We start from the raw sequence: 139,888 nt of genomic DNA on the forward strand, positions 1-139,888 counted from the left end.
ACTTGATCAAGCCTATTCTAACATTCCACAGTCACAGTAGTTTCCATAGTTTAATGTAGGCTTAATGTCAGTATCCTTTACATTTTAGGCTCTGGAGTTTTATTTAATTTATGTTAATTATATATTTTTAAGTAATCCAGTGTTTCTGTTACAGATAAAACTATAGCAGTTCAAAATGACTGTCTTCTTAAACATGTTTAAATGTGGACTATCTGGAAAATCATCTTCATACAACTCTACTTGACACTAAACACTCACCATTCTGGTTCACTTCCCAGTCAACAGCCATCCCTATAATCTGAGCAGCTATACATGGCTTTGACTCTCACAGACACTGACTGTTTTATTACACTGGTAAATGATCAAACAAACCACAGAGAGCCTGATTGATCTGAGGGCAGGGCTCCGTGTGGGCCTTCAACAACAACACACCCACTCCCGCTTCCCGAGCGAAGCCTGGACGGTTTTGGAAAGTTGTGGGACTATAACAAATGTTTCCTTAAAATAGCACCAAATCCATCCAACATTAGAATGCGACTCCATTTGCTTACCACGCACCAAGCGAGTGCTTTATTATGGGCTCGCTCAATGTTACGTAACAAATACAGCAGTGGAGGACGTGTGTTACCTTGTGTTTTTGTTCTTTTTATTGATGCAAGGTATGTGGGTGTATAAATTACTGTTTGCCTGATGTTTAGTGTGACACGTCAAAACAAACACTCCGGTTTAATAACATAACAACAATAACAACAACGGTGACACACAAGTTCACAAGGTCACAAGTTTCCATTAATAGTAGAGGAGCCAGAGCAACAAAGGGAACAGAAGAAATGTATAAATTACATTTGTTGCAGTTCTATTCAGCTACAAGTTCTTTTCTTTTCCAATAGAGTTTTATTTTTTATAAAAACCCTGAGGTGGGTCATTCTCCAGGTCTAATCTTAACTGTGATCGAAGGGTCGTCATCTTTGATGTTACTGTGCTTTCACTGGAGCGGGACAAGTGGAAGTCTGTGTAAGAATATGAGCAAAAAAATAAGTTTTCATTTCATTTTCAAGGAGAGAAAAATGTGGGTTTTTTTTTAAAAAGAAAAGGAGCCACACATGTTTTAGATTGAGACGTCAGTCGAGGTTGGGGGGAAATACGAGATATGCTGTGCCATGGGGTGGTGGGTGTTTATACGTCCAGTCAAGTTAGTTTCCAGTGCTGACCTACGTAGGCGAGCTTTTACTGTAGTAGCTTAAGAAAGTTCACATTAAAATGGCATGTGGCCTTAGTTGCTCTTTCTAAAAACTGCTGAGATAACAGTGGTTTCTTTTTCATTTGGGCCGGGAGTTTATTAAGGGAGGGGGGGGGGGGATTTTCCATTTTTTTAATTTTTATATTTGCTATGAGCCTGTGTTAAAAGGATTAGTTCTGTCTTACTGCTCATGAACATTAAAGGCACTTGGTCTTATTTGACGTCAAAAAAACTCTGGCAGCAGGCTTGAAAACATGGGGCGCGACTATAAAAAGACATTTTTGCATGAAAAATGCAAAATGTTTCAGCGCTGATGCCCCACTCCCATCATCGCTGCCACCACTAACGCTCAGCCTGATTCGTTCTTCTTTCAAGAGTTGTAGCTCATATCTTTTTTATTTTGGTTTCCCAGTAGTGCATGTGCACAGCTGTTAGGCAAAACTGAAAATAATCCTTGTTGTCAGAAGAGACAGAGAGTTGAGGTATTGCTAATTAAAAAAAAGAAAATTTAAGGAGGAAAAACTGAATAATGCAGACAGCTGGCCCACCCCAAAAAAAAAGCTGTCCAAATGGTTCTGTCCCTTCTGGATCAGTTGAGCTGAAAACTTAAAGATCTGCATATTTACTTCATCACCATCTAGTTTTCAGCTTCTGTAGTTTTTGTACTTTAAATCCTCTTTTACAAATGAGCACATCTGCTCATCTTCTGTCATCTTATAACTCTTCCCTTTGTACGACTTCTCTGTCTTTACTCGTCACTGACGCTGCTGTGCACTCAGTCCTCTCTGCTCTTCTGAAGCTCCAGTGTGTAACGTCTGTCAACAAAACACTCGGTGTGTTTATTCTTATACTTTATTAATCCCTGAGGGAAATTCTCTCTCTGCATTTAACTCATCCTCTACGAGGAACCTTCCTATAATTAGGAGCTGTGGAAAGTCACTGAGCAGCGCCCGGGGAGCAATGGGGGTTGGGTTCCTTGCTCAGGGGTACCCCAGCCTGGTGGGGGCTCGAACCGGCAACCGTCCGGTTACAAGCCAAGCTCCTCTTCCACTTGGCCATGGTTATACGTCATGTTAAAAGTTAAATTTTAGCCAGAATAAAATTATAATTTGCTTATTTTGTCATGTAAACAAGTTAGTCCGACTAAAATCGAGCTAGTCTTAGTCAGACTAACATGTCTGGATAATGTGATTCATAGTTCAATTACTCAAGTATACATTTAGTTTGACTAGGGTTGGATTAGGTGTTCTAGAGATAGATAGAGAGATGGATAAATAGGAATACACATTGTCCTGCAGCTCTTAGTAAAAAGTGGATAAATGAGTAAATATCGCACCAGGTCTGATTATTGCAACCTGCCCATTGTTTGGCACACACCAACATTTCCTCCTCAGTCTTTGACCCGGACGTAGAAGGAGAGGATGTGTAAACTGCAGTACTGTTGCCGGAAATCACACGGTGATCACGTCGTTCTTCAGACAACACAGCAACCACATCTAATCTGTATCATGATTAACATCTACAGCAGGTACAAAACACAGAGCCACAGCACCGTTTGTTTTTCTGTGACAAGAAGGTCAGGAAACAGGAAATTGATTCAAAATGCACAAGCTTAAAGAGACAGCAGTCAAACATACTTCGTCTCCTCTGCACGTACACTTGGACTGGGCAATAGTCCGATTGCCGGTCTTAGTCGGACTTCAGCCTTAGCTCGATTAAACTGCGCATGTAAACGTACAGACTGTTACAATCTGAAGCTATAAGCTGCTGGAGGTAAAAACAGACATGAGCTGAGCTTCTGCAGTGAGTGGCAGAGATGCGCTTTAAGGAAGATATGTTTTCTTCTGCTGCAGCTTTGTCACACACACACACACAAAGTCACAAGTCAGGACTAAGAAGGTTAGGACAACACTTTTCTTTGGTGCCTTTTTATCATTTTCCGTCAAAGAGACGACATCAGACTCTCCCCGTTCCTCAGGTGAGCCTGCAGAACTCTCGGCCGGAAGGGTCAACTCTCGGTGCATATTTCAACTCTGCAAAGTTGCCGTCTCATCATCTCACTTTACTAAAGCACAGCTGTTATGCTTCCACAGACATGAAACCATAACACTGCTTTACTGAGAATCAGAATCGTGTGGAGCTCATACAGAGATTAGTTTGCATTAAAACGTACGCACTACAGCTTTAAGCGATTGACTGTGCGGGGCGTTTCTCATCTCTGCAGAATCTTGTCCTGGTCTGTGTTGTAAGGCTGTGCTGCTGGTGGTTATAAATAAAATACCTCTTGTTCTGTTGTAGTCTGCTGCTGCACCCGACTGCAGCTGCTGCAGGAGTGATTTCTGAGGATCCCAGGCTGATATTTGGTTTAAAAAAAGAAAAGAAAAGAAATAGCACGTATGACATCGTATGAAATCTTTACATCCACGTCAGTGTGCAGGAGTGTGTGTTGTGTGTTTCTGAGTATCCAATGCTGTCAGGAGTTTTCCAGGGAAGGGTTAAACTCCAGAGTGATGCTCCGAGGAGCACGATGAGAGGCGAGGTACTCAGGGACAACACAGGCCTTTCCAAATAGCACTCTGAATAATGCAGACGTGTGGAGGGAGGGATGGAGTGGAGGAGGAGGTGGTGGGAGTAAGAGAGGAGGAGGAGGAATTACAGGAAAGACTGTGGTGAATCGGGAGGGAGAAGATTTGTGGAATGAAATGAGCACAGTGATGATAAAATGGTAGAAAGATGTCCAAATGGGGGAAAGGACAGCTGCTTCACAAAGACACACACGGTGACGTGGAGGAAGGTGGGCGATGGGAGAGGAGGAGGGGGGAGGGCACAGAGGTCAGGGTGGGCATGGATGTGGAGACAAGAGGTTCAGGTCAGTGAGTCCAGCTGAGAAACAAGCATGGAGGACGCGCTCATGCTCAACACAAATGACAGGCGCACAGAGAGAAGGCCTCTAGAATAACTGACAGGCCTGGTAGAAGCTTAATGGATTTTTGGGATGGTCCACCAGTTCAACCTGGCTAACACCAGGCCTGATAGTCAGTGCATCAGTGACTACAGTGGAAGAGACTATGCAACACAAAAACCACAGCACATACACGGCCAAAAGATGATATCTTCATCAGACTAAGCATGATGAAGCGTTTTCTCCCCCCCCCCCCCACAAACCTTTGATCTCATCTAATCCCATGGTTCTCAAACTGTGGTATGTGTAGCACTAGTGGTGCGCAAGCTTCCTTTGGTGGAAAATCACAAATAGCGATCCGCCTCCTGTGAAGAGTCCATAGCTGACTTTGGTCGGCCTATTTACGCCACTGTATTTTAACGTTGGTGATAATGGTTTTACTTTGAGAGCTCCACATTTACATAACATGGTAGTTTGAGAACTACTCATCTAAACTAAACTAAACTATAACTTTTTATGTCTGCAAAAGTTCAAAGACTCATACAAGAGTCTACAATTGTTGTAGATTTCCATGATGACTAATGAGAATCAGAGCAAAAAAAGTAAAACAGAGGAGTTGGCAGGCAGACTTTAAGGCCAGTGCACTGTACACGGTAGAACAGCATGTGTCTCTGCCTCCCCCACACCTTTTTTTTGTTATTTTCTCCACTTCCTCATTTCAAGTATTAAACCTCTTCTTTGTTTTTCTGTCTGAAAGAGTTTACATTCATCCATCTTCTACCTCTGTATCCTCCACATGAGGGTCGCAGGGGGTGCTGGTGCCAATCCCAGCTGACAGAGGGGAAAAGGCGGGGTCACACCCTGGACAGGTCAACAGTCACATAACAAACAGCCATTCACTCTCACACCTACAGTCAATTTAGAGTGTCCAATTTGCCTATTCCCCAAATCTGCATGTTTTCGGACTGTGGGAGGAAACCAGCGAACCCCCCACGCACACGCACACACACACACACACACACGGTGAGAACATGCTGAAGGAGTTTACAGTCATATCTATTTCAAAGACTTCCCCACTCACCGTGACACAGGCCTTCACCTCGACTGGAGCAAGTCACGTTTTTATCTGAACGCTTTTGTCGTCGCCGTCTCCTCAACACATCCGTTAGTGAGATCACGTTTGATTACTTCACTTCCCGCGTTTTCCCCGCCACCTTAATTGCAGGCTCCGCCCCCTATTAATTTCAGCTGTGTTCAATCACTCACCTCACAATTTAGTCTCTGTTCACCTTTCAGTTTCCGCCAGTTCGTATTGTAACAACTGACAGATGACTCAAATACAGACTCCAGACAAAGTAAACAACACACTTTACTCCAAAAAAGGCTCGGTACACAGTCTGGTGAAGAATTCTTGTGAAGAAACTGACAGGTGAACAGAGGCAAAATAATGAGGGGAGTAATTAACAGCAACACAGCTGAAACTAATGGGGGAGGAGCAGTCAATCAAGGTGGCTGGGGAACAAAGAAGTTAACAAAATAAAACAGGAAATGCCAAAAACATTACTTTAAAGAAGACTCCACATGAGGGTCACGGGGGACTTTAAAATAAATGAGTCTAAGCATAAATACAGTTGAGTGGCAGTATAGCCTGACTTTATGTCCAGACTGCAGCTCTGGTGTGTGTCAGTAATCAGAGACAGAAGCATTTTTGTCTGACTTCACTGCGCCGAGCATGAATGTTAGACAGTCAGTGATTCCACCACTAACACTCTCAGGTTGATGGCTGGTTAAAAGGGAGGAAATCTAATTTGGAGGCTTCACAAATGGAATATGTGCTCCATCAGAGGTGTAACTGGAGAGCAGTGCAGCTCAGCCGTGAAATAAAGAGAAGTCAGAGGGAGGGATGCAAAAGTCGAGGAGAGAGATAATGACATTTGTAGCAACTTCCTGTCCCCCTCTCTCTCACACTCTGTGTCTCTCTCTGTGTGTGTGTGTGTGTGTGTGTGGATCTAAAATGTGCTTGATGTTGATAACAGTGATTTTTGACTACTTTATTTTACATGAAGCTTAAAAAACTAAGTTTTACCTGGGTGTGCACTAACCTTACAATTCAGAATAAAGCCACCACCAGACTGTGACACACACTGAAGGTTTGTAAAGGACTATTATTAAGATTTTAACATATTAACCAAAAAAAAAAGCATTAATATGCCAGAGCGTTTGAAATGAGGTGTGAAAAAAGGATTTTGGCCTTCATCACACGACAAAGTAAGGATCATTCAAACTTCATTTAAGAATTTACAGAAAAAGATGCACATACTGTGTGTTTATGTTGGAAATGAAAATGTACTGTATGTGCTATATATACTGTATATGCTATTTCAGGACAGATGTCCATGTGGTTATGTTGTATACGTGAGATATTTTAGGATCATTTCAGAGTCAGTCTGAAATCTTGTTTGACTTGAATAGAATAGAATAAATCTTTTAGTCCACTGAGGTTGGAATATTGTCTTTGGCTCACCAATTACAGACGACACAAATAACACTGATTACACTAAGAACCTCAATAAAAACACAGTAAAAAGATATAAAATAACAGTACATTCAAAAGCAAAGAGTAAAAAGTGAAGATGAGGAAGTGATAAAGAAGTGTGTCACTTCACCACCACCACTTTGTGGCTGCAGGTGTGATCGTGGAAAGTGAAACTGACTTGTAGTCAGTTGTTGATCTACAACCTGTGATTGACGTCATCAATATACAACAAAGTAAAAAATAAATGTTATAATTGATTTATGTTCATATCTGTCACGCATGAAGCCAAAATGACTTAAGAATGATAAAGAATTACGGTTGTTGAGGTAGCATTTATTTTTTTATTTGATTTTTTTTACAAAAAAGAACCCTGTTCCAACTGTTTCTAAATATATCTTCCCATTGTTCTGATAACTAGCAGTCGGGGGAATAAAAACGTGTTTCCGAGGCTGCATTGTTGAAGGCATGTTGCCACTCTGACTGTAAAAGAACAGGCTGGAGGTTTAAAGTATTCTTTATATGAAACATGTGGAGGACAAAAGATAATCTGCTTTTTCAATATGTGGCAATTTTGCCCATATTGTGTGTGCTGGTTGTCGCACATGACCGCAGCTCTCTGTCGCTTGCGTGCAGACTGACAGATGGATATCACATTGTCTCTTAGTTTCCTTTACTTTTATTTGTTTGAACAACTAAAATATGCCATAAACAGGTGGAATACATGTCGGTTTTCTTTGCGTCTCCATTACAAAACACTTTAGTCTTTGCCCAAAAAAAACAAAAAACCAAACCATTTTTAAAACAATAGACATTTTCAGCAGGTTGTGGCCCACTTTTCAAAAGCACCTGAGCACTGAGATCCTCCGTGTTGTGACCAGGAGGCTTTTCCTCGTGTCTGTGTTGCATACTGATGTAACGCTGGTGTCACACCGCCTGCAGTGCAAAGGTGCTTCTGTGTTGCCAGGCAGAGATCTTATCACTCGCTTAACACAAATAACGTCTGTATCTCGTCGTGATCCTGACAAGCATGAATGTCATTTGAACACACGTCTGTTTATTTCCCCCTTGTGTTCTCATATTTAATATCAAAAAGCAAAACAGTATGAAGTAACAACATGACAGCAATTGAATGTATATATTTATATCACTCCTTGGAAAAAAAAACACTCATATGTTTATGAGGAACAAGAATAAATGCAAAAATGTCTTTCATGTACCGTAAACTCGCAAATATCATACAACTGTTTTTTTAAGTGCAATTTTCCTTGTTTCACACCACAACCGCCCTTCTTCTACCACCTCTCCCCCAAAGCATTCACATGTACAAAATGGGGTGCGTTCCAATATGATTACCTTTTCAACCATCAAAATCAATATAAAGTTTAGGTAAATCTACATAAATTATAAGGAAATTGTTTCATTCCATCGTGGGACTTTTTTATTGTACTTTTATTGTCCCATAATTATAATTTAATTGTCATCACTTTGGAAGAATGGCACAACCAAAGCAATGCAAAGCTATCAATTTAGGAAATATTAATAATAATATTAATAAGTAGAATGAAAAGTGCTTTTTCGGAAGCTAATTTTAATCACTTTAAAATACTTTTGGTCTGTAAAGAGCTTTTGGATTGACATCAAATTGACATCAAAATGTTAAGTTAATTAATCATGTCTAAGTAAACCTGGATTTATAATTCTACATTAATGGGCATTGGCATTGCTGTAAAGCTAAGCACCTGTAACAAAACAGCATTGTTGGAAGCTCACACTGGGCTGTGTTGTGTTTATAAATATAGATATAAAGATGGACGACATGGCAGTACCCCGAAGTGATAGTAGTGTGTTCCAGTTGCAGTCAGAAGTCGGAATTTCCAAGTTCCCAGTTGGAACTTTTTACGTCTTTTAAACTGATCTAAAGTTATCTAAAGGTATTGTTTGATTTAATTCCTGTGCCTGATGTCGCCGAAGTGTGTGTCGCATTGCGCGTCGCATATCACGGACCCTGATACTCGCGCGTCAGGGTCCTGTAGTATCTCACTTCACCATCGGGTGGCAGTACAAGTCTGGAAGCAGGGAATAGGATGCATTCCTACTAAAGAAGAAGAGAACGATGCTACATCTCCCTTGGACACATCTGGTTTGAGTGGCTCACAGCTGAAAGGTCCGTCGGGCAGGGGAGCCGGAGTGTCGAGGCTCGGATGACTATCCTTGGAGACTACTGTTGTTGAAATGTTTTTTCTGCTTGGTGAGCGGGGGCTTATATTCGAGTCCACCTAACCAAAAACCGGGGTTGTTAATAGGACAATTTTTCTTGCTTTTGTCAACTTACCAAATGCTGTCACATGTTAAGAACTTTGATATGAACTGGTTTTGCTAATAATGGCTAGTCCTACATTTGGGTCTTTGAATTACGTCACTCATAACCCGACTTCCAACTTCCGACTCAAATGGAACATACCAACGTCAAAGCGTTTTTATTGCGCCCTGCTGGTTGGGAGCAGTATTGGTCATAAACCCCGCCTCCTCCATGTTCAGGGACAAATAGTTTCTGAGATTTTATATCATTAAATTATGTCATGATTGACACTTGACACTGACATGGCTTGGTCGAGCCAGTCCATGATCACCATTGCTCAGACTATAAATTATGTCCCCGTGCAAAATGGTGACGCGTCATCCATCTTTATCTGTGTAGCCGACACGTGCACATCCCCAGAACCTCAAACACAGTCTGAGACTTTTGTTCAACTCGGTGCTAAGAATTAACAAGGCTTTCATCAACGAACAGACAGTATTACTCTGCAGTGCATCTCACTGTGTTCCAGTCTGCCACGCACAGTTGTCGTTCCCTACATTCCCATGGTCATCCGTGTACTGCAATCCTGTGAGTTCCCACAGTTCTGTACAGTATATTGCACAATTTAACTCATATTCAAGAAGTTCCCAAAAAATATCTCTCATCTTTCTAAGTGTTGCCCGCAACCAGCGCTGAGGATTCACGTTTACACTGAATATCTAATGATTCCTACTATTTCACAGCATTAATATACATCTCATCAAGCAGGTATTTATTGTTTTAGAGCAGGCTGAATTCTCAAGTGTCCACCCCACCATACATTTAGTGAAATATTTTGAAAGACTGGCTCCATGTGAACACATTTTCATTTTCTCTACAGAGAATGAAAAGCAGCATTTCACTATCATGACTGTTTCATGAATGTTTGACACTCTTTCTTTGCAGATGATAACTGCCGTAACTTTCAGAGAGGAAGGTCCCGCTATCTCACGTACAGTATTTGACCTGTTGCTGTAAACTATAAAAAGATACAGATTGTGCAAAAATTGTGGATGAGAAGTCTTTTTTGTTGGATACTTGAAACCTCACATTTAAATGGACAGAAGAGAAGTTACTCTAAGTCTCTGACTAAGTGGCTGGACTCCATTGTTTTTGTCTTAAAGTGGAATTTAGTCTGCTCGCTTTTGCCTTTTTGTCTACGGAGCTCCCCCTGCAGTTTCGGAGTACATATTTTTACATCCATCTATCCATCATCTACCGCTTTATCCTTCCTGTCGTAAAAACTCCCCGCTGTTTTCAATGGAGCCGGCGAACACCATTCGTGGATCAGCATCTGTTTCACATGCTCTGAAGTTTACTCTTCTTCCTCGCTTCCTCCGAAAACAGTTTTCTTTTGCTTCTTTTTCGCTGGCTCTGCCATGATGAACGTCTAAAATAAAGTCATTTGTGTTTCTCATAAGACGCAGAGTCTTTGTGAGACCTCCTGATTCTGAGGGGCGCCGCAGGGACAGCTCCCAATTTCCCGTGAACTGAAGAGAAATCCTGCATAGTCCCACTTTAAACATTTATCATTGATTGAAATGCATCACTTAAATAATATATAGTACGGTGTATTTTGAACACACTGCATTTTATGTGATAAAGTGATTGTTTTGCTCAAGTTTACCTCTTAATACAAGTCAGTTTTTTCACTATACGCAAAAAAAAAAAATCCGAAAATCACTCACACAAAGGCTAAAGTGCAGGAGCCAAGAATGCACTGTTTTCATACAGGTGGCTTAATATTATATCTGGAAATAATCGTGTCACTGGGGAACTATAAAAAAAACCTAAGACCAGCATCTTTTCCAGTGATGACAGCGTTATGAATATAAGCAGCCTTGATTGGGTCAATGAAGAACAACACTGTGTGTGTCTATGATGTTACCAGGCAGGCCCTTTTTCGAGTGGATGTATAAAGACTGCAAATGTGCTGTAGGAAAGAGCCTGGCGGCGGCCGTGGGATCAAACTCATGCAGAGTGGAATAATGAGGGTAACAGCAGCTTCTGTGGCCTGAAGAGACGGACGAGGTGACAGTGTCAGGAAATAGCAGCTCACCAAGTAATCGGTCATTCCAGTCTGGAAATACATGAGAGAGAATGAGGAGAAGTGAGGCTGCTGGGTTCATCTCTCCCTCAGCAAATATATATATGCACATGTCCCCATTGGATTAAATATTCATCTAAATAGTCCCTTTTTCAAGAAAACTTTGCCCAGATTCAAAGATTTCTTTTAGGCTGAATACTGCCCACAGGCTGGGATGTTGCACGATTTGGTGTCGTCTTGGAACAAATAACAAAGAATGAGACTTTTACTTTCATTAGTGTGTGGTCCAGTTGTGTAAATATTGCACACCTCACTGAATAGGATTTTCTTTTACCTTCATCTTCAGAGGGAGGACAATCCACTGCACAGGTGTCAATCACTGGTCTTCACATCCAGCAGCTGGAAAAGCCTCCGCTTCCTGATTCTGGAACATGTACTAAGAGGGAGGGAGAACATTAACACACACACACACACATTTGTACCTTTACCCCATAACTCTCACTTTTACATTAAATACATTAGTGCCGTTCAAAACACTGGATGCCAGCAGAGTGAGGCGCTAATACTGAACGACACCTAACTTAAAAAGCCACAGTGACCCTCTCTAAAATGTCTTGACCAGAGGAGAAGAAACACAAATGGTGCTTTTCCATGGTGCACTACTCGACTCTACTCGGTTTTTTTGCTTTTCCATTAGTGATAGTACCTGGTGATTCCAGGCATGCTGAGCCAATACTAAAATGTGACGTGGACAGACTGCCGGCCACTAATTGGTCAGAGAGTGTCGTCACTGGAAGAGTTATGAGCGCGATGAGAATCACAGCGAACAACGCCGAACTGTAGATCAGTTTAAAAAAGACTTAAAAATGTGTTTATCTCCAACATTTAGCAAAGGAAATTTTCTAAAATCTCATTATTTAACAGAGGAGTCTGGTACATTTAACGACAGCACTGCTCGTATTCAATTCAGTGGCTGTGTCAGACGGAGTCTATGCTCTGCTCATGCAGGAAGTAATGAACTCATTTTTTAAATGAACTGATTCTAATGATTCATTTACACCGAAAACAGCTGCTTTTGCCATTAGTTTGTGTTTGTGTCGCGTATTAAACAACGTCACGGCAGTTTGAGGAGGGATTAATCTCTTGCTCCAATCTTAATCTAATTTCACTATACCAGTGTTTGAAGTATAGGAAGAGAAGGATGATGAGAGAGCAAATTATCTTCTAAATTATCTGTACACCACTGTATTTTCACACTACAGTGTTACAGAAAAGTTACAGCACCTCATTATAAGTTATATTGCAAAATAATTGAATCAATTTTATTGAATTTTATTGCAATGTTCTGCACTGACTTCTGAATCTATAAAAACTTTATTCTTCATCCTCAGCTTCCCTGTTCTCTGTAGTTTGGCACAAAAGCTCCACCTGGTGGAACTTTAGCAACACTGCATCACAGTGACTGACTGCGAGTCAGTGTGTGGATGTCATCATGTGTTCACACTAACGTTATCGCTGTGTCAAAAATACAACTGCCAGTTTTGCTTAAGACCGAGTGTTGAAATGAAAGTGCGCTGTGACCTGTGAGTCACTCTGAGTGCAGAGCAGTAATGTAACACACACACACACACACACACACACACTCAAAAAACAAAACACTGCTCGACTGAGAGAAACAGAGAGAAAGAGTCACATTGTGTGAACTCATTTGAATTTAACAGACGTTTGTCTATATTTAAATGTAACATGATACAGCTCTAAGCAAGAATACATTATGTCATAAACACATTCTGAGATTGTTTGTTTTTTTGTAGGAAGTCATCTTCCTGTTAACTTATTTGTTAACTTGTTAACTTATCCATGGTTCTCAAACTGTGGTACATGTACCACCAGTGGTACGCGAGTTTCCTCTGGTGGTACTTCAGAAAATCAGAAATACTGTCCGACTGCATATACTGTACCAGGGTATGTGACAGGAGTGTGAAGAAAATACACAAAGACACAAATAACAATAATAATAGTCACCTTATCTCTCGCTCCATCTTAATCTAATGTGTGTGAAGTATATGTGAGGTAGAGGAGGAGGATGAGAGAGGAAATGATCTTATTGGGAATATCTTATCAGTGTCACACTGTGTGACTTACCGATTTGAGGTTGGACTCCATCTCTGTGAAGGTCCACTCAGTGAGTGGCAGGCTTAAACTGAAGGGCTACAGAGGAACAGGGGGAGATGACGTTGTCATTCAGGTCAGTGTTGAATAATAGATCAGTTCAATGTGTGCTGTGTTTACAACAAAGAAGACAACAACCACTCTGAATGTTTAAATATCAGATGTGTATCAGATAGTCTCGACTCACATCCATGACAGCGCTGCTCCCAGCTTCCACAGTGTTCTGCTGCTGCTGCTGCTGCTGCTGCTGCTGCTGCTGCTGATGATGACTCCTGAGCAGCAGCTGCTGAAGCTCCTCCAGACTCATGTCCACGGTCTCCACTGTGTCCTCCACTCTGTGCACACACAGTAAATGTAACTGTAAATGGAAATATCGCCATCACAAGACGAGACTGCTTCCCTCATTAGTTTGGAGTTTTGAGTCTATTTAAATATCTGAAAGCTGGCAGGCCACACCTTTCATAAAATATACACATAAAGGAGATTGCTGACAAACTAAAAAAATAAATTAAAAAAAAGGACTTAATACAACAATATTTTCTTTTAAATTCCTCTCAATCTCAAAAAAGTAAGAGTCCATAAAGTACAAGTGGCAGTTCAAAGGAAAGGCACCAGAGGCTTAATATTAACTCATTCATTCATGGATTTCTGTGGAATTGAAGATTAGTGACCGGATGAAGTTAAAGTATTTGTTATTTATATACTATCCTGCCTTGGATTCCTCACTTTTAAACCGCCACTTATACTTTATGGAGTTTTCTTAAGAATAAAAGGACAGGGATGATTGTGAAATGTTATTGCACAATAACATACTTAGCACCCATGGGGAAGTTCTCAGAGAAACAGAGAGTGCTCATATAAGCAGCTTATATATTGGTATACACTACAAAGCAACATGAAATTAATAATAATGAATAATTACATTATGTTGAAGTGGACGGACCAGCTTTAATGTACCTCGACTGTGACATTTACACCTGAGCACCTACCTTTCCATGAGCAACCTTTTACTCCTCTTCTCCACCGCAGAGGTCACAGAGCCCCTCCCCTCCAGAACAGACTGGACCATTGCAACGGGAAGGACGGGAGGTTCAGCGGAGCAAACCTCACATGTGGACACAGTCAGTGCTGCGGCCTCTCCTCCCACCACACTGCCTCCTTTCCCTGCTGCTCCTGCTCCTCCTCTGACTCCTGGACTCACAGGTTCTTCTTTGATGAGCATCATGCACTTCTCCCTGTCAGTACAGACACACATGGTGAGACAGAAGTGGACTTTTTATCTTTCTGACACTACAGCTATGTGCTTTAAGACTGAACGGGTTCATACATCAGTGCTTCCTCACACCTGAACATGACTTAAATTTAGGGATGGCGCGATACCACTTTATTGTGTCCGATACTGATCTGATATCACAATAACAATATCAGTCCAATACAGTCAATTTAGAGATTTTACAGTTTTGTACAGTCTGTGCAAAGTGAAGCAAGTGATATAGGATTTTCTGATTGTATCGGATTTTACATTATTATCAGTCCAACATCAGATCCAGTGATTTTGACCAGTATTGAACTGGCTCATCCTTACTTCATTTTACAAATGTGCTTTCCAGGGTGTAACATTTACTTTAGTGTTTACTGGCAGAAATTGAATATGCTAACCATAAATGTGTTTGTATTAATGTATCATCACTTTTTTTTTTCCTAACCTGAGAATAAGCTTTTTATGTGTTGCTTTTCAGTGCGTTGCTTTTAAGATGCTGCCACACAGTAGCCCAAACAGACAAACCAGCCAGAGCATGCATTTGGTGTCCTTAACTATGGGTCATATTCAAATCAATTGTATCTGTATCCAAATCACAACATACATTATCTCAAGGCAAAAACCCAACAGTTCACACAATGAGCAAGCACTAGGCATCAGTGGAGAGAAAAAAACTCCCTTTTAACAGGAAGAAGATCTCTGTCAGAACCAGACACAAAGATGTGTGGCCATCTGCCTTGACTGGTTGGTGTGAAAGGAGAAATGGGGGAACAGGGGAGAGGTGGGGGAGAGAAAGGACAAGAGGGAGGTGAGGTAGAGACGGAAGTTGTCCCAAGTTATCAGTTTAGATAAGACAGACAAGACTCTGCATCATATGCAGGAATTATGACTCAAAATAGGTTTCCACAGTCAGTTTGCTTCATGGTTAAAGCATTTTACTTTAGTGTGTTTGACTTACTGCCTAGCCCTGTCATGTAGCCCTTACCCTAACCTCACTAACATGTGTGCCTAGTTGAGCTGAAAAATAACTGCACTAAACTCGTACCTATGGGTCATATTCAGGGCCAAAGTGACCCACAGTTACGTTTCAGTTTGGCTTGAGAAAAAGAAGAGGTGAGTGTGTGAGTGCTCCACCGTGTGGCAGTACTGTGTACTGCATGAACTCACCTGGTCTCATCAGGCTGCATCTGCAGGGCCATGCTGGCCTGAGACAGGTCAGTGACGTCTGATATGATGGGCCCTCCTGTCAGCACACTAGTGGAACATGAGGCAGTGTCACTGGATGGCTGATGATGAGAAAAAAAAAAAACTCTTGTTAGATTTGGAGTTAAAATCCAAATCTAATAAATACGGTTGGGTATTTTTGAATGTTGCTCGTTTTTGGTGTTATGAAGCAGTTACGTATAATTATTGAATTTTCTCACCGACTGAATGTAGAAGGACTCATGAATGGGCTCCATTGGGTGACTGTGGTTGAACTTGGAAGGAGGAGGACTGGGAGAACCATCGTCTAACATCAGAGGCCTGGACAGAACATGACGGAGAAGTTTTGAGTACGTTTTGATGTGCATGGGAAAAAAAAGAAAAGAAATAATATCTCATAAAAGTTTTTACACTTAAGGGAAGGTGTAAAGTTTGGTGCAGAGATACTGATAAAAGGTAAATGGAAGGTGATTCAGTGAATAAAGATGAGGTCGAGACTGAAAGGTCACACCAGTTTCATTAGTGAAAATAATCTGCTACACATTTTTAACAGAAACCAGACCTTGAAGAGCTGATAATGAGACAATGACACATAATGTAACCACACACTCATAATGTAATGCATCACATGATGTATATGTAAATGCATGACCATGACGCAAACGTCCAGATCCAGTATGAAACTGTTCAAATAAGTTAGTGAGTTCAGAATGTACATGAATTATATATAATAACATTGTACATAAAATAGATAAAGTATATTACATATACCTTATTTTTGTGTTATTATTTATTATGGACAACAGATTTCTGTTTCTTGTATGATGACAGACAAGTTTTTTTTCAGATATCGCACAGTGAAGATATGAGAAAGAGGAAGAGAGTGACAGCACGTGTGCATCACAATTATTCATTTTTACGAGGAAGTCACTCTGAGATTAAAAAAAATACTTTTTCAAGTGAGACAATCAGTGTTTGACAATGTTTGGACTTCATTTTTCAGAGATGGTGGACAAATAACATGTCAGTAAACAACAAGGAAATCATTTGTCATTTTCCCAGGTGGAACAGTGAGAGTTTCTGTATGTGTGTGTGTGTGTCGTGTCAGCCTTGTTTGCACTCTGCAACAAAGCTGAACCGGTATTTTACACACTCAGCAGGGTCACACACTTTGCTCTGCCCTCACCGTGTGCGAATGTGCGTGTGTGTATTTGTAACCTCGTGGTGACCTTTTATGGCATAAAGACTGACCTTTTCAGGACCAGTAGTCCTCGTGGAGACTAAAACCTGGTCCTAATGAGGCAGAACCTCATTCCTGAGGAGCTGGTTACGTTTGGGACTGAGATTTTAAACCGAAGTACGGTTAAGGTTAGGTTATAGTTAGGTATTGATTGGTTATGGTTAACATTGTGGATAATGCTTTGTTTAGTCAGTGCAGTGTCCTGAGAAGAATAGCTGCACAAACCTGTGTGTGTTTGTGTGCGCACATGTGCTTTGACTGACTGACTCAGCACTGGTGTCCATTCATAGAGCTGTGCAGTTATTAGATTGTCCAGTTTGTCAGCTGAGGCAGCCCTTCCCTCTGTGGCCCTGTTTGTCTCACTTTTGTTGATTGACCCACTGTGTGTGTGTGTGTGTATTTATATATATATATATATATATACATATACATACATATGTGTGTGTGTGTGTGTACTCACAGCTTTCTCTTCATGCCCACGGTGCTGGGCGTGTTGGACTGCATCTGACTGAACAGAAACTGAATCAGCTGGTCGAGAGAGAGAGAAAGCACAGCATGAATCAGCATTCTCACACACACACACACACACTCATGTGTGGAAATCACGCTTCAATCATTTCACATATTGTCCGATTGGTTTTGAAGAATCGTAGAAGCAAACATCCGATCCAATCCAATCCAACTTTATTTATAAAGCACTTTAAAAAAAACGACGACATCATCTGAAACAAAGTGCTGTACATCATAGATAAATCAAAAACATAAGACCTCAACTACTTTAAATCAAACAATAAATATGAACTGAGTATGATTGTAACAGTGTGTCTTCCTTCACCAGATTATCTTAATCTCTTCCACATCTCTCAGCATCCTTCCATCTCTCCTCAGAATAAATCACTGTTAAAGCCTTTACATGATATTGATGATATTGTTATGGTCATTGCTGGTGAACATACAAACACATGAAAACAACACGACTGTACCTGAAGGATTGTGTGATATACTGTATATTTGTAGGGCATGTGTTTTTATGTGAAAACACAGTTTTTAATATCTAGTCCTAGTCTGGATATATTGTTTTTATTGTATTACTTTAACACATGTTTTATGTCTTTCTTTTTTTTTGGATGTATTTTATCTGCCGTATGAACTCTCATTTATTATTCTGTACTGCACTGTACTGTACTTTGGTCAACTGTGGTTGTTTCAAAGTGCTTTACAAATAAAGTTGGATTGGACTGGATTGGTGTGGATTGGACTGGATCTGATGTAGTCCTTGTATCTCAGATTGCTTCACAGCTATTTGAGTTTTGATAATCACCGATGGCGGCACATCACACTAAACTTTACACACTGTATCTTTAAGAAGAGCGAGGTCAGACCAGGATGCAGTGACTGACCTTGTTCATGACTTTCTGTTGCTGCGTGTGGTTCTGTCTCAGTGAGACCACCTCTCTCCACAGGACCTCATTCTGCCTGCAAACAGGAGGAGACAGATGATGATGATGATGACAGCAGAGGTGATGGAGAGAATGACAAACACAGAGAACTTCTTTTCTAACACTTTTCATTTGGCCTATGTGGCCAAACATCATGACTAGACCACAGTTAATGTCTCCACTTCCCTGTAGAGGAGACAGAGACACAAAGAGTGTGCCGTTCAGCAGATCACATCCAGTTTGGAAGCTTTCCGTGACACTAATCACTCGTCTACCTGCCTCAGCGGCCTGTGAGCGGCCAAACTGAAAATGTACACAGGACACTTTTACAATGCCCTCATGCCAGGTGAAGGACGGGTATAGTGTGTCCATATCACTCACAGGGAGGTTGAAGTTCAGCTATTCGCTCAAGCCTCTTTCTCTTGTGCCTGGATTATGCTTCTACTGCAAGGACGTCACAATAACGTTTATGATACTTTTTTATAAAACTACATTTTACAATAAATGTCAAGTACTTTAAGATTTTTACTAAATGTAATATTGTAAAAGGTGACTTCAACGTGTACCAAAGTCATTTTCTGGCACTTTCACTCCCTTTAAGGTACTTTATACCTATATAGATACAAGATTGAGAACACATTATTGCTATAAATCCACATTTATGGTGGTTATGAAATGAAAGGAAATGATTGTAAAACGCCACACTGCTTCTTTATTTCACTTCCTCTTTCTCATGCCCTGAGACTGTCTCCATTTTCAAACTTTTATGTCTCTGTTATTGTGCAATTGTTAATTATTATATACTGTACACTTTAATTCTTATTCTTCTCTTTTTAATACACTCGTTTTTATAGTTATGTAAATATATGCAAATCTCATATTTATTTTTCTATTCTTAGTTGGAGCAGATGTAAAAAAAAATAAACAATTTGCCCCCAGTGATTAATGTAGTGTTCATGATTCTGATTCTGATTTAAAAATATCTGCGCTCATGTGACTTCACATGTGCAGGTGCACACATCTGTGGTCTGTCATTACTGGTGTGTGTGTGTGTGTGTGTGTGTGCGTGTGTGTGTGAGTGAGTGTGAGTCAGGTGAGCAGGTGAACATTCTCTCCTCTCATTAGCAAACAATAGTGAGCACAAAGCAGCACACAGTGAGCACACGGTAGCTATTTTCAGCCACAATAGCTTCTAGAGAAAAGAGTCAGTTCATGGGTGGTTTGTTCCAATTTAGTGAGAGAGAGAGAGAGAGAGAGAAGGGGGGTGGAGGAGAATTTAAATTACAAAGCATCCTCACTGCATTTACTTTACAGAGGTGGAAAGAAAATGCATTTTTTTTTTAGGTTTTCTGTGTTTCTACTGAACCTATATTGGAAAATTCCATTAAAATAATGTGTTAAATTAATGATATCCCATTCCTGCTGGTAAAACATACAATCAAAAACTCCCTTTTTTGGGAGTTAAGTTGGAACACAAGACACTGGTGAATGTTCGTCCAGTAACCCTAACCCAATTTGATTTGAAATAGTATATATTATTTTATAGAATTTTATAGAGTGGACGGTTGGTTGTCTCTGTGTGTGGCCCTGTGATGGACTGGCGACCTGTCCAGAATGTGACCCCACCTATCGCTCTGTGTCAGCTGAGATTGCCACAGCTCCCCCGCGACCCTCATGTGGAGGATAAAGCAGTAGGAAATGGATGGCGTGTAACAGAGCTCCATCTTCTTCTTCTTTTTCTTCCTCAAAGTCAGTTTATTTCCAGCAGGTGAATAAAATATCACATGTCAGAAATCCTGGGTATTCCTACTAATTTTAGTATGAAATAAGCTTCAGGGTCTTGTTTCTGGTAGCCTACCAAAAGAAGACTGAAATAGGATTAAAGGAGTTCTGTAATAAATCTATCAGCTTAAAGACTTCTTTTTTTGTTTTTTAAAAAGCAAAGGATAACAATACAGAAATACACAATACAGTCCCATGATTTTACAATCACAAGGCAAACAACAGAATGGAGTTATGGGATGTGCTGAAGATACCATACATCCATCATCTACTGCTGCTTTATCCTCCACATGCTGACATAGGGCTAAAGGCTTGGTACATCAGATACCAGTGAGTAATAATGAAATCTAATAAATAAATATTAGGGGCCTCAATTTATACTCATTGTTCACTTAGATGTCTAACGTCCATGGTCCAGTGGCACCACACCTGGATCAGCCTCAGGTTTCCAGTACATCACTTACTGCTAAATCCTCAAGCCAACACATGCAGTCCTTGTTGTATTTTCCCCCAGCACACTGCACACCAACAGTTTGGTATTTTCCTGACCCAAAATGTTCTCTGCCATCTGTGTGGTATTTCAGTGCCAGGAACAGAGCAGAGCAGACACCGCACAGATGGAAGGAGCGATGCAAACGAGCATCGAGGCTGCGTGAAGCAGGTTGCCGGTGGGTTTTTTGGCCAGTGCTGCAGAGTGTGCAGCTGTTTGCGAGGCGATGAAAGCACTGCGACCGGGTCATTTACTCCTCGCCACACCCTCACGTGATATCAGCTGCGTTGCTGCACTGATATGAAACCAAAAATAATTCACAGATACGCTGGGAGACATGGTGGCAGCGTGTGAACAGTGAACAGTGTAGCACTTTGCACTCAGCAGAGCACTTTAAAGATTAAAACGGGGCAAACCCTTGTTCTTCGACTCACTGTTTCATGTCCTGCATCTGACAGTCCATGTTGTCCTGTTGTGTTCTGAGAAGCTGAACTTCGTAGAGCAGTTTGCTCAGGTCCTCCTGGCGAACTTTGGTCTCCTCGCTCTTCACTAAGGACACCTGCAGATGCAGAGCACAGGCAGTGATACAACGCACATAATATACAGCTCCTGTATACAGTCTGCCTCGGGGGAATGAAAACTCCATCCCCCACAGCACTGTTACATTAAAATCACACCTTACAGGAAACAAGAAAGAAAAACACCCCAGGTACCCGACAGGTACCCAGGTGAACTGGACCTAATTAAGGTCCCTGAGTGAGTGAAAAATGAAAGCATTAATTTGACCTTTGACCCATTTTGACTGATACATGTTTATGTGTTTCATTTCGTCAGCACTTTAATTTGTAAAGGTTTGCCTTTAAATAAAAACAATTAATGTGAGATTTGTGTCCCCTTGTCCTTTTGCACGACACAAGAAAGAACCCCAACCTTGTTATTAAAGTAACTAAGTAACTTTTACTACTGTATGAGTACATTTCAAACAAGCTATTATTTTACTTTAAGTTGAATACATTTTTAGACCAGTATTTTTAATTTATGAAAATAGTGGTTCTTTTACTTCTTCCTCTGCTGACCGTGAGCAGCATAACTCAAAATTTAAAAGATTGGGATGAGATTTTCTCTTAATGTAGTTTATGGTCTAAAGAAGAAATTATTAGATTTTGGTGATTACCTGTACATGACTCTGGATTCATGTTTTTCATTTAAATCAACAGTTACAGTTAACCTTTTGTGAGAAAGGACGCAGTTTTGTGGCCTGTGACTGCTCATTCAAATAAAAAAAAAAACTATCTAATCTAATCTCTTGTATTGCTATTACAGAGCGGTGTGACTTTATAATGGCTCTTCAACTTCCCCCTGTATGGAACTGTTGCTTTTATTGACTTATAAAAGTCTATGATGTAAAATGTGTTTTGGGGTAGGCTACTTAAAACAGATAAGGACTAAATGGGCCATAGGCTATAGATATACACTGGTATCACTTTGCCTATTTATATGTACGTAAATCTCTGGTATTTGCTTGTTACTCATGGAGAACATAGATATACAATATATGTGTATATATATATATATATATATATGTTTTTTTGCCAGTATGAACAGACAGTTCGGGGAACATTCGAGGAATTCTTGTGACAAACTTCCGGAGTCAGTAATTTGTAAGGACGAAGAGAGTTACAAAAATACAAAAATAAAGTAAGCTTACAAAAATAAGGGCTGGGGCTGCATAAAAAACACACAAAATTAATACAAATAAATGGTTTTATGTGTAGCTCAGGATCATATTTGGCTTTACCATGATTATGTAGAATATCTGTGTAAGTTTAGACATTTTTCACTTTAAATAGCAGCAACAGACGTCTCTTTAGTCTGGGATGCCAAACACATTATTAGTAACAGTGGGAGCAATCGGTGCAAGAACACAAAACTCAACTTTTACGAAGAGTATCCATTAAGAGTATCCATACAAGGAAAGTTGTTTTGTTTCTGGTTTTTAATAATTATTATTTTTGAAGAGCTCTGTTTTACTTGCACTACTGTTCATGTTCCATTATTGATGTAAGGCAATGGAATCACCAACTCATCTCATGAGTGAATCAAGTAAACCACTGCTCTTCCAGGTTGAGGCTGAAGGGGGCGCTACCCTTCCCTCACAGTGGTGTGTTTGTGTGTGTGTTTCCATACCTTCCTCTTGATGTGCTCCAGCATGTGTTCGTGTCCCTGGAGGAAGTACAGGTGTTGGAACTCGGTGTCATCTCTCTCAGGCTTCACCAGACCGCTCTGCTCGATGTTCACCACCTTACGGAAACCATCTGGACACAAGACACGTGTGTGCAAACGCACGCCAGCTTTACATTTCAACAACGAGGCATTTCAAAGTGCTTTCCAATGAAAAGAAAGAGAAATACAACAGCAGCAGCATCAGATATAAAAAGCTGATGATAAAACATTTAAATAGAGAAGTAATAGAAAGTAAAAGTTGCAGTTCGGGCTGAGGTGCAGCAGTGATAGTCCTGGTTCTGGAGACACAGAGCAAACCTGACCCAGGTGACCTTAGTGATCTGGATGATTCATAGTGAGCCAGCAGGTCAGAACTGTATTTTGGGCCTAAATCAATCACTGCTTTATAGACTATAACAGTAATATATTAAAATCAAGTATTTGGCAGACAGGGAAGCGTAGTAAGAACCTCAGAACAGGAGTTAAAATATGTGTTCCCCCTTTTTTGGTCTTAGTGAGAATCAGCTGCAGCTAAGAACAACATTGCAGTTGCGCAGTAAGTGTTTCCCAATCCTGGTCCTCAGGATTGTTAGATGTTTTCCCTGCTCCAACACACCTGGTTCAAATGATCAGCTCAACGTCAAGCTCTGCAAAAGCCTGATAACGAGCCATTCATTTGAATCAGGTGTAAAGATAAAGACATGGCCCAGTTCTTCTGGATCCAGATAAACTTTACTGTTACTGAGAGAAGAGGTGAGAGGAGGTGAGCAGAGGTGTACCACTCACACATGTTAAGCTGCCGCACAAAGCTTGCCATATTATTGTGTTTGAAGTACTTTGGCAGAACTTCCTTAGCAAACCGTCCCTGGTCAAACACGTGAAAACTCGTTCCGGTCTGAAAAAGAAAAGTCACAGTTAACATCGTCTCCAATAATATCATGACATGACATTTAGACTGAGAATTATGGGTATTTGGATTTAGTTTACTGGAAAAGAAATAATTCTGACAATCTTGTCAATACTGGTCCAGATAATCTGACTAAAAAAATCAACCAAATTTAAAAAATAATGTTCAATTTTTGCATATTTTAATAAAGCTCTGATGAATAAAACTGATAAAATAACAAATAAACAGAAATACTATAGAACAATTAGAGCTACAGCTAAAGTTGGAAGAACAGAAATCAGTATTAAGTGTAAATTAATGGCAGCCCACACCATGATAATCTCTTAATTGGATTTTAAAAGCCCAAATGTGCTCCCGTAGCTGGATTAAGTTCATGATCATACTTTATGTGATCCAAATGTCAGTTATTAAGAAACTTTTTTTGTTAAAGTTTAAGGCCAAAATGTTGTGTACTACAGCTTTAACTAATGAGTAAAATTCAGTTCCTGTGTGCAATAAAAATCATGTTATTTTTTGTTTGTTTGTTGTTTTTCAAATGTTGTCAGAATTTACTTGGCAAATTGTGTCGCAATAGTTTGTCATTAAAAATCAGGAAAGACTGGTTGATGAAACATATTTCATATTTTCTTTATCACATATAATGTCGCGACTCACAGCGCTCCAGCAGATGAGGTGGTTGGTGTCTGGATCCTCCACCAGCGTCCACAGCTTGGTGAGAAACGCTGGAACATTACTGGCATAACTGCCGTCTGCACCCATGGCACCTGGAGACTCCTGCATACTCACCCCTGTCCAAGACCGATCACAACAGGAAACCAAATATGTTTGTGTGTGTGTGTGTGTGTGTGTGTGCGTGCGTGTGTGTTTGTGGTGACTCCCAAATCAGTCCATGTTTAAGTAACTCCACTTGTGTTGATCTGTCACTGATAATCCCAAGTTTGTCTGAGTCGCTTTGATTCCATGTCAGTCGGTCCTCGATCACACAATCTCTTCCTTTGCTTAGTTATTCCACCTCTCTTGACTTGTTTATTAAAAAACACCCACAAAAAACAAAATAGAACACACGTATATCCTCATGTCATCTGCGCTTGACGCTCAAGCTCCTTTTGTCTCCACTGCTCTCAGTCCTCGCTGCCACACTGCTCGTCCAACTGAATGTCATCACAGAAGGTCCATGTCAGCACACGCCATTCACTGTGCCAAACTGTGCCATCGCCCACCCCCTCCTCCTCTTTTCCCCCCGGCCTCCAACTGACAATCACGGGACCGGCCAATGAAACAATACCGAACAAAAGCTCAAAAAACAACAATGCACTCAGAGTGCAACCCAGGTTTGGTGAATAAAGTTCATGTGATGCTCCTCTGTGTGAGGATCCTAAACATTTACCTCATCTTTAATAATAAACCTCTGTCCAAAAAAGGCTCTTTGTTAAACTTAACAGTGCAGAAAATCATCATAAATGATCACAAATGTCTTCACGTGAAACATCTGGACGAAAAGTGTTCTTCTTAAACCTTTAAAATAACGGATATATCCTCTTTTCTTATATTGTACCATCATCTTGATACTGCTTTTGGACATCTGAAGCTGATACTGATGTAACAAGTGACAGCCGCTCGTGATGTCACCCAGAGGAATTAGATTAGGCCGAGCACCATGTTTCACAGACATCACCTGACACCAGGCTCCTATTGGATGATACCAGCTGTCCACTCATATGTGCTTTGTGTACTTCTTCTAAATGGATGTCACAACATTGACATCGTGTTCATGAGTGAGACCATTAACTCCTCAGGAAAATGTAAAAGCTAATTTTCCCATAGACTTCCAGTGGAGTTGCCCCCTGGTGGCTATTCTTATATTCTTATTTCCTGGTTGGCTTCAGGAGGAACCAGGAAGACTGTCTGTTTGTTTTTTTTAATACATGGTCTATAACATCTACTTCTATTGATAACAGTATAGGTCAGGGCTCTCAAACTCAAATGACCTTGGGTAATGAAGCTCAATAATAAGCTCATATCAAGGGTGATATGAGCTTAAAATGATACCACAAATTTCAATCAAGATATCGCATCGATGTTGATGTATTTATGAGGCAAAATTAATCTATGACTAAAAATAACATACAGAAATAGCTTAATATTAAGTGATGAGCCACAAATTTGAGAATTCTGGTATAGGTAAACAACTGAAAATGAGGTTTGTGCTGCTGGTGTTATTTACCTTTCAGAATCATAATGGTCCACAGTGTGGCAGATGTACATCTCGCTCTTTATAGCTTGTGCTTAACAAAGTGTGGGTTGTATTTAGAGTTGATGGGTCTCATCAGTGATCTCTGCTCCATCTGTAAATTCACCTGACATTGACAGTTTGTTCTTGCTTTTCAAGTGTCCAAAGGTTGTATATTGACATTTTCACTTGGACGTTAAATAGCACAGTTGATGTTTTTATGGTTTGTTTGCTTGTACTTTTATTAATCCCCATAGGGAAATTCCTTCTCTGCATTTAACCCATTCTCTACTAGAAACCTACTAGAGCAATGGGGGTTGGGTACCTTGCTCAGGCCCAGCCTGGGGACTCAAACCGGCAACCCAAGTTCCCTTCCTATGAGAGCAGTGAGAATAAACCAAGCTGTCAAAACTGTAGGTTTTAGACAGAGAAATGTTTCAACATACACTCACACAAATTGACTTTTTATTATTCCTTATATCATTTATTTATAAGGGTCCTCCCATGTGTCTCGGGTCAGTCTGTGACGTCTGTTGCTCTGACTTGCACCTTCATGGGATATGGTTTGGGCATCTGAGTCGACCCAAAAAGAGGAGTGAAGTCTGGTTTCCCGGCGTCCTCGGGCCAGATGAACTTGAACTTCCTCAGCAGAGACACGACAAAGATGAACAGCTCCATGCGAGCCAGAGCCTCTCCGAGACAGATTCGAGGACCTGTGGGTTTAGAATCCCCGCAACATAAGCACGATGAGTGCAGCTTACTTTACTTATCTATGGACATAATACTCATTTCACAAACCTGTAGAGAAAGGCATGAAGGCCTCCGGTTTGACAAACTCTCCCTGGTCATTGAGGAAGTTTTCAGGGTTGAACTCATGGGGGAATTTCCACTGTCCCTCCTCCACCAACACTGACGACAGGTTGGGGATGACGATGGTTCCCTGAAGAGCAGAACAACAACGTTTCTTCATCTCAGCCTTGAAATTGATGTTGAAATCGGTAAATTGTGCCACGTAAAAATCACTTCCAAGAGAGCACATGACAGCTCACCTTCGGTATGGAGTATCCCAGTAACTCTGTGTCTCTCGTGGTGCTGTGGAAAACAGCGAGAGGAACGGTGTTTGCCACCCTTTGGATCTCATGAAGGACAGCCTGTGTGTCAAAGAGAGACAGAGTGGGTACAACATTTAAGAGATTTTGTGGGGTTTTTTAAGTGTTCCAGTCATCTTTGAACCTGCACATATGGCATCTGGTGTCTGTCCTCAAAAGTGGTTTCATCCTTCCCGACCAAAACTTTGTCTATTTCCTGTTGGCAGCGCTCTGAGGGACAGACATCATGGATGACAAGAGAATCACAGTGAGGTTTATTTTCTTACACTATCAACTGAACTTATTCAACTAAAGGTCAAGTGTCAGTCTTTAAAACGCCATCTCTAGCTTTCGAGCTAAATCATCGTCATCAAAGTCATCAATGCAACAACTGCAGTTCTCACCAGTGACTACAGGGGGCAGTAATATGACAAGTTATGATAGATAAGTTCAGATAAGACAGGTACCCTGTATCTGTGGGAAGTTCATCAGATAGAGGAAGGCGGTGAGCAGGGTGTTGGCAGTCGTGTCAGTTCCAGCAAAGTGAAGATCCAAGATAAATGCACAGAGCTGGTCTTCTGAAAATGAGCTCTTATCTTCTCTCTTTACAGATAGAACAGATGAATGAATGAATGAATGAATGAATACATAACTAGTGGAAAAGGTTATCAGAGGGAGATTCACGTACCGTGTCCAGTTCATCCAGGTAACAGTCTATGAAATGCCGGGGTTTACCAGGAACTCTGGTCTTTTTGTTCTCAGCCAAAATTTTTAAACGTCTTTCATGTGACGCCTGCAAAGTAAAGAAAAATGATCTAGTTATTTGTTTTCTTTTTATCTTTCAATTTTCTTTAGTTGTTGTTCTTCTTGACTTTAAAATGGCTGCCACACACACACACACACACAACATACCCCAAACAGCTTGAAGGCTCTCTGGAAGGGCAGTGGCAGGTTGCGCACCATTGGAAGAGAGTCATAAATCTGTAGACAACAAGACAAGTTTTCCATCCAGCTGATTGTACGTGGCTTCAACTGCTGTGTATGTGGGCTGCAGTGATGTTTGTCCTTCTGGAACATTGTCCCGTCTCCACACAGGATCTCTGCAGCTGAGTCATAGTGACCATCTGGGTCATGGTCCCCTCTCTTACTGAGGCCCTTCGCCCATAGATTGCTCAGTTAGGCCAGACGACCAGCTCTTGGAAGAGTCCTGGTTGTGAAAAGCCTCTTCTATTTGAGATTTTGTAGTTTTTCCCCAGATCTGTGCCTTGCAACAATCCTGAGCTCTTCAGGCAGTTACTTTGACCTTATGGTTTGGTTTTTGCTCTCATATGCATTGTCTATCTCCTGTAGAGTGTAGTGTGTGCCTTTCCAAACCATACATCTTATTTATCACAAGTAGGCTCCAGTTAAGATGTAGAAACATCTGAATGGTTGGCACCTGAGCTAAATTTCAAGGGTCTGATATTTCTAACATTTTTAAACATTTCTAAAATTCTGTGCGACAGACATGGATCAAGAGAGGAGGGGGGCCCCACTTGTGTATAGGGCCCAGAATTTAGTTTGACGCCCCTGCTGAGAACACACACGGACACATGGTGATAACCTAGTAATTACTAATTTAATATAATAGTGATGCCACGATACGGTGTGGATAAACTTACCATTGACCAGCGACCGTTGATTATTTTGGAAGTCTCCTGAAAAAGTCCAACTGAAAACTTCATGAACTCGTCGTCGTAGTCAAAGCGATTGGCAAACAGAACTTGGCAGATGACGTTGGAGGCTGCGTTATGGAAGAGCTGGCCAGGATTCATGGTCTTACCTGAGAAAAACAACATGACCAGTGATTCTTTGACACCACTGACTTAGGTTAAAGTTAAAACAAAGATTTAAATGACATTAAAAGTGGCTCAAAAGTTCAGAAAGTCCATTGCCGGTCCTGCCTAATATCAGTGTTTTACCAAAATGGTCCTTTCATACCGACACTTTCCTCCAGAACCTTTGAAATGTGAAGCATCTCTCCCGTGATCCTCTGCTCCATCGTGTGTTTGCCCAGACCAAAGTTTCTCAGTGTCATCAGGCCAAAGCGCCGCTGCTCTCTCCACGCCGGATTATAATCTGCCAGAATGACTCCAGGAGCTAAAACAATAAGAGGCAACTTAGACCTGTGAAGTGTGTTTTTTCACGACTGGAACCAGAATATTGAAAATATTGCAATCTGCAATCTGATTTGTATTCTGGCTCTTTGTAGGAGCCTGAATCATAGACATTTTTTATACAGTAGATACTGTTAAAACCAGCACCATTTACGCCATTTTTAACTCCAAATGTTGTTTAACAATCAAATAAAGTCATGTTTAAAAAGGCAAATCTTGTGTTTTTTCACATAATAATACGAGTCAACAATGATCAAAACAATTAATTCTACACAGGATTTTTATTTAGCGAGTATTTTCTTTACCACAGTTGCCACCAGATGGAGCCATTATCAGGATTTTTATGAACTGGCATCTCTTTACATTGAGGTATTTCCTGTATAATTAAAGGAAATAGGACCCGAGCATATTCTCGAGCCATAACAACGAGTGGACATATTCGTACCAGTGTGTGCCCATTATATTTGTGGAACGTATTGGGGTCTCTATCAAAGGGCACACTGTCCTAAATCTGCTTTTTGTGGCTTTATTTTATTTGCTAATGACAAAAAAAACAAGAGTTTTGAATCCTTAATCTGGTTTTAAAACAGCACAGCAGAAGGATTGTGAAATCATTTATATCACTGTGGACTCTTTATGCTCAACACTTCATATCTTGAGATTATCTGGTGTCTATCTGCTTGAAATCTAAACGTCTAATTTTACTGATTTACCCTCATGTCCCTCACGCTCCACACTGAAACTACCTCATCAGGAAAAACATGGAAACACTGAACAGTGTGTCAATGCACATGGACTGTTATAGATTTTTAACTTTTATTACTCTACTGTGCGGCAGACTGGGCTGGAGATGGTTAAACACTTTTTTCCTCGAGGTAGGGGCTGGATTATGAAGGCTCTTCACCTTTGTTTACAGTGGTTTGTCAGTTCCATGGCTCTTGTGCAAACAAATCCAGCCAGATAGTTCACACACACAATGCTGATGAACCCTATCAGCACAGCGAAGTACAGCAGTGCTTAGATGGCATGTGGTCCATTATTATTTCACGGCAAGACAGACGGTGGTAGGAGGTAATAATAACAACACTGTGTCGGTAAAGAAAGACGACTAAAAACATGTCGGAGTATGACTGAAAACACAAAGAAGTGCCCGCTAAAGTTCAGAAAATGCTTCTTGTCAACACCTGCACCGCCAGGAATACAAACAGTCACGATCTTTCAGATCAAGAGCACGGCATACAAATGTTCACAAAGACCAAAACAGAGGCAGACATGCACGCAGGAACATGCATGCACCAACGCACCTTTCTTCCTTCAATGCACGTGAAGAACCATGACATTATTATCAGTTGCCCTAAAACATCTCTAAAATGAGGGAATGATTGACGTTAGAGTAACATACAGCAGCTAATGTTTCCTCTTCGACTCCCGAACTTTCTTTGTTTTTAGAAATAAAAGAAAACCGGAATTATTTTCTGTACCATTGTTTTCAGGGAGTCGGCGAATCAGTGTCTTTGTCACCAGAAAGGGGAGAGTTGAAAAAAGGCTTGTGTTTTTTTTTCAAAAACTCAAACACATGTTATTTTAAATATGTTTTATAGTGTTCAAATTTAGACACACAACATCTGGTGTTCATGTGTTCATGTTCAACTACTTCTACACTATTTTAACATGCAGCAAATTGTAAATAACTGCCACATAATGAAAGTTATTCTGGAAAAATGGGCAAAAGCACTGAACTCACAGGACATTTTCTGGCCCTTTTATATTAAAAATGAGCATTAAAAATGGACATTTTGAGGCTCAGGTGTTGAAAGGGATAATATTGTTTGTGTCTGTAGGAGCTGGATGGACTGGGCCAAATCTTGCACTGCACCTTTAATTTGAACAGCATGATTGACCATCAAGTCTTGTGGTCTGCCAGAGAAGTCAGCAGCTTTGTTGACGAAGGCTTCTTTCAGCGCCTGCAGCCCGTTGACAACCACCATCGGCCTGGCACCGAAGAAAAGGCTGTAGACGTTACCATAGCGTTTGGCAAACTGGAGACAGAGACACGTCTTATTTGCACACTGGAACTAAAGGCTTTTGTCTGGTACAATAATCAGTGTGGTTGCCATAACAACAAAGACAATGTTATACATTTTACTAGAAAGCAAAACAATTACTTTTCCAATGAGTGGTTGTACAAACTCTTGCAATGACACCGTTACCGTTCATGTTGTTTTACGACAGAGAATTACACAGTAATTATCTACATATTTAATATTACCCTATCCAGGTCTGCAAGGGGATTCTCCAGGTTGAGCTGCAACAGATTTCCAAAGACAGGGACGGCCTGCGGGCCCGGAGGGAATTTTTTACCCCTGTTGTTCCGAAACATGAGCAGAAAGAGCAGAACGGCCACAAAGAGCAGCGTCGCAGATGAAAACATGATCACGCTGTGATTCAGCACAATCTGCTGTGTCCTTCTATTATTCCCCTTTTAGCTGAAGACTTTATACGCTCGACAAGCACACACAACCTTTGCACATATACAAGAGTGAACCATGACATAATCACTTTTTAACTGAGTTGACCCAGATGGTAGATAAGCCCTTGCAGACCTAACTTGAAGCATCAGTATATGTGATCTATGAGGGCCCTGCTGTGTTTTTCCAGGCACCCCAGTTCTTACAGGTAAGTGGGCGGAGTTAATTAAGTCAACTGGGAGCACCTGGCAGTCACACTCCTCACTCTCATGTTTCTTTTTCTTTTTTTTTTTGGTGTTGCTTTAATATGATTCATTAAACTCTCCTTAAAACAGTGTGTTAGGACCAGGCCTTGGGGAAAACCTGATCACCTTTTTAATTTCTCAGAATGTTTGCTGGCAATGATCAGGCCTCTTATACTGGAACCTCCTGTGCACTGGATCAATCAGCTCCCAGGATCCACCGAGACACAATCACACATGCACACCTGCAACTTATCAAGGTTATTACAGTTCGAAATAACAAAAACTTAAAATTTAAAAAGACATTTTCCTTAACTGAAATAAAAATAGAAACAACACAATAACTAACTGAGGACCTGAAGTGGCACAGACGCTGACAACACACGTAAGACACTCTGGCAACAGGAAATGGGAGAAGGGAGTATATATAGGGAGTGAGGGTAAGGAGCACCAGGGGAAAACAATCAGGGAATCAGGCGAGACACAGAACAAGGCCGACAATGTGCTCACAGGAAGTAGAGAAAACCTCTTACCAAAATAAAATAGGTGGCACTGAACTAAAACTAACACAACAACACAATGGTGCATGACAGAAACTCAGTCAGTTTTCCAGGATTTAACATTTCTAATGGTCAGTGTTTTGTTTTGTTTTTGGTGCAAAAATAAACTAAACCAAACCAAACCTGTAGGCAGTGTATACAGCTGTGTTTGTTTGTTACGTGTTGTCCTGCTGACCAAAACTGTCTTTTTAAAGATTTATTCAAAGAGATTTTTACGTGATTAAATGAAGGCAATACTTTGTGAAATAATGAAATTGTACACACTGAACATGATTGAATCTTCAGTCCTCAGGAAAGGTTTGTGTGTATGATCAGTTTATTAGTAAATGTTAAAGCTCCATAATTTATCTCTCTCTCTTTTTAAGCTCATTCTTTGGGGGTCACAGGGGGAGGATTCAAAGAAACAGCCCTGTATTCCAGATGATAAAACACAGCATTAATACATATAGATATATACTGTATATATATATATATATATATGTATATATATATATATATATACATATATTATATATTAATATATAATAACAACGGACAAAATGGGTAAACAACGACTTTGTTAATAATGCCGTTTATTTTGTCAGTTAAGTAAGTTTCATTAACATAACCATCTTGAGACGTACAAACAGATATATTTAGTATTGTTATATGAACTTAGTTAGCTTAGCATATTGTTATCTGGTTTTTGTTGGTGAGCATGTTGTTAGCTGATGGTCCAAATCCATGAACCACCACTGCCTGACACAGACGCTGTTGACCTTGTAGACGTTTCCTGGGCACATTCTTAACCACGGACATTTTTTTTGTTCTGAGGAATAACTGAACCATCTGCTTCATTTTTCCTGCCATGCTTCTGACTGCAGAGCACATCACTGTGTCGCTCTGAGTTGGACCTTCATGCGGTAAGGTTTGGGAGATAGAGTGACGCCATAGACCGGAGTGAAGTCTGGTTCCCCGGCGTCCTCGGGCCAAATAAACTTAAACTTCCTCAGCAGAGTCACGGTGATGAGGAAGAGCTCCATACGAGCCAGACCCTCTCCGAGACACATGCGAGGACCTGAAGGAAAAGAAAACCCAAAAGATATCAGAGTTTGATTTATACCACATGTAATAATCATTCATTCATCTTCTACTGCTTTATCCTCCACATGAGGGTCAAGTTTGACAGGAAGTTCAAATTCCTAGACTTCCTAGACATCGTTGTCCAAATTAATGCTGCATAAAAAGTACAGGTAAAATTAGAAATGTACACTTCATATGACAGCTCCTGGATACCAGGCAATATGTCAAGCATCTCTTCACCAGCTATATTCAAGTGTAACTAAACCTCTAAAGCACTTTTTATCGGGTGTGAACCAAAATCAGGTGCAAATCAGGTGTAAAACAGTGCCAGTGCTGCACAGGTGCCGTGTTCACTGACGTCCGGAGCTCTTTACCTGCAGAGAAGGGCATGAAGGCTTCAGGTTTGACAAACTCTCCCGCATCATTGAGGAAGTTTTCAGGGTTGAAGTCATGGGGGAATTTCCACTCTCCCTCTTCACAGAGTACTGAAGACAGGTTCGGGATGATCATTGTCCCCTGAGGAGAAAATGGAGCAAAGAAAAAAAAATGTTGCTGCCATGAATTGATTGTGGTGCAAAAAAGAATTCTGGGCATTTTTTGTACTTATGTGTCCAGTTGTGTGTAAACCACACATGAATCATATCATCAGAGCCTTTATTGTAACTGTGACAGACGAGGATGTGCTGTGGGCGAGGTCTCTGTCCACAGCGGTTCACTGTCCACTCACCTTGGGAATGGAATATCCCATGAGCTCTGTGTCTTTAGTTGTTGCATGGAAGACGCTGAGTGGAACAGTGTTGGCGTTCCTCTGCACTTCATGGATTACAGCCTGAACAAAGAGAGATTAACACATGTTTTTTTTTTATTGCTTTGTTTGACCTGAGATGACAAATAGTCAAACAGACTGGTATACATGTCATTAATGTGCTGACACCAGGCAACGTTGATGTTTCCAACGTAAATTCCCTTATCTCACCAATAGTTTGTGAATAATCTATAATATTTCTACCAAATCTTAGCATTAAATATTCACCCAGCTGCATTTATAATAGTAAATGTGTCTGGTGACTGACCTGCACGTAGGGCATTTTATGTCTGTCATCAAAAGTGGCCAGATCGTGTTCTTCTAGCACCTGGTCTATCTCTTGCTGACAACGCTCTGAGAAACAGATGAGGGAGGAGATATTGTTATAGCAGTAGTAGTAGTAGTAGTATTGTAGAAGTAGTGCTAGTGGTAAAAGAGGCAGTAACAGCAATAGTGGCAGCAATAACCATAGTAGTTACAGTAATAGCAGTAGCAGTAGCAGTAGCAGCAGTAGTGGTAAGAGTAATAGACAGATAGAAGTTTTTATTGAGCAGGGATAAATACATTGTACATTGTTTCATATAAAATATAAAATAGATGCCATGCATGCAGGTTTCTAGTCGAGACCAACATGAGTTACATGTTCCAAACTTACATGAGTTTTGTAAACCAGATTTTCCTCTTTTTTACTCTGCTTTAGCCTGTTGTTTTGTACCTCTGCCTACTAGTTTGGGTTTTCCGTGGACCAACCTGGTTTTTGATTAAAGGACTAGCTTTCCCTTCTACATATGTGTCTGAGACTGCACTGTGGGTCCAAACCTCAGCGTGGAAATGAATCATTACTTTGAGTCTCCAGATTATTAGACAACATTTCTCCCTTGACTGAAGGTACACAAATATGTTGGGGCTACACTGTCAGAGCTGTGTCCTTATACTATACAGAGCCATTAAAGGAGCGGTAAAGCCTTCCATATAAACATGTGGACACACCTTGTATGTGTGGGTAGGCCATGAGGTAGAGGATACCAAAAAGCAGGGAGTTGGAGGTTGTGTCAGTTCCAGCAAAGTGAAGATCTAGAGCGTTCCCTCTGAGTTGGTCCTCGGAAAAGGATGACGTTTGATCGGCTCTCTACAAAAAAGAGGACTCTGTTAAAGGTTTTGGTCCTGACAAGGTCAGTGTTTATGCCAGAAAAAGTCCTAAGAGAGGCAACTCAACAAAAGAGTACACACACAAACACACAACCATGCACCTTATCAAGTTCATCCATATAACAGTCAACAAAGTCCTGCGGCTCTTTAGGAACTCTGATCTTCTTGTGCGCCTCCATCAAATCAGTTGCCATTCTCTGAACAGTCTAAAAAGACATAACAAAACATGTCAGTCGTCTGAGTCATGACAGTACATAAACGGGTCAGTGACACAGTATGTTGCTTTACATTTGTGATTGTTTGTATCCTTAATACAACGATTTAGACATTGTCATTCTGAATTCACTTGGATATCAGTCAAGATGTCAAGTCAGTCCTTCCTACCTTGACATTTTCAAAGGCCTTTCTGAAGGGAAGTGGCCAACTGCGAATCATTGGAAGTGAGTCATACAGCTGTAAAGAAAGACACGGAAATTCATTCGTTTATTTGAATCCACACATGCAGATTCTACGGCAGGCACGAGATGCTCTGTACGGTTGATTTTATCTACAAATGTTGAATATTACTGCAATGAAACGAGTCGGTGAGACGGTGCTTACTCATGTTTGAAGTAGGAAGTGATTTTATATATAAAACATGGCGAAACATAACTTGTCTAATCTGAATAGTGCTGTTGTGGTCATTCCTCTGCTTCATCCTAAAAAGGCAGCCTCATCGATCATACACCAAATGCATGAATGTAGGGGGTGGAGCCTTTCAAAGGGCACTGGAGGTATTTCTGTTCAAATATCAACAACCCTTTCACCAACATTGCTGTAACCTCTCCTCTAGCACCAAAAGCGGGTGACAGTGCAAGTTTGCAAAGTGAAATCCAGGGAGAAGGAAGAAAGTAAAAGTCAGCCACCAGGGGGCGACTCCACTGGCTGCAAAAAGAACTCCATTTGAATGAAAGTTAATGGGAATATTTGCCAGGGTTTCACATGATAAAGGCAGTAAACCTTTTGCTGAGATGTCAATGGTTGTAATTGCTATTTTCACATCTTCTTCTGTGATTTACGCTCCCATTTAGAGGAGGGTAGATGATAACGCATCGTGCATATGAGTGGACACCAGAGTGATTGACAGCTGGTGTCCAATAAGTGCCTGGTTGAATTTGATGTCCGTAAAATTCTGGGAACAAAGTTGGGGGTTTGGTTTGCAATAGTTTGAGGTTCTTGAAGGGGTTTTATCTTCAGTGATGGCTGATTAGTGAAGAGTCCAATTCAATACCATGACCTGGATGACTGAGAATCTTACCATAGCCCATGGTCCATTCGCCATTTTGGAATTCTCTGTAAAGCACCTAACTATCTCTGTCATGAACTTGTCTTGATAATTGTAGCGTTTGCCAAACAGAACCTGGCAGATGATGTTGGAGGATACGTTATGAAACATATGTTGGGGACTCAGGGTCTTGCCTATAAAAGAAAAAGACATCATCAACATCTTCATTAACAGGAAGCCAAACATACACACACGATTAATGTCATATCATGTTTGAGGATTGAGTGAACCCAAGTATGACATGCCATTGTTTTCCTGCAGTTCCTTTATGGTGTATTGAAGCTCTCCATGAATCCTGTCCTCCATAGACGTTTTCCCCAGACCAAAGTTTCTCAGGGTCGTCAGAGCAAAGCGACGGTGATCCCTCCAAACGGGGCCATAGTCTGCCAGAATCACTCCTACGACAAGTATGAGAAAACGTGTCATGGTCCAGAGTGAGCATTGTTGTTCTACTCCAGGTCAGTATATTCATACACATTTAAAAACACTGTACTGTGCAACTAGAAAGGACGACAGGAAGAAGCAGGTGACGGCAGATCAGTGGTATATATATATATATATGTATATATATATATATGTGTGTGTGTGTGTGTGTTTTTGTAAGTTTGCTGTCTCTTGAGACCTCTTGAAAAAACTGGTTTCTTTCCTTTACCTTTCATTCACAGTAATGACCTCCATCAAGGAGGTTATGTTATGTTTCTGGTTTTGTAACAAGTGGAGCAGGAAGTGGCCTCTATAGCAGGACATGGTTCATGAGCAGGCGGTCAGGATAATAATGTATCTGCACCACTCAGCTTCTGGTAGTTACAAGGTGTTTTGTGTGTGTTTTTGAAGGCTGGGTTTTGATAAAAGAGCAGAAGAAGAACTCATATCCCCCCCCCCCCCCCCGGAAATTGTATTTAATAATGGTTATCCAGGCATAAAGAGGATTTCCAGAAATAGGTTCACCAGAAATACAATATTTTAGCTATAGATATGGAATATTGGTTTATTTTGTGATGTGTTACATGTGGAGAAGCCCTATAGCTTTTATTCCTGCAGCTTGTTGCAGCAGCATGTTTGTCCCATCACATCCCATCCACCTCACATTTTCTCTTGTGCTGACTCATTCACTCAAACACTACACTACACTTTGACCAGCCTGTTTTTTTGTTTTTCAGAATCTCACTTGGTGCATATAATGATTGCTTGCATGATAGGTTTTACCTTACCTTTACTCCCCTGAGAGATTAGAATCACAATGAAATGTCTTTTAATTTTATGTACCTGTCCCCTCTGTGGTGTGATTTACAAACAGGTCTTGGGGTCGTCCAGCAAAATCTGAAGCTCTGGTCACGAGGGCCTCCTTCATTGCCTTCATCCCATTGATCATTACAAGTGGTTTTGGACCGAGGTATAAACTGTAGACATTTCCATAAGTCTTCCTCAGCTGTCAGGGAACAGGACAACATGTCAGTTAAATATTCCGTACTCTATATCACCTAATTTAAGATGAAGATTTATTGTATGTCATTCGACATGGCACAAACAAACAAAAACTACAATGCATCAGTTTAACTTAAATTTTGATTACATTCCCCTTACATAACATCACGTTACATAACAGCAGCTATAGACCGGCACTGGCTTGCTGCCAAAAGCTTTGTTGTTTCAGAGAAAAGACATCAACCATGCAACACTTCAAGGACTCAAAAAGGAAAAGTGTGCAGTTTGGTATGTCGTTGGGCCCCCTGTTTGTTTTTGTCTGGTGGGGGGAACTGGGGAAGGAGGCCGAGGAGATGAGGGGAACTTTGGGAGAGACTGAAGAGATGGGAAAACTGTTTGGTGGAGAAGTTTGTGCAGCAGTGAAGACGGATGAGAGTGAGAAGAACTGTGACAAACAGCCGTTTCTTGCTTAGGATCATGCAAATGCATAGGGCCCCAATCCACCAGGGGGCCCCGAAGCTGGCACGATCGGCCACATCGGAAGATAATTAAAATGAGCCGTCTATAGCCTCAGATAAATGTTGTTAGCTGGCTAAGATTTTAGGTGTTTGTTTCATTAAAGTTGGCAAAAATAAAATGAAAATATCACATATATATAATATATATAATTTTTAAATGGCAATGTAACCAAATCTGAGTGCGCAAATGACAAAAAAGTCTGCCTTTCTGCTGTCATTCATTGCCTGTCCTGTTTATCGTAACAATGGAGACGCAGCAGGATGTAAAGGGGAAATGGTGACAGGAGGATACTGCTCAGAATAGAAAAAAAATATATAATAAAATTAATATTATTGTAGGTTTTTAAACTCATATTTTGTTGATAGAAAGTTACAAACATAGAAATACTATTGAAAAAGAGCGAAACTGCATCTTTTACTCTACTCTATAGTGCAGTATATCAAGTATAGGCGGGTTCAATGTGTGCAAAGTGCAACATGCAAACAGTACAACTAGACTAGAGCATGTGGTTTTAGGAATTAACTTTTCCAGTACAGTCCAGTTGAGAATACGAAGCTAATCCCTACAACATGCTGTATGTTGTTCCACGAGCTTAAAATAACAGAAGGCAATCACGGAAGAGCATGTAAAGGAAAGAAAACTCCCAGCCGCTGCTATTGGTCAGTCAGATACACAGGCAGCAACCTTTGTGCAGAGTGTTATGCAACCACGTGAAAACAGTCATTTTCCACAATCATTCACAATGTAAAGAAAAAGAGCCCATTGGTCATTAAGTTTCAGTAACAGTAACGATTTCAGTGAAACAGTAACGATAACAGCCAATACTTTGACATTAGAAAGAGCAACACTGTTTAGTTACTGTAAGTGCTTCTTCTTACCCTCTCAAAGTCCTTCAGTGGGTTATCCAGGCTCATCTGTAAAATGTTTCCCAGCAGTGGCAGAGCGGTCGGTCCTGGGGGAAAGTTCTTGGGCCTCCGACATTTGAACTGAAGGATGATGAACCAGACACAAAGCCACAATAGAATGATTGTAGCCCACATGGTGGAATGGAGCTGCACTGGCGCTTGACTGGGCTATAAAAGAGTAGGGTAGGACTTGATACATCATGGTAGTTCAAGGTCTGAGCTTGTACTTTGTTTCCCTCACCAAGGTTCAGTGAAAACAAAGGTGTGTCACAATGGGACAACTTTTTTTTTTTTCTCTCTGCAGGAAGAAAGGTATTTGCCTAAAGAAGAAACAAGAAGTCACAGTAATGCAAAGTCAAAAATAAATAAAGAGCACTGCGAGCAACTGTGGACAAAACGGAGTCAGCTCACAGTACAAACAGTTATCAAACCAGAGTGGGAATAAGACACCACTCCTTATATGGACAGCTTGGGGGGGGGGGGGGGGGGGGGGGTGGTATAGGTCACATTTTGTTGTTGAGACAAAGTTATGATTCACTTTAAATGGCATTTTTCGTAGTGATATAAAGTAGCAATAATTGGGCAGTAGTCACAAAAAAGAGTGTTTTTCTTTTCTTTTTGTTCATAAAAATGAGCCAAGTGAACTCTGAACTGTGACGTGTTTCCACATTTCACAAACTCAGTCCGATTTTAAATATTTTGAGTACTTTTGTCTCTTCATCAGATTGACTAGGTTGTGCTGAAAAAAAGGATATAAGACACTCATTATTGCACATTCTTATAGCCTCTGTATATACTATACGTTTAAACATAGTAATGTTCTATAAGGGTTAAAAGTATTCATTTTGCATCATAAATGTGTATTGTAAACATTTTATCACTCCATATGAAAAGAGTTTTATTTTGAAAGTCTGTGATTCTTTTTTTTCCTCATTTGAGCAGCACTCTACTGACCAAACTAAACACTCCCAGGTCATTTGAGTTTGAGACACACTTCTTTCTTTTTTTTACAATTTTACAAAATTTACAATTTACACCAGTAGTGAACACACACACAAACCACAGTGCAGTGGGCAGCATTTATCTGTGCCCAGGGATCAATGGTAGTTGTGTACCTTGCTCAGAGGCTGCACCCCGGCCCTTGACCCTCCGGTTACAAACCCACATTCCCTTCCACACAACTGAGCTGACTACTGATGAGATCACATTCATTATTTGTGCAACAGATCTGTTCATGTGTCTCCAATGTGCAAGACTCAGTAACTTCATATAAACAAAGAGTAAACCAAAGAAAAAGAAAGTTAAAAGCAGGCAAGTATCACAAACCAGAGATGGCAGTCCAAACGGCGAGCAAACACGACCACAGCGACGAAGCAAAGAAGAAAAATGCACAATAATCCAGAGAAGAAAGAACCCACAGGATTTACAGGAAGAAAGAGGCTGTCAAGTGAAGATGAAGATGTGGTAATAGGAGAGGAAGTCTTTCACTTGGGACCGGTCATTTCAAAATAAAACACAAAGTCTAGACTTTCAAAGGAAAGGGACGAATCAGAAATACACAGGAAAATATTGGGAATTTGTTTTTTATATTTTGTTACTTTACTGATATGTCTAATACAGACTGATACATTTAGAAAAGTAAATGATTTGTCACCAGTTTTCAGAATGACAGATTATGCAGTTGTCAAATTTAACAAAAATAGATGGGGTTTTTTAACCAAGGTTCATCTAGAACACACATTAATAGTCATTAATCAATGAGATGAGCTGTGTTCAAATGACTTTAAATGATTAAACTACATTTTAGACACACAGTAACCCTGTGCGTCTGAACATGAACGTATCCACAAATAATGCGTGTCTACCATCTAGTGTTTAGAATGAGGAAGTGTGACTGATGTTAGAGGGGGAAACAATGTTGTCAAAGACGAGGAGACAAGTTAAGACCACGTTTTAATCCTGCAAGGTGTGGAGCAGTGACAGTGACACATAGAAGTACTCGAAGTGTTACAGTTTGAAGGCTTCTTTATCCCCCTCCTTAAGATGTGTTTATGTAATTCTGTACAATCCCTTATCACATGAGAAATTGCATCGACAATCCGGTACTTTCCCTACAAGGAAGTATACGACAGCATATGAAGAAGTTCAACAGTTCATATAGGAAAACAACGGGACATCTATATGTCAGTGATCTGAGGAACCAACAACAATGACGTTATTAATTAGAACAATACGTTTTGTAACACATACACTCAATGACCTCTTTATTAGGTACACAGGACACCTCATAAAGTGGCAGGAGTGGCACCTGGTGTAGTCTTCTGCCTCGTGGTGTGATGAGCTGTGCGTTCAGAGATGGTCTTCTATAGACCATGGAGTTACTCTCGCATTTCTACAATTTCAAAGACTGCTACTGCACTTGATCTTTTCTCTTTTTTTTGGTCCATTCTTTATAAACTCTAGCACCATCTGTTTCCTCATCGTGATGTTCAGTTTGAACTCCTGTAGATTGTCTTTGCCATGTCTGCATTCCTAAACACACTGAGTTGCTGCCATGCAATCAACATGGGTGGTTGGATATTTGCCATAATAAGCATGTTAGAATGATGACCCTTGGGCAGATGAATCAAAAATGAAGGTTTTCCATTTACAAATAAAGTCACAGCAATAGAAAACACATGTGATCAATGATCCTGAGTTCTAGCCATCTTGTAAAATGGTGTCTTTTCATACAGTGTGGTACACTCTGGTACTACCATTAACAGGTGACCTATCAACATCATTGCTGTCTTTACACATTTTTGATTATGCTTTTTAAATTATTTTTTCTCCAAAAAAAAAAACCTTAACCGCACAATCACAATTAAGTTATAGAAAAATGTACTTCCCCTGAAGTGCAAGAGGTTTGTTAACTGTTATTTTTAAATTGCACATTGTACATTTTGAGAAAATACTAATGTGCACTTTACAAATCAAAAAATGTTTGCATTTCACATTTTTGGTGAGTGTCAGATTATTTATTATAAGGGTGAACACTGGTTGGAGGGGCCCCCTGTGAATTTTTGCCTAGGGCCCCAAGAGACTCTAGAATCGAGTGCGAGACAACATAATTCATTAATTCACCTTCCACCTTTGTGGACCTTTGTCCCTATTTAAATAAAATTCTATTCAAAAATTTGCTTTCCTTCATCTAAAGACTAACCCTTCACACAGTTTGCACCTTACGGCTTCTTCTGAATCATGAGAGAGTGACTTTATGGCAAACACTAAAACATTTATGGTTCAATTGTAAATTTAGCTGCAACTATTAAGTGAGCTCCTTGCTACTCAGAGTAACAAGGAGTCTTATTTCCTTGTTACTCTATCTTTGTCTTGACCTTCAAGGGCCTTGATGTCATTAATTGGCACTATACAAATAAAACTGAATGGAAGTCTTCATCCTCTGCAAGTGAATGCAAGGGATACTTGAGTAAAACTACCCGAAAATGACTTTGGCAGATGTTGAAGTCACTTTTTCTTTTATAATATTACTTAAGTAAAAGTCTGTACTTAAGTATTAAAAGTAATTGTCTGATATAAAATGTGCTTAAGTTTTAGAAGTAAAAGAATTGTTTAAAAAACAGTGAGGCGTTAGGATTGAGCCATAGTGGCGCAGTGGTCGACTTTCAAACAGGAAGTGTGTGTGTTCAATTCCTGGCACTGCTAGTCTACATGTGTCCTTGAGCAAACTGTAGTGTAAAGCAACTCATCAAGACTAGAAAAGAGTTAAATAAACACAGGCCATTACCAACTCTTCTTCTTTTGATTTTATTTGGTAGTAACAAAGATAGTTAAAGAAAATGTACTCGTAAAGGTACAATTCGCAAGACATATAAATAACAAAGTAAAGTACAGATGCGCATATTTATATTTTGGTATGTCATACAATATTGTAGAAAACTTACTATAAAACATTTCTATTAGCTGTTCTTCACGGTAGCCCCCTAAAAGAGGGTTAGGGGAGAAGAAATAGTTAAATAAAAGAAATAGAAATAGTTGAAGTCAATTCATTCAACTATTTCTATGCTATAAATTGGTCAGAAACTAAAACTGGAACTAACTTATAGTGTGTTGGTTAGCACAGCGTATCAAACAAAATCCTCACTGAATCTTTGCTATACTGCTTATTGAAGAGAATGATATCTCGTTGTAGCCCTCCTGCCTCTCAACATACAAGACATTTAGAAAAAAAGAAGATATAAGGAGATTATTACAGACACCAGAAAAGTGTGTGTGTGTGTGTGTGTGTGTCGCTGTGTAGAAAGAGGGTAAAAGAATATTCCAGTGCATTGCACTTTTCCTTTTTCTGTCACATTGGTGTGATCAGGAAACAAAGGTCAGACCTTCGTCTTCCCCGAAACATGACATCCCAGCATTCCACAGCTCAGCATCACACTGACAGTCAGGGAGATTCACTCACATTCAAAGACTTTTCTGCAAAGTGTTTGTTTTCTCAATACATGATGATCATGGGCGACTGGCAGGAGGTGGAAATCTGTAGAGAAAGGCTCGTCACGTATTTAGGGGTTTTTTTTATGGAGCAGACCACATACTATAAAGTATCTGAGAAAGTGACACACTATATATAACGTCATCAACGAGTTACAGAGAATCATGACACAAACTCTGTGGGGGAGTGGTCACCCAACACCCAGGACTCCCATTACTGACAGTAATCTGTGATGTGACTCACAAAACATCCTCACACAAGTGTGACACAAACAACTTTATTAAAGTTGAAAAATAAAAAATAAAAAACCTTTTTGTAAACGGGGGTGGGGGGGGGGGTCAAACCCTGCACACGTCACAGAGCAATCTATCAGATCTATCTATCTATCTATCTATCTATCTATCTGTCTGTCTATCTGTCTATCTATCTATCTATCTATCTATCTATCTATCTATCTATCTATCTATCTATCTGTCTGTCTATCTATCTATCTGTCTATCTGTCTGTCTATCTATCTGTCTATCTGTCTGTCTGTCTATCTGTCTATCTGTCTGTCTATCTATCTATCTGTCTATCTGTCTGTCTATCTATCTGTCTATCTGTCTGTCTATCTATCTATCTATCTATCTATCTATCTATCTATCTATCTATCTATCTATCTATCTATCTGTCTATCTGTCTGTCTATCTGTCTATCTGTCTGTCTATCTATCTCTCTATCTATCTATCTACGTTCTGACTGATCATTTTATGATGGATCATTCATTTGAATTGTTCTGCCATGGAAGCCATTATGCTGAAAAGTGATATATTAACCTTGAAATTGTAAAAGCCGCATGATACAGTATATATCACTGTAAATTCCTCAGGCTGGTCCCATGGTCAATATAACCACTGTAATTCCACATAAATTAACTAACTTAATTCCATACTATTTTTTATGATCTTAATAATAAATTGTGGGACTGATAAGGGATTATTTTGTCTTATCTTATCTCAGTCATTCATGCACACACTCACATACACACAGGGGCTGTAGTTCTTCGGTAAGTGAAGTCAGAGGTCAGAGAGGCATGCGTGGTGGTGAGTGAGTGAGTGTTTTGGGGTGAGTCTTGGTGTGTGTGTGTGTGTGAGTGTCACAGAAAGGGGGAGGGTCAATCACACGCTCTATAAATGCAGAACTGCAGCAGACACTCACCAAAGACGCAACTTTTAATCCACACGGGAAAAGTTCCGCAATGGACAACCAAAACGGTGAGTGATATCCTATCTGCTCCCCCTGGATATTAGATCTGCCCCCTCCATTTCTGCCTTCAAATCCAGGCTAAAAACCCACCTGTACTCCCTGGCCTTTCTTGTTCCCTAATCCTGTATTGCTTTTTCTCTATGTTTTCTGTGTTGTGTGCCCTGTCTTGAATGTTACTTATTTCACTATTCATGTTTTATCTTATTTAATAATAACTATTGGTCAAATGTTTTTTGTATTACTTTGTATTATTTTTGTGTCTTTTTTAGTCTTTCACTGTACAGCACTTTGGTCAGCTTATGCTGTGTGTAAATGTGCTTTATAAATTAAATTTACTTACTTACTTACTATCTGTCTGTCTATCTATCTATCTATCTATCTATCTATAGATAGATATATATATCTATATATATATATCTATCTATATATCTATCTATCTATCTATCTATCTATATCTATCTATCTATCTATCTATATCTATCTATCTATCTATCTATCTATCTATCTATCTATCTATCTATCAATCTATATCTATCTATCTATCTATATCTATCTATCTATATATATCTATCTATCTATCTATCTATCTATTTATCTGTCTGTCTATCGATTTATCGAACTCCACATAAGAAAAAGATGATGCTGTGTGTGAAAATTGTGCTGATGATTTGACACCAGGTTGTGATTTGACCCGTTCTGATTCCCACAGCAAATACGGGAGCAGCTTTTTCAGCATAGCAGCGACGTGACTCAGGCTAATCTTACAAGCCTTCCAAAAATAAATAAATACATTGATAGAAGAAAATTCCCACTACAGCATCAATCAAATATATAGTTCTATTTCTGAAATGTTAAATGTCTGTAATCAGTTCATTACCACTAATTGTTGAAGCTTAAAGTTTGTCCTCAAACTCAAATGACCTGTGGGCCACTGACGGCCTCGTCTGGTCAGTCGGGGGCCAGTTAAGTAAAAAAAAAAGCCCAACCTTCATCAATATGCCGTATTAATTCCTTTTTTTATATATGTACGCTATTGCCTCGTGTGAGCTTTTCTGTCTTTTACTTCTTCTGTCTTTTATCCATTATTCTGTGCAGCACTTTGGTCCACTGTGTTTGTTGCTTTACAAATACAGTTGGATTGGATAATTTCAAAATATAAGTGCTTGTTTTAATATGCAACAATAAAAAAAATTATTTATGATGCAAAATTAATCTATTCATTTAAAAATAAAAACATATAGAAATGACTTGTTACAACATGTGGCCCCCGGGCCGCCACTTTGAGACCCCTGGTTTAGGCAATAAGATTTAACACACAATATTTATGCTTTGTAAAGGTTGCCAAAAAAGACTTAATTCAGACAACTTTATTAATCCCAGAAATGCAATAAATTTACTGATTCTAATCAGTTCAATTCAACTCAAAATAAAAACTTAGTAGTAGAAAATACAACACAATCATTATCTTATCATTAGGTGTGAATGTCCAGGTCAATAAACCGAGGCTGGTGAAGAATAACAATACATAAAAGGTAATCAAGCAATAAAATAATGAATAGATCAATAAAAGACAGATAGTGGTGTAGAATAAGACAAAATACTCTAGGACATACACTTAAAAATAAGAAACCAACGTGAAAAATATATAAACATAACCGTAACAACAATAATAACAACATGAATAAGGCTGTGTTTTTCAGACAAGGACTGTAAAAAAATGCCCATTAAGAGACCAAAATGTAAAATAACTGGTTATTAACTTCACCTCTGTGCATCCTGTTAGGTGTGATTTCTAATGTGGAAGTGAGAAGTCATGAAAACAACCTGGTTCATCGCACCAGGGAGATCGATCGACAGCGTTTGATCGTGCGCAGGGGTCAACCTTTCTCCATAACCTTTCAGTGCCCTCACTCTCTGACCCCTAAACACCACCTGGAACTGGTCCTGTACCTTGGTGAGTACAACCCAAACCCTGGACAACCCTGATGTTTACATATATATGTATATATACACACATTCAGTGAAGATGTATCTTATTATTCTTCAGGTAAGAGAGATGAGGTGATTATCAAGGTTCAGGAAGAGTACAAAGCCAAAGACAAGTGGTGGTTCAACCAGCAGCAGGTGCAGGATGAAATGCTGTTGACTCTGCACAGTCCGGCGGACTCCATCATTGGACACTACCGTCTGGTGGTTTTGATCGTATCGCCGGACGGACACACGCTGGCAAAGACGGGCAAAATTGGATTCCACCTGCTCTTTAACCCATGGTGCAAAGGTATTTTGCTTTTTATCCAAACAACAAATAATGAAAGATTTTAACACGGTGAATATTGGCTTCAATCTCACTGTTATGTTTGTAAACCAGATGATGCTGTGTACCTCCCAGATGAAAGTCAGATCCACGAGTATATCATGAATGAAGATGGAATCATTTACATGGGGGAATGGTTACACATCGGAGAAAAACACTGGAATTTCGGACAGGTAACTCACTGACACTCTGTCTCTGACTTTGTTCACATTACCAGACTAAAGTGACTCATGTGACTTAGATTTTTGGTGCTAAGTGGACACAGGAATATAATTGATATCTGTCTGAGATAGTGTATATCAGGTACATGGCCATGCAACATGAGGAGAGCGTGCACATGTTTGTATTTCACATGAATGTCAGATATGTTTGAACAGCATTCATAGTGAGGACCTCAAAGATTTCTTTTACAAAGGAGACCTGGCCAAGATAGCACCAATAGTGTTGTCGTACTCGAGATCGGTCTTGGTCTCGAGACCACTTTTTGAAGATCTCGGTCTCGTCTCAGAATCGACTGCATTTTTACTCGGTCTTGTTTCGGTCTCGGACAAAGTGGACTCGGGATTTTATTTCAAGACCGGTCAAGACCACAACTGCGGGGATATCAATAAATTGCCTGTGCATTTTTGGATTAACTTGTTAATATCATTACTGTGATTTTGCGTAAATCGTATTACTTCGGGTGCAACCAATAACTTGACTCATTTATCATTTGAAATTGTTGTCACCGTTAACGGCTGTCACCCCTCCCGCCCCCTTTCACACGCCCCCCCTCAAAAGTGCATGTGAGTGACAGGAGAAGAGGCTGTGAGAAGTCAGCCAACTCATCTACAATAAAATTTGGTTACCTGAACCACAAATACTTTTTGTGCATAAATACCTCCAAAAGAAAACAACGTGTAAATTCTGCAAAGCGACGCTAACGGAGACGGCTGGGACCACGTCCAACTTTTACTGCCTCGGTCTTGGTCTTGTCTCAGTCTCGACCTCTCAAAGTCTTGGTCTTGTCTCGGTCTCGAACCCTCTAAGTCTTGGTCTTGTCTCAGTCTACTTCGCCGATTTGCATTTAGCTTTGTATTACTAGAATAGGAGTAGTATTTTTGAAAAATTGAAAAACATCATTCTTTTCTTTGTTACATGCCCACCAGTGACACTTGGTCCTGTTAACGTAACTGTTCACAAAGATGGCGGACACTGTTTACATTCTGGGTATGAAGTCCCGTCCCCCTACGAGTGGGTCTAAAAAGTGAGGAATAAGCGTTGCAGTTTCAAGCCTCGGACCAAGCATCACTGGTGAGCACGTAACAAAAAAAAGAATGAAGATATTTTTCGACTCAGGGGAAAACGAGGTTGGGAAGCACAATCTTTCAGAAATACTACACCTATTCTGGTGATACAACGCTAAATGCAAATCGGTGAAGTATTCCTTTAACCCTCAAAAACGGGGTGACAGAATGTGAGGTGTCCTCACTTTCCCATAATGTCCTGACTCAGGTTTTTTTGGTCCACACAAAGAGACCCTCACAAAAACGCACATTCTGAGCAGAGCATGCCTGTGTCTGTCAGAGTGATAGGTGGCCTATGTGTGAATTGTCACAGCAGCGTGACAGTGGACACGCCGGGGCTTTGGTTGGATCAGGAAATCGGTTCATTGGACGGAGGACAGTTCTGGGCAGGAGGTGTCAGAATGTAGCCAGACCACACAAACAAGGGCTTGTCCCTTCACAGTCCTCTGGGAGGACAGAGGGGAAGACAAACAGGGAGACCGTGTGTGCCAGACAAGCAAACAGATAGATGTAACCAAGTCTCACATACACAGAGAACAGCTCATGGGAAACAAATGTGAAATAAAATCGGTTCTTCTCTTTAAACCCTAAATTCAGGGCTCCCACACCTTGGTTGACATCAAATTCAAGGATTTTTCAAGGACTTTTCAGAACCAATTCCCTCAAATTCATAGACCTCAATGTGCCGACACATTTTAAGATGGGAGGGCAACTTGTAAGAGCTGCTTTGCCCATGATGGCGTCCACTTTTTTTGATTTGCAGCACGCTCTGCATCTGGACAAGTGATTGTTCTTGGCATCTCGGTCGAAGTCAGTCTTTGACATTTTCTTTGGTGAGACAGAGATCTTGGAATTTGCATTTCCCAGGCATCACATCATTTGCTCTCTCTTGCTTAACGTTACTCACTCATTGTTCTGCATGGAATCTCAGGTCAACAGCAGAGCGAGAGACAGTGGACAGTGTCCACAACACTGTTTGTTCTGCGTAGGCCTAGTCTGGGTACGAAACAGTAGGTGGTGTGGTAACAAACAAGGGAGTCATTTACCTAAATATCAACTGAACTTCTTTCTTCCACAAAATTCAAGTACATTCAATGACCCATGTCTATTTAGGGCAATTTACAAAATTTTCAAGGGCCTTAGAAGGTTGTTTTTTTTTCAAATTCACAAACTTTGAAGGATTTCAAGGACCCATGGGAACCCTGTTAATTGGTTGAATTGCAGGTCTTTTCTATAGCGAACTGAGTGGACGTGCACCTCAGGGAAAAAAAAAGCTTTCCACACAAATGAAGAATGTCTTTGTCCACATAAACCAAGAGGAGAGACAGTTGTACTGTAGTTTGTAGAAAACGTTTGTTGTGCTCTGCCAAATGTTACACAATGGACCGTTAACACTCAGCTTCTTCTTTTCCTCTGTCCTCGACTCTCTTGACATCCTTCTCTCAGTCTCAGACTCTCACTGTTACTGTCTGTTTCAGTTTGAAGACGACATAATGGACATCTGTTTTGACGTTCTGGACAACTCCAATGATGCCCTGAAGAATTCAAAGATGGACATTGAGAACCGATTTGACCCTGTCTACGTCAGCAGGATCGTCACTGCAATGGTGAAGATCTCCGACACTCACTTGTACCTGTCTTACTGACCTCCTGATAGTGCAGTGATTCACCTCGTCCTCGTGTTGTCTCCGTCTGTCCAGGTGAACTCTAACGGTGACAAGGGTGTGTTGAGCGGTCGCTGGGTCGCGCCTTATACTGATGGGGTCGCACCATATCGATGGACCGGCAGCGTGCCGATCCTCCAACTGTGGAAGAAGAGCGGCTTCAGGGCAGTGAAATATGGGCAGTGTTGGGTGTTTGCTGCTGTCGCCTGCACAGGTGAGCCATGATTCCAAAACACCTGCTCTTAAGATAAGATAAAGATAAGTGATGGGACAGGCACCTGGACACAGAGGATATATCTGGAGATATTCTGGTTCTGGTCTTTTAATAATAAAAAGTGAAAACTACAACTCATGGTGAGGAAGCTTTTATTAACTTAGCACAGAACCTTCACATTATTAAAAGTAAACTCAAAAGTTCTCCTTATTAGTAAGTATATTTATTATTTTTATTTTACACTAACGTATTTGTCTGCCTCTTTTTAATTCAATTCAATTCAATTTATGTGTATAGTGCACTGTACATAGTCAACATCATGGAGAGCAGAGGAACCCAACAATTCACACAATGAGCAAACTTTTAATTATAGCATTATAATAATGGTGATGATATGTATCATAATAATAGTAATAATAATAATAATAATAGCCTTGAAACTGGATCTGGATCCTGCAAGATTAGGTCAATTTAGTTACTTTTGTCCAACCAATATTTGTCCAATATTTCTTCATTGATAATTCCTGACAGTTTTGTCACATCTCTTTTAATAGCCCTCTGTTGCCTCCACATTTCAGTTGCATACAGGAAAGGAAAGGAAAAGAAAGGAAAGGAAATGTCTCAATCTGAAGTAAAGTGTGGCTTTTATCTTCACAGTGCTACGCTGTCTGGGAATCCCAACACGCCACATCACTAACTTTGCTTCAGCTCATGATACCGATGGAAACCTTTCTGTAGACACTCTGATTAATGAAAAAATGGAGACCATCAGCAAGAAAGACAGCACCTGGTACACTCTCACACACACACACACACACACACACACACAATCACTCACATGCTCACAAAGTAAGGGACAGAGGTTTAAAATGATGAAAACTATGAATTGTTTCTGATGTTGTGATTTCAGGAACTTCCACTGTTGGGTTGAATCCTGTATGAGAAGAGACGACCTTCCCGAAGGGAATGATGGCTGGCAGGTTTTGGACCCCACCCCTCAGGAACTGAGTGAAGGTACGTAAATGTTGACCTTCTCGCACCTCCACCTCTCTTTGCTCTCTTTGTATAAGACTAAACTGAGTTTTAGCTTCTAAATGAACTCTGTCAATGGTCTGATGTTTACAGGCATTGCTTAATGTTCAAAATAATAAAAAAAAGTAATTTCTGCCTCTCAGGTGTGTTTTGCTGTGGCCCGTGTCCGGTTAAGGCCATCAAGGAGGGAAATGTGGAAGTGAAATATGACACTCCCTTTGTCTTCGCCGAGGTGAACGCTGATATCATTGTGTGGCTGGTCAGACAGAATGGTGAACGGCAGAAGGTAAATGCTAATGTCATCAGGACTTTTGTCTTAACTGACCACGGTGATGATGATGATGATGATGATGACTGTTGTCGTTAGCTCACAGTGGACGAGAGTGGCGTGGGGAAGAACATCAGCACCAAGTGCATTCACAGCGACTGCAGAGAAGATGTCACTGCACATTACAAATATCCTGAAGGTTAGTTCAGATTTAAAAAAAAAAAACATGTTTAACCCTTGTTCATAATCACATGTATTTACTTCAGCGTGTGAACTGTTAAAGGGAGTGTATGCAAGATTATTCATGCACATAGACAGAAGATAAAATATGATGAATGGCCACCGGGGGGGCGACTCCACTGGTTGCATAAAGTTTATACTTCACACTTGATTGTTAACGTCTGTAAACATTTTCCTGTGGTCGTACGGGTCTCAACCATGGTTTCAGGTCTTCAGTAGAACATCTTCAGTGGACACCAGTGTGACTGACAGCTGGTATTGTCCACTTGAAGCCTGGTTGAAGATGACGCCCCTTTGTTTGCAAACAGCCGCGATTGTGGATGCTTTAGGACAAGAATTTGGGTGACACTGAACCAATAAATGGACAGATCATAACATGAGTTATGTTTGGCCTGTAGACTGATTTGTCAGGTTAGATTTATTTATTTTTGTGACATTATACGTTCTCTTGAACATCTCAAGTAAATCCAGGAAAAGAAGTCTACCAAATCTCTGTTCTTCATTTTTACACTACATGTCCGTTCATCATTCCCAATGTTCATTATTGGGTCCTACACTTGGACTTGCTCTTGATCCTGGACTGTATCTTCTCATGGTCATACATTTAGACTCATCATGGTCAGGAGTATGTTGTCTCTGACCGGCATTGTCTTCTGCACAGGCTCCAAAAACGAGAGGGAGGTGTATGAGAAGGCGGGGCGACGAGTCTCTAAGCCAAACAATGGCCTCACAGAACCACGACAGCTGCATCTGACAATCAAACGCACCAAGCCTGTATTTGGGACTGACTTTGATGTGATCGTTGAGGTATAGATGGGTGGAAGGATGGAGCGATGGATGGATGGATGTGTTTTCTTTTCATTAAACGAGAATCTCTTCCGCCCACAGGTGAACAATAATGGAAGCAACAACACCAAAGGGAAGTTGACCATTCTGGCTGAGGCCGCCACCTACAACACTATATGCTGTGGCGAGTGCCAGAAACACGCGACCAACGTTGCCGTGCCAGCTTATAAGAGTTAGTTGTTTTGTTGTGTTAGTAGTTGAGTTAGTTGTTCATTTTTATTTCATGGCAGAATGACGTTTTTTATTTTACTGTTTCACGTTCAGCCCACAAGGAGGTGCTACGCCTACGATACGAAGATTACGCCAAGTGTGTCACTGAGCACAATCTGATCAGAGTGAAAGCGCTGTTAGAAGTTCCCGGCGAGAGCAGTCCCATCTACACTGTGATCAACATCCCACTGAGCACACCTGAACTCCTCGTACAGGTGAGCACACACACACTTCATGAGGTCAGTCAGATTCTCTTCTGGGTCAATGGCAAGTGGACCTCACTTTTGAGGTAGCATTCCATTTGAAGGAATCCCCCCCTCAACTACAACAGGAATGCACTATGTACGCCATGTTCTTCCACAAAAAACACTGCGCTGTCCCCTTTGTGTCCAGGTGCATGGAAGGGCTTATCGGAATGAGCATGTGACAGCCTACATCTCCTTCACCAATCCTCTGCCTGTCCCACTGAAGGGTGGCGTCTTCACTGTGGAGGGCCACGGTCTCCCTGCCACAAAGATCCTTGTGGAGTAAGTGTTGGACAAGACGGACACATTCAACTTGACAGGCGAACGTCCTTACGCCGTAGAATATTTCTTTAGTCAATGAGAGGATCACAACAAGATGTTCAGATGGTTTCAATTGCAAGATTTTACTCAGTAAAGATGAAAATAGGCCAGAGAGACAGACAGACAGACAGACAGGGGAAGACACTCACTACGTTTACATGCACAGCTTAGTCGAGCTGTGGCCCAAAGCTCGACTCAGTCGGGCAATCGGACAACGTACGGAGGAGAAATTTGATTTACTGACTGTGTACGTCTGACTCCGCCTCCATAAAAACAGAAAACAGAGAAAATCAGACCCACTGCCCTGTCTGTGTTTTAGATTTTAGATTTAGTTTCCCTGCACCAACACACCTTATTCAACTGCTCAGCAAGCACTGCAGAAGCCTGATAACGACCCATTTATGTGAATCAATCTAAAACATGCAGGGCAGTGGGTTCCCAGGACCAGGGTTGAATCACAAACAACAGGAAGGATAAGGGAATGTGAAAGATAAAGAGAATAAACTCACAGAGTCCTGACTAAACCTTTTTTTTTTTACTCTTTCAGTGGGGACATTTTTCCAGGCTCCAAGGTTTCGGTCAAATTCTCCTTCTTGCCCCTGAGGGTCGGGGTGAGGAAGATCCTGGTAGACTTTGACTCCGACAGGCTGAAGGACGTGAAAGGAGTCACAGCTGTGGTCGTCCACAGCAGGAGGACAAGCAGAATCCCGTTTGCCTAAAAGTATTTCAGCTGAACTGAAACAGACACAGAAAAGTAGAACATTCCTGACTTTATGCCTGACACTATAGGTGCACACGGAAATGCACAGAAACAAATATCATCAATGCCTTTTGTAGATTAGAACGTCTTTCTTGACTGCATGTATTTCCTTAATCTCATCTTTACTGTAAATTATTGTTTAAATTTTTTTTCAAAAATCATTGATATTTGGGCGCATTTAAACTGTTTTCTGATTGTTGACACATATCTGGGAAAAGAAAATATGCTGTGTTGTTTTGGGAGGTTTTTTTTGCACTATTTCCAATCCCATTTTAACCTAAACCTGAATTTAAGAAACATTTCTTTTGTTAATGACTTGCTTTGCTCAAAGTGATAATAAATGTATGTATTCAGGTTACTCTCAATAAAGATTTTCTTTTTCACAAGTAGGCTTTAATGTGATGTGTTATGAAGACCAAAGACTTAAGCATGAGCTATTTGGTTCATTTGTTTTATATGAGCAGAATATTCCACATCCATGTATCTATTTCTTCACTGCCAGTCATATTGCATCAGAACAGAAGAGAATGGATTTATTTATTGGGTGTATTTGACACCGAGAATCTAAAACCGCGTAAAGGCACTTTTAGATTCTCTCCGTGTTATATTGTTGAAGAGGCATCATCTGTAAAAGTCTTTTTATTCTTAGTGTATAATGGAAGATAAGAGCTTATATAAGAGGTTATATAAGCCTTGGATCAACCTCTGATGTTTTGGAAACTTTGCTTTAAGCTGCTGCAGAAAGAAGCAAATGACAGCATCTGACTTTAACTGTAGGCAAGTATTTGTACCAGTAGATGGAGCAAGAGTTCCACTGCCGCTGAGCCACTGACAAGACAAACGTGTCTCCCGGTTTGCAACCAAACACATCACACAATAAAATCAGGAAGTGGTTAAAAAGCCACGGCATATCAGTGTGCTTTGTTTTACGCAGGAAATAATGACTTCACCCTACGTAGTGGGAGTATTGTTTTTAGTGGCTCTGCATGTCTGTCTATCTGTCTGTCTGCTTGTTTGTTTGTGTTTCCGCACTTGCACTTGCCAATATGACCAGCAGAGGCCGCCAGAGGCCTGGGTGAAGTCTGCCATCTCTGATTTCCTTGTTTTTTATCATGTTATTAACAATGTATTAATTTATTTATCCACTGATCCGCTAAGACTGTAATTTTATCTTTTTTACTTTTAGTTTTTGTAAATTTCTTACTATTGTATTGTATTGCATTTTATTTTTATTTTTATTCTTTATTTTATTCCTAGTTTTATTTTTATTCTATTCTCATTTCTTAACTGAGCTGTTGTGAATGTGCTCCCCCCTGGAGGAGGAATAAAGTTCAATTCAATTCAAGACAGTAGCATTTCTGTTACAGAGTATTTCATGGCAAATCCTTTCAAAGAGGAAACAAGAGGGAAGAAGAAAGGGAACATTTAGCTATCTTGTACATGTATTTATAGCCGCCTGAACCCAAATTGGTAACTTTCGTTGTTTTTATAAGTGCTTTTAAATGTCACGGTTCGAGGAACAGGCAAGGGAGAACCCAAAAGCTTGACAACGAGGCAGTCAAGTTTGTGGAGGAAAAGGCACTTTGTCCAACAGTCAGAATCAAAACCAGGAAATCAGTCCAGAAACAGACAAACAAATCCAACAAGGGGCAGGTAGCAACCCAAAGTCCAAGACAGGCAAACGGGCTCAGAACAAAAGGGCAATCTAGAAAATGCTGGAACACTTGGCAGAAAAACTAGCACACAAGACAATCTGGGAGGGGTAGAAATGAAAATGGACTGGTATATATACACAGAGGGACTAATGAGCAAATGGACTGCAGGTGAGGAGATGGGTGGGGAAAACCAGGTGAGGGAAATGAGTTGATTGCATTGCATGGAGGAAAGGCGGGATCTGAATTGACAGGAGAATTACTGACAAGACATGGATACAAATAAAAAGAAAAAACTAACAACGTTCGTGTAACAAGGTTACATTAAAAACAAAGCAGGCCTGGATTTGAACCATGAACTGTGGAGAGCAGTCACTCTCACATTCCCTGGTTATAAAGTGATCTTCCACTTTTAATCCATTTGCCGTCTTTAAGTTGTAAATAATTAGGCAATATATAATAAATGCAAATAAATAATTGCTTTTTCCATGCACTTACATACAGAAATGCTTCAATCTACCATGTGAGGATCATTTGGCGTCTTTTTATAAACGCAGATAGGTGCAGCACTCCGTCGTGATTGGTCAAATGTTGGAGCAGGACAAATGTGATTGGCTGGAGAATGTTGGAGCCATGGATTTCAGGCGTGGGAGGCGAGGGTTTGAATCCCACTTTTTGTAAGAGTTTCTTACAAAAAATTGACTTAAATCCACTTTAATTTTTCATTTATATTTATTACAGAAAAAAATCTTATGACTGCTTTTGTATGTTTTACAAAGAGAAGTTGATGTTCTGGTGTCTTTTTCCCTTTACATTGGACTTTCAGGGTTTGAAATGGGATGAACTCACAACAATTTGTGCTGAAAAATCCTCCAGAGCAACAGTGTAGAGCTGTGGTTCACCATCAGAGGAAGCTTGCGTACCACAGTTTGAGAACCATGGGTGTAGAGCATTCTGCTGTTAGTCATTTTGTGACGGCTTTTTTTTCTACACATTGTTTGGCATCCTGTTTGGTCACTTTTGTCATTTATTAAACCCTCCACGGTGGCGTCTCACCTGTTAGTAGGACATGTATGCACACATCCAACCCACGAGGGCGTCACTGAGTCATATTCTGTCTCACACCCCTCTCGTCCACCTCCTTCCTCCTCCTCCTCCTCCTCCCTGTTTTCAAATACATTAATGAGTCACTCAGGGGAAAGGCAGGGACATATGGGAGGTATCAGAGAGAGCACACAGAGGATGATGATGAAACACTGACTGTGTGTGTGTGTGTGAGAGAGAGAGAGAGAGAGAGAGAGAGAGAGAGAGAGAGACACCAGCACCGTTAGACACCTGTCAGTACAGGTGGGAACTGTAGACTGTGAATATCTGAACGTGAAGATTTCACTGGAGGACTCCACTTTAACTCCTGGACTTTAATATCCATTGATGTTTCATGTAATATTTGTGTTTTGGCTGTTACTGAACTCTAATACCGACACTTGATGTAGTCGGTGTTTAGCAAATCCCAGGAACATTGGACGTTTTCTGTGGATTGACAAGCTGCTCTTGGAGGAAAACTGCTTCTTGGACACTTTCCCTTTTCATTCGGAAGACGGTTATCACTGCCTGAAGGAGTTTGTTTGTTTGTTTGTTTGTTTTCGTGAGACACTCTTCTTCAGAGAAGCTGTGTGTGATCATGGCAGACTTCCCATCCAAAGTTACCACAGAGACCAGCTCGCCCAACTCCCAGGGCCCGCAGCAGGGTGGCAACAGCCTCCGACAGCTGGCTGCTGGATTCACCACCTCGATGGACACGCTCTTCGTCCGAAGCATCCCAGGCATCCTCATGATCACTGAGATAGTACGTAACAGATCCTGAGCTGTTCAATGTCGACTCTTTTCCATTCCATATCTGTTGAGCTCACTGTGAAAGAAGCCACTCCTATCTTAATTTTGAGATTATGAAAACTTCTAAATCAGCTTGTCTTGTATTTCAGGTTTTCCCTGTTATTTGATGACAGTGGAAAACCTCACATGGATCCAGGACAAGCAATTAGCAACTAACAATTATTTTCCTACTCAATGAATCTGTCAATTATTTTCTTGATTCATGTATCAGTTTTGTCCATAAATAATGAATTAATTGTTATATGGAGCAGAGAAAAGACAGACAGACGGACGACTTTGTTAATCCCTTTGGGAGGTTCCCTTGGGGAAATTAAAAACGGAGAATTATCAGTTTGGTCAGTTTAATTATTAGAAAAAAGTTGAACCAATGATAAAAATAGTTGATGATTAATTCAATCATCAACAAAAAAATGATTAATCATTGCAGACTTACGAGTAATATCATATTTCCCAAGTGTACATTCATTGTGAAGGAAGATTTAAAGGCAAACCACACCACGAGATCAACTTTTGTTGTGTTGTAGTCAACATTACAGCAGCACCAGATAAAGATATGTATATATGCACTCTAAATGCAGTTCTACAGGAATTTGAATGTGCGCAAACAAAACACAAGTCCGGGTTCATTTCACACACCTGTTGACGTGAAGCTAAAATGGGTTTTTTTGCACTGTAAGGTTTGTAATGTTTGCTCCAATATTTGATGTAGAGACAACACGCCAAGCAAAGACACACAACGTTTTATATATACAACATTATATAATAGCTCCAAGCCATTTACACTTCCGCTGATGTATTTGCACATAGACTCTGTCCACAGAGAGAACATGTGACTGGCTGGATGACTGACAGCAGCGGGAGACCTTTGTCCCCCTGAGGGCCCTGACACCATTCTGACAAACCCCATCGTTACACTGAACCTTAAGCCTTCAAGGACGGAGGGGACCACTGTTAATGTTTTCCCTCCGTATATGACTGTTAAACATTCTCCAGCCCTGTATGTTATACGCGTTGGCTTGTGACTGCATTGTAGTAGTAGTAGGTCCAGCGAGGCCAGATGTCAGCAGTTGTGTATATGAAATGGTAATAAACATATGAACGAGCGTGATCCAAGTAAATCAGTAACGCTGCAGTCATTTTTTACTGTTTTAATCAGGAAACTGAGGTGATCTGAAGTTCCTCTCGGTCAGAACACGGGTCTTTGTTAACGTGGCTCCTGCTGTGTGTGTGTGTGTGTGTGTGTGTGTATCAGGTGTGTAAAAAGTGAAATTTGACCACTGCATACATAATAGACTCTCCTTTCATGCCCTTTCTCATGGGGCAGGAGCAAAGAGACACTGAAGCAAAGAGAGGAGCCTTGTTTTCAGACTTTTCAGATGTCACTGGACTGTCCAGCTAAAGGTCCAGTGTGTAAAATTTGGGCAAAATTGTTTTCATTTGAAAGAAATTAAAGATTTCTACAAGTCAACTTGTAGGAATTGTTGTTTTTCATTACCCCAGAATGAGCTGTTTCTATTTATACAATGTCAGGAGCTAGGTTAACTCTACAAAGGCTGCCATTTTGGACCTCCATGTTATTACAGTAACATCTTTTAAGATTTGATGATAGCTCAAGGCCTCATTGGTTCTCCAACACACTTGGAAGGAAAGGGTGGGGTGAGAGACATTCAGCTACAACATGAAACATCACAAATACAGGTTACATTTTACACACTGTACCTTTACTTTCAACTGCTTCTGCAACTATGCAATCACATGGCAGCAACTCAGTGCATTTAAGCATGTAGACGTGGTCAACACGGCCTGAGTGATGGTCGTTGATGCCACTGGTCAGAAGAGAAGGACGAGACTGGTTTGAGATGATAGAGAAAGGAAACAACTACAACTAAGTTAGTTACAACTAAGGTATCCATGAACGCACAACATTCCCTCACATCATTGGAAGTCCAGTGTACCTTAGAACGGGGCCAGTGAGTGAGTTTTTGTTTGGGAAGCATTGCCTCCCTATCTGTGAGTGGGTTTGTTCCCCACTGACCAAAGATATGCTGACTGGAATTAGTTTAATTGGATTTAAGTGTAAATGTGAGTGTGAGGAAGCAGCAGTGAAGGTAAAGACTAGTCATGGTTTCCTGGAACAACTCATGCAGGAAAAACAGAACCACGACACCATTCAGAACAACAAAAAGAAGAAGAGGAAGTGTAGCAGAAAATGTTTCATGACCTCTCATGTTTTCTCTCCAGGTCCTGGGGCTCCTCCACTGGGCATTGATAGCCAGTAGCCCCTACACTCTATTGCCAGCATACGGTTGGGTGATGTTTGTGGCCGTCACTCTGTGGATCCTCACCACCATCCTGTTCTTCATGATCCTGTTCAGCGTCCCACGACATCTCACTGCTGTCCCCTGGCCTTTGACGGTAGGCAGTGAGAGGAGAGGGAAGTAGGAGGGAGGAGGAGGAAGGAAAAGTTTTTTTTATACATTTGTTGTTTAATTTATTTCATGGTATGCTGTGGAAGAGGATTGGGCCACATGAGTGTTTTTGGAAACAAAATAAAGAAAATGCAAAAGGATTCTGAAGGTAAAGTCAGAATTCTGTGTAAATTTGATGATTAAAGTTAGAATTGTGAGATAAATATTCAGATTTCTGAGAAATAAGTCCGAATTACAGTCAATATTCTGAGAAAAAGTCAGAATTCTGTGGAAAAAAAACGCCAACATTCTAAGAAAAGTCTGAATTCTGAGAAAAAAGTCAGAATTTAAGTCAGAATTCTGAGATTAAAGACATCATTCTTGCTTTTTATTTTATTTTTTATTTAGTTTCCAAAGAAATTCACATGTGAAGAAAGTCTGTCAGACAGTTTCAAGTTTACGCCAACGTTTGTGTGTAAACACTCACAACTGTGCTCATTTGGTGAACTGATGAATGTCAACCGCTCGCTATACTACATCACTGGTAAAGCAGAATTAGATTAAGATGGAGTGAGAGATAAGGTGACAGTAATTATTATTTAATTAATTAATTATTATTATTGTGTTTACTTTTCTACACACTCTGGTTAATACTACCTCAGCTCCACTCTAATCACATATATATACCCTTGGTATAAAGTGTATTTCTGATTTCCCTAAACCAGAGGATGCTCGCGTACCACAGCTTGAGAACCGAACCATGGGCGTACAGACTAACAGAAAGGTAAAGCTGTGATGAAACTAATGCCTCTCCCCCTCTGCCAGGTGATGGTGTATCACGGCGCGGCCACAGTCCTGTATCTATCCGCCTTCGCAGCCAACGCAGCATCCGTCCACCCTTTCCAAGGTTTCTACTTCTTTGGACATTTCGCAGCTGCCGCCGTAAGACGCACAACACATCACACTTTTCACACATCACACATCAAACAACTGGTTACAGAAGCAACACATACAATCATAACTCCTTTAATATCATTCTATGAGTCAGCGTTTGAACACTGAATTCTTGTTTTAGTCTCTCTCCTCCTCTCCCTTCACTCTGGCTCTGTGTGTTTTTCTGATAACAATGTTTATTGTGGCAAGTACACACTCACTCACACACACACACACACACACACACACACACAACTTATTTGTCACGTTACCATGAAGCGTGTCATGTGCTTAGTTACCTTTGTAGCACGGTTGATAGCCACTTACTCGACTTTTGACCTCTTTAAGACACTCACCCTCACAGAAAACAAGGCTGCAGGAGAACGACAGGATTCAGCCCCTACTCAAAAGGCTCACCTGTTAAAATCTGTTAGACGGAGGAAATAATCAACCAGAGAAGGCGAGGCAGCAGTAGACCCAGCAGCTTCTGTGTCTCTAAGTGCTAAAAAGAAAATGCTGATTTTTCTCTTTAGACTCTGTTGTAGAATTGTTAACAAACAGTTTCCAGCGGAAACATTTTGTCTTAAACTGGAGTAACTTAGTAGGCAAGTCTTGTGAAGAGGCTAAAATGTGTTGACACTGACACTGTGTCGAAACACTCACACAGTCACACCTTAAGAAAACATGGACTATCACTTTAAAGAGGGAGAAATCGATGCACAGAAGTTTGTTTTATTTGTGTTTGTGTTGACCTTCTCGGGACCAGTAGTCCAGGTCCAGAGAACGTACAAACCTTTCTCTGTGGGGACATTTCGTCTGTCCCCCGACAACTTTAAAGGACTAGTTCAGGGTTAAGACCGATTTTAGGGTTAGGGCTAGAATTGGGTTTAAGTTAGAGTTAAGGTTCGGGAATGCATTATGACAATGATGTGTCCTCCTCACTCGGTACTGTTTTTAGGGTTAGAATTAGGTTTTGGTTAAGGTTAGGTTAAAGGTAAGGGTTAAGCATTTAGTTGTGATGGTTACTAAGCATTTAGTTGTGATGGTTATTAAGCATTTAGTTGTGATGGTTATTAAGCATTTAGTTCTGATGGTTATTAAGCATTTAGTTGTGGTGGTTACTAAGCATTTAGTTGTGATGGTTATTAAGCATTTAGTTGTGGTGGTTACTAAGCATTTAGTTGTGATGGTTACTAAGCATTTAGTTGTGATGGTTATTAAGCATTTAGTTGTGGTGGTTACTAAGCATTTAGTTGTGATGGTTACTAAGCATTTAGTTGTGATGGTTATTAAGCATTTAGTTGTGGTGGTTATTAAGCATTTAGTTGTGGTGGTTATTAAGCATTTATTTGTGATGGTTACTAAGCATTTAGTTGTGATGGTTATTAAGCATTTAGTTGTAATGGTTAAGACTAGGTTAAGGGCTACGTATTTAGTTGTGATGGTTAAGGTTATAGGTTAAGGGGCTAGTAATTACATGTGTCCGTGCTGTGCAAGAATGTGTGTGAGGAGACTTTGGCCCATAGCAGGTACCATATAACTTGTATTTTCCGACACACACACACACACACACACACACACTGGCCCAATGTTATCACACACACAATTTGCAATTTTACTGCATTTTATTACACATTATATAACATTATTATTGTTATTATTATAGAGTTTCGCAATCCTGGTCTTGGTTAGGTTTGGGCAATACACCGGTAAGTAAGAGTTATACCGGTATATTTTTGAAAGAGATATGTAGTTGAGACAATATCGCCACACCGGTATTTATATATTATTTTTATGTTGCTTTGCGAACGCTATTTAATAAAGCCGACCGCTTCTCTCTGAGCCTACAAGCTTAATCAATCACGCCCCTTACATGTACGTGCTACGTAGTGTTCTCCCACCCACGCTACGCAACAGACATTTAACCGAAAACGTGGCGGACACAGTTTAGTTGGAGAGTGAGCAGTTGGTGGCTAAGAAAAAGAATAATAGCGCTGTTATTTTCCTAAATGTGTACTTTTACTCCGATACATTATTCTTAACCATCTTCGTTACTCGTTAATACAAAATAAAAGTTGAGCTGTTGTCGCAAGTTTTTAGCAGCACATGATGTAAATGGTAAGTTAAGCATAAGGTTCTTGAAATTGCAATTGTTTTTATCAGGACATTTCAGGTTTTTCATAATACGTTTTGTAAAAACATGTGGAGTTCTTGTTGTTTATAGGTTATTATGCTATTATTTAGCATAGCATATAGCATAATTAGCATAATTTTACCCTGAACTAACATGAGTTTGAGACTGAAGGGAACATTCAATCTTTGTTTCTGCACAAATATCACACAGTGGGTTTTTTGAATGAAAATGAGAATAATGAATTCCCTCTGCAATTCCTGTCAAAATAATCACAATTAGATATTTATTAAAAATGATTCAGCATGATAGGACCAGGATTGAGAACCCCTGCATTATTGCATTTTTTAAAACAAAAAGTGAATATGTCTTTGATTGGCGTCAGCTGTTTGCTGTGCATTCTGATGTGTGTGTGTGTGTGTGTGTGTGTGTGTGTCCAGTTCTTTGGCGCTGTTGTGACCGTGGCGTACGGTGCCAGTGCTTTCTTCTCCTATGTGGACTGGAAGGAAGACGGAAGAAACGCAGCCACCAGCACAGTGCCCACCTAGGACTCCAACATGAAACTGACGCTGCTTCTGGGAAAAAAACACTCCTTATGTTTTTCTTTCCCTCAAAGATACTATATTCATGTGGATAGTCTGCTAACGCTATCCACATACTAACGCTACTTAACACAATCAAATCAAGTCACTGTCATGGAAACATCAACAAATCCTGACCTCAGCTCCAGTATTATCAAGAGGGTGAAGCCCTAATCTAAGGAATTCATACTAGATTTATACCCTCAATATCAACACTGGATTATCCATATAAAACATATATATTGACGCTGTTTTCGGCAACACAGTATCCACAGTTTCTCTTTGAAGAGGAACATTTATGCATTTAACAACAATTTGGCAAAAATGACTCAATGTTTGAGCAAAAGAAGAAATCAACAAGCATGAAGAAGAGTTTTTGATACGGATGAGTGTAGAGCCTACTTGATAATTTGGGGTTATAATCTTCCTCTTTTAAGAGGTTTAATGGCAGCTTGATTCCATGATGTCGCATTACTGCCACCTTCTGGAATTACACTACACTACACCACACTACTCACCTGAAGTAGGACAAAACATGTTTTTAATATAAATAAATTAGGAAAAAGTTAAGAAAATTGGATGCTGTTAAAGTTCCACTAAATGTCTCAAACTGTGGTGCATGTAACACCAGTGGTACGCTAGCTTCCTCTGGTGGTACTTGGAGGAAAATACTGTTCTACTGTATGAACCAGGGTATGTGATCAGAGTGTGTAGGAAATTACATTTTAAACGAAAGTGAAATAGAGGAGGATGATGAGAGAGCAATTTATCTTATCGGGAATAAATCTGCCTCCTGTGAAACGTCCTTAGCTGACTGAAATGTCAATAGATGTTAATCCACAAAAAGTTTAAAGTTTATTTGTAACACGAGTAAAAATAAAATATGCCAAAATACTTGGTGTCTCAAAGACGATAAAATATCACAATAATTTACTGTATCAATGGTTTATTCCTCACCCCTAGTACTACTTAATTACTCATGTGTAAGATTAAGATTTTAAATTATTCCCATTTGGCTGAAATGAAATGTCATGTATGTATTTAAATGTACAATCAATTGAATGTATGAAGTGTTGCTTTAATGAACCACAGAACGAACCCTTCATATTCACATCAGCAGCGGGAATTTTTCTCAAATTTCCAAGTTTGTAGTTGGTAGTTTGAACTGGAGCGCCCCCTTCAGGTCGGGTTTCCAAGGCGCAACAACCTCACAAACCCTGTCACATGATTCCAAAGTGGCTGCCATTCGTGTCAGTTGTACAAACAAAACAAAAAAACGTCACTAAGACTGTGACGTCACCCTGCTGCTAAATCCTACACACGATGAGCTGATTATTTTCTTAATATGTGTAAAGAAAGAGGACATTGTGTATTGCGTGATATAAAAATCAAATCTGCACCATGAAATGGAAAAAATTGGATCTATTGTTTTGTGGATGAGATGTTTTGTCAGCTTGGACGTACTGGATCTTCCTCTGAAAACCAAGACTTTAAAGATTTGAAACTTGTTGTTTACCACACAGACGTACCAGGAAGCATCACTGATATTACTAAAAGATCCTTTGGTACTGTCTTTGTTTTTGTTTACTCAGTATGATGTTTTAAGAATGAGTGTCTGCACTGGAGATTTAAAACAATATTCAGACGGTAAACATGTGTTTACAAATGCAGTGATTCCCAAACTAGGGGTCAAACTAATGTCCTTTTGAATCATGTGAGTTCCAAGTGTCTGGCTTTGGGGGTCAGGGGGCAGAACATTTAAGAGAATCACTGACACAGAGTTTTAAAATCTGCACAGAAGAAGCCAAAATAAAATGTACATACTGTATGTCAAGTTGTAGATTGCAATTGGACAGACTGATGTTTCCCGGCTCCAACACACACCTGATTGTGATTCTGCAGAACCCTGGTAACGACACACTCATTTGAATCAGGTGTGTTGGAGCAGGGAAACAGACTCAGGTGTGTTTGATTTATCACACAGACTCACATTCCAATCCTGGTTTTCCTTAACAGTTCATGTTTATATCCGTGAGTGTAATTTATCATTTCGCATGTTTGTGTTATAGGATTGTGGGAATTGATTTGTTCTGTCTGTGTTAGTTTATCTACTTTTACCTTCACACAATGGTTCAGTCCAATTAGGGTGGAGCTAGGAGGAGTATAAGAAGCCACCCGAGCATGAGGTGGTTTGGGAGAAGGGATGTTGTGTCAGAGGGATGTTTTGAATTTGTTTGAATGTTTGTTGTTTTCCTGGGACCTTGGCTTTTTCTTCTGTTGCACTTTTGGGCAATAAAATCACAAACTTCTGTTGTTGAGAACTTCTTCAAGCAAATGTAGCCTCACTACCTGCAATTTTACAAATATTTACACTTGTAATAAAACAGTCTGATGATGCAGTCTTGGTACAGGATTTTTAACCCTTTAACACCGAGCATGTCGCAGATGACACATTTGCGCAAGTGCAATTTGTGCTTCCGTAATTACAAGGCGGTTTGTGCTCTTGGAAAGAAGTTGCAAGTCAAAGTCAATATGTGGTTATTTGGTCATTTCACTCATGCTGTTGCAGGAAGCCAGCAAATCAGTGTCTTTGTCACCAGAGTTGGAAAAACACCTGTACATAGTTTCCAGACAAAAACCCAAACAAGTTTTCAAATTTCAAATTCAGCATGCAAAATACCAGATTTTGCATGTTGAATTTGAAACTTGAAGTTCGTGTACAACTACAGTTTTTTCTAAATAAAACTTTTTGTTTTTCCTCATTTCAAATTGTTAATACACTATATTAACAGGAAGAACATTGTAAATAACTGCCAGATATTGAAAGTTATTCTGGAAAAAAATAGGTAGAAGCATTTAGTCACAGGACATTTTCTGGCCCTTTTATGGTTAAAATAGACAGACATTTTGAGTCTTAGGTGTTAAGGGTTAAGGGTTAAATATTGTTCCACACATATCTCACTGAGCTTTGGAAACTTAATGTGTTGTTTTTGTATCAAAAATGCTTGTGAAAGTCTGCAGTCAGTGCTTGGACTCTAAAGATGCACATGTTCAAATAAAGGACTCGGGTGATTTAAGGCTTTTTTTAACCACTTTATTTGGAAATATACTTTTACCAAAAACAAATCTGACATGAACAGCAGTATTTTAGCAGTGACATAAATATATACTCTTATGTCATGATAAGACATGTATAAAACGTACTGAAAACTATGTCATTTCTCATTACAGGCAGGCGCGCACACACACACACACACACACACACACACACACATATACTCCATAATCCACTTTCACAGGCACGAAGCTCAGTTTTCAAACTGATCACATTATTTAAATCTTCATAAAACATAGATTGGTTACATGACTTTCCTATGGAGAAAAAAACAGATTCATACATTCAATATCATCACAAGGGGGTTCCTTCTATAAACATCATGTATGTTGAATGCCTCAACACTACAACAATATAATCGTGAATGAGAGGATGATTGTAAAAATTAGGATTAAGCCTCATTTATGTGTAAATCCCAGTTTAAGAGATGTGCATATTTCAAGTAGTAGAGTCCAGTGCAGAGGTTGGGGAGCAGAAAGAAGTCAAAACCTTTCCATCTTCATTCTTTTATCTACAGGGAAGTTTAAATAAGGTCCATCAAAGTCACCACGTGAAACACAACAATTCAGGCGTGTTCATTTTTTTGTTTACAGGCTGTAGATTTAAGATTTTAGACGTAGAGGGAATCTTAAAAACTCGAGTCACAAACGCAAACACAACATCTTATACCAACACATGCGGGAAGAGGCAATTCAAGTGTTTTTCACATGTTTTTCCCTGTGTGCGAGCGTCACTGCGATTCAGTGGTGTGTTTGACGTCTGCGGGGATCAGTGACGTGACCACCAGCCCGTTCATGTCCAGACCTCGGCCTTCCTTCTCCTGGAAGCACACAGAGTCACAGCTGAGCTCATATCAAAGCAAACACACACACACACGTTACGATGATCTGCCATCGGCGAGGATACAAAAGAGCTAATTAGACACAGATTTGTTAAGTACAATCATATTACACTGCACACTGGGTAATTACATTTTAAAAAAATATGTATTTTAAAAGTTTGATACTGAAGATGATCTATTCAATATCATGTTTACATATGATACTTTTCTGTACAGAAAATTGTGCATAAAACCTCATTTTGGTGATATTTTCAAAATAGATTTATGTGTAGATTATTTTCTCTATTAATCAAGTCATTTTTGATGTTCTCGAGTGTCTTGTTTTGTCCACAAACCAAAATGATACAGTTATTTCATTATTTGTTATATGGAGCAAAGGAAAAAAAATCACATTTAAGAAGCTGAAAAAACAGAAAATTGTTTTAATTATTTAAGAAACACCGATTAATTAACTTGACGATTAATCAATTATCAAAATAGTTGACAATTAATTTAGTAATCAATTAATAATCGAGTAATTGTTCCAGCCCTACTGTTTAAATAAGGTCCATCAATCCAGACGTGTTCATTTTTTTTTTTACAGGCTGTAGATTTAAGATTTTAGACGTAGAGGGAATCTTGAAACTCAAGTCACAAACACAAAATCTTACACCAACACAATTAATCAATTATCAAAATAGTTGACAATTAATTTAGTAATCAATTAATAATCGAGTAATTGTTCCAGCCCTTTTATTTGCAATAAACCATAAACTTAACCCCTTGTACTCTTGTTAATTTGCCTACAGGTATTTTACGCTGAAATTCTAGGTTTACCTTGCAAGAAAGCTGCATTTCATTGAATGAGTTGAAATATGAGCCCATACAGAGCACTGTACAGTTATGGAATCTAGTGTCAACTGGCAACAAGTCAACGTGGTGAGAGAGAAAAACTCCTCTTAAAAAAGTTAAAAACTGTGTTGTTAATTGTGTCTGAGGTTCCAGACGACTCACCGCTCTGTATTCCAGAAACATCTCCTTAAAGGCCACAAAGTCTGTGAACGTCAGCAGCATGTCGAAAATGTCGCCGTCAGTCTCATCCTTGTGCTGCCTGCAGATGGAACACAGGAGTGTGTCAATGTGCTACTGCGCCACCTGGTGTTTTGACAGTCACCCACTCCCACTCATCTTTCATACCCATTCACACGCTGCCAGCACAGCCATCAAGAGCAATGTGGGGGTAAGGAAGTGTCTTGCCCAAGGACACATCGGAACATAGATTAGCGGTTCAAACCCACAACCTTTAAGTTGAAAGACATCTCGCTCTACCACTGAGCTACCGTTGTCCCAGAGGATGTTTATCAGCCAAGGAATGACAGAGCAAACAGCAGCTTTAACTGTTTTGTTCAGGAAGTAATAATGTGATGGAGCGTCTTACATGAGTAGCTCTATGAAAGTGTTCATGTTGAAGCCAGGGATTCTCTTCATCAGCTGGTTCTCCAGGTGTTTCTCCAGCAGGTCGACCTAAACCACGCACATGAGTTAATATGAGTGTATATGTATGATATATATACTCATACATACCTGAGTTTAGTCACATTTATGTCACATTTCCAAGGGTAATTGTAAGACTTAGTCATGGTTGCATTGAACGGATCACATGTCTTATGTTACACGTGTATGTATTACATCCGGCACTCACGTATTCTTTGAAGATGGGTGTGTAGCTGAGTTTGTTCTCATCAGAGTTGTCAAACTCCATATAGTATTTCTCCATGAAGCTCCGCTGAAGCTGCTGGAACTCCTCCTCTGGAAAGAAAAGTAAACACAAATGTCTATGAGTTTGTAAAACAATAAAGATTTCAGTGTCACTCTGGCCACTCTGATTCATTCTTTTATTCTTTGAGGACAAAACGGACAAGGCTGATATAGCTCTGGTCTTACCCATGACAATGTCCTCTATGCAGCCAATGGCCAAATCAAAAGCAGCATCTGAGGAACTGAAGAGAGAGAAAAACACAGATAATGAGCATTTCTACATTAAGACACATAGTCAATGAATTTTGTAACACACGTACTGCTCTGACTACATTGCTGTACTGAACATGCAATACCCTAGATACAACAATGCACAATGCATTAACTCAGTGGTTCTCTAACTTTTTATAAATATTATATTTTCTATTAAATACTGAGCTCTCGAAGTAACACCAACATTAAAACAGTGGTGTAAATAGGCCGAGCAAAGTCAGCTACAGACTTTTCACAGGAGGCAGATTTATTCCCAATAAGATAATTTCTCTCTCTCATCATCATCCTCCTCCTCTTCCTCACATATACATCACACACTGGTATAGTGAAATTAGATTAAGATGGAGCGAGAGATAAGGGGACTCTAATTATTATTATTTAATACTTAATTTCATTTTCTACTTTAATTTTCTAAGTCCTCAGCTCCACTCCGATTCCCTGGTACATAAAGTGCAACAGTATTTCTGATTTTCCTCCAAGTACCACCAGAGGAAGCTCACGTACCACCGGTGGTACACTTTGAGAACCATGGCTCTAGTTGAATACATGGATAAGTGGCACAGACTCACATACACTGGTTTGCACAGCCATCATTCCTAGGACACTACATTGACTTCCATTCATTTAAAACAGCCTAAACAAAGAGTCATCCCGAACATTAACCATAACCAGTCAATGCCTAACCCTAACCTGAGCTGAATGTAACAATTGAACCTCATTAGGACCAGGTTGTTGGTCTCTCATAAGGTATACTATTCCTGACAATGTCAATGTTTACCTGTAGCTTAGATTTGACCTACTTTGTGACTGGACTGGGTCCAACACATCATAACAAAACCCACCTGGAGGTAACTAGGACTTCCTCGTCAGTGTCATCCATGTCTACGATGTTCTCCACACAGCTGCCGGCATCTTGCGAACGACAGGAGGCGACATCTAAACACACACACACACAAACACACACAGTGTAATATGCAGAGCTTTACATGAAGTCTATAAAAATACATTACATCATTTACCATCAGACAAATGCTCGCAGTGTATATTAAACGACACAAACTAGAGATAATACGGTCACAAAGCTGCCAAAACAAAAACAAAATAAGTTTTAGTTCTTGTTCTTGGTTAACGAAAGCGTTAGTTAGCAAACTGGCTAAGTAAATGTGAGCTAACGTTAGCTAAACACATGTCAGGTTAAGAACAGTCGCCAGTTAAACATTTAAAAGTATAAGTTTACGTTGTTTTTCTGTTTCGTTAATGTTAATCAAGTACATTTAATCCAATTACTTATTTCCTGGATATCCATATTGTCAACAAATCGCTCTGATGTTAATACTTCACGTAATGCTGTTGCCAAGGAAACGACCGACTTACGTGTGCTCTACTATTGTGTCCGATAAAACAAAATCTCTGAGCACATTGGTTCCTACACCAATTTGTTAACAACTTCACTTCAAAGGATCGACGTCACTGATTAAAGCTTCCCTGTTGTTAAATACACAATAATATACTGATATAATATATGTTCAAGTTTCAAGCATTCCTATTGGAAAACATTTTGCAGAATAATAATAATAATTTTGAAACGTGCATATTTCTGAAAACTGAACACATATGATCATTTCCTAAATGAGCTGAACATTTTGAAGTTTGGATGTTCAAATATCTTGAAAAATGTAGGACGTAAGTGTAAAAATAGGGTGGAAAATAACAATATAGAATATATTATATCTAAATATTTTGTAATATGGATTTTTGACCAAACTACACAGCAACATGGACCTCAATCTTTTTTTCTCAATACAATATTGACATTTTTTAAACTACATTACCTCACTAGATTAAGAATTGTTCTTTGGGTTCGTTCTTATAATAAGTACCGCTATCAGTATTGGAGTCTACCTCGGTTTCATTCTAATAACTTGTTTGTGTAATGTGTTTAACTTGTTGAAATATGAGAGATGTAAATAAGAGTCACACAAGTCAAAAAAGTCACATACATACACACATTTATTACAAATGTCACAATTCAGGAAACAACAATTTGTCAATAAATCACATCTTTGGGAATTCCGGGGCAAAAATTCCTTTCTAGATGTTTTAAATACTCACAACTTATTCTTTACAATCACAAAGTTCATCTCCTACCATATACTTTCTCTCACCTGCATGTATAAGGTGCTCCAGGAAATACAGGGTAGCAAACAGGGAACAGACAAGTCATTTGTCATACTGAGAGATGCATGTTATGTTTTAATTGTTCCAGTATAGTCTGAATGATTATGCAGATCTTGCTCATGCAATTTGGGCAAGTAGAAACTCTTTCATTAAAAAAAAAAAAGTTGCCCAAAATACATTTAATTATTCTGTTTTGATTTGAAATGTCAGTGATTTTGTTTCATTTTAAAATCACACAAACACATTTCTTGAATCACAATCTCCCTCGTGTTCATCGTGTCATCGGTTTCCAATAGACAAATGTGACTGAGTCAACTCAGAGATGCTTCAAGTAAACAACAGACAGAAAAGACAGATATAGAACAATCTACGGCTGAAGATGTTGGGGAAAAATGGCAAAATGACATCAGTGAGGTTTACTCTTTCTATAGCTCAGTCAGTGGCCACAGATCTGGCAAACCTGTTTAGATTAGATCGATCACTCAGCGTGTGCTTTGATTTGAAGCAAATGAAAACTTTTTTTCTTGCCCTCTCAGTTGAGGTCATATCACTGTGCTGTGAGTTAGTTTCCTTGCTCATTTATTTCAAGTACGTCATTGCCAATTTCAGACCAAAAATAACATGGTATGTAATCAGTATATTGATACTGAGGAAAGACAAAATCACTTAAATGATTCACATTTTGTTTTTCGAGAATTTCCTGATCAAACCAAACCTGCTGCACTTCCAAGGGCAAGTTGCCAGTGTTCACCATCACATCTCTTACAAAACTAAATAACATCTTATAGTTTGAAAATAGTCATCTTAATACAGACGCACATCTTTTGCTATCACAAACTAAAATTAAGACTTAATTATACAGCTGCAATCAAGCCATCCTTAATAAATTACGAGGGTGGTGTGTGTGCATACTTCCCCCAAACTAGCTCCTCCTCAATCACATGGATTTAAAGCTGGGGGGGTAAACATTTCAATTACAGATTAACCTTCTGTAGATTTTAATCTCTGTGTATTTATTTGTTGTGGTTGTGATGTACATGATTAAATATCAACATCTCAGCAAAAGAATACAGCACAAAAAGCAGCAGGGTCAGCCATAGTGAAAATTACTTCGTCCCAATACAGATTCAAGTATGTGTTTTTTTTTTTTTTTACTGTTGTAAAATATGTGTTATTACCTCTTTCAACACCTGTCATTCTCTTTTAGATGACAGTCAATTAAACTTTAAACATCATTGGTAAACTGGATCAAATCAGACAACTGAACTCCTGCAAATGTGAAGTTCTCTGACAACAAGAGCAAACTGTAGGATCTCTTGACAAACCTCTGCCACTCGATGATAAATCAGTACAGACAGTGAAGCCTCGAGAGAAAGGAGAGTGACAATGCTACGTCAACGACAACACAAGTCACATATCTATACCTGAAAACATGATCGTGTGATACATCTCAAATTTATCTGTACCTTGGGTTTAATACTGCACTACAGACTGTGCTCTTCCCAGCTACCCTGCCCTTTCAGATCAGCAGGTGGGTGTGTGTCTGTGTGTCTGTGTGTGGGCTGATGGGATAAAATAGTCACAGCCCCTGGGCTGAAAGCGCAGTGGCTACCTTGTGTCTGAAAGGATGTCTCGTAACTCGATGCAGGGGCTTGCAGATGAGAAGCTGGAACAGTCTGTGATCTGGTAAATATGATTCTGCTCCTCACACCTGCTGCAGAAGTTGACTATCTGTGACCCAGCTTCTGTAGTGAGCTGTCAGAAGGATGTACATGAAGAGATTCGGGTAAATGAGGGAATGCTCCTGGGGATCCAGCTGTGGTTCGATTCCCCTCCTCTCATATCCTCTCTTTCTTCTCTCCACAGCTCTATTGTTTTCTTCATCGTTCCTCTGACCAGAACTCACAGGTCTGGCATCATCATCATCATCATCATCACAGCGGTGTGGCACCGTCCTCGTAGCCCTGTTGGATGAGAGGGGACTAGAGGAAGAGGCTGTAGGGCTTGCATGTCTCTCCTTACTAGAGGAGGGGCAGGAAGTGTGTCAGGAGACATGTGCAATGAGTCTGACTCTGGTCTGGATGTCCTGGCGGCACAGGGGGCACGTCTCTAACTGTAAGGCACACTCCATACACATACCACTGGAGGAAGATGGAGGAAAACAAAACACTTTATAATCCAATTACAAAACATGCTCATCTATGAGTAATAAATATAAAATGTATTAAAATGTTCGTAGAAAATTAAATTCTACAACCGCAATTCTGACCCTTTATTCAATATTATGTAGACACGTCTTTAACTGAGATTCTTGGGTTAAGTCCATAGACCATTTAAAAAGTGGATGTAATCTTCAGGGTTCTTCCTGAGGCTAACCAGAGAATGAGACAACACTAGCCACAAGGGGTGACTCCACTGGTTGCAAAAAGAACTCGGTTTGAAAGGAATTCTATGGGAAAATAAGCCTATTTCCTTGATTTAAAACACAACTTTCAACTTGCTAGAGAAGGAGAATTCAGGCAAACACGATGCAGCAACAACACTAACGTGCTATTAGCAGGTAAGAAATCTTTATCATTTGTGTCTACAAACATAAATAACATGTACACATACCCATGTCCACAGGGCCGCAGCTCTGTGTCAGCCATGACGTCACAACACAGTGTGCAGCAGTTGTCTCGGATGCTAACCTGCTTCAGTAAGGCCAGACGACGGTGTCTGGGAAACACACACATACATACACAATAAGTAAGCAGACATATACACCAACAGATAAATATCTCCATTTACAAACATGCATTTGAATCTTATTGTCTTCAGCTGCTCCAATTTGCCTCCGCTGGCAGATTTTGACAGGAAATTAAACAAAATGTGCTGCTTAATGCGTCTAAAGAAAAATATTAAGAATAAAATGATTGGTTGAGACAGGCACCTGAAAGTGTAGGGTCGCACTGTGATGCTTAAAGGAGCAGAGAGTGAAAGATGCACTGCAGTGATCACCTTATGTTTCTCCGAGTTTACCAAAGGCAAACACAGATAATTGTGATACTCCTAACATGAGGTCACCACCAAAACGTACTCGGCTTATTCTTTGACAGCGAAAGGTGAAGATGTGTTGCAAATTTTAAGAAATTCCCTAGAGGAAATTCTGTGATCGTACATTCACAAGAATGCTTTTTTCTGCCCGTGGTGAAAATGCTGTATGTACACTGGAGCGTCCCCAAACTATGACTCATGTTTGCAATCCGTTTGTGTTGACCTCTGTGTGCAAACATAATGACTCACTGGTTACAAGGTGGTTGTGTAATACAACAAATGGCATGTAGTTTGCCCTAAGTGTGTCATCGGATTTATTTTTCCCTTCGTACCTGGGTAGGATGATCTTTTCACTGGGCAGCAGTGAAGCAAAGTCATTGAAGGTGCTGAACTTGACAGAAGGTGGGTGACGGAAAGGCTTGGCCCCAAAGTTGAACTCACACTGCTGGTACGACATGAAGCTGGCAGCAGCAAAGAATCCCGACCTGACAGAGATAAAGGCGAGGGGAGAATATATGAAGAAGGAAGGCAGGAAAAGGGTAGGACAGGTGGAGAGGCAAAATAGAGGAAGGAGGCGGAATGCAATGAGGAAACCAAATCTACAGAACATACACAGTGAAGAACTTTGTGTGTGGACTTACGTGGCTGAAGAGAAGACCTGTTTCTCTGGTGGCAGCTGATGTCCATTCAGATAAAAGATCATCTGCTTCTTGCTGAGGTCCAACAGGAAGCCAATGGCATCTCCTAAACAAAACAAAGAGATATGCAGTAGAATAAAGTCTTAACATGTTATTATTCCCATAATTCATCCATGTGGGAGGTAAACCCACATGATAAAGTTTTCTGGTGAAACAAGAGTAAAATAGGGTGACTTAGTCATCTTAATACAGACGCACATCTTTTGCTATCACAAACTAAAATTAAGACTTAATTATACAGCTGCAATCAAGCCATCCTTAATAAATTACGAGGGACACCCAGGGTAAGCTGTGTTGGGTGTTTGTCCAGCATGGATAAAAACAATTCAGTGCGCATTTCAATATGCTCTCAGATTTGGTCAGGTCCAAGTCACACGCTATCTATCTACTTTGTAAGCACTTGAGAAGCACCAAAAACAACACGTCAGTTTCTGAGAAAATGAGTTTGACATTTAAAAAAAAAAAAAATAAAATAATGTGTTCACAACAATATTAAATGTTCTTTCTAGTATATTAAAATAAAATCAGTCCATACCCTCTTTCCAGCAGGGGTGAGAGTGAGGTTTACTGCGAGCATTGTACCAGATGAGCTGCCTGCAGCCATCGTACGCACATGAGTATTCATCGTCTCCTATTCCATAACCCTCCTGTAACACACATGTACAATGATTATAGTACGAGTCTGCAGATCAAGCAAATGCAGGGAGATCAACAGTAACACAGTGAAAGGGATTACATGATTGAGGAACTTGCTGTCCTTAGTGGCCCATCCTATTTGCATCACGCCCGATGTGATGACCGTCACCTCGTAGTACCAAACGCCTGAATCCACGCAAAAGGTACAACGCACACTCTCAAAGGACGAGGCGTCACATCGTGCCTGATCGAAAGGGAAAATAAACCATGTCCGTTTATATGTGAAAGATTATTAAATAAGGGCATGAAAACAATGAATATCAATAATTTACTAAATGTGTGGATGTGTTTACTGATCACACAGACATCCATGAAGTCTCATCACAGAATATTTACAGACTAACCTCTAGTCCAGTGGGGGAAATCTTGAGGTACTCGCTGACATCATTGCTGTTGAGCATGGCGTTGATATTAGTGAGGTTGACTTTCTCGTAGGTGAATTGACGACCGTCTTTAAGAACTAGACGGGAAACAACAGAGCAGTTATCACATGCATTTCCCATATATACTGTACTTAAATTACAGAGACAGGTCCTGATGCTACTCACATAAATTGTCAAGGCTCCACTGTGAACAGAATCCAACCTGCCTCTTCAGGTAATCCGGTTGCTCTGCCCATGACTCCAGGGCAGCGAGTCGATCGCTGATACATGACTCAGACACCGTCACTTTGTTCTCACCTGAGGACAAGAAGCAGGTTGGAGACGGAATGAGTCTTACAGTCTAATCTAAGAGTATGGTTGGAAGCACATGACACACGACAGAGCACCCTTAAAATAAAGTATAATACTGTTCCACTAACATTTCTTTCTTTTTTTTTTAAAGAGCTATTCGACACAGTGAGTGAACCTACTGGTCTGGGAGAACTTTTCCAAAGCAATGAGAGCAAACAGCATGACAGTCGGATGGGCCTCAGAACTCTGGAGGAAGATTTACAGAACAGAAATGATCATCAGGGTTGAGATTATCTACTTTAATTTTACATAAAACATTTTTTCTTTCAACCAAACATAAAATAATAACATTAGTATCTCAAGTCCAGAAGTTCACAACTGGGTGTGTTTGTTTGCTCACCAGGCTCTCTAGAAGATATTCAAGGGTTCCTGGGCTCAAAAGTCCAGTACTGGCTGGTCCTGGGAGACATTAGAGGAGTTATTAGACACATACTTAGGAGAGTCTACATGATCATTAACAGAAGTACTGAAGACCAAGACTGTTGCTTAGGGATTTGGAAAAAAACAATTAAATGCAAAAATGTGGACTCTACCAGCCAGTTTCTCAGCCAGGCATCCCAGGACAGCTGTGGTGTTTCTGTGTTTAGCAGGGTTTAAAGCATCCTGTTGTGCTACACTTGAACTCAGACTCAACATGTCAGAGAGTTTCTGCAAAGCATCCTGGAGAGAGGGGGAATACAGACCAGTTACTCTAATGAAGGTCACACAGGCACACACACAGTTTCCATGGAGATGCTGAAATAGCAGCTTAAGAATTAGAAATCCATACACGTTTATGATGATAAGCCTGTGTGCATAATAGGTCAAGATAAAAAGCAACAAAGTCAAGTGTGGGATAAATTACAATGGGGACACCATAATGCATTTCCTAACACATTTATCCTAACCTTAAAAATCACAGCTTAGGGTAAATTCTAATCTTAAGGCTTATACACACATAAAGCACTAACTTTGGTGGGCAGAGGACACTCATCTAACAGAAGGGTGATCACTGCAGGGCCAAGTGGATCATCCAATGGGATCACTCGAATGAGAGACTGGACAACCTCTAGCCAACCATCATCTAAGAGAAGGAGGAGGAAAAGTTTAGATTCAAACGACACATACAGTACACTATATTATATTCAAGTGACAACTTTGGCAAGATGCATGGACAAAACATAGAAAAGAGTATGAGCATGATTATGTCTAACAGATCTCCAAGAACTGGAGCTGATGACTTTCATTATAAATGTGTTCATAAAAGAAAACATAATATATTTCCAAAGATTGAGGACTTTTACCCACATCTGTCAACATTAAAAATGTTTGGAAAAAACATGCGATACTTTTTATTTACTTCCTGCTACAGCTTCTATTTGAAGAATGGATCTGATAACAATAATAAAAGGTATTTATATAGCACTTTTCAAATGTTACAAAGTGCTAAACCGATTGACCAATCAAGATGAGGAAAGAATGAAGCCCAACATCAGTGGGGAGACAAAAACTCCCAGAGACGCCAAAGACAAGTGAAGTGTGCTGAAACATCTTCATGAGACCGGCTCCTGCATTGTGAATGTCGGACACAGCACAAAACAAAAGCACTAATTTCCTGTCCATTAGGCAACTCAGTAACAAACACTCTCTTTAACCCTATCACTTATAAAAGCCAACTAGCGCATGAATAATGTAACATGGTAGCACATATCAAAGAGAAAGTGACTGTCTGACTTGACTTGCTGCCTTCAGGGTTCAATATCTGCAAGCTAATGCCTAGTTTGGCTATCAAGACTCACAACGCTATTTCCTATGAGTATCAAACCATATGTGTATGACAAGAAATCCAAACACAAGCTACCGCCCATAAGCACACACAACTGAGTACACATAACTAAGGTAAAAACCTGATCTGTAAATTAATGTTTCAGTCTTTTAGTGGGTGAAGTTGAAGGTTGAGAGACCAACACACAATTTCTGCTGTGAAAGTCATGACTGCCTTCAGATGACGTAATATTCCTCTAACCTGGAACAGTGGGAGCACTGGAGAAATGCTGAGGCAGTACTACTACAGCAGCAGACAGATATGGGTGTTGCAGCATCTCTCCTCTGTTTAGTGGGAATTTCGCCATCTTGTTTATACCTCACTTAACCCCACCCATCTTACTTGTGCAGAATTTGCACAATCTGGTCCTCAAAACTGTTTACTTTGAAACACGACACATTTTGTGTCAAACTGAGAGACGAATCACAGAACTTAAATCTGACTAAATGTTGAGCACAGACATATTCTGTGTGCTTTATTTGGTGTTTCTTTTGAGATGCTGTGTGTTTTCTTTCCTTACCTGTCTCTGCCATTTCATGCAAAGTGATCATGGAGTAAGGAGGCTCTTGGTCACTAAAAAAACAGATGATAATAACAAGACATGAGTACAGCATGTACCTGAATGCTGTGCCTTACAACGTCAGCACTGCCTTTACTGTATGCTGGTTCAGTTGTGTGCATGCACTACACAAATGGAGCATTGTTTCATAAAACGCAGGTGTTATAACCCTGTGATCACTGCTGCATCTGAAATAATATAAACAAATGATTCAGCGTTTGGGTGTTTGTTATTGCAGTAATTATTATGGATAGTAGTGTTATCCCACTGAGAGGTCTTGGAACGCATATATTTGTTATGTATTTATTTTACTGGACAGTGTTGATGATACTGTTGTCATGACTCATCCCAAGCTGAAAACTGCTTTCATTTCAACAACCATGACTCCAGATTGATGTTCAAATTACCCAACAAAACTTGATGATACTGTCACTATCTGCTTTTGATTTACTGTTGACAAATTCTTGGAAATGCACATTGCATGTTTAATACAGTATTGTTTAAGTATTCAAAAGACAAAACTGCAAATACACTACCTATAAAAAAATTTAACGTGAAATTTCAGCTATATCTTGTGTGTGTTAACAAAACAGTGTAATAATTCTTTACATGATTTAAAAAATAATAAGTCTTGGAGTTTGACTTTCTGTTGTTCGATTGGCTCGCGATTTAATCAACATAACTTATTTAACAAAAGCTAAAGTTTTCAAGATTTGTTTCAAGTGGTTAAGACACTGCCAGAAATTACAATACACACTCTTTTATGAGCTATAGATTAATTTGAAATTGCACAGAGCATTCTGATCCCCCTGTCCCTCATCATTACCAGACTTACTTGTCTACAAGTGTCCTGATGACAGCCAGTGTGTCCAGCACCAAGCCATCCACATTCTGCTTCTTCCGCCGTGGCTCATGGGGCCCTCGACCTCGGCGTGGAGGCCTGACTGGGTCCCTTGGCCTACTGCTCCGGGCCTCCCCGGGGTCAGCACCTACACCTGTACCATGGTCCACTCGTCTAGCTTGCCCTCGGGTTACCCTTGTTGCCCCCGGTTGATGGTCCTCCACATCACTATCCTCCCGGCACACACAACTGTTACCCATGGTTCCAGTGCTGGAAACCAAACTGGCAAGGGTCTTCCAGAGTGAATGAAGGGAGTTTGAGGATGAAAGGAAACGCAGAACCCTTCCAAGGCTCCTGCAGGCACAGAAAGCGATCCAGGCAGCTACTATCATATCATCTGAAGAAATTGATTTAAGGGGACTATTGCCCTGGTGGGCTGGGTGGAGTCAGTGCTCATAGTTTTACCAAGCAGAGATGACGGATTGTTTTGAGAGTAATAATATACAGCTGGTCAGATAGACCAGGAAAGGCCAGATGATGCTCCAAGATATGCTCTGACCATCATCAACAGCACATGATTCAAGTCCAGCTGTCGTTCTGGGCATGCACAGCTGTAGAAGCAACACAGAGAGAAGAGAAAAATGAAACTATGTTGATCATTGTCTGAACAGTCTAAAAGCTGATCATATTCTGCTACCAGAACATCAATACAAAATCACAAATAGTTAAAATGAGGCAGAAAATCAATAAGCATAAAAACATATACATGTAGCATTGTGTGCTTGGACTAGTTGAACTGATATTCACACACATACATATTACATGTATATAATGAACTACAACATACATAGTGAGGATGTGGTTATGAAATGGGTTAGCAAATAAGTCTCTTTCACGTTTTATACCGCTTTAAGCTAGTGTTTCTCTTATACATGACAACCCGTTGTTATAAATAAAAAAAATCTCAATCATTTTTGTGTTGTTGACAAACATGAGCTTTTTTGACAGTGGGCTAGCAAGCTAGCCACCCACCAAGAAAACACTGAAACTGACGTGGCTCCAAATAAAACTCGCACGTTATCAGCGCCACATTTTAATCTTGATTCATACTTACACTGCGTTCGCGACCCACACCAGAGTACTTTAGCAAAACAGGTAGCTAATCGGTTAGCTCCGATGTGTAGCAGCTAGCCGGCTAACGTTAGCTGTTAGCTTGTTAGCTGGTTCACGCGGATTCTGCTGTCAAACGACGCAAGTGTGCTAACGTGACCAGCCGTGAAGTAAGCGCGAGACTCAGACACCGGTGAAGTGCTGTGGTCGTTTACATGACCCGCTTATGTGTCCCGCAACGAGGCTTTGTCTTACTCCAAACAACACATTCACGTGACGGCGAGCTAAGTCTACTTACACATATTTTTGCGACACTACAACCGCTAGCTACTTGCTAATTTCCGTAGCGCTAGCAGCTAACTGGCCATCATCAGCTGTGGATGCGGAGGCGAGGCTGATGTAGGAGGGAGCAGGACAACGTCAACATATTGAAAACAAGACCGTTTTTTCATCATTAGAGATAAATCATTTCAGGTTTTTTCCCTTTTTGTTTTCAAATGTGTATTATATTACCTGTAAAACTGACTGCACACATTTTAGTTTGTTTATGTTGAGAATATGCGTGTCTCATTTTTTTATTTACATCTCTTGTTCTTATACTCCATCTCTTATTTTTGTATGTCATCTCTGATAGTGCCTTCTTTAAAGATCAAAGCAATGCATCTGTCATTCTTCTTTCCAACTAGGATAGTAGAGGCAATTAAGGACAAATATGTCTGTGTAGACATGGTAGAGGGGGATGAAGTGTATATTTGTGTTATTGAGGACAACAGGATTCATTGCAAGACTATAATAATGAAAATTGAAGGAAGTAAAGGCAGGCTGAGGTCCATTTTCCAGGATGTGATCGATTAAAGTGAAACCAAAGGTCCTTCTTTGTGTTAATAACATGGTTTAACTATTCCATCCATCTTCTACCACTTAATCCTGCACATGAGGATCACCGGGGTGCCAATCCCATCTGACATAAGGCAAAGGCGAGGTACACCCTGGACAGGTTGCCAGTTCATCACAGACTCAATTTAGACTGTCCAATTTTCATAATCCCCAATCTGCATGTTTTTGGACAAACAGAGAACCTGGAGAAAACCCTCATACACTGGGAGAACATGCAAACTCATGCAGAAAGGCCCTTGTTCCAACCGGGTGCTAACCACTACTCCGACTTTGGCATCTGAAAGTATAGGTAATTCTCTTATTAATTGGGTAAATAAAAACAGCCACATCATATATCTTCTATTATCTACAAGTAACAGTCTTGTCAATTTCAAATCATAACATTAACATTTAACTAACTAGCTACCACAACTAGTTCCCACACTAAATGTCTTATACTGCTTATATGTTGGACTAGTCTATTCATCACAAAGTAGTGTATACTGCAAAGTGGTGTCGCACACTTTGCTTTTCTTCATGGCTGTTACAAAGGCCGTGTTACGCTGCATCCCAATTGTCCTCAGGTGCTCAGAGAACTTGTCTGTTCTGGGGAAAAAAACCCGCTTTATGCCTTCAAAGGATTTCATGTAACGACCATATGCGCCGTTACTGGTCTTGTACATGGGGTTCAGGCGCCTTGGGTTTAGCTCTAATTCAAGGACTTTTGGAGTCCTAGTGTAGGTGAAAATGGGGTTCCCAGAGTTGGAACCTTTTTTGCTTTTTTTCCCCTGCTGCTTCTGAGACGCTGGGTTCCCAGGAGTGGAGCTTTTTTTGTTGTTTCGCTCTTGCGAGGCCGACATCATGGGCAGTACCTATATGAGATATCTGAATTAAACAGTCTGTTTGCAATTGCCTTCAAATGTAGTGAAACACATATGGTGGTGTTAATGTTTCTCTCTTTCTTTGGTGTTTACAGCACTTGGCATCTGTAATGTTGTTTTGCTAAACTACATTCACGTTTACCTTTATTTTCCTTAACTTGTTAGTCTGGTTTTACACTGAGTCTCCTTGTCTCTTTACGAACCTCCATGTCCAGACTTTGTGTATGGTAGCCTGATTATGACAGAAAATGACTTTCAAGTTGAGGAATTCCTTTTATGTCAAGTGACAAAATACCGAAAAGGAGGTGATAATTCAACATTATGCATGTCAGAGGTGGGATAATGTAGATGGCAGCGCTGCACCTCTCTGTGTATCAGAGATTTAATATTTATTTTTTGTTATTGTCATTAAAGAAGAAACTCATCCACCAACCAGCCCAACAATATGAAAACAAATGCTAGACTGTATTGGATTAGATTATTGATAGATTATTGTATTTGTATATTCTTAAATACAAATAGTTTTTAGTTCTCTGCTATGTATATGTTTTGTATATGTTCAAGCCAGTGGTTCTCAAACATTTTACACCAAGTACTACCTGAGAAAATATTGAGCTTTTGAAGTTACACTTTACACATTTCACAAGAGGCAAATTTTTTCCCAATAATATAATTTGCTCTCTCATCCTCCTTAACCTCACATATACTTCACACACTGGTATAGTGAAATTAGATAAAGATGGAGCAAGAGATAAGGTGACTCTATATTATTATTTACATAAATAATTAATTACCCTATTGTTATTTGTTTCTATTTTCTACACATTCCTCAACTCCACTCTGATTCATGGTAGAACAGTATTTCAGATTTTACCACCAGAGGAAAGCTTGCTGTACCACTGGTAGTACATGTACCACAGAACTCAGCTATTCTGAGGGTAAATAAAAATATATGTGTGCTATTGGGGAAAAGCTGCCTATTCACAATGTTTTTTAAACCCCTCTCAGAAAAGTCACTATCGTGTAACGTGTTGATGCACACTCCATACCAGTTGGTGGCGGCAATGCATCAAAACGTTGACTGCCAACCGCCAGAGAAGAACAGCCAGCGTTGTTTACGTCATTAACAAGCGCCAAATGATTACGTGTTTCTACCGCGCCTGCTTTGTCGAATAACTAACAACTATTCTAATTTCGAATTCCATCGTTCACACTGTGGTGAACTTGGTGTTACTGCCGTTAATGCTCGGCTAACTCTACGCGTTTTTAGTGCAGCTCTGGACTTTGATTGGCCGCTTCCTCCACCCTATTCCACAGTGAGTTGCAGTTAGTGAACTGTGGTCCTGTTAAGAGGATGGACAGCGAAATCCAAAGAGACGGAAGAGTCCTGGACCTCACTGACGACGCCTGGAGGGAAGACAAGCTGCCGTATGAAGATGTCACCATCCCTCTGGTACACTCTGGCGTTAAAATATGAGCACGAAATTTCCGCTAATGTTCAGTGTTTACACTCAGGTGCAAGGACGTCTTGTTGTTTGAGAAGAGATTTAGTTTTGGAGTTCATTCACACCATATCATATGTGTCTAGGGCAGTAACTAACGATTGTTTTTTATAATCGAATCTGCCAATTATTTTCTCGATTAATCGTTTGGTCCATTAAAATGTCATCAAAATGTATTAATAGAGGGGAATAACAAAAGGTACTTTACAACAGTCGTAAATATGTCAATATAATTCGTCAATTAATCAATTATTAATCGCCTCGGGTTTTTCAGCATCCATATATATTATATCCATATTTTCAGAAAGAAAGAAATCGGTAAAATTGAATCATGTTGGTTTGTGGACAAAATAAGACCTTTGAGAACATCATCATTTTGAGGTCTGTCATTTGATAGCCCAAACAAGTACTTGATTATTCGAGAAAATAATCGGTTATGAAAATAATGGTTAGTTGCAGCCCTACACCACAGGATAAGACAAATGATGAAAAGGATGAAGCAAACAAAAGTTTGCTCTCATTTGGTACTAGAGTTGCACAAATGTATTGAAAATATAGTGAACAGACGTGACAATAACAAATAAAAGATTTATTGTCTTGTTGCTCAACTCTAGACACGTAAATGCTCAGTCAGTCTCAATACATCTACAATTAATCTGAACCTGACTTTATAAGCTCTCACTTTGGTAAAATCATACTTGTTTATGCCATCATACTGATACAGCATAGAGTAAACTGAGATAGATTTAATATCATACTCTTTCTCATGGCATCCTGTCTTTTTCATTCTTTAATTAGAGTGAACTGCCAGAGGCTGAGCAGGACAATGGAGGATCCACCGAGTCTGTGAAAGAACAGGAGATGAAGTGGACAGACCTCGCCCTGCAGAGCCTTCATGAAAACACACCCAGCATTGGAAGCTGAAAGACTGAGAACTGTAGTTACAACCGCTTCCAGACAAATCCTCAATTCATCTCACTCCCCGAACTGCATTACAACTGGACAAGTATGAAACATACAGCTCCTCACCTGAATTTCACATCTTACTATTTCGAACACTTGCAGCAAAACGCCTTCCTTTGCCAAACCTTGCTTTGAATGGCACATGATTATTTTACAAGTTTTCTCCCTAAGAAGTATGAATGCAGGTCCCACAATCACTCTGTCTTTGCAGAGTTGGCCATGACCTTCCGGACATGGTCATGTGGCCCCTTCCCGACAAGGGCTGAGGGGTGTCGGTATGAGCCCCCTAGGCGATCCCAGAGTGTGAAGTATTGTCCATAGTTGTAGTAGAAGTAGAGGTGATGGTCTACATGGTGAGGAGCACCGTTAATTAGACTTATCAGGCAGCCCGGGATACGGTAGTCTCCGTCATGTATGGAAATTGTCCAAATGTTGACAAAAACAAAGAGTGAGAGGTAGACGACCTGCAATGTCAAAATCCCAAATGTTATTTAAAAAATATTTCAACATTTTCTGATGTAATGTGAATGCTGACATATGTCATCAACATGTGTCCACATTCATTGTCACAGTCTTTTAAGTCATAAATAGATTAAAGATCTACTAAGATTTAGGCCCCCTTTCACCTGGCATTACAGTGCGTTTTCTGTGATTCACCACATGGTATTAACATGTGTCTCCAGTGTTCACATCAAGATCTCATGTCTTCAAAGATATCCAGCAGATATGTAGCAGACTACAGCGTCACATTCTATGTGTTGTCATATCAGCATCAACAATTATAGATACAGGTGAAGTTGCACTGTTGTATGGACTCCTCTTTGCTTTGGAAGCAGGGGATCGCTGTCCGATTGCAATCAGATTACAGAAATCTCATTTTAATGTCAGGTGTGAAGGGGGCCTTAGAAGGGGTATATTTGCAGAAATTGCATTGTAAGTGTGTAAGCACTTTATTTTATAAATAGTTTGAGTTTCGTAGCCTTGGAATTAACCTTTTATAACCTTGCACTTTAGGCATTGCTCTACAGTTGACAGTGTTTTGCGCTGCACTGTTCTACAGCAGCACAAATGGATGTTTTTGTCATGCAAAAGACACCGTAGTTCCCCCGTTGTGCTTGGGAAAGGGAGGGGTGAGTGGAGGAGTCACCAACTCCTACACACTGGACCTTGGAACATAACTAATGCAAACCGATAGAACCTAGGCTCCTCAGTCATGATGTTTTTCCCTAACAATGGTTTGAAAGATTCATTTTCATCCGTGATAGTGTACTCCTAACTTAAAATACTACCTAAACCATTGGTCTAACACCCAGATATTTTGAAAAGAATGACAGTGTTGCCATCACCTTGTGGAGTGGGAAGATGAAAGGGTAGACGTGGTAGGGTAAGCTCTGCAGGAAGCCATCTATTGGGTGGAAGGCATGGCTGGCAAATGGCGTAGGGATCTTGAATATGTGGTGCTGCTTATGTAATTGCTGAGGGGGAGAAACACAGATGGTGACAGTTTTAGGTGCAAGTTTGTGGGGGTTAAACACACCATGTAAGCAACGTGGTCACAGTTATATAATAAAAGTAAAGTTCAAGCTTCAATCTGCCTTTCTATTTTGATCCTCACCATGTCCCCAAGATAATGTCTTGCTACTTGGTAGTCACTGTAACATTTACCTGCCCGTCTGCTGTTTGATTCTGAGCTTTCCCTCTCCCTTGAAGCTCACCTTGTAAATGCTCCTATGGTGCATGCACCGGTGAATCCAGTAGATGCACATATCAGTGAAGAACAAGAATCCAGCGACGCTCAGGAAGACTCCAGGCCAGCCTGAAACAGACAAACCAGTGCACAAATGAGTCTCATCGGGACTTGTTATTTTTTCAAGCTGTCATCGTATGAAATTTCCAGTTGGGTGGTCAATTAATCAGTTTTGCTTTTCTGTTAACTTTCATGTTCACTTTAAATCACCTAAAATCTACATGAAATCTACATGAACTCATGGTCTGGCTTGTAGGATTTTGAGTTTTCTCACCCAGCGAGGATTCACTGAAGTTGTCATAAAGTTTGCTGAATCCCCTGACCTCGCAGAAGAAAAGGGCTACTGTGGGGAAGCTCATCCAGAAGATGGCGGCAACTCCTAACTGGATTTCTTGTCTGACCTGGTTCTGTTGTTCAATCAGAGACATGATATAAGAGATTTAAGAGAGAAGAACAATCCCATGCTTCTAGTTGAAACAACCAATAGGTTCACTGTTTTTAACTCATGCCTTGTCCATTTCACAGCCTACCTTAAGAAACTGTGGATGTTTCATCAGCGTATGATCGAACACACAATAGAAGTTCAGAGCACCAAAGCCCAGGTAAATCAGCTCTGCTCCCAGGGTGGTCAACACCCACAGGCTGATGATCTGACGCAGAGCTTCATCCTCGGGCCACGAGGCTGGATAAACGTACGGCGTGAAGACGTAATGGTCGGCTATGCTCAGTACACGATCCATGGCAAAATCTGTTCAAAGCAGTTGAAATATATGTCTTCACCGCCACAATAATGCCCACGTCTGTGTGAGAGAAAAACTAATCAGTGCATGATGAAAAAGAACAAAGTAAGTTCAGGAAATTCTAATTATAAGGCAAAACAACATCACATAAAGGTTGCAAAGGATTATAAATCCAGCAGGTCTAACCCAAAAAGCTTGTTGTTTCTCACCTACCTCACTCAAAGGGGTTTTCCACCAAATAAAAGATATTTTCACCGACCTGTTAAAAATGGTGTCTGTCCAAAAACAGCAAAATACTGAAGCTTTTCAAGGTTAATTCTGCTTCTCTTAATTTAGCTTCTTTGAGAGAACACTGTTTTAAATGTGCTGCTACAGAAGTGACAGAGACCAAAGTCCTGACTTGAGTACTGTAGTTATCAGAAGCTGTTTAAATTGCATTGTTTCATTTATTTGATTAGAAGCCCCCATCAGACTGTGGTCAACCATGACACGCCACTATTACCATACAATTGGTGTGATAAAACACGATAACAGGTTTTTCCAAGTGATGCATTCCCTTTTTATACATTGTCCTCTAAGTGAAGAAAAATAATAATAATTTAAAACGATTGGTATTTTCCTGCAGTGAACATTAAAATCAGAAAAAAAGAACCAGAATAACACAGTTCTGTACCTTTGCTGGAAAACAAATCACAAGAACTATTTACAAATAAACCGTATATTAACCAACCTGCTACATAGGACCAGGTCCAGGTGTCAGATTTTAGTGAGGACCTCCTTAGAGAGAAGACAAGTTCTTCTTCTTCACACACGGCATGTCCTCCAGTGTTTGCTATGTGACACAGAGCACATGGTCAGTATAGATACACATTTGACATATGAAGTGACCATGCAGTCCGACACGTTTCCCAGAAGGCATGTATGGATTCAGAGAGAGGCTAGTCTGTGCTTTTTGAGTATATGCTCGTAAGATCCCCACAGACACAGATGTGAGTCCAGTGGAACATGATCCCGGCTTGCAAATAACAAGCAGCTCAGTGACAACGCCAGGACTTCAGCTTCCACTCTTTTCCTGCTCATTTCAGTGCACTTTCAGAAAACTGCAGATTTTTTTCCCCCACTGGCAGACAGCGTATTTGATCTCATGTAATCCAAGAGTAAATGATGTCTTTATAGTCACATTCAGGACACATCTGAACACATCCAACACATGCACACAACTCGTTTCAAATATAGTTTTCAGATTTTACTGTTGCACAGGCTGTGCTGAAGGATCATGTTTCCCCTGAGCTGGATGGCCTTTACACACACACACACACATTCATTCACTCACTCACTCACTCACTCACACACAGGTTTCCATGACTTCAGAGGACATTTCAGTGACTTACATTATTTTCCTGTAGACTTACTTTAACCTTAACCATAATAACTAGTGCCCTAACCTTAAACTAACATCAGTTTAACTTTAAAAAAAAAATAAATAATCCACACCTTTACATTATGGGGTCTTGATTTTTGAGTCCCCATAATGTGACTGTGTAAACAGATTTAGGTCCCCACAACATAAGGAATAATAATGAAATAATATGAGATAGTAAGTCATAATTAAGAGAAGGTATCTAATAATTATGAGATAGTAAGTCATAACTATGAGATAGTAGCTCATAATCATGAGATAGTAAGTCATAAACATGCCTGACTTATTTTTCAAGTAGTGTAAACGTGCTTCCATGTCTCCCTCTACAGTTGTCTGACACAAACAGCATGTCCCAGTGCAGTGTGCAGTTCCCTCACAGTAGTCATCTATGACTGTCTGTGAAGCCACCCAGAGTTAATTATTACAACAAAGATCCCAGATATAGAACTTTCAAGTTAACATCAAACAAAAAAAACGATTTCATATATATATATTAGCCAAATTGTCACTTGTTTAAACGGATGGATTAATTTACACATTAATGCTATTGTGATTAAGTGTCTATGCTATAGGACTCAAACTGGGTATGGGTGTCTAAATAATTCACCATAAACACCACATGACCTTAAATCTGTGTCTGTGGTTCGACTCTAAACATGTTTGTTGTTCTCCTAAATCACCAATTTAATGACATTGGGTCTCTTATTTTTGTGTAATTTTTGTATCTTGAATTTTAAAAATGAACTTGAACGTGTTTTGACCTGGCCCCTGAAAAATAATATAGTCACTGACCTACTTAATAAGATTTTAACAGCACAACAATTATTCTTATAATTATAATCTTATATACATATATAACCGTACACTATAAAAATGCAGTTTTACAGCTCCACGTGCCTCTGTTTTCACTCGTTTCACTGTGGGGTTTGCACTAGTTACATCCGACAGTGACTCAGCTGCTTCTGTGTCATTTACGTGCACACGAGTGAATAAAGAGTGTGGGAAAGCCTTTCACAACACAGACGTGGCGGGCGCAAAATATACACAGGGCACAGTGTTGCCTTCAGGTGCCAAACACAAGCTCCTACATCAGAGAGAAATTAGTGCAAAACACACTGACACTACAAACAATAACATATAAACATACATACGTTTTGTCATTGTACTTGCTGAGGATATCAATAGATTATCTCCACTGGATTCAAGGCAACATGGAGATGATTAAATTGTCGATTCTGCAATTAATTTATATCAGTGGTTTCAGTAAAAATATTAATAATAAGTGGAATTTACTTTAAGAATCTATTGTGTGGTATGTGTGTGAAATTGTACAAAATGAGATTCTCATTTGCGCACTGCTCGGAAATGTAAAAAAAAATCCTCTAAAGCACTCGGTACATGAAGGCAGCATACTACAATGGTTGTGTTTACACGAGAGCCGTGTGCAAAACTGCGGGAGGGGAAAAAAGAGAAGAAAAAAGAAGAAGCCCAGGAACAACAACAACAACAAGCCGTGTGCACAGTCACACGGGCCCAAACTGGCGAGCATTTTTACAGGCGTGGTGGTTTAACACGTGATGATGATGAGGAGGAGTGGTATGAAAAGAAAAGACAAGACAAGAAAAGAAAAGTTTTCTAAAAATGTTTGGGCGTTTTCTAAATATTAAAAATTGTAAAATTGTTGTATTGATGTATGATTAAATATCTAAAAGTTAACACATAATATGCTCATATACTGACTACAGGATTATGGTGAATGAAACCTAACCTTACCTTTCAACCAAGATCAAATAAGATTATATAGTTTAAACTGTAACTATTTTTTAAATGTATGTATAAAAATATAGGCTTTAGCTTTGTCAATATTTTTAAAGTTTGAAGCTAATGGTGTGTTTCCACCGCCTCGGCACTGATTGGTCAGAGTGCCGTTACAGGAAGAGACGTCCGACACAAGAAACAAGCCAAACAATGCCGAACTGTAGATCAGTTGAAAATCCTATCCAATCCTAAAAACATGGGTTAATCCCCAACAATTACCAGGGAAATGTCTAAAATCTCAATATTTAACAGAGGAATCTGTGTATTTAGCAACAGCACTGCTGATTGCGACCGGCATCACAAACCCTGCCGCCGTATTTCAGTCCAGTGACTGCTTCCATAATATATACAATCCCACTTTTTAAAAACAAACAAACACTGCTATCCCTTTAACTCAACCATAACAGTGATAGGAATGGTCTTGTTTAAAGCCAGACATATTCTTGTGTTGTATATAAAATACTATTTATTTATTTGGTGATGGGATAAAGTAGTAGAATGGAAATGTGTTGTCATAGTAAATGATTAACATGTTTGAAATAAACTATCTATCACATTTGGTTTGACTAATTTTGTGGGTGTTCTCATGTTTGTGTTGTTTTATTGTATGTTCTTATGTCTATTTTAATGTACTTACAGATTTTAAACTGTACAGCCCTTTGGTGCAACTTAAATGTGTTTTTATAAATAAAGATAAGATAACATAAGATCATCCTTTATTAGTCCCGCAGTGGGCAAATTGACATTGTCAACATTGGATCTATCTATCCACTATCTATCTATCTATCTATCTATCTATCTATCTATCTATCTATCTGTTACCACACATGTGAAATAATAATATGAAAACACATGATGATATTTTGTCTTCATTACAAATGAACTTTAGTAAACTATATTCCCTTATATAAGGTCGTTTTTCTGTAAACACATTAATATTCCTGTTCTAGAGAGGGGTGGTGGTGTGTGTGGGTGTGTGTCTGGGGGTCTTATGTAATTTTCAGACGACACTTCGCATCCTCCTGATGTGGGAACCTGCCTGTGCTCCCGTCTCCACGGCAGCGACACCAACGTGTGTCGTGTGCACAAACCTCTTTGTAATCATCGACTACGTGCGGGCGTGCAGCGTGAGCGCGCGTGACAGGCATGCGTTTGCACACGGCACTGTTGTTGCCAGGGCTCCTATAAAAGAGCCGCTCTGCTCCAACTCACATCAAAACACTGACTCCTCTACTCATCACATCCTTCAGAGAAAGAAAGGAAGAACTTGACCTCTACTGTCAGAGATGGACCCCTGCGAATGCTCCAAGAGTAAGTGTTTTTATTCTCTTTGTCACTGTATGATTGTCTGTGTCTGAACTGTTTTTTTTTTTTTATAACCGTTCTACATTTATTTTTTAATGTGTAGCTGGAAACTGCAACTGCGGAGCAAACTGCACTTGCACCAACTGCACCTGCACTACCTGCAAGAAGAGTAAGTGCCCACATCATTGGAAAAACACATCAACTGCGTACATCAGTCTGGCTAAGGGATGCAACATTTAATTTGGTTGTTTAATCTCTAATCTCTAGTTAATTATTGGAAATCACTCGTGTGTTTCATTTAAGACACTGGATTGCCAGTTTGTTTAATCAGGTTGTCCATTAAATTAAAGGTAGGAACCTGCACAGGTGCCTCCGATTAGCCTAATTTGCTGATGTGTAGGTGTAAAAACTAAAATTACTAATGTGATGTTTCACCCATTCTTCAAAGTTAAGCTAATTAAGTCTTTCTTGATCCTGAACCATTTTCTTTGAATGTATTCTCTGCACCCAACCAGTTCATTGTTAGGTGATGAAGAAGTCAAGTCTTTAATCTGTTTAATTTATCACTGGTCTGTAACTGAAGGATGTTTTGACCTTGCAGGCTGCTGCTCATGCTGCCCATCTGGCTGCAGTAAGTGCGCCTCTGGCTGCGTCTGCAAAGGGAAGACATGCGACAAGACCTGCTGTCAGGAGTGAGCCTGCACCACTGGCAGCCTCTGCCCCCCATGTGTGACCTCCTGATTTGTAGTCTTAAATTGTCTGTAAATGGAAGTCTTTTGTATCTGTCCTAATGAATAAATGTTAACTCAATGCTGTAAAATCACTGCTGTGGTGTTGGTTTCCATTTATTTCCCAAGTTTGAGCGCGAAAGCAGGCAAAATGTGCATTTGTCTGCAATTTCAACTCTAGCCTATTAGATCACACAATCTAAAGTGTACAGCACCAAGCTGGAAAAGTTGCTCAACTTGAAAGTAGAATTCTGCTCAAAACTTGCTCTGTCATTGAATCTCATCTTAATGATGCCATTACTTTAGTACATGTGTGCAAAACCTACAGTTTCTGTACTAAAAGGTCATATACTGTGTCAATTGACTTTGAAATCTAGCTGATTACAGCCTTGCTGGGTCTGATTTTAAAACATTCATCTATGTTGCCTGCTCATCACACCAAAGGTTGTGTGAAAAGAGGCACAACTCTATTACAAACTAGTGATATTGGAATATTTCAACAAACACAAAGAGTTCAAAGCTCAACATGCTGCTTCCTCAGTTCCTAACCTCCTGGCTGGCAACTAGTATTGTGCCAAAGCCAAGCTATGAAAACTAGCCTTGTTTTCCTATTTAAAAACAAGGACATGTATATTAAAAGCACCAAAACAAGGGTCCATGGCAGACTGGGGTTTTAAAAACCTGCTGTGACCATCTTGTATTCAGAATGAGTTTTGGAGGGACAGTGAGTTATGTTTCCATTTCTGAGCTTTGTATTTTTTTTTTCATAAAGACTTGACATTCCCAGCTATGTGCTGAAAAATAAAGATTACAGGGATGGAAAATCTGCATTGCTATTTTAGAAAGTATAAACTACTTTTATTTTTACATTTGAAATATTAAAGATGGTTCTGACATTTAAGAGAGTAAGTTAGTACTTTAGATCAAACCCACATCAAAGGCAAAATGTTGAGTACCCTGCTGGCTCAACATTCCTAACTGAATTATCTGATTAAAAGCACAAGTTCTAATAACAATAAAAAGAAAACAGGAAAACATTTGCTCGCTCAACATTCCCAAATATATGGACATTTCACGAGCTTGCAACAAGACGGAACTTTTCCATCAGGCGGGAACAAAAAAGAGACACTGTGGGTACGGTAATAGTGACGCACACCGGAAGTATTGCGTTGTTGCTGTGTTGAGGACACATTTTCGTTTACTTAAAATCTTGTTCTTTTCGTCGTCATGGCGACTCAGTAGCTGCGTTTAACTAACCTAACGTTTCATTAAAACTCTTATATTCGTGCGAACATGCCGAAAGTCGTGTCCAGAAGTGTCGTGTGCTCGGACACCAGAGACAGAGAGGAGTACGATGACGGAGAGAAGCCTCTCCATGTCTACTACTGCCTGTGCGGGCAGATGGTCCTGGTGCTGGACTGCCAGCTGGAGAAGTTGCCTATGAGGCCGCGGGACCGGGCCCGGGTCATCGACGCGGCCAAACATGCCCACAAGTTCTGCAACGTTGAGGACGACGAGAACACGTACGTCAAGAGAGCCGAGGGCATCGAGAGGCAGTACCGCAAGAAGTGCGGTAAGTGTGGCCTGCTGCTCTTCTACCAGCACCAGGGGAAAAACAGCCCCGCCACCTTCATAGTGGAAGGATCCGTGGTCAAGTTCGGACAGGGCTTCGGTAACACCAGCGTGTACTACCAGAAGCAGCCGGAGGCTCCCAAGAAAGTCCGCGTGATGATGACCAAGCGGACCAAGGACATGGGCAAGTTCAGCTCCGTCACTGTTTCCACCATAGACGAGGAGGAGGAGGAGATCGAGGCCAGGGAGGTGGCGGACTCGTACGCGCAGAACGCCAAGGTGATCGAGAAGCAGCTGGAGAGGAAGGGCATGAGCAAGAGGAGGCTGCAGGAGCTGGCTGAGCTAGAGGCCAAGAAGGCCAAGATGAAAGGGACACTCATTGACAATCAGTTTAAGTAGATGACTTCCACCCACGAGGGGACACACTGTGACTGTCTTTACATCCCATAGTAAAACACAGTGAATCCTGCAGCTCCAACCATCTGATCTGTCCAATGCTGTCCCAGGTAACAGCTCTCCAGGGGACAAAGACAGTTTGATATGCTGGGACATAGAGGAGTGATGCTGCATGTGAAGATGGTGATGCAGGGACGAAGTTATGGACATTTATTTTTTTAAAGTGCTTTTTGTTCCATATTAAAAGACCAAATAAACAATTTTGGTATTTTTAAGGCGTTTGTGGCGTAATATTTGGTTACTGTTAAGTTAAAGTTTAAAATCAGTGGATATAGGTTATTATCTGGATAAAATGTCGGATAAATAAAAATTAAGCTTTGCTCCTGAGTGAATGTTGAAGATTAATTGTCATTTTAACAACTCTTTGTGGACAGAAAACTACAAACACTTAAAAACAGAAACATCTGAGGCCAAACAAAATACATGTGTTGTGTCTCACAAGTGTTTTTTTCACAATACATAAATATATTAAACTTCTTTTTACATTGATATTATATTATTTCCTAGCTGGCTGTTTTATAAACTGTAAATTCAAGACCACTAATGATCAAAAGGTTCTGTCAAATACTGTGCTGAGGTTTTGTGTGATGGTATGCAGCTCTTAAACAACCGTATAGCTAACTCTACACACTCTAGTGTTCAATGAAATTTGTCTGTAAACTCAATGTAGGTCAGTGTCTAACTGGCAGGTCACAACCTGAATGTGGGTCATAAAAACACAACAGTGTCTTTTATGGACTGGATCACAGGGCTGCTGTCGCCTGTTAATGAACAGGACATCTTCGTATGCTTCAAATATAAAGTTTCCTCTAACTTGTAGGGGGCAAATTAGTAAATTCAGCAATAATATGTGTGATAGGCTTAAAGATTACGATTGTTTTTCAGTAAAAAAAAAGTTGCTGGTAAAACTAATGATTGTTAAAGTGGAGGGAATTTAGACATTTTATTTTTCTTCACATCGGTACATTTTCCACTGTGACATGTCAAAATGGTACATCAGCAGAAATTATTTTTGCTTTTTCTTCTCCTTTGGAGCACTGTCTTGCGGAAGGCGGAAGAATTAAATAGGCTCATCATGAGGTTAATTTAGGTTCACATTGATTCCAGAATCATGCTGCATGAAGTAAAAGACTCCTGTGTTTTATAGCCAACAGTCACACAAGCAGTGATGTGCTCTGTTGAGGAAACTGTGGGGTGTTTGTACTCCACATGAGCAGAAACAAAGCATTTTAGACTCTCTGGGTTTACTGACACAAGTCAGTGGATGCATGCCGTTAAAGTAAAACATGTCAGTGTTTCCTAAAGTCATTCCTGACATCGGAAAATTATCACTTTTTCTCCGTGTCCATGTCAGAGGATCAGAAAAGAGTCTTGCATGTACACTTGAAGATTGAAATGGCTATGTTCTCAACTCAGTTTTACTATTTTGTTTCAAATTCAAACAGGTAGTATTCTATTCTCTAACCATGAATGATGAGTGAATATTTTGTTTCTCTGTGTCGGAGCAACAAGATCACTCGAGGGAACCAAACATTTACGAGCCAGTTTGAAATCAGACATAGATAAAGCCAGTCTACTTATTTACTAACTAACATTGCACTAAACTGCCTTGACCCAGCTCTGTTGGTGTTTTTACGCTGGACATATGACCTCATTAAACACAGGGGAGTTAAGAAATGTACCAGCCATACATTTAGTTGGTAAATATTGCACAAATACATACTGTGTACTTGTACTATGTAAACAAATAACCATTGCATTTGTGGTGTTTGTCCTTATATTTTATTTTATAATGTTCTACTCACATTTGGTGTAGCTGCAGAGTGTCCTTATAATTACATGTTTACACACATTTAATTTTAAATCAAAACTGTGATTTGTGTGGTCAAAAGTCCATTTCATCACAGTCATGTCTATAATAATGATAAACACAAACACAACATCTCACTAAGTTAACTAAAGGACAGTCATGTCTGTCCGTCGATTGTAGGGTTATGTGACACCAGAAGGTGGCAGCTATGCAACTCTATGGAAACAAGCTGCCGTTAAACTGCCAAAGAAGAAGACGACTTCCCGTACGGACCGGGTATCGTCCAATCAGTGTTGACTTCAAAAGTGCCGGGCCAAATAGTACTACAATTCATGTTATACTGCTAAACAAACCCCAATAATAGGTAACAACTGTTAAAGACAACCACACGCGGAATACAGACAGGACTATTAACGTCCGCCCCAGAGAACAGGTAAGACGTGTACCTGTTTCCATTAGTATATAGTTAATAAAAGCAATTTAAGGTGAATTAACTGCGAACACGCGAGCCAACGTTAGCCATCTAGCCAGCAAGCTAACTCCAGAGCGCCATTCATTTTGACGCAAAGCTAACTGCAGTGTACTAACAAAACGGGGATATAAAGTTAGGTTTTTCACTCGGGCGTCTTTGTTTGTCACAAGCTACTGATATGTTACGCTGACTCTCTTTGTTATCATAAATGTCATAACTTTGGTAGTTCAGGTGTTAGCATCGTGCTACAACCACCGGAGTCCACGCGCGGGCTGCAGGTGTCAGTGTGTATATATGAACTGTCACGACTGTGACTGGGATACCTGTATGTTCCCCGTGCTTTAACCGACATAGGTTGTTTTCAGTTTGTTTGACAAACGCCTAAAGCTTGATACTTTTACTTTGAAGGGATAATGGCAGCTGTCATAGAGATCCTGCAGATGGATGGAATAGACATCAAGATAAAAGCAAAAACAAAGGTCTATGTGATTTATTATTCAGGGAGATTCAAATATTGACAAATCCCTCTAGCTTGTATTTATAATTTGAATTGCAGTAATAAATTGAGAAACTGATTTGAGTGTTACAGCATATTTAAAAAGAAAGGGAAAATACTGAGCGGTTTGTCTCTCTGTATGTCCGACAAGGCACGTTTATTTGCGCACAGAACGAAAGCAAGACATTAAAATGACACAAAATAAATGGACATTAAAATCACAAGCGATAAAAGTGTGATTTGCCAATGAAAGTGCATTTAAAAGGCAAGAATGGATTGGTAACAGACAATTATTTGAGAATTTATGAAAAAGCAATAACATTTTCAGGCCTAATTTCAATGATCTTACAGTGTGAGCAGACCGTAGGCATTCAGGAAGTTTGTTCCACAGGTGAGGAGCAGAGGTGAGGAGCAGAATAACTGAATGCTACTTCACTTTTTGGTTCCTTCTGCTTGTGGGAACACACAGCAAACATGTCCCCGATGATCTTAGGGCTCTTGATGCTTCATAAGGGCCTAATGAGTCTAGGATGTATTTTGGTCCAAGACCATTCAGTGCTTTGAGAACCAAGAGTAAGATTTTGAAATCTATCCTTTGACTCACAGGAAGCCAGTGTAGTGATTTGAGGACTGATGTAGACTAATTTAACCAGCGATGGTGGACAAATCACTGCATTGGTCAAAATGATGGTGACAAATCTCTTATTGTATTTGTAGTCTGGGTTTGTTTATTTTCTTTAATTGTGAATTCTGAAATGTGGTGAGCAGCCCCAGTTTATTTGCCCTGCTAATGATTTAAGTTTTAAAAGGCCCCTACATTAGGGGAAGTAGTACCCATAAAAACACTGTCAGTAACCACTGTTCATTCAGTATGAATATGAATACCCTTAAACTTTAAACTTCATTGTTTAATTAAAAATAGTGCTTTAATCTGCAGTGCTTTCCGCATAGTAACCAACCTCACAACTTACTTATTTGTCTTCCCATATTTAAGTGGATTCCTGTTGTATCCAGTCAGTTTAACACTTCCTCTGTATGTGTGTGTGTGTAGGAGAATGGATGCAGAGGGCTTTGGAGAGCTGCTCCAGCAGGCAGAGCAGCTGGCTGCAGAGACAGAAGCAGTGTCGGAGCTACCGCATGTTGAGAGGAACCTGCAGGAAATCCAGCAGGCAGGGGAGAGGCTTCGATCCCGCACTCTGACCCGCACCTCGCAAGATGCCGCCGACGTAAAAGCGTAAGGAAAATTTCCCTTTCTCATGCGAGCATACTGCTCACTGTAGGAAATCTCTGTTGGTTTAGTTTGTCTATAAAGCATATACACAAAACCATGCACTTCTGTAAAGTAATTGGTTGTGTGTGGTTTTGCATAATCCTCGCCTCACACTATGATACCTTTTTAATTAGGAGGCCCCATTAGTACAGTTTGTACTAGTCTAGTCTAGTACTAGTTTATTCTTTTAACAACCAGGTGAAAATCAAAATAAACTGATTCCGGATGCCCTCTTTTAGTTGTGTTGTCAGCTTCAACAATAAGTCGAGGCCTGTTTCACCTCCATTAATTTTTTTAACAAACGTCTTTATTTTGTAATTACTTTTATCTTTTATACTTTTTATGTAGCTGATGTGTTGTGATCTGTGACCAGTTGACAGTGCCACATTAGCCAAGCCTTCTGTACCCTCTAGTGGTTATTGAGGACAACTGCAGTTCTTATGCTTAAAGTTGCACAAAATCCTAATCATTTTCTCTCTCCCACTATCAGGTCAATCCTCCTCGGTTCCAGAGGTTTAGACATCTTCCACATTTCTCAGCGGTTGGAAACTCTAAGTGCTGCCACCACCTTTGAGCCCCTGGAGCCTGTCAAAGACACTGACATACAGGTAAGGAAGACACCACGGGTCATGAGTGCTGCTTGCTATGTAGTAAGCAGTGACACTTGCATAGAGGTCTGCCAGAGAGTGTTCTTGTTTCCAGTGGAGAAAGAATCAGCTTTATGGCTTGTATATTGCATATTAGCCACATAACAGGCAGGAGTTAAACATGATGTTTTTGGTAAACGTGCTAAAATAAAAATCTGCTTTTCTTGGTTTGGAGTTTAGGTTTGCAGTTTGAGATTAATTGTTACTGTGGTGTATATGCCTTCACTGAGACAAATGTTTGCAGCTTGGCTAACAAACCTGACAAACATCATCGTAGTGGTCAAAGATTCTGTGATAACTCACATTTAACTGTATCTGTAGAGTTGCAGCAAATATAAACACCTAGCAGTGGTGTAAAACATTTTGGACATATTTGTTTACTGTGCACAGTTAGAAACTGAGCATTTGTTATTAATGTATTGTTTTTAATGCCTTTTTTTATGGTGAAGGAGGCGGTAGAGCTTTGTAACGAGAACGTTTTCTGTACTGAAGCAGGTTACTGTGTATTGGTCGGCTAGTGGAACGCTGTAATTGTGTAGCAGAGCAGAAAGATGGGTTTCCTTTGTGTTCACGGACATTTAACTATCTTGACATGATTATGGTTTGAGATTGATGGGGGCTTGGTTTAGATAATGGAAAGATATAGAATTGATATACTACAGGTTTAAAGCTGATAAAAGATCGTAAACAAAGACAGTTCCAATTGAAGAATCATACTTCTCAAGTATGTACTTCCCAAGTACGCAAATACATCCTTGCATACTTGAGTATTTAGAAAGGGCCATAGACACACACACACCCTCTTCCTCCCTGCCTTGCTCTTTCCACCTTATTGGTCTGTAAAGAGCTGGTGCTTTTCAGTTCAGTAAAATGTAATGTAGGGTTTCTGTGGTTGTCGGTATTACATGTTGTTCAGGCAGTGAATGATCACATTTCTTTCCCACCTGCCTCCATTGTCTATTTAGTATTTTATTAGAAGAAACCCATTCAGTTTATTTTATCCTATTGTAGCAGCAGCACTCGTATACATTAGGGATGAGCTGATGCGATACTTGGTATTGGTATCAGTCCGATAGTTGTCAAAATGACTAGATAGGATATCGGACAGTTATAAATGTAAAATCTAATATAATCTAAATATCCTATATCGCATGCTTCACTATACACAGACACGTGTGTCAGTAAATATCAGCACCAGCAGTTTAGCTGACTCATGTTGTGGGCTATATTTCTTCTAAATAGGAGAATTATGTCTTTTTAAATTGCTTGAAATGGTTAGATGGTAAACGCGCAAATCTGTTTTTAACAACATAATGTCAAATGTGTAAACAGAGGATTTATATCGATTAAATCATTATTAATTGATTATTAATTCGTTCATACTCAAGGTCTGTATATTGGTATTGACATGAAAATGTGATATAGAGCCATCCCTAATAAATATATTTGTATTTATTTTATTTATAATAATTAATTAATTGAATTTACATTACAAAGTATGTAACGGTACATTAATATTGTTGAACCAGGTCAGTTATAATAAAAAATCAATTTTAAGCTTTTAATATTGTTTTAAAAGATGAGAGAATGGCAATGGGGTTGTGGTAGTTCATGAGTTTGTTAGACGTGCAAACATACTGCGTGTGTGTTTGTATGTTTCTGCATGAGTGAGCTGATGGATGCCTCCATGGCTCCTGTGTAGGACTCACACACATGCTCTCTCTCTATGTGTCTCTAACACACACACAAACTGCACTGAGGGCAGTGGTGTGAGAGTGATATGTATGTACTGCATGTAAGGGTGGATACAAATTAGAAAGGGTCTTCCTATAGACTCCTATATAGATGGGGGCAGCGCAAGATTCAGGGCTCCATGGTTAACAGTTTATTCCTCCCCTTGTTTTTAGGGATATGTTTTTATTTTAGTCTCTCCAGGGAATACTTTGTAGTTTAATTTAAAATATTGCTTATTTCTCAGTTATTACTCAAGTAGTACAATGTTATTTATATGCAGTTGTTCCCAATTCATCATATGCAGACATGATGATTAAGTAATTCAGTTATTTATTGGGTAAAAAATCTACTGATTAACTGGCATGGAAAAGGACACATCAGGATGTGATGGCGAGTCATAAAATAAAAAGCTAACTGGAGACATGGTGGTGATGGTGCCATTTGTTCTATGTGTTTGCAATAGTCATGCGCACGTCTACTAGTTTTCAAAGCTTGTGAGCTATTTGTGTCTGTCATAAAATAATGTGCAACAAAAGGTGATGACAAACGGAAAAAAAATATTCAGACATAAAGAGAATGTCCAGAAAATGAAACTGTAGACGACGTAGAAGGTGGAGAGCAACGCTGGTCGAAAAATGGCGACTGACTGCAGTTTTTTTTTCGTCTCTGTGTCCTCGTCTCACTTTTCACTGTTCCATCTTTCTCTCTCACACTTTCGCTCTCTCCCTCCCTCTGCTTGTATTTTCCTCACCTCTCTCAGGTGCTCATTTTGCACACCCTCCCATTCTCTTCTACTTCACTTACCTTCTTCTCTCTCAGATTTCCCCTTTCCTTTCCCTTTTACATCCTTTCTCTCATCTTCTTTTCTCACTGTCTGTCACACACACACACATCCCTCAGTGGTGATGGCGTGCGTGTAGGGGATGCAGTTGGCTAAGCCCACAGCATCTCCTGAGATAGACGAACAGCACCGACACAGCCTCACACAGGCTTGTCTGTGCCTGTTTCTGTGTCAGGCGTTATCGATTGCTGGCACATACAGTGCGTCTCCATGTGCTTATGAATGAATGCGTGTGTACTAGCATACGTAGATTTGGCTGCACGTGGGAGCCTGCGTTTTCATTCTCGTTTGTGCTCGTCCACGCGTATGAATGCAGCTTTATGGCATGCACGTGTGTGAATGAGTGTGTGCCGGGCTGTTGTGTGTATTAACACGCCTGCTTCATGTTGCTGTGACAGTCGATTGACACATAGGAATGTCCCCCCCCCACCCCCCTGGGCCACCCCCCACCCATATGTGCCTCCTAAACCCTTCATTAACTAAACATGACCCTTAAGAGCATGATTAGCCTCATTTCAAGACAGGATGTCGGAAGCCATCAACCGATGGGGGGAAAAATCCATTACTATAATTGCATTGAGCTGAGGGAGAACGGGGGAGGGAAGAAAGGGAGGATGCATAGATGGATAAAAAAGGAGGAAAATGAGTGGGACTGAGGGAGGGAGGAGGCGGAGGTCCATCAGAGATGCTGTGATGAAGTGAAGGAGGGAGAGAAAGAGGGAAGAGGAAGAGAGCTGAGGGAAGGGGGGGTTGTCAGCTGATGGTAGGAACTGATATTCTATATGAATCCATAGCTCCTTCCCATGGATCCCCCCTGTGTCTGTGCACTCAGTTGGTACAGCCCTCCGACAATAAAACCACCTCCACTGAGCCTTCATGTAGCACTTCCACTTGGTTCTCCAGCTCAACTGCAAGAGTCTCTGGCTTGCTTTCGAATGGGGAAAGGCTGCAAGCGGTCCGCCATGCCGGCTCGACAAGGCACAGGGAACACGCCCCAGAATGGTGGCCACGGCTTCTCCCCTGGCACAGGGACTTAGAGGTATGGACAGGCAGAGGGGCAATGTCCTGGGTTGTCAAAGCCCAGATACCTGGGCACAAACAAAGAAATGACAAACTATATATTTTTATATTTAACTCTGTCTTGTCTCGTTCTCTCTACTCACCTGTCTGTCTGTCAGCCAGTCAGACAGGTGCTCAGCATGAGTGAGTATTGTCTATACTCATGAATATGCACACACACATATTCATACACACCTACACTAACTCACTGGTAGCCTTGGGCTTTGTCTAACAGACTTTTTTTGTCACCTTTCTTTCGTTCTAAACCTTTTCTCTAGGTTACATTTTGTTTGACAAACATAGAGATGATGTTGGTGATGATGATGATTTAATTGACAGATTGTAAATGAATATAGGGAAACATGACTGTCTCAAATGTACCTTGCATTACATTTCGTGCGTGTGTGTATATACACACACGTAAAGGCATGTAAAGGAGCAAAGGGTGGGGTTTCTCTCGGACACGCACGCACATGCATTATTGGGCAGTGTGTAGCGCATTCTGTGATGGCAAATGAGGACAGCCGTTCACTCTTTAGAGATGACCGGCACAAGGCTTCCTCCCTGCATTTGTTCTGCTCAATGACTGTGTCCTTATGTGGCCTTTAGATTTCTTAGGACCCTGTGTCTCCAACAACATCCTAATCTACTAGTCTTAGTCTATAATCGGCACAAAGCTTGATTTGAAAGTGAAAAATTTGATTCTTTGATTTATGCTGCACAGACAGTAAGATTGCACTCTGGCACAGGCAGTGAGACTGTCTTGACCAAACGAGGGCCTTTGTATGGTGGCACATGTGTGTGTTAAAAGCACACATTCACCACATCACCAAATTTTAAAGCTTATTAATGTTTTTTCCAAAAATAGTCATATTCATATTCTGTAGGATGTATATAGAGACAAAAGACTTTCATCAGCTGTGTTTTATATTAGGTGATGGATTCATTCTTGGTTCTACCCTCCAACCCTTTTCAACATGCAGTATTGTATTCAGAGAATTTCCCAATTTATCCAAAGTTATTAAATCTACGTTTTTGTGGCTGTGTTACTGTTCCTGTCGAAGCTTCTGGGCTGTCTGGCCAGCGGGCTGTGGGTGTATAGTGGGTTGCAGATCTCTGAGGATACACAATACAGGGGTGGGGCAAGAGAAAATGTAAATCTATAGATAGACCTACCTATTGCCTAACGCTGAATAAATGAAAATCATGCATTTGTCTTCTGCAAAATTGTCTTTGTCTAATTGTCTAAGTGCTTCACCGTGGCTCTTTAAATATGACGTTTTCACCTATTTTGTGTTTTTTTTTTTTCTTTTACCAATGAGAAATTGAAGCATCGGCTCTGTTTAGTCGGTGTGAAATGTTGGGTACAGAATGTCTCAGACTGAATCACCATGCCAAGTCTTACATATATTTTTTATATCACAGTTGGGATATGATCAACAGTTATGTTGAGCCTGTTCTTTGACAAAGCACTGAAATATTCTTAGAATATAATAAAACTCGGTTAGTAATATCAAAAGTGTGACGTCTAAGAGACAGTTCTTTGTCTTAGCTCATTTTTAACACAAGTAATATAAATACATACGCCTAACAGTTCTTTCAAAGAGAAAAACATTTGTATGTAAGATTAATGGGAATTTTTGGCCACAGCTTGGTTAAGTTGTCGAGCTACATTTGGCACAAGAAATGTTGTATAGGCAAAGTCACTGGCAGTGCAAGTGCAGCTGGCAAGAGGCAACAAAATGACATCGATGAAGAATGGTTTCCTTCTGTTGTAAAAATGCTGAGGCGTCTGCCTAGCATAGTCATCCAGTGTTGCCCACTGTGCCACTTCAGATGCTTTTGTTAAGCACAAGATGTCCATCTCATTTACCCTCTCATTTACTATCAATCATTGCCTTGACAAATACTGTCTCCCCTGCTGTTGTAAATGGACACAGTATATACAGCATAAGCCCTCATCATGATAGCTATTTTATTCTGTTCCATTTACTCGCATTCTATTCTAATCGTTTCTATTCTATTCCCTTTTTCCAGTGCAGCTCTCCAGTGAGCATCGACCTGAGCTCTTCTCTGGTTAGACAGCTTAAATATAGACCCATTGTCGGCCTCTCCTGAGGAATAAAGTGAGGAGGGAGAGTGGCGGTGTTGGGCAGGTTGGAGCAGGAAGACGTTTATTTTTCCCTCAAATAGGTTTAACTAGAAAAACACAATTTAGCATTTTATCATGACTGCAAGTTGGACTGCCTTAGCCATAGCTGCATAAATGTCTATCCACTGTGCAACTGCAAATCTATCAGTCGATTACCAAGAAATTAATGGCATTTTAGGAGTTAAGTAACATTGCCACACCCCATAAAAAATAACAGGTCAACAGATGCCGATCTCAACAAATCAGAGCGGCCGATGGCAGATATACAGTGCCAAGTTTTTAGGCGAATATGTTTGGCCCGTATATTTTCTTTCCTCCAACTGATGAAATGTCTGATCTGCACTTGTATATTTGAAATACGTATGATGTTGAAACAAAATGTTATATATAAAATCTTTGTCACATAAACCTTTGGATGAAAAAAATTAAGTTTGACTTACATAATATCAATTATCTAGTGTCTGAGAAAAACGCTGATTTAAAAAAGAAAATACTAGCCAGATTAATCGATCACTCTCCCTCTCATTAGAATGCATATTTGATATAATATTTGCTCTTCTGAAGTGTCCCAGAAGCTGCATTGGATAAGATTTTAAGGAGGCTTGACTCGATGAATTGAATAATTTTCTGTATGAGTGAGTTTGTGACCAAAATGGGACCTTAACTGCAGTTTCTTACAGTTCAAGACACGCTATTAATAAATTCACTGTCATTCTTCTTCTTCCTCCTCTTCTTCTTCTTGTATAATGGAGGTTCCCCTCTACCTTTTAGTTGTATTACCAGAACCCTCTGGAATAATTCCAAAATCTCCCTATGTTCTATATTTTCTGAGTTCCTTTGCTGTATTGCAGTAAAATCCATGAAGGCAAGGTTGATTTGAACCTGCCACATTAAACATTGTTGATAGATATAAGTGCACTAATTATCTGTCAGAAGTGGACAGACCTATGGGGCAGGTGGGGGAATAGAGGTGTGGGTTAGAGGTGATGAGAGTGGTTGATACTAGGAGGAGAGCAGCTAAGCTCACATAACTAAAGAGCAGAGTAATCTCTACTGCCAAGGTTATTCTGCATGCTTCAGAAAGAAAGACTGTGCCAAACAAAGGGAACAACTTTGCACCAGCTTAAGAGGCTATTACTTGAGGAGCAGCAGAAGCTGTTGACCTAATACAACAAACATCCCTACTATTACGACACAATTTTGTGAACCAAACCAAAAATCAGTTAATCTTTATTTGTGTAGTACTTTTTTTCTTTTTCTGTTGCCACCAAAGTACTCCTATTCATCCATAATGCAAGCTTGTCAAGTGGGCTAAAACAATTATTTGAGCAATTAATTAGTTAATGGCAAGAACATGGCAGCATCAGCTCTGATTAATGATCTTCATAGTGAGGGTTTCTGTGGTTCTCTCCGTTTCTTATCGCCAATTTAATGCTTCTATGTGCTTTAATGCTTAATGAAATCTGTTCTTATTAACATAAGGGTTAATAAGCACCAGCTGAAAAATGATGAGTACTTCTCACTATTTTTGACATTTTGTTGACTGAATGACAAGGTTACATTAATCAGGCCATTAATCAGTGAACAGCAGAGTATGACATTAATAATATAATGATACATGATTTTAAAGAACAAATTTACATGCATGAATATGATGAAAATATATCTTGGTGCTGATGCAAAATAATCAATCTCAACCCTCAATCTGGGTTTTTTTTAGTCAGACAGAAATGACTAAATAGACATTTATTGCTTTTCATGTGGTCTTTTGTTGCTTCCTTGGCATTATAACAAATAAAGGTGTTAATCATATGAACAAAAGCATAAATTAAAAGGCTTTTACATTAATATTTTTGAATATAGAGTAGAGAAGATGTTTTGAATTGAACTGATGTCCATATAATAAAGAGCTTTTCATAGACGGCTGTATGTGTATGGTAATACGTCTCCCCACCAGTAACCTGTCGTTGTGTTTGCTTGTAGAGAACTGGTACAAAGTCTGTACAGCATTTCCACCATTTTGGCTTTGCATGTCCACGTTTACCGACTTGCTGTCATGTTCATTCTCGTGTACTTTGTAGTCCCTTCATAACTTGGGCCTTGTGTGTTATATAAGTGCTTATATTATCCGTTGAACAAGATATGAGTAATTACCTTGTCCACAGAAAAGGGCCCAGAATAGGGATGGTGAGTATTTGCAGCGGCAGCCATTTTGATTGGATAACAAAATGGATGCTGTGATAACTGCTGTCTCGTTGCAAAACGCTGTGTGAAATGCATCAACGCTCCTCCGGCCTGCATATACGTCTGGAGAAAAAAAGGCGAGCATATGCTTGACTCATCCTGACAGTGCACGGGACTGCACTTGTCTGAGAAGGGAAGAGAAGAAAGAGTGGAAAATTGAGGCGCTGCTTCTGTCTCCCATAGAGCAAAATGTCTGTGCGTCTGCTAAATCTGTCCCCTTAGAACTCACTGCGAACAGTTTATCTCTTTTTTATTTTGTCCTCATCAGTCGAACTAATATCGCTCCTGTTTCCTCTCTCTCTCTCCTTCTGTCTGTCTTTTCTCTCTCGTCTTGTCATGCTGCATCATCTCCTCCCTCTGTCTCTCTGCCTCGTTCACAGGGCTTCTTGAAGAATGAGAGGGACAACGCCCTGCTGTCAGCCATTGAAGAGTCTCGTCGCAGGGTCAGTATTTTGTCTCATGGCGAAAAACTAACTATCGGAGTTACAAAGTCTGAATCTGGCATTGTAGGAAAATAGTTTCTAATCACCTCCTGTTTCAGACATTCCTGTGCAGCCAGTATAATTAGCTTTTAGCTTTACTTGGGAAATATTCAAATGGCCAATACAGTGATTAAACTCTATTCACATATAGTGTTTTTTGTGTATTTTGCACAGATGTTGCTATACAGTAATGCACTATTATCTCAAAGTCCCTCTAGTATGAACCTTTAGGGAATAGTTTTGAAATGGCTTCCCTGATGTGCAGAGTTAATAGGCCCTGTGTGTAATTAGCTGCCATTCCTATTATCCCCGTGCTCCCTGAGAGAGACAGAAAAAAGGGGCTCTTTTGTGAAAGTGGAAAACCCAAAAGCACAGAAGATTTAAATGAAAGTGGATGTTGCATATTCCTGCAGATTTCCATATTACTGCTTTAGCATTTACTTCACAGCTGTTGTCTGCAAAATTCCAGTCTTACAGCTACAATTTCATATTAGTATGACCTCATTGAAATGTAAAACCCTGTTACCAGTGGCACTAGTTTTTAAGGTCAATGCTAATATCAGCATTTGGGTCAAAATTAATAAGCACTATCCTTTTTTTATAATCACATAATATGAGAATTCTGTACAGGGCTCACTAACTAAATGAATCAGTTCATCTAAATGACCCCAAACTCACCTTTTAAATATATATATAAAATATATAAATATATATTGACCTATTATTGCTTTGAAACTGAAATCTTGAAAGCTTTGACATCCAGGCAGCGACCAATTTAAGCCAGTAAATGGTGGCTTTAGTCTCACTGAGTCTCCCAGAGCTGGAGATTCAATTATCTCACATTCTCATTATCTCACATTGAGTCTCTGTGGAGAGTTAAAATAGGCTGCAGAGTGTCCTGGTGGAGTCGTACAATCTCGACTGAGGTCTGCTGCTAAATCAGGTGTTTTTGGTCATGGGTTGGCCCAATTTTTACATAACTAGTGTAATGCAGTGGAGATCATCACCCAGACAACTTCACTCACAATACAGAAACTTCACATTTCAGACGTTCCTCTTGGCTGAGGAGTACCATCGTGAGTCTATGCTGGTCCAGTGGGAGCAGGTGAAGCAGCGGGTCCTGCACACATTACTCGGTGCAGGAGAGGACGCGCTGGACTTCAGTCAAGATGTAGAGGTATAAGATACACTAAATCCTAAAAATCCACCACAGATGGACAACTAAAGAGAAAATGTGTTTTTGCTAAAACAGATCTATTGTCTCTGTCTGCTGGACACGACAAAGGCTGTGATGTTGATAGTTTACTGGTGTGACGGCTAATTTTAGGTTATTGAATGTCCTACCATATGGCCCCAGCCCTGCACAAACCCTTCTTCTGTTTAATAAGATCTGCAATAAAAAGATAAACAAGGCTCCCAAAAGAAAAGTGCAGATCTTTTACAGTTGCTATTTAATAATGTAGAGGACAGAAGACATTTATTTTTGGCTTAAACCTGGGGGAAAGCAGTTAGATAAAAGAAAGCAGATTTCACCCCAGAATAAGATGTCATCTGTCTGATAGTTTACAATTTAAAAAGATAATTTCTAAGCAGACGATATTCACTTCTTGTCTTCACAACATCATGGATGTTTTCATAAAATCATAAACCATTTACCTTCTGGAATAAATTGAATAATTTGAAGTGATGTTCTGCACACTTTATAGAGCATCAGTGTAATTTCTAATATTGGCAATGTCTCCTGTAGGATCAAATAAAGTGACTGTGTCACTGGCTCATTATTTGCTGTGCTGATGCTTTTGAATATTAACATTTATGCTCCATTTTTGTCTGCTAAGTAAACTGGTGTCTTTGTTACAGCCCAGCTTTGTGAGTGAAGTGACAGCTCCTGGAAGGAGTGCATTAGACAGCGTGGAGGTGGCTTATGGACGACAGGTGAGTCACTGTCGGTAAAATCCTTTTTGACGTTTCCATCAAATCCCCAAGGAAGAAACGGGAGATTTTAGCAACTACAAATAAAATTTACCATGGACAATAAATGATACTCACTGTCACAGTGTGGTTTTTAGATTTATTGACCAAGCAAGTACTCAATTCATGGAGAAAATAATCATCACATTAATTGATCGTTAGTTACAGCCATTAATGTAACCATAACACTGTTTGTGTTTCCTGCCTGGTTGTTGAGTTAAAAAGAGGTCACAGCAAGCCAGGAAGTAGCTGATCACAGATATTGATTAATTGGGTGGTAGAGGGGATATCTGGGTAATTTTCTCTCTGACTGTCACTGTGTCTATGTCGCTCCACCCCCACCTCTCCACCATCCTGTCTGACCTTTTCTTTATCCCTTTGTACTCATCTTTCTCTCTCTGCCGAATGAAGCAGTGGCATAAATGCAGCTTTTCATCTGACCATGTGTCGACATATCGCATGTGGAGTCATATGTCTGGTTTTTGTTATCCTTTTTGATGACCTTTTAAACATTTTGATTCTTTTCTTTTTGTTCTTTGTTGTGAACCATTTCACTCGATGGTCATAGCCTTTACTTTTTCTTTTAAAGCTCAGGATGGAGAGCATTCAAACATGTGAGGAGCTATTCTTCCCTTTAAAAAAACGTTTCTCTTCTCTCTGCACGTTCAGATCTACATTTTCAACGAGAAGATAGTGAATGGTCACATTCAGCCTAATCTGGGAGACTTGTGTTCTTCTGTTGCCGAAAGCTTGGATGACAAGGTAACACTGATAATCACATCTGCTGTCGGCATGAACATAATTATAGTATTATCTTCTTACGTATAACAGGAACTAAAGGATAGTATTTACTCACTCTGTTTCCTCTGTGCATGCACCTGTGCCTTTCACCGCTCTCCTCATTTCAGAACGTATCAGACATGTGGCTGATGGTGAAGCAGATGACAGATGTTTTGCTGGTACCAGCTAAAGACACACTCAAGAGTCGCACTTCAGTTGAAATGCAAATAGCTTTTGTACGTCAGGCCCTCAACTTCCTTGAGAACAGGTAACTGCTAGGTAGTTCTTCTTCTTTTTTTGTAGTAGACCCAAATTAAAGGTCCAGTATGCAAGAATGAGTGACACTTAATACCAGAGACGGTGGATTTTAACAAACGGGTTACTCTAGTCACCCCTCCATTTCCCAAGTGTTTTAGGAAACTATGGTCGCTTTCACATACCAGAAAAGCTGTACACTTCCACTTGTAGTGTAGCACATTCTCTGGCTTGTTTGTCAATTCAGACTGTTCCAGAAAATGGTCTCTATAAAGCCATACCCTTGCTTAAAGTGCATATTTAAAGCTTATTCGAAGCCTCACACAGTTATTGTATTCACGCTGGACCTTAAATGTCGGATATTAAGTAGTTGCTGTTTCACTGAAATGTATCTTGGTAATGAAGTTTAATGTGTGTGTCCTCCCTCTCCTAGTTATAAAAACTACACGATGGTCACAGTATTTGGGAACCTCCATCAGGCCCAGTTAGGAGGGGTGCCAGGAACATACCAACTGGTCCGCAGTTTCCTCAACATTAAACTACCAGGGCCACTGCCTGGCATGCAGGTAACATGAACATTTGAATGCATTTGTCTAAAGAAAACATCACCTGCACCACACAGGCTAAAGTGACAATATTTTGCAAGCTGTCAAGCCCTTTGTAAAACTTGACCCAGATAGAGCTCATTTGTCGAGCTGCCAGGTATCAACATCCAGGCTCACTGATATTTGTAACCATCTCTGATATTCCACTTTTTCTTCTGCATTCATCTAGAAAAACCACATTGCTGTTTTTTTTTTTTTTTACTTTTACTCAGCCACCACCTAGTCTTTGTTTAATATTGTTTTCATAGTGTTAGCTACTATGCACACAGAATCTGATTCTGATTCTGATTCTGATTACACCTGTAGTGTCCAAAGCACATTCAATCTCTAATGCTCTGAACAATGGCTCTTTTGATAGACAAGATGTTTATTAAATCCACAGCAGATGGTGTTATTGTGTAGTGCAGGTTCCAATGTGACCTTGTCTACTATGGCATCTCAGCATACACATTCTCCTCATACATTATTAATTTAAAGACGCGTCTGATTATTAAGCAGTAAAGTATATACTGTATGTGTATTCAGTGTGTAAATGATAATCCCGGCTGGTTAATCCCTGTTTTTGGTCAAAAGCTTGCTAGAAAAAGTAAGAATAGGTGTCAAAGCAATATTGTCACCACTGTATTAAACATTTCTGAATACAACAGGATGGAGAGATTGAGGGCCACCCAGTGTGGGCTGTGATCTACTACTGCCTGCGCTGTGGAGATCTGACTGCAGCCATGCAGGTGGTGAACAGGGTGCAACATCAACTGGGTGACTTCAAGACCTGGTTCCAGGAGTACATGAACAGCCCTGGCAGACGGTGAGAACACAGCAGCTGCTTGTTCTATGTTACGATGTCCGTTCATGTCAAAGGAGGTCAAACTGCAACATTTTTTTGCTGTTTTGTTCTTTTCAGCCTTTCCCCAACTTCAGAGAACAAGCTTCGACTCCACTACCGCAGAGTGCTGAGGAACAGCGCTGACCCCTACAAAAGAGCCGTCTACTGCCTGATCGGTAAATGTGACATCAGTGATAACCACGCAGAGGTGGCAGATAAGACCGAAGACTACCTCTGGCTTAAGGTGTGCTCCATTTCTTCTTATACCTCTTTCCATTTATTGTTTATTTTATGTGAATTAGTTTGTGTGACCAAAGCAGAACCTGGTGATTTTTTTTTTTTTAAAAGAGTTAAAGCTTAATTATACACAAAACATCACTGTTGGGACTCATATTGTGTATGTATGTTTTGTCTCTGCAGTTGAACCAGGTTTGCTTTGACGATGACAGCAGCAGCTCTCCTCAGGACAGACTGACCCTGCCACAACTACAGAAACAGCTGCTGGAGGATTATGGTATGTCAGTGTCTTTCACGGTCTGTCCAGTGTATGAATAAACACGCACTGATAAACATGGTGTGTATGCATCCACACACAGCCCTTTGAAAATATAAACTGAAAATGCAATAGCAAATTGGCAAAATCTTGAAGTTGTTCTCCCTTAAAGTAAATTCTCAGGTGAATGATAATCTCAGTGTTCCATCGCAGGTAGGAGTCTCCTTGTGAACACTTTCCTTGAAACTGTCATCTATGTCGAACTTCTTTAATTACTGCAATACCCATGAGCCTCGGCAGCTGTTGCTATGGATAACAAGCCAGCCAGAAGTCAGTCAGCCGTGTAGTCAATTCAAAATGCTTGATCATAGTGAGCAGTAACGCTAAGCAAAGTTCACAAATGTGTGTAGAATTTGTTTGTAAATTGACTTTTCGTTGTGTTGCCTTACATATAGTGTACAAGGGCCACACATTTGAATTGTCCCCCCCACCCCTCCCAAGGCAGTCATGGTGTTTCTGTGTTCACCTGGTCATAACTGAGCAGCCATTTATAGTGAAGCCCTGAGCATCCTTTGACATTGATTCCCCACTTCACTCCATTTCAAAATAAAACTACCCACTTAAACAATCACACACACGCCGCAACACAGAAAGGGAGCATGGGGGCATTAGCTGTCTCCACCACAGATTACAAAAAACACAGTCTTCTCCCCTGGGTGTTGTCTTCTCCACAGGCCGATCCTGCTCCTTTCCGATAAGCCTACAGTGCTATCCTCTCTCTCTCTTTTAGTAGCTCTCACTCTCTCCCATTTTCCCCTCTCACACTCCCTTCTCACAGTGGGAAGTACAGCCTAAAGCCTTATTCCTTTTTCTCCCTGCTGCTCAGCTCCCTCACTCGTCTGCTACAGTGTTCCTTGTTGTCCTCCATCTTGCTTCACAGCAGGATATAAAGCCCAAAGCCTCTCTCTCTCTCTCCATTTCTCCCACATACTGCCAAGGCTTTCCAGCTTCATCTGTTCTAGGTTCCTCTGTCCCTCATTTGCTGCCTCTCCATCTTCTTCTTTTTCTTTTTTCTCTTCCTCTTTTTCCCTGCACCTGCACCGCTATTTCCCTCCTTCCTCCCACTGATTTTTGTCCCTGTTCGCATTTTCTTGCCTTTTGCATGTGATTTTTTTCTTTCGCCTTTCTTGTTTGCACACTCTGCTGCACCCCTCCCCCTCCCACCCACACCCTTATCTCTCCTCCTTCTTCCCTTTCCCTCACTTAATTTCTCTCCTTCTCTCGTACGCTCTCTTTTTTCCCCTTTTTTTTTTGAACTAAAGTGCTGTGAGTTTGAGATAAGGCTATAAAATGGCTGACATCGTCCACCCTGCTCTGCTCCCCAAATTTACAGCCAGGGAGAGGATTAAGGATTATAATTAAAAAAGTAAAGTTGATGACTAAGTACTTACACTAGACACAATGTTTATAAAATACCCCTCACATGTAAGTTGCTGTAGCAACTGTCAAAAGCTGACGTGTACATCACTTTAAATGGAGCTGGTGCAGTTAATTTTTTGGCGAGCAGCTCATTGTTATGAAAAAATAGTTTATTTGCATGTTTACAGATGTATCTGTCACAGATTAAAACTTGAGCTGCCCTTTTCAGCTAGTCTGGACACCAAGATGGATTCAGATTTAGATCCTTCTGATGCTCCTTATCAAAATGACAGCAGTGTCTTTTTCATAAGGAGGTTTATCTTGATGACTTATTGGTGTACACCTCTGACCATGAAATCACAACTTCCCTGTGAATCTTTGTTTAATTTCATACCGCCACTCTTTAATTTCTTAATCTGTTTTTAAAAACATTTTTACAGGGATACATACCATGTTGGTTTTGGGAATCCTGACAACCTATGATAGAACTAATTAAATCAAATGTTACAGACCAAAATCACATTTTTATGACCAAACATTGCTTTTGTATTTACATCAAAGATGACATCAGTGTCTCAGTTGAAGCTTAGCGGTAGAACTCACCTGTTATATCTGTCCTCCTAACCTGAAATGTAGGTTTAAGTAATATAAAAATACTTTAAATTACTTTATTAAATGTAATTCTCTCCTCTTTTTTCCCCCAACAGGGGAGTCCCACTTCTCAGCGAGTCAACAGCCCTTCCTGTATTTCCAGGTGTTATTCCTGACAGCTCAGTTTGAGGCCGCTCTAGCTTTCTTGTTTCGTGTCGAGAGGCTGCGCAGTCACGCCGTGCACATGACGTTGGTTCTTTATGAGCTGCGGCTGCTGCTGAAGTCGTCTGGCCAAAGTGCTCAGCTGTGTGAGTATAATAATCTTGCTAATAATCAGTGCAGACTTTGGAGAAACTAGTTTTGGTTTAAATAAAAAAAAATATATATATATATACCCTTTCTTTATGCAGTGAGCCAGGAGCCTGGAGACCCTCCCATGATCCGTCGCCTCAACTTTATCCGTTTGCTCATGCTTTACACTCGCAAGTTTGAGTCCACTGATCCACGGGAAGCCCTGCAATACTTCTATTTCCTACGGTGAATAATTTTACACTCTCTTTCTTGCAAGCACATCCCTTTTCTACACGGGCAGTGTTGAGGGGGGAGAGGATTATGTGACACATAGCAATAACCAGATGAAAAATTCATTGCATTTGGTGATTACTTTTTTGTGTGTGTAATTCCTACTGTGTGTCTTTCTACAGGAATGAGAAGGACAGCCAGGGAGAAAACATGTTCATGCGTTGCGTCAGTGAGCTTGTGATTGAGAGTCGAGAGGTGAGTGACACACATGCACTGTTTTTAAATTCCAGTCAGCGCCGCTCTATACTGCCGGACTAATACTAAGTGACCGCTAGATGACAGATGAACACCCACAGAGCCACTGTGAGCCGCTGTGAGGTTTGCCCATGTGACTCCTCTCCTGGACTCATCTGATCAGACTTGTACAGTTATTTCCTCATAAGTTACATTTTCACTCTCTCTGACCAACATAAATACTTTAGATTGGATAGATTAAAAGGTGTCATCAGTAGAGAATGAGACGAGTCAATATTTGTATATATATATATGTATATATAAAAGTACTATTATACAATATTTCAGCTGTAAGTAATTGTTACTTGTGAACAAATAACACTGATTTTATAATTATTATTTTAAATGTATAGTTAAGGAAATGTGGCAGAAATCACAATCCTTGTGTCAATGTGGGTTTAGAGAGATTTTATTTAGCACTTAAACACCTTACTGAAAATGCTTTTGTGATTTTGCCTCTTTTGCAGTTTGACATGCTGTTGGGGAGATTAGAAAAGGATGGCAGCAGGAAGGTAGGGTTTTTATCTCCACCTTTCTTCTCCTCTGTCTCCCCCTTCATGTTTTACCTCCCCCTGCTTTCCAGCCATGTCCTTTTCTTCTGATTTCCCTGCTTCACATTTCTTTCCTGTCACTCTTTGTCTTCACATGTTTGTTTTTTTGTCAGACATTATTATTATTATTATTAGAAATCTTGTCTTTATTCACATGTCCCCCACATGTTTTGACATCACAGTTCGTCAGTGGACTGTTCCACTGTCACTGATCAAAAAGCTGTTCACAAAACTGCTGTGTAGCCTTTGTGAGCTAAGATTTGAGGTGCTCTGCAAAGATGTTGTGTTTTTAAGGGAGCCTTTTCCCCTCGTAAATATAAATATATATCACTGCATGTTTCATCCCATTCCTATACTGTGAATGTGCAGATTAGCTACAGTCTTAGTGAGATGTTAAAGTATGCAGACGCAGCCTTCTAGGGCCCATTAATACCCTATTGTACTGTATTTAATTCACTGTATGATATTTCCATTATATACAGAATTGTTTTGTTGTTTTTAGGTCTGTGAAATACTGTGATCGTTGGCATTTGAACTGGAATGATGCACCTGAACGTTGGTCTCATATGTTACCAAATTCTCTCTGAATTTAATTCTTACAACATGGTGTAATAGAACTTTTTACAGCAGATATTTGTCTACATGAAATAGTAGAACAAACGCATGTTTTTCCAGTGAGACTCAAGGTCACTGAAAGCTTTTCATCTTGTTATTTAAAAACTGTATTTCTATTGCTCATGAATTACAGTTCTGACGTCTGATCCTGTGATTTAATAACTCCCATCAAATCTGCACTTTTTAATAGAGCAAATGTCATAATTGGAAAAAGATTTAAAAGATGCAGAATCAGCAGACTCTTTGTTTGTAATGACTCTATTAAGACACAGTTTGATTCAGAGGACACCATTCATCATGGCAGGTTTCATGTTGGCAGTTAGTTCCTTATACTACTGTTAGACTTAAAGAGTTTGAATTTGATCTAAACTGAATTTAAATCAGCGGCATTATTATTATTTTGTAACAATGGCGATGAAAACACTGTATTCAACATGAATTATTCATGTAATTCAGGCCTTAAAGGCTCCTTGTTTTTATTGTTATAGGGAAAGGTTGTTACACTTTACATGTAGCTATTACTCTGTACCGTGTTTCTCTCTGCTGATCCACTGCTCTAGCATAAGAGGTAGAGCAGTATTCTCATTCCTGTCTCTCCCCCTCCTCTCTTTAGCCTGGAGTCATTGATAAGTTCGCTGGGGACACCAGAGCCATCATCAGTAAAGTGGCTCTCGAGGCAGAGAATAAGGGCATGTTTGAGGAGGCAGTCAGACTCTACGAGCTGGCCAAGGTGAGCATCTACATCCTGAACCGCCATGTTTCTGAGCAAGTCTCTGTTGTGAATCCACTCACTATCATCACCTAATCCCTGTTTAGAACCCAGATAAGGTGCTGGAGTTAATGAACAAGCTGTTGAGTCCGGTCATTGCCCAGGTCAGTGCTCCTGCGTCCAACAAGGAGAGGCTGAAGAACACAGCAGTGGCCATTGCTGAAAGGTAAGAACACACTCGCCTCCTTAACAAGTCTGTTTCTAGTGCAGAGCATGGTATCAGAGGAATGAATCCTTTTTTCGACACAGGTATCGCTGTCAGGGCATCACGGGAGAGAAATCAGTGGACAGTACTTTCTACCTGCTCTTAGACCTGATGACGTTCTTTGACGAGTACCACGCTGGACACATCGACAGAGCGTATGACGTGAGTGCAGCTGTGATAATACAGTAGACATATCTGCGTTAATAAGATGTGAGGATGTTGATGGAGCTCCTGTTGATGTTGCCCTCCTCTGTATGTGTCAGGTGATGGAGCGCTTAAAGCTTCTTCCTCTCAGTCAGGAGAGTGTGGAGGAGAGAGTGGCTGCTTTCAGGAACTTCAGTGACGAGGTGACATCACAACACACTGTATTTCTTTTTTTCTAAAAATGTGCATATATATAGTATAGTAGAGTATATGTATGTATGTATACTGTATATGTATATATAAATATATATTTTTTTAATCTCACTACTCCTTCCCATCCTCCCCAGGTGCGACATAACCTGTCTGAGGTGCTGTTGGCCACCATGAACATCCTGTTCACACAGTACAAACGCCTGAAGGGGGCGCCAGCAGCAGCTGGCACGCCAGGTCGACAACAAAGGACGATGGAGGACAGGGATATGGTGAGGAGACCAAATACGTCTGCAATACCATGCAGAACAACTGGCGAGTAACGTTAAGCAAGAGAGACCAAATTAATTGATGCCTGGGAAATTAAAATTTCAAGATATCTGTCTCACCAAAGAACATTTAAAAAAAACTGGCTTGTCCAAAAACCCAAGGTCAATTGCTTGTCTAGATGCAGAGAGTGCTCCAAATCAATAAAAGTGGACGCCATCATGGGCGAAGCTGCTCTTACAAGTTACCCTTCTATCTTAAGCTGTGTCAGCACGTTCAGTCCTTGAATTTAAGTGAATTGGTCCTGGTAAGTCCTTGAATTTGATGTCAACCAAGGTGTGAGAACCCTATTTTAAGCACCTGACATTTATCACAATAATTATCAACTGATTTGAAAATGTCGGTATCGTGCAGCCCTAGTTTTTTGTACGATAAATTATCACCAGTTAATAGATATTTACGGTTATATATTTACATTCATGACACTTGGTGCTGATGATGAAACCACCATCGTCCTGAGCCACAGCTGTCAGCCGCTTATCTGACCGTCACACTCGCATCGGTGTATTAACGCTTCTCCTTCTTTGAACAGCAACTGCGCAGCCAGGCCAGAGCCCTGATCACCTTTGCTGGTGTGATTCCCTACAACATGGCCGGGGACACCAACGCACGACTGGTGCAGATGGAATTACTGATGAACTGAGATGTCAAAATCTCTCTTACACACACACACACAGTCATACACACACTTTTGTTTACCTGCCATTTTGTTTTGTATAGGCCAACATATTCATCATCGTGTTAACAGATGCATCTTCATTTCCCCCCATTCCTGTTTGTTTGTTTTTCCTCATTTTGTTGTTTCATATTTGTATCTGTAATAATTTGGAATAAAAAAAAAATAAGAGTACTTTTCAGTTTCCTTTTTTATTTTCATTCTGCTTTTTTTTTTTTTCTTAATCCATTTTGTGTAGTTTTTACAGTTTCCTATGTTTTGTCCCGTAATTCTTACACACACAAAGCAGCCAATCATGTCTCATTTTTATTTGGAAATTATAGATTTTAACAGACACAAACACACACCTTAAATGGAGGGATCATCAGGTCACATGTTTGTCTTAAAAAAAAACAAAAAACATTTTCATCCTCCATCATCGGGTCTGTTTGGATTCTATCATTTACTCCCCTGGAATAAATGATAACCGAAAACAGTGACGGTCACAGACTGCACCTGCTTTGACCACAAACATCAGTGAATTCATGTTTCATGTTACACAAACAAAAAAATAAACCATGTCATGTTAAAAGAAACTACATCTGAGTCTCATCAGACTCTGGAAGAGAAGTATTTAGGTCAATTTGTTGCTAGTTATTGTCAAAATCTAATGAAGGATCCATTTTAGACACTTCTCTGTGGTTTGAATTGACAAAAATCACCATCTGCAGTCGATCTGAGTGTTGTTACAGCCCTGAACCACTTTTATGTCCACAGGGAGTAGTTCAGTGTCTGTGACACGACGACGGCTCCCCTGGCAGATGGTTGGTTGGTTAGCCTGAAGCTAACTGAAGGACTGGAAGGATATTTCTGTATCAGAGGGTTGATTTAAAAAAAAAAAAAAAAAAAAAATAGAAAGACAGTATTTTACTGAGTGGAAAAGCTTTCCTGATTTATGAAGCATATAAGCAGTTTTTTCCCCTTGAGAAGAAATACTTGGCTTACAGGAACACACAGGTGTATCCAGCTACAGCTACCAGCTTGGTAATCTCCAACATTTAGCAGTGAACACAGATTTCAAGAGACAAAAACGCACAACTCTTGCTCCCCCCCCACCACCCCCACCCCTCGGTTAATCCTGTAGCCCACATTCTCATGCCCTTCAGTCTGGCCTGAGAGAACACAGATGGAGGTTCAGTCTGTCTTGGCTGTTCCACATTACTGTACAGAGATGTTGAGTTCATTCAGGGTCACGCACGGATGGAGCTGAGCCAAAGTGCTATGGGATCCATGCTGTTGTGATCAAAGAGACCAAAGCCTGGCACTGATGCAGCACATAGTGCCAACATCCCCTGGTTTATATGAAAGTTGATGATGAGCCACTGATACACATCTGACCAATGAAGGCTGTAGTCCACTGTATTTTTCCTGTCTTCCTCGTGTGTTTGTGTGCGTGTGTGTTTTCAATCCCTCAGACAGCAGAAGAGCCGCCTCTCAGGTGTGTGTGCTGCAGCTGGTGTTGTGAATCAGGCCGATGACAAACACCTCAGATAACCCGGCTATTTCACAACACCAGGGTGGCACTGCACCACTGACGACGAGACCAAGAACAAAACGCCGTGACGCTGCAAAAGGAGATCATTTGCAAAAGGAGAGATTTTCCTTAGTGTCAAAATGGTTAACATGCATTTAAGAACCTGGAAAGTATTTTCAGAGGCATGTATGCAAACACTGGTGTGTTAGTAAATCTGATTATTATTATTTAATGGTTTTTATCGTCTCTTCACATCACTTTCTCTTTTATTCTCTTTTGATCATTTCATAAACTAAGCAACGTTAACCACCATCATCTAAACACATCACAACCTCCTTACAGCCCTGTATTTCTTTGACCTTTTATAAATACAATCATTCTACCCCTGTTTCTTTTAAAATACTTAAAAGTTTCATCAAATAAGATGAATGTATGAGATGTTTTCAAACTTCATGTTTATCATTTCGTTGACTTTACACCAATTCCTCTTTTGTACTGAATAAATCAAACAGACTTCGGTTTGTGACTCTTTGTTGAATATCAGTTATTCTGTGATTATAAAAAATATCTAAGTCATTCTTATGTGAGATCCATATAATGCTTAAGCACATATAGAGGTGTGTGAATTGACTTTAAAGCAAAAACATCTTGTTAATAATAAACATCGCTGGTACTGTTTTTTTATGCTGTTCTGTGATTTGTGGACTAGATTCTCTCTCTGTTTTCCCACTGTGTTGCATTTAAGGTTCCATAATCCCTCAGCTGTTTAATACTGGTAATTCAGTAGAAGTTAGTTTTTCCTGTCCATAAGCCTTTTTTAACCAGGAAGAATTAATCACATATTTAAGTGAGGCTTAAGTGAGGCAGCGTCACTAATGGCAAAGAAACACACACGTGTCAGTGCGTGACAGCTGCAGACCTGACTCTTGTGTCCTGACACAAAACAGACGTTTTTTACCAGGGGTCTCAGATTAAAATGACCTGAGGGCCACGAGCGTGTAGTCTGGTCAGAAAGCAGCTGTACAGTCGGTGTCTGTATTGATATGGAACAAAAAAAAACCTCATGTCTGATGATGTCTGAAAATATGGACTGTAGCCTCTGAGTGAAGGAAACACAGCGACCCACTTCATATCATTCCCTGTGGACATTTCCTGTCATACGCTCATGTCACAACACGCTGTCCCATCTTTTTACCTAAAAACATGTGATCCAAAATTGCTCACCTTTGAGATTTCACTTTAGTATGTTTAAAGGTACAGGGTGTAAAAGTTAGCAGGAAGTTAAGTTTGTCCATTTTGGGCAATTGTAAAAAAGAAAGTGCGACCTCTATAGAGCTGACCTGGCTACTGATATGAATATAAAAGGCTCATTCTGGATTCTGGTGTAATGAATAATATAGAAAAGGATTAGAGCCATATGAAAAATAGACACATTTCTGAGGAAAAAATACTTTTTTTTTCTTAAATTACAGAATACTGACTTTTATCTTCAATAATCTGACTTAAATCACAGAATATTGACTTTTTTCCTCAGAATTATGATTTTGTTTCAAAAAAGGTAATTGTACACTTTTAAGTGCTGCATATGTACAACATATTTTGTATAATTGAAGATAAATTGAGAAGTGATGATAAATTCACCTAAATTGTATAACACACAAACACACATAAATACAAGTACACAAATTATATTATATATATAATATATATATATTATAATTACAAATTACAAACTATAGTAAAAAAAATTATTTTTATATAATGTTAATCTATAACTACTACTACAGTTCGTTCAGATAGTTACACAATAAAATAAAGATGTTATATGAACAAAGAAAAACTACCTAAATACCTTATAAAAATGAAATATACATAATAATATGCACAGTGTGTTTGATTGGAGTTCCTCCTCGAGGAAACGTTAATGAGCGCGAGCGCTGTCTGTGGCTCGAGCTCAGCAGGTGTTCATGATTGATTAACAGCAGGTGTTGAAAACAGACGACAACAGAGAGGGCATCCGGTTTTACCGCGATTGTATTGTATTTAAAAACCACGAATTAAAGATATTTTTTTAGAGAAATGATCCAAATCGGCTTGAAGGTGAGTATGAAAAAGTAAATTATTGAAAAAAACAAGAAAAATGAGATACATGTTGAGCGGGTTTGTAGTCATAAACCAAATACTACATTATCAAACAGCTGACACAATTAAAGAGGAAAATATCTCATTTTTTTGTCGTCACAGCTGAGCGTGGTCCTCGTGCTTCTCCTTGGTTTCACGTGCTACTGTCTGGCAGGTAACAATGTTTACTAGTAAACATATAAACACCGTCATGTAATGATGATATTAAGTCGTGTCTTTGTGTGTGTGTGTGTGTGTAAGTAGGAATTTGCAGCGTGGAACACTGTAAAGACCCCACGCGATGTGCCATGACTAAAGACCGCAGACGCTGCAAATGTATAGTGGGCTTTTATGGCGACCAGTGTGAAAAAAGTAGGAAAAGTTATTGTTGTTGTTGTTGTTGTTTTCTTGCTGTGCATTTATTCACCAGTCACCAAACACCAGTTCCCATAAAATGAGCACCACAGCCATTTATTTTATGCTTTAAATCACCACTTTTCCCACAATTCTACCAGCGACACAAGCCAAAACAGACTTAAAATGTCAAAATATGTGGGCTACTGTAAAAAGATGGTGGTCCAAAACTGTGATGTTGTTTATTATAAGTAGATTTTTTTGCTTTCCTATTTATATTTTCAAACCTTTTCTTTTAATATAAGGGACAGGTCAAATGAAGCCCTTTGAGCTGTCCTGCTGTATATCCTGCTTAAAGGTCCAGTGTGCAATTTAATATACAGTACAACCCACAATATACACGTGTTTATCACATTAACATAGAAATAATTTGGCCTGCATTGGTATTATTGGCGCTTTTCCATTTTACAGTTCTGGCACTACTCCACTTGACTTGGCTATACTTGCTTTTCCATCAGGGATACCTCATTTTTTTTAGTACCTGCTCTGCAATGTTCCAAAGCGAGCTGAGCCAATACCAAAATGTGACGTCAACAGAGTGCCGTCATGAGCGTGAAGTCCGACGCAGGAATCAAAGTGAACAATGCCGAACTGTAGATCAGTTTAAAAAGCCTGAAAACATGCGTTAATCGCCAACATTTAGCAAATAAATATCTAAAATGTCAATATTCTGCCGTATTTAGCGACAGCTCTGTTGAAATCCGGCGATCGTGAGCCGAATCACGACCCGTTCAGCTGTATTTCAGTTCACTGACTCCGGTCATAGAGGAAGGACTGAACTATTCTTTTTTTAATTCTAATGATTCAGTACACTGAAACACAACTGCTCTCACAACCCCGCCCTTGTTAATGAGTTGCTATGGAGTAATTGAAAACGATGTGCCGGATGCCAAACTTGAGCAGAGTAGTGGTAGAACTGTATAATTTAACCTTACTTACATAAACTCCATGGGCTCAAATGTAGAGAAAGAGCATTTTTACACACTGGACCCTGAGATCAAATCCAAACTACTATAACGTAGCCTCCTCAGTTACAGTGGTTGTCACATTCAACAATCACATTGATTTTCTACTGAATTGACTCAGCAGTACATGCATGCTCTTATGTAAGGCCCTGCTTTAAAGCTGTATACATATTCATCGGCATGTTTGGGTTTTTTTTTTTTCCAGATGGAAATATTACAGTTTTGTGTGGGCGCGACTACATCGCCATCAGAGCAATTGAGGATTTCTTCAAGTACCATAACGTGCCGCTGGAGTCCCTGCACTTGCCCAACCGCTCCTGTCGTGCTAAGAAGGAGGTCCTCGACGGCGTGACCTACTACATGTCCACTGTCTCCAAAGAGACGTATCTAGTCTGTGGAGGCAAATCGCTGGAGGTACAACTGCACAAATTTTAGCTCATGTCTCTTTTGCACGTATTTATTAACGTTTCCTTTATGTTTCTTCTTCTTCTTCTTCTTCCGCACTTACAGACAAACTTTACTCACATCACATACGCTCTGAGCCTCCAGTCAGACCCTCAGGTCAGTGGTAACATCATCAGAGATCCAATCATCAAGATCCAATACACGTGTGTGTTTCCGTACATCAGGAGCGTCAGTCTGCCTTTCCCGGTCGTACCATTTTCCACGTAAGCAGGAAATGACACTGATGCCGTTTCTTTATCTATTCATGTTATTTTCACCTGGGTGTTTAAAGTTAATCTTTCCATTTAGGTATGTACAGTTAGATTTTATTTTGAACGTGCAGATTTTAGTCATCTCAAGCCAGAATGCCAGATTATTTGCTCTCCATGTATCAGATTGCAGACGGCATGAAAGAGCTTAAAGGTAAATATTTTGGCATTGAAAGAAGCAGGTGGACAGAAAAACAAATTTGAAACAATGACGACTGCAGTTTAATTGTTGTTTTGATTGTATTATGTTTCACAACCTACTGTAGATGTTAGAAATGATACTAATCTTTGCATTATTGAGTATAGGAGTTGATATGTTTGGTGTCCTGTAGTAATCCTCTATAAAGAGTAATATTGAACTGATATATCGCCAATCCTTACTCAGTGGATCAACATATGAGAGGCTGTAAATGGTTCCTAGACGCCCTTCTGTACAAAGGTTCATAGGGTTTCCATGGGTCCTTGAAATCCTTAAAAGGATGTTCTCTGTAAACCCTGAAGATGGTGGAGTGTGAACATCTCAGTTAAGATCGGTCAGACCAGGCATCGAGTCATGTTTAAAGTCACTTAAATCACCTGTTTTTAAACTTAAGATGGTCGTCTAGTCCGTCCGTGCACATGTCTAAATGCAATGAATTGATGCCATGTGATTAGCTGGTTCCATATTTGTGTTAACAAGCAGTTGAACAGGGTTACCTCTGGGACAGATTAAGAGCCAGTGGGCCTCCCGGTCCCTATAAAGACATCACATAATAACCAGTGTTATTTAGCTGAGGGGGCCCCTTTCAGATAAACCATAAATTTCTATGATTGAGGGCACCTATTAGGATACATCACATTATATTACCAGTGTTATGAAGTTTTAGAGCCCTATTGAAATAGGGGGAGGAATAACATCAGGATAGCAGACGCTACCCCTGTAATCAATCCATGGTGTACCTAATAAATTGGCCATATGAGATGACCTTATGAATCACCTGTAGCACCACAGTCTCACCCTCCTATCTGAATTTACATATTTTAGTCAGATAACAGCCTCCATCTCCATAGCAGCTGAGCATCAGTGCGTCAGGTTATTTTTTTCTCTGTGTCCTCTTGCACTGGGACAGTGAGATGGTGGTGCGCGTGGATGAGCTGGACGCCACGATACAGATGCTGCTGTACACGGATCACACTTACACCCAGGCTTTCGTCAGCGCCCCCACCATCGAACTCCGAGACGAGGTGAGGGAATGTTCCCGCTGATAGTTTATTGGCCTTTTTATTGTGTGTTGAATTGAGTGTTGGCTTTAAAAAAAACAATTGTTTTTTCTTCACGTGTGCAGGTGTATGTGGCCGTGACGGTGACGGAGCCGGCAGATTTTTTCCTGCTCCGACTTAACGAGTGTTGGGCCACGCAGACTCCCCAGCCCAACTCGACGGAGGGATTAGTCCACACTCTGCTTCAAAACGGGTCCGGTCAACAGTCTGCAATCTCACTCGCCATGAATTCAACAAATAACCGCCTCCGTCTCTTTTAACTCAGGTGTGTGAAAGACCAGACTGTCTCCTTTGTGAACGTGACCGAGGACGAGTCTGCACGTAACGGCGCCAGCTCCACTGTGCGCTACAGCTTCAGCATGTTCCGCTTCACGTCGGAGCCTCACAGTCTCTATCTTCACTGCACGGTGCAGCTGTGCGAGCCAGACGACCACCTGTCCTGCACACCTGTGAGCTCGCCCCTCTCACTTCACTTATGACCTGTACATGAATAGATTGTCATAACGTTGTCTCCTGTGTTTGGTGTCTTTACAGAGCTGTAATTCAATCAGTAAGAGAGAAGCAGTGAGAGCAAAACCCGCCCAGGGTCTCCTTTCATACGGACCCATCAGGATCGAAGTTCCAGACAGACCACAATCCAGTAAGCTTAATATAACCACACTCCCACTTCCAGAGATGGGAAGTGACAAAGTACACATACTTTGTCACTGTACTTGAAGCTGTAGTGCAACTTTTAGGTGGTTGTCGATACAAGTATGTATTTTATTGAATTTTTTTCAACTGTTTTTTTAGGCATGCTGACGATGGTGGTGCTTCCTGTAGCCGGTGTGTGGACTGTGGGCCTCATCCTCATCATCCTCATCACTGTGGCAAAGGCGGGCAGGCGGAGGCTTACGCAGACAGAGGAGCACTGAGGACAAAAATAAAACTTTGACAATAATCCTGTAATGTCCTTTTTTATTGTTGTCCAGACGCATGATTGAATGAATGAATGAATGAATGAATATGGTTTGTTTTGTTCTTGAAGAAAAAGAATAGGCTGAGTAACCTGTACAATTAATTAAATAATCCAGATAGACACAATGACCACAAAATCAAACAGCAGGCTTTTCAGAAACATAACTAAAAGTGACACGTACATGTATGAGCTTGTTCCATAGATTTACAGTCTTCAAATATAAACCGCTACAATTTCCTTTTTAATTTAAATTTATTTTTTAATACAGACTGGAAGGCCTTTGTTCACAACTCTAAATATTCATTACATTTTCAGATGCACAATATCTGGATATTGGACCTAATTGAATACACATGAGTATGTATTAAAGTAATTACTCACTATGAATTTAACCTTTAATTTAATGTAAAATATTGATTCTTTTCAATATCAATTAATCAGGGTTTTTTTTGTCTACAAGCCAAAAATATTTTGTTTTTGTAGTTTGTCTAACATTTTAGGTTAATATTACAAAAAAGAATTACTTAAACTTCTACCAAAGTAATTTTGCGGTAAGATACTTTTACTCATGTATCCCTTTTAGGTACTTTATACAAGGCTGTTTTGAATCCAAACTTTTTTTGTGGCGATCACGGCCGTTGATATTTAGCTGCAGTTCCGTCTGTTACCAGCAGGTGTCACCCTGACGCGGCTCTGCACTGTTGTTAAGGAGAAGCAGCAGCAGGAGCAGGAGGAGGAGGAGGAGGAGGAGACTGTTGACTGTTCTCAGCACAATGATTAGAAAAGTTGACTGTGGCTCTCAGCTGTTTCTCTGACTGTGATCCGGTGAAAGTCAGTGTGACCTGAGCAGAGTCACAGCTGATACAGTGTTATTCAGCTCTGATGTCACTGTTCCTACACCAAGGTCAAACACTTTTTAACTTTTGAGGCTCTTGGGGCTCTTGTTTTTTTTCTGTTGTTTTCGCTCGGGCGCCTCTGGAGTTTTACAGAAAGTGACGAACACTTGCTGGGTTCTTTCTTTTTTCTTTTCTTTATGTGTGTCATCTTGCTGACCAGACCAGACATTGTGGACTTGTAGAAGGACAAAGGACGCTCATATCTCTGCTGGAAGCAGCTGGAGGTTTTTTCTTTTTACGCCTGAAAGGAAATCACTGAAGCGCCATGAGGCTCAAATCTGAATGGATTATTATCTCCTTGTGATTGTCTGAACACGCCTGCACCAGTGTAATCTGCTGTTACTCCTATCTTTTATTTTTATTGATGTGCAAACTCCAGTAATGATCAGATAAGACGGAAGTTGTTTGGACAGAGAGAAAATCCCGGCACTTCTTTTTGTCTCCACGTCTGAGGAGCACGGGCTGCACATGATGAAGACTATGGCGTCTCAGCAACCATGGACACACAACATCATCATCATCATCATCACCACATTGTTGTCCTGCTCTCTGGTTGTGTGCAGCACAGTGACAGAGGAGGAGGAAACCTTCAGTGCTGAGGTACAGTATATGAAGCTGTCATGTGTTTACAGGTGTCACATTACAAGGAAACTCTCTTTTAAATGATCTTTCTTATTTAGGACCATAGTTCACCACTGGTGCACAAGCTTCCTCTGCTGGTACTTGGAGGAAAATCAGAAATTACTGTTCTCCTGTATAAATTAGGGTATGTGATTGGAGAAAATAAAACAAATAACATCAAAATGATAAATTATTACCTTACCTGTGGCTCCATCTTAATCTACTGTCACTACACCAGTGTGTGAAGTATATGTGAGGAAGAGGAGGAGGATGAGAAAGCAAATTATCTTATTGGGAATAAATTTTGCCTCCTGTGAAAAGTCTGTAGCTGACATTGCTCGTCATATTTACACCACTGTATTTTACAAAGTCTATTTAATAGATAGCTTTGTAAATGTGAATATTTCCCTATTTCTATGCTCCGTTTAACAAAGAAATTATTAAAACTGAATCTTTTTGCTTGGTGGACAAAACAAGACATTTAAGAACATCACCATCATTTCCAGGTTAGGGAAACACCGACCAAACAAGTACTCGATTAATCGAGAAAACAATCGACTCATGAATCGCTTAATCGTTAGTTGCAGCTCTAGTTATAGGTGAAAGGAAGTTATAATAGGGTTGAGATTATTATTATTAATAATGTGCTTTCATATGTAAATGTTTATACAGTATATACTGACTTCAGCTCTACTGTAGGAGGAGCTTCACTTCACTTGTTCTGTGGACACTTGTGTGAATGTGCTTGCTCAGCACTAGCATCAGATGGGTCAAGACTTGTCATGTTATGAAGACACGGTCATGAAGAACTGTCCTCGTATGTGATGTGAATGCATGTAGTATGATTCTGTGCGTGTGCATGTGTGTGTGTTTTGCCCCCGGCCCTGTGTTTGATTTGTACATACATGAGTATGAGACAACCTGTGGTGTTGTTTTTGCTGTGGAGGCTGTTTTAAAAGGACACATCTTTAAACTTGACAGAGACTTTTCTTCTTCTTCTTCTCCCCCCCCAGAGCCATCGTCCTGTTTACTCAGCGACGTGGCTCCACACACTTCATTTTACTTGCAAAGAAAAACATCAAAAGAAAGAGACTTTTAGTTAGAATTACACATATGCAGAGCTTAGTTTATTGACATAGGGTTTAATTACTGTCTAGAATGGTCTTAGATTTCCTCTCCTTCTCTCCTTCTTGATACTATCTGATCCTTGTCCTATCTTGGCTGTCAGTTGCAAGAAGGAAAAACAAACAAAACAAACAGGAATGTTGTAATGTTAATGGGATCCATCTGTTTTGTATTTCTTCATTCTGTTTTTCCTTTAAACTTCATCAGAGCTGCTCGTTCCTGAAAAACAAAGAAAATAATGCCTCCTTCATACACATCGTATACGTCAAGGGTGTCAAACTGGCGGCCCGCGGGCCACACACGGCCATCCAGTGGATTACATGCGGCCCATCACTTAATATAATGTTATTATCAAAACATGGCTGACGACCTCCTCTTATTTTAAACACAGCGTGTGTGACCGGCTGCACAGTTCTGCATGTTTTTATGATACGTTTTTGATAATAATAGGTTAATTTTGCATTTTATATACAGTATACAGTATTAGGGGTGGGAATCACGGGGTTTCGATACACGATACCAATAATATCGCAAATACATTGATTCTGTGATAATCAACATATTGCAAGACAATAACATAGAAGCAGATTCATCACAGTATTTGTCTAACTGAAGAAAACAAAACGTTAATGTGAAAAGTGCAGGATTTCTATGTTATTTATTCACAACATAGAGAACAAAGTGCATAAAGTCTATGTATTGAACGTGGATGGATCATCTCTTAACGAGCTTTATCCACCGTTATCCAGCTGTAAACTCCCTCTTCTTCAGCCAGGTAACTTCCACCCAAGTTTCTCCTCATTCATTTGAGCAGCGCCACCACGAGGAGACATGAAGTAGTGACGCCCGACGAGTGAAACTGGCAGAGACTGTTTACTTCAGAGCGTCTTAATTTGTTCATTAAAATATTGATATTTGCCCTGGTGTATCAGTTATCGAGTATACATTATTCTATAGCAAAACAACCACTTTTATTTTTAAAATTCTGCGAAATATCACCATGAATGTCTTTATTGCGATCATGATGGAATACTGTGTTATAATTTTACACTTGTTGAGCAGACAAGAAGTTCATTGGCCCCCAGGTCATTTGAGTTTGACGCCCCCTGACATACGTCCGACATCACCTGCATGTGAAACAACTCAACGCAGAGCAAACTAAGTGGGAATCATTGTCTTCTCCCCAGGCTTGGCTCCGTAGGTTTGGCTACCTGTCTCAGGCGAGCAGGCAGATGTCCACCATGCAGTCGGCTCACATCCTGTCCAACGCCATCAGTGACATGCAGCGCGTCTACGGGCTGGAGGTGACTGGACACATGGACCCCGCCACTGTCGCGTAAGCAGCTCCGTGTTGTGTAGCAGTGCTGTGTTGTGTTTTTTTCGCTTGATGTCTTCCTCACAAACATGTGGAGTTTTGTCTGCAGTGACCACAACATGACACCAGGGACTCTGTGGTGTGTTTTAAAGGCTTGAAGGAATTTGTTTTTCGTTTTATTTGTTTCTTTTGAAAATTAGGTTTCTCAAAATTCTGTTGTTCCAGGTTTTTTTTTTCCCTCTCTCCATGTATGCCACTCCACACGGAATGATACAAGGCCACAAGTTTTAGTTTGAGCCTTCTGAAGATACCCCACATCACAGCAACCACACATTTGCAAGAATTATGTTCCCAGATTCACATGTTCACATCAACACTGACAAGTGGAAATGTTACAACTCTTTATAACCTTTTTTCCACGATGATGAGATTTTATTTTTGCTTTTAAATATCATCTGCTCACTAATGAGTCCGGTCAGACTATTGCATCATATCCTTATATTCACATTGTGACCTTGATTGAATCTAATAGTCCATTGTTTTCATACTGTAAACTGTGTGTGGTTGAAGGAGACGTCACATGTTTTTAAAGGAACAGACTGTCATTTGGGGAAATGTTTTTTTTATTGCCATGAGTGAACATAAGAAGTGTGATACCACTCATTTGATACTATAAATAGCTGCTGGTCAGTCTAGCTCTGCATGACAACTCGAAGTGGAGTACACCAGATGACACAACTTTAAAAAAACTCAGTGATCAACATGCAAGATAAGCAGTAATTCAGTGTATGAGCTTTGTCTGCTCTGAGGTTATTAATTCAATGTATGGAAATCAAAAGGTTGGGAACCACTGGTGTAGGTGTAGGCTACAGACGCCTGCTTTCCTCCTATATTTTTTCTACAACTTAATCAATTGATGCCTGTCAGGACCTGAAGAGGATTTCAGCAATTAGAAACCAATTGATTTAAAGATAAATCATGTAAAATATACTGGAAAAAAAGGATTTGAGGAAAAAAATCTGTGTTTACAGTTTGTGTTTTTGTGTGTTCGCCTGTGTAGAGCCATGCGTCGGCCACGCTGTGGTCTCCCCGACAGAAAACCAGAGGAGCCTGGTGAAGGTGCAAGAAGGAAACGCTACACACTCACTGGGCAGCAGTGGGACAAAGACCACATCACCTACAGGTTAAATAGTAGTGGAATAAACGTGTCGATAAAATAAAGCAAGTAAAGCAAAATAACTTAACTGTGTTTTTTTTTCCTGTGGCTTCAGTATCATGAACCAGATCGTCCCCTCATCGCTGGGAGAGGAGCACATGAACAGAGCAATCCGTAAGGCCTTTGATGTGTGGGGACGGGTCACCCCGCTCACCTTTGAGGAGCGGCCTGTGGAAAACAACATGCACTCCAACAGCAGCCAAACGGAGCTCGCCGACATCCTGCTGTTGTTTGCCTCTGGCTTCCATGGTGATATGTCCTTGTTTGATGGCGAGGGGGGGTCATTGGCTCACGCCTACTATCCAGGACCGGGAATTGGTGGCGATACACATTTTGATGCTGATGAACCCTGGACGCTTGACAACCATAATCCTGAAGGTCAGCGTTTGTTGAATTATGTGGGAACTGAACCTGAATCGGTTTCTGGTGCAGGAATGACATAACCAGAGGGAATTTGATACCATTGATCCAAAATGAATAATATGTAAACCTCTAATTATCTTTTTAGTTTAATTTAATCCCTTAGTTTTATTGTTCTCTGGGTCGTAATCGCTGTAGTGTCATCATGATTTGCTAAATTGTGGAACAGCTCAGCTCACACTGAGTGTTTCAGCAAAATTGGACAGTTTATTATTATTATTACTTTATTTATTTAACCTTTATTTTACCGCGCAAATTAATTCTTATTTACGATTAGCCTGGTAAGTGCCAGAAAACACTTACTTAGGTGTAAGGGAAGAGGTGTGAAAACAAAAGATGCAAACATCAAACACAGTAAAACAGTAGCTCACATGTAATTGAAAGTCTTTAGAAATGTAAAACTGTGTCAAACGTGTACAATGAACAATAGAGTATGAGTTATATTATTTACATGGTACTTATTTGAATGCAACTTTACGTTAATAAATATCATATTATGTATCACGTTGTCTTCGTTTAAATTGGATATTTCAAACGCATAATCCCATATTTCACCCGTGTCATTGTCTGTGTTGCAGGTATAGATCTGTTCCTGGTTGCCGTCCATGAGCTTGGTCATGCTCTGGGTCTGGAGCACTCGGATAACCCCAGTGCAGTAATGGCTCCTTTTTACCAGTGGGTCGACACAAACAACTTTACACTGCACAAGGATGACGTCAAAGGAATACAGTACATATATGGTGAGATTCTGATGCACCTCTTTGTCTGCAGCGTCAACATCATTGAAAGCTGCTCTTGACAAAATCTGGATGTCATAAACTGATCACATGTGGAATTTTAATGGTAATATTTTCACATTGGGTCTTTGTAAAGAGACTTTTCTCATTCTATGCATACTGCAGTAAGAGCAATTTTTCTAAAACAAATGCATAAAAATAAGTTAGCAAATACATCTCTTGGAAATGCTGGTATATCTATTCAAAATAATATTAGCTTTGTTCATTTTCTAAATTAATCGAATACTCAGTTTTAATGATATTCTTTGTTGTCTGGAGCAAAGAAATCAGAAAATATTCACATTTAAGAAGCTGAAAAATCTTAGAAAGTTTTAATTACTGGAAAAAACTCAAGTGTAATGAATTGTTGCAGCCCAAGACTGGATAGCTAACACCTAGCAAAATACCTTGATATGTTTCAAAGCTCAGGTTTAGGCTAGGCTAGCAGTTTTGCTAAGTATTGGCTATACTTGTGTGATACAAAAAGATAACACCAGCTAGGAGCTGTGGTGAAATCATTCCTGACCCAATTTTCAGGCCTTGTGTCACTAATTCACACTTTATTAGTCATTATTTATGCTAGCAGAAGACCTTGATATGTTTCAAAGCTCAGGTTTAGGCTAGGCTAGCAGTTTTGCTAAGTATTGGCTATACTTGTTTGATACAAAAAGCTAACACCTGCTAACAGCTGTGGTGAAATCATTCCTGACCCAATTTTCAGGCCTTGTGGCATTAATTCACACTTTATTAGTCATTATTTATGCTAGCAGAAGACCTTGATATGTTTCAAAGCTCAGGTTTTGGCTAGGCTAGCAGTTTTGCTAAGTATTGGCTATACTTGTGTGATACAAAAAGCTAACCACCTGCTAGCAGCTGTGGTGAAATCATTCCTGACCCAACAGGCCTTGTGGCACTAATTCACACTTTATTAGTCATTATTTATGCTAGTAAAAGACCATTTTTGACACTGTGAACAAAGCAGTTTTGGCTTTGCTTGTATGATACCAAAAGCTAACCCACTTACGAGCAGCTGTGTTGTATAAACAACGTGTATCCGCGTGACAGGTCAAGGCCTGTAACTAAAACATACTGTGATTATGGTCGCGTCCTTTAATTTCCTCGGTTTTAACGAAACAACTGATGTCTTTTCAACTCGTTTTAAAAGAATCCTCTTTGAGGATTTTTATCATCTTCCGGCCGCTGTGGCGACAGAAATAGTCTGACAGTGTCTTGCCTGAGGACAGTGAACAGGGGACAGATGGAAAGTTTTTTTGATGTTTAAGATCACAGGTTGCAGATATGCAGTACGACAGCTCTGGTTCAAGGTTGTATCACAGAGTCGTACGACATCTGGAGCCTCATCAGAGGAAGACAGGAAGCCAGAAGCTGTGAGGAGATATAGTGGACCTCACTCGACACAGCATGTCTGGCATGCCATTATGATGTTATCATGCGTTTGCTGAGTGAATGGATGGCATTGTTAATAGACAGATAAGAGCTTTGTGTGTGTGTAACAGTGTGTGGGTGTTTTCCTACAGTCACCCTCTTATTAGAGCTGTAATTACAGCTCAAACAGATGTGAATTTATCACCTACATTGTTTACACTGTGTTTTTTTTTTTTGCTCCAGACAAAAACATTCAGACATTTTCAGTGAGGAGAATCATTTCCATTTTTAAACATATTTATTTACTGTTCATTGTTTTGTCTTGGTTACGTCTGTGGTGCCACATAACAGAAGAAAAAATCTGATTCACTTTAAGAATGTGGTATATGGTTTAGTTTAAGAAAACCCCAATTCCCCACACACCCACACAATCCTGGCCCTATTGATATGTCTCCACCCAATGTCTGCATCAGAGGGAAGTTCTGGCAAAGCAGTTTTCTGCTGTAAATGCTGTCAGGTAAATATTTGCAGTGAAATTATACAGTAGTTCCCTTTATTAAACAGATCAACTATAAATGATGGTGTAGAGGAAAGAGCTGATTTCTACTTAGGATCTGAAGGCTAGAACAGTGTAAACTTTGTGGGTGAATAATAAACATTTGTGCTCTCTTGTAGAGGTATTTATGTAACAGCAGTGCCAGTTTTTGATCATCAGATACTTGTGTTCTATCTTTCACCATTTGAATTAAGAGTCAACATGTGTCTGTACACCAGCTGAAGCTTCTATAGACCCTTTGATTTCTTAACAGGAAACATTTCAAGCACAATATCTGGAGAAGGGCTGGTTAAAATGCTGCAGATGGCAAGTTTCTCCACTTATCCATGTCTCTGTCTAGCAGCACTGCAGCTTTGATTTATTCGTACTAGATATATTTTTGGTTCAGAGTAAGTCAGTGCATCTGCGAGGCCATCAGCTGTCTGTCGATGTTACATAACTCTGGCTGTTTTCCTCTCTTAGCAACCAGCACGGCTCCTCTTTGTAGAGAGCAGCAGCACAGGCACAATCAGTCAAGTGAGCTTATAGCCGCTGCACAAAATGGAAAAATACTTTCTCTTTGTGCGAGAGGGAGATGGAGAGGGCACTGTGAGGAGAATATGAAAGAGCAGGAATAAAAGAAATGCCACAGAGACACATTGAAGGGGTTTATTTAATCTCGGCTGGAACTTGTTCTTTCCCTTTGGCCTCCGTAACTGTGATTTCAAGTCTTTAATTTTCTTATTTTAAACACAAACATTCCATGTTTTCCTTCCAAGGTCCTCCTCTCGGCGCCGACGCTCCACCCACTACTCCTCACACTCCTGATGACTCTCCCACCTCTTCTTCACCTCGTGAAGATGACATTACTTACGCTTCCCCCACGGACCCCAAACCTGAGGCACCTAACCCAACACCGGCCCGTCCAGAGCTGACCCCCAACCCTACCACAACTTTGGCTCCCCCCACTTCCACTACAACTGTCTCAGTGCGTGAGCCCGAACCTGTCACCCCGCGGGTTAGAAAAGACATCCCTCCTGCTCCACCTCCTCATCCTCCTCGGCCCCCTCATCCTCCTCCTCCTCCACGTCCTCCCAAAGTGCCGGACAACCAGGCCCCTGACATCTGTGATGGGGACTTTGACACGGTGACCATGCTGAGAGGGGAGATGTTTGTTTTCAAGGTGAGAATGACAAAACAATGACAGTGTTTGCATTGGATTGGGTGGTTAAAACAGGGTGCCCACAGATCCTTGAATTTTGTGCAAGAAAGAATTTAAGTTGATAGTTGATATTTAGGTAAATGTCTCCATGGTTTCATGCGTCCTGCGTTGCTTGATGTACGTAGACAAGGCAAATAATTGTCGTCTCTCCGTTGAAATGCAAATTCCAAGATCTCTGTCTCACCAATGAAAATGACAAAGACTGACTTGTTGAACTCTTACAAGTTGCCCTCCCATCTTAAGCTGTGTCAGCACATTCAGTCACTGAATTAGAAGGAATTGGTCCTGGAAAGTCCTTGAATTTGAATTAGGTGTCAACCAAGGTGTGGGCACCCTGTTAAAAGTTGCACCCACATGTTGTTGATTAGTGCCCTGGTTCCTGGAAATTTTTCACAACCCTAACACCTAACGTTTACAATCTGTGAACTCACACGACCCAGCTTTGAGCCACAACAACAAGAAGTTGCGCAAGGGAAATTTTTTTTTTATGTTTGATGAAAGATGGCAAAACATCCATCCATCCATTCATCCATCCATCCATCCTAGGAGTAGAAAGGATAGATTTCTGGTTTAGAAATGTGCTGTGTTTTGACATTTGGTTTGGTGGAGAACATCTGGGGAGACATATGTGCAGTTTTTATTTTGAGTATTTGCAGTGTTTGGTAGAACATCTGTACAGGGTCTGCAGCCTGGTATGTGGACTGTTAAATGTTGGTGGTGGCTGATTGTACATGTATATAAGCTCGAGGCACATGTTCGTACACTCCGAGTCTGGTTCAGTCAGAGATTTCTTCCCGTTGGAAGGGAGATTTTTTTCTCTCCACCGTTGCCAAGTGCTTGCTCATTGTGTTCCCGGGTCGGGTTTCTCTCGTGCCTTAAGATAATGAATGGTTATGAATCGGCACTATACAAATAAGACTGCATTGATTTCAACTGAATAAGCTAAAAAACTGTCAGTATTTATATGTGGTGGGGCACCATTCATGGATGCCCAGCCCAAATGTATCCCAATGGGCTCATTGTATTCTATTCTATTATGCTTAGCCTTTGAGGTTCTCAGGGGAAGCTAGAACCAATTCCAGCTGACACAGGGTCCCTGGATATGTCGCCATTTCATTGCAAGGGTGTTAGAGGAAATGTACACTCAATCTGCCACTTTATTAGGTACACAGAACACCTAATAAAGGTGCTTCAAGCTTTAGTGTGTCGTGCATTCAGTGATTTTCTTTCGTCTGCAGACCTTGGCTGTAACAGGTGGTAAGTTGAGTCATTTCAAACCAGTCTGGCCGTTCTTTTCTGACCTGTAGCATCAACAAGGCATTTTATCGCACAGAGAACCGCTGCTTGCTGTGAATAATTTATCTTTTATGGACCTGTAAATCCACCAGGGATGGTTGTGTGTGAAAATCCAAGTAGATCAGCATTTTTTGAAATACTCAGAGCAGCCAGTTTGGCACCAACAGCCATGCCATCTACATTCACTTTTCTTCTTCATTCTCATGCTGTTTCAACTTCAGCGGTTTGTCCTAACCATGTCTACATGTGATGAGTTTCTGACATTTGATTGGCTGATTAGATATTTAGCTATATAGTAGCTTTTGAGTTTAAACATCATCTATTTTTTGCCTGCTTTTCCAGGGTCGTTGGTTCTGGCGCGTCCGCAGAAACCGAGTTTTGGACAACTACCCAATGCCCATATCTGTCTTCTGGAACGGTCTGCCAAACGACATCGACGCTGCCTATGAACGCCACGACGGCAAATTTGTCTTCTTTAAAGGTACGTCAGAGCTGTGTAGTGACGATAAAACTACAACATCACGGCCTCCATGCTGACTTCTTAAGTAAAGCCTTTCTCATGGAGTGCGGTGAGCATTTTTTGGTTTAGCGCCTTTGACTACAG

General features: G+C 40.2%; 14 protein-coding genes across 22 annotated transcripts in view; 8 read left to right on the forward strand and 6 right to left on the reverse strand.

Moving 5' to 3' along the window:
* Window positions 1-7,395: 7,395 nt before the first annotated feature.
* On the reverse strand, window positions 7,396-24,888 carry hsf4 (heat shock transcription factor 4). The gene is made up of 13 exons (XM_058645563.1): window positions 24,435-24,888; window positions 23,660-23,768; window positions 22,838-22,965; window positions 21,085-21,209; window positions 18,340-18,415; window positions 17,400-17,467; window positions 15,921-16,020; window positions 15,664-15,782; window positions 14,225-14,470; window positions 13,423-13,570; window positions 13,209-13,274; window positions 11,398-11,499; window positions 7,396-11,096 (listed from the first exon to the last, which is right to left on the reverse strand). Exons 1-12 carry the CDS (start codon window positions 24,558-24,560, stop codon window positions 11,440-11,442), a joined length of 1,371 nt encoding a protein of 456 aa, XP_058501546.1. The 5' UTR covers window positions 24,561-24,888; the 3' UTR covers window positions 7,396-11,096; window positions 11,398-11,439.
* Window positions 24,889-26,462: 1,574 nt separating this feature from the next.
* LOC131470060 (cytochrome P450 2D15-like) lies at window positions 26,463-31,826 on the reverse strand. Its single transcript, XM_058645562.1, has 11 exons — window positions 31,524-31,826; window positions 31,131-31,293; window positions 29,079-29,237; window positions 28,760-28,920; window positions 28,011-28,079; window positions 27,787-27,891; window positions 27,566-27,701; window positions 27,244-27,329; window positions 27,060-27,161; window positions 26,809-26,950; window positions 26,463-26,723 (listed from the first exon to the last, which is right to left on the reverse strand). Exons 1-11 carry the CDS (start codon window positions 31,683-31,685, stop codon window positions 26,527-26,529), a joined length of 1,482 nt encoding a protein of 493 aa, XP_058501545.1. The 5' UTR covers window positions 31,686-31,826; the 3' UTR covers window positions 26,463-26,526.
* A 1,253-nt stretch (window positions 31,827-33,079) lies between these two features.
* LOC131470062 (cytochrome P450 2B4-like) lies at window positions 33,080-41,139 on the reverse strand. The gene is made up of 12 exons (XM_058645565.1): window positions 41,040-41,139; window positions 39,687-39,881; window positions 38,131-38,293; window positions 37,110-37,262; window positions 36,838-36,998; window positions 35,925-35,993; window positions 35,642-35,746; window positions 35,382-35,520; window positions 34,660-34,745; window positions 34,314-34,415; window positions 33,961-34,102; window positions 33,080-33,581 (listed from the first exon to the last, which is right to left on the reverse strand). Exons 2-12 carry the CDS (start codon window positions 39,846-39,848, stop codon window positions 33,394-33,396), a joined length of 1,470 nt encoding a protein of 489 aa, XP_058501548.1. The 5' UTR covers window positions 39,849-39,881; window positions 41,040-41,139; the 3' UTR covers window positions 33,080-33,393.
* Window positions 41,140-45,376: 4,237 nt separating this feature from the next.
* On the forward strand, window positions 45,377-55,232 carry tgm2l (transglutaminase 2, like). The gene is made up of 15 exons (XM_058645815.1): window positions 45,377-45,455; window positions 47,231-47,401; window positions 47,495-47,725; window positions 47,816-47,934; window positions 50,526-50,654; window positions 50,748-50,925; window positions 51,583-51,715; window positions 51,836-51,939; window positions 52,101-52,243; window positions 52,325-52,424; window positions 53,127-53,272; window positions 53,354-53,483; window positions 53,576-53,736; window positions 53,915-54,048; window positions 54,635-55,232. Exons 1-15 carry the CDS (start codon window positions 45,440-45,442, stop codon window positions 54,804-54,806), a joined length of 2,067 nt encoding a protein of 688 aa, XP_058501798.1. The 5' UTR covers window positions 45,377-45,439; the 3' UTR covers window positions 54,807-55,232.
* Window positions 55,233-57,735: 2,503 nt separating this feature from the next.
* pllp (plasmolipin) lies at window positions 57,736-66,754 on the forward strand. The gene is made up of 4 exons (XM_058646255.1): window positions 57,736-58,345; window positions 60,634-60,807; window positions 61,626-61,742; window positions 64,305-66,754. Exons 1-4 carry the CDS (start codon window positions 58,181-58,183, stop codon window positions 64,410-64,412), a joined length of 564 nt encoding a protein of 187 aa, XP_058502238.1. The 5' UTR covers window positions 57,736-58,180; the 3' UTR covers window positions 64,413-66,754.
* Window positions 66,755-67,535: 781 nt separating this feature from the next.
* arl2bp (ADP-ribosylation factor-like 2 binding protein) lies at window positions 67,536-71,805 on the reverse strand. Of its 2 annotated transcripts, none has more exons than XM_058646257.1 (7): window positions 71,786-71,805; window positions 71,254-71,347; window positions 70,325-70,380; window positions 70,083-70,189; window positions 69,819-69,904; window positions 69,395-69,491; window positions 67,536-68,380 (listed from the first exon to the last, which is right to left on the reverse strand). In XM_058646257.1, exons 2-7 carry the CDS (start codon window positions 71,289-71,291, stop codon window positions 68,291-68,293), a joined length of 474 nt encoding a protein of 157 aa, XP_058502240.1. In that variant the 5' UTR covers window positions 71,292-71,347; window positions 71,786-71,805; the 3' UTR covers window positions 67,536-68,290. The 2 variants fall into 2 exon arrangements, with proteins under 2 accessions (XP_058502240.1, XP_058502239.1); XM_058646256.1 differs by having other exon boundaries at window positions 71,699-71,788.
* Window positions 71,806-72,403: 598 nt separating this feature from the next.
* On the reverse strand, window positions 72,404-82,646 carry rspry1 (ring finger and SPRY domain containing 1). Of its 3 annotated transcripts, none has more exons than XM_058645055.1 (15): window positions 82,581-82,646; window positions 80,952-81,568; window positions 80,078-80,130; window positions 78,704-78,816; window positions 78,287-78,413; window positions 78,094-78,152; window positions 77,873-77,939; window positions 77,568-77,699; window positions 77,364-77,479; window positions 77,060-77,203; window positions 76,859-76,970; window positions 76,267-76,369; window positions 75,958-76,110; window positions 75,203-75,307; window positions 72,404-74,730 (listed from the first exon to the last, which is right to left on the reverse strand). In XM_058645055.1, the coding sequence occupies exons 2-15, from the start codon at window positions 81,347-81,349 to the stop codon at window positions 74,634-74,636; spliced, it is 1,779 nt and encodes a 592-aa protein (XP_058501038.1). In that variant the 5' UTR covers window positions 81,350-81,568; window positions 82,581-82,646; the 3' UTR covers window positions 72,404-74,633. The 3 variants fall into 3 exon arrangements, with proteins under 3 accessions (XP_058501038.1, XP_058501037.1, XP_058501036.1); XM_058645054.1 differs by lacking the exon at window positions 82,581-82,646 and adding an exon at window positions 82,366-82,460; XM_058645053.1 differs by lacking the exon at window positions 82,581-82,646 and adding an exon at window positions 82,072-82,428.
* A 2,308-nt stretch (window positions 82,647-84,954) lies between these two features.
* On the forward strand, window positions 84,955-87,879 carry anapc13 (anaphase promoting complex subunit 13). Its single transcript, XM_058645063.1, has 2 exons — window positions 84,955-85,277; window positions 86,125-87,879. The coding sequence occupies exons 1-2, from the start codon at window positions 85,179-85,181 to the stop codon at window positions 86,248-86,250; spliced, it is 225 nt and encodes a 74-aa protein (XP_058501046.1). The 5' UTR covers window positions 84,955-85,178; the 3' UTR covers window positions 86,251-87,879.
* LOC131469757 (lathosterol oxidase-like) lies at window positions 86,484-89,810 on the reverse strand. Of its 6 annotated transcripts, none has more exons than XM_058645062.1 (6): window positions 89,507-89,810; window positions 88,567-88,784; window positions 88,311-88,443; window positions 88,005-88,105; window positions 87,636-87,764; window positions 86,484-86,753 (listed from the first exon to the last, which is right to left on the reverse strand). In XM_058645062.1, exons 2-6 carry the CDS (start codon window positions 88,774-88,776, stop codon window positions 86,484-86,486), a joined length of 843 nt encoding a protein of 280 aa, XP_058501045.1. In that variant the 5' UTR covers window positions 88,777-88,784; window positions 89,507-89,810. The 6 variants fall into 6 exon arrangements, with proteins under 6 accessions (XP_058501045.1, XP_058501042.1, XP_058501044.1 ...); XM_058645059.1 differs by having other exon boundaries at window positions 88,567-88,836; window positions 89,507-89,805; XM_058645061.1 differs by lacking the exon at window positions 89,507-89,810 and adding an exon at window positions 89,036-89,364.
* Window positions 89,811-93,164: 3,354 nt separating this feature from the next.
* On the forward strand, window positions 93,165-94,142 carry mt2 (metallothionein 2). Its single transcript, XM_058645770.1, has 3 exons — window positions 93,165-93,325; window positions 93,423-93,488; window positions 93,921-94,142. Exons 1-3 carry the CDS (start codon window positions 93,301-93,303, stop codon window positions 94,013-94,015), a joined length of 186 nt encoding a protein of 61 aa, XP_058501753.1. The 5' UTR covers window positions 93,165-93,300; the 3' UTR covers window positions 94,016-94,142.
* A 1,017-nt stretch (window positions 94,143-95,159) lies between these two features.
* Window positions 95,160-96,290, forward strand: steep1 (STING1 ER exit protein 1). Its single transcript, XM_058645755.1, has one exon. The coding sequence runs from the start codon at window positions 95,341-95,343 to the stop codon at window positions 96,016-96,018; it is 678 nt and encodes a 225-aa protein (XP_058501738.1). The 5' UTR covers window positions 95,160-95,340; the 3' UTR covers window positions 96,019-96,290.
* A 1,869-nt stretch (window positions 96,291-98,159) lies between these two features.
* Window positions 98,160-120,706, forward strand: nup93 (nucleoporin 93). The gene is made up of 22 exons (XM_058646466.1): window positions 98,160-98,318; window positions 99,905-100,087; window positions 100,614-100,731; window positions 109,181-109,243; window positions 110,331-110,459; window positions 111,143-111,217; window positions 111,923-112,015; window positions 112,162-112,301; window positions 112,722-112,854; window positions 113,541-113,698; window positions 113,795-113,960; window positions 114,137-114,230; window positions 116,336-116,527; window positions 116,630-116,756; window positions 116,924-116,996; window positions 117,503-117,547; window positions 118,815-118,931; window positions 119,018-119,136; window positions 119,220-119,337; window positions 119,439-119,522; window positions 119,667-119,801; window positions 120,389-120,706. Exons 2-22 carry the CDS (start codon window positions 99,909-99,911, stop codon window positions 120,497-120,499), a joined length of 2,469 nt encoding a protein of 822 aa, XP_058502449.1. The 5' UTR covers window positions 98,160-98,318; window positions 99,905-99,908; the 3' UTR covers window positions 120,500-120,706.
* A 3,257-nt stretch (window positions 120,707-123,963) lies between these two features.
* On the forward strand, window positions 123,964-128,432 carry zpd (zona pellucida glycoprotein d). The gene is made up of 10 exons (XM_058646121.1): window positions 123,964-124,145; window positions 124,290-124,341; window positions 124,431-124,538; window positions 125,751-125,959; window positions 126,056-126,213; window positions 127,368-127,482; window positions 127,584-127,711; window positions 127,784-127,967; window positions 128,053-128,158; window positions 128,311-128,432. The coding sequence occupies exons 1-10, from the start codon at window positions 124,125-124,127 to the stop codon at window positions 128,430-128,432; spliced, it is 1,203 nt and encodes a 400-aa protein (XP_058502104.1). The 5' UTR covers window positions 123,964-124,124.
* Window positions 128,433-129,261: 829 nt separating this feature from the next.
* mmp15a (matrix metallopeptidase 15a) overlaps window positions 129,262-139,888 on the forward strand; it is a 17,202-nt gene continuing 6,575 nt past the window's right edge. The window contains exons 1-7 of the mRNA XM_058645837.1: window positions 129,262-129,972; window positions 132,306-132,454; window positions 133,494-133,616; window positions 133,705-134,027; window positions 134,648-134,809; window positions 137,546-137,949; window positions 139,627-139,765. Of these exons, the coding sequence (XP_058501820.1) occupies window positions 129,841-129,972; window positions 132,306-132,454; window positions 133,494-133,616; window positions 133,705-134,027; window positions 134,648-134,809; window positions 137,546-137,949; window positions 139,627-139,765 (1,432 nt within the window). The 5' untranslated portion in view covers window positions 129,262-129,840. The remainder of the gene's footprint in view (window positions 129,973-132,305; window positions 132,455-133,493; window positions 133,617-133,704; window positions 134,028-134,647; window positions 134,810-137,545; window positions 137,950-139,626; window positions 139,766-139,888) is intronic.

Source organism: Solea solea, chromosome 12 (genome assembly GCF_958295425.1).
Source record: "Solea solea chromosome 12, fSolSol10.1, whole genome shotgun sequence".
In the NCBI taxonomy this organism is placed as follows: Eukaryota; Metazoa; Chordata; class Actinopteri; order Pleuronectiformes; family Soleidae; genus Solea; species Solea solea.

Excerpts from the sequence above, each read along its gene's own strand:
- nup93 (XM_058646466.1), top strand. The coding sequence starts at position 99,909 with ATGGATGCAGAGGGCTTTGGAGAGCTGCTCCAGCAGGCAGAGCAGCTG. Across the intron at positions 100,732-109,180 it reads TCAAAGACACTGACATACAG|GGCTTCTTGAAGAATGAGAG; the intron begins GTAAGGAAGACA and ends CCTCGTTCACAG. Across the intron at positions 113,961-114,136 it reads AAGACTACCTCTGGCTTAAG|TTGAACCAGGTTTGCTTTGA; the intron begins GTGTGCTCCATT and ends TTGTCTCTGCAG.
- mt2 (XM_058645770.1), top strand. The coding sequence starts at position 93,301 with ATGGACCCCTGCGAATGCTCCAAGA. Across the intron at positions 93,326-93,422 it reads CCCCTGCGAATGCTCCAAGA|CTGGAAACTGCAACTGCGGA; the intron begins GTAAGTGTTTTT and ends TTTAATGTGTAG. Across the intron at positions 93,489-93,920 it reads CTGCACTACCTGCAAGAAGA|GCTGCTGCTCATGCTGCCCA; the intron begins GTAAGTGCCCAC and ends TTGACCTTGCAG.
- LOC131469757 (XM_058645062.1), bottom strand. The coding sequence starts at position 88,776 with ATGGATCGTGTACTGAGCATAGCCGACCATTACGTCTTCACGCCGTAC. Across the intron at positions 88,444-88,566 it reads AACATCCACAGTTTCTTAAG|AACCAGGTCAGACAAGAAAT; the intron begins GTAGGCTGTGAA and ends ATTGAACAACAG. Across the intron at positions 86,754-87,635 it reads TCATCTTCCCACTCCACAAG|GTCGTCTACCTCTCACTCTT; the intron begins GTGATGGCAACA and ends TTGACATTGCAG.
- pllp (XM_058646255.1), top strand. The coding sequence starts at position 58,181 with ATGGCAGACTTCCCATCCAAAGTTACCACAGAGACCAGCTCGCCCAAC. Across the intron at positions 58,346-60,633 it reads TCCTCATGATCACTGAGATA|GTCCTGGGGCTCCTCCACTG; the intron begins GTACGTAACAGA and ends TTTTCTCTCCAG. Across the intron at positions 61,743-64,304 it reads GACATTTCGCAGCTGCCGCC|TTCTTTGGCGCTGTTGTGAC; the intron begins GTAAGACGCACA and ends GTGTGTGTCCAG.
- LOC131470060 (XM_058645562.1), bottom strand. The coding sequence starts at position 31,685 with ATGTTTTCATCTGCGACGCTGCTCTTTGTGGCCGTTCTGCTCTTTCTG. Across the intron at positions 31,294-31,523 it reads CCCTTGCAGACCTGGATAGG|TTTGCCAAACGCTATGGTAA; the intron begins GTAATATTAAAT and ends CTCTGTCTCCAG. Across the intron at positions 26,951-27,059 it reads TGGGATACTCCATACCGAAG|GGAACCATCGTCATCCCCAA; the intron begins GTGAGCTGTCAT and ends TCTGCTCTTCAG.
- LOC131470062 (XM_058645565.1), bottom strand. The coding sequence starts at position 39,848 with ATGTGGGCTACAATCATTCTATTGTGGCTTTGTGTCTGGTTCATCATC. Across the intron at positions 34,746-35,381 it reads GGCCTACCCACACATACAAG|AGCGTTGTCAGCAAGAGATA; the intron begins GTGTGTCCACAT and ends TCTGTTTCTCAG. Across the intron at positions 34,416-34,659 it reads ATAAAATGCCCTACGTGCAG|GCTGTAATCCATGAAGTGCA; the intron begins GTCAGTCACCAG and ends CTCTTTGTTCAG.
- anapc13 (XM_058645063.1), top strand. The coding sequence starts at position 85,179 with ATGGACAGCGAAATCCAAAGAGACGGAAGAGTCCTGGACCTCACTGAC. Across the intron at positions 85,278-86,124 it reads AAGATGTCACCATCCCTCTG|AGTGAACTGCCAGAGGCTGA; the intron begins GTACACTCTGGC and ends TTCTTTAATTAG.
- hsf4 (XM_058645563.1), bottom strand. The coding sequence starts at position 24,560 with ATGCAGGAGTCTCCAGGTGCCATGGGTGCAGACGGCAGTTATGCCAGT. Across the intron at positions 23,769-24,434 it reads ACCTCATCTGCTGGAGCGCT|ACCGGAACGAGTTTTCACGT; the intron begins GTGAGTCGCGAC and ends TTTCTTTTTCAG. Across the intron at positions 21,210-22,837 it reads TGGAGCACATCAAGAGGAAG|GTGTCCTTAGTGAAGAGCGA; the intron begins GTATGGAAACAC and ends CTGCATCTGCAG.
- steep1 (XM_058645755.1), top strand. The coding sequence starts at position 95,341 with ATGCCGAAAGTCGTGTCCAGAAGTGTCGTGTGCTCGGACACCAGAGAC.
- zpd (XM_058646121.1), top strand. The coding sequence starts at position 124,125 with ATGATCCAAATCGGCTTGAAG. Across the intron at positions 124,342-124,430 it reads CACGTGCTACTGTCTGGCAG|GAATTTGCAGCGTGGAACAC; the intron begins GTAACAATGTTT and ends GTGTGTAAGTAG. Across the intron at positions 127,483-127,583 it reads CCATCGAACTCCGAGACGAG|GTGTATGTGGCCGTGACGGT; the intron begins GTGAGGGAATGT and ends TCACGTGTGCAG.
- rspry1 (XM_058645055.1), bottom strand. The coding sequence starts at position 81,349 with ATGATAGTAGCTGCCTGGATCGCTTTCTGTGCCTGCAGGAGCCTTGGA. Across the intron at positions 78,817-80,077 it reads GCATGAAATGGCAGAGACAG|ATGATGGTTGGCTAGAGGTT; the intron begins GTAAGGAAAGAA and ends TCCTTCTCTTAG. Across the intron at positions 74,731-75,202 it reads CTGCGGCCCTGTGGACATGG|TGGTATGTGTATGGAGTGTG; the intron begins GTATGTGTACAT and ends ATCTTCCTCCAG.
- arl2bp (XM_058646256.1), bottom strand. Across the intron at positions 70,190-70,324 it reads CATAGAGGACATTGTCATGG|AGGAGGAGTTCCAGCAGCTT; the intron begins GTAAGACCAGAG and ends TTTTCTTTCCAG. Across the intron at positions 69,492-69,818 it reads ACTTTCATAGAGCTACTCAT|GCAGCACAAGGATGAGACTG; the intron begins GTAAGACGCTCC and ends TTCCATCTGCAG.
- tgm2l (XM_058645815.1), top strand. Across the intron at positions 52,244-52,324 it reads AGAATGGTGAACGGCAGAAG|CTCACAGTGGACGAGAGTGG; the intron begins GTAAATGCTAAT and ends TGTTGTCGTTAG. Across the intron at positions 53,273-53,353 it reads ACTTTGATGTGATCGTTGAG|GTGAACAATAATGGAAGCAA; the intron begins GTATAGATGGGT and ends TTCCGCCCACAG.